This window comes from Salmo salar, chromosome 09 (genome assembly GCF_965601325.2).
Source record: "Salmo salar chromosome 09, fSalSal1, whole genome shotgun sequence".
Classification (NCBI taxonomy): domain Eukaryota; kingdom Metazoa; phylum Chordata; class Actinopteri; order Salmoniformes; family Salmonidae; genus Salmo; species Salmo salar.
Window position 1 is genome coordinate 88984274 of NC_138299.1, and position 121896 is coordinate 89106169.

The 121896-nt window shown below is 44.6% G+C and overlaps 9 protein-coding genes and 1 long non-coding RNA gene across 18 annotated transcripts; 4 read left to right on the forward strand and 6 right to left on the reverse strand.

Moving 5' to 3' along the window:
- Positions 1–249: 249 nt before the first annotated feature.
- ttc9c (tetratricopeptide repeat domain 9C) lies at positions 250–2544 on the forward strand. The gene is made up of 4 exons (XM_014212931.2): positions 250–374; positions 1109–1461; positions 1595–1777; positions 2002–2544. Exons 2-4 carry the CDS (start codon positions 1113–1115, stop codon positions 2142–2144), a joined length of 675 nt encoding a protein of 224 aa, XP_014068406.2. The 5' UTR covers positions 250–374; positions 1109–1112; the 3' UTR covers positions 2145–2544.
- Positions 2545–3353: 809 nt separating this feature from the next.
- Positions 3354–13854, reverse strand: LOC106612090 (uncharacterized). The gene is made up of 4 exons (XM_014212930.3): positions 13534–13854; positions 7461–7686; positions 6710–6976; positions 3354–6251 (listed from the first exon to the last, which is right to left on the reverse strand). Exons 1-4 carry the CDS (start codon positions 13837–13839, stop codon positions 3739–3741), a joined length of 3312 nt encoding a protein of 1103 aa, XP_014068405.3. The 5' UTR covers positions 13840–13854; the 3' UTR covers positions 3354–3738.
- An 8693-nt stretch (positions 13855–22547) lies between these two features.
- Positions 22548–26310, forward strand: LOC106612104 (uncharacterized). Its single transcript, XR_001330226.3, has 3 exons — positions 22548–22744; positions 22995–23101; positions 24589–26310. It is a non-coding gene; the product is annotated as an uncharacterized LOC106612104 (long non-coding RNA).
- A 4623-nt stretch (positions 26311–30933) lies between these two features.
- On the reverse strand, positions 30934–39939 carry ehd1a (EH-domain containing 1a). The gene is made up of 7 exons (XM_014212928.3): positions 39741–39939; positions 38996–39428; positions 36333–36430; positions 34816–35057; positions 32374–32544; positions 31804–31968; positions 30934–31565 (listed from the first exon to the last, which is right to left on the reverse strand). The coding sequence occupies exons 1-7, from the start codon at positions 39793–39795 to the stop codon at positions 31026–31028; spliced, it is 1704 nt and encodes a 567-aa protein (XP_014068403.2). The 5' UTR covers positions 39796–39939; the 3' UTR covers positions 30934–31025.
- Positions 39940–43319: 3380 nt separating this feature from the next.
- On the forward strand, positions 43320–47093 carry ubxn1 (UBX domain protein 1). The gene is made up of 10 exons (XM_014212927.3): positions 43320–43460; positions 44116–44178; positions 44283–44336; positions 44457–44587; positions 44744–44828; positions 45020–45211; positions 45834–45885; positions 46003–46122; positions 46315–46498; positions 46746–47093. Exons 2-10 carry the CDS (start codon positions 44120–44122, stop codon positions 46784–46786), a joined length of 918 nt encoding a protein of 305 aa, XP_014068402.1. The 5' UTR covers positions 43320–43460; positions 44116–44119; the 3' UTR covers positions 46787–47093.
- Positions 47094–47224: 131 nt separating this feature from the next.
- Positions 47225–54129, reverse strand: LOC106612086 (pre-mRNA-processing factor 39). Of its 2 annotated transcripts, XM_045724127.2 has the most exons (14): positions 54010–54129; positions 53196–53437; positions 52841–52966; positions 51910–52028; positions 51557–51724; positions 51181–51343; positions 50888–50992; positions 50484–50750; positions 50274–50400; positions 49918–50189; positions 49497–49681; positions 48612–48686; positions 48312–48489; positions 47225–48090 (listed from the first exon to the last, which is right to left on the reverse strand). In XM_045724127.2, the coding sequence occupies exons 1-14, from the start codon at positions 54116–54118 to the stop codon at positions 48016–48018; spliced, it is 2211 nt and encodes a 736-aa protein (XP_045580083.1). In that variant the 5' UTR covers positions 54119–54129; the 3' UTR covers positions 47225–48015. The 2 variants fall into 2 exon arrangements, with proteins under 2 accessions (XP_045580083.1, XP_082812172.1); XM_082956046.1 differs by lacking the exons at positions 47225–48090; positions 48312–48489; positions 48612–48686 and adding an exon at positions 49286–49343.
- Positions 54130–55271: 1142 nt separating this feature from the next.
- On the reverse strand, positions 55272–83040 carry LOC106612084 (neutral alpha-glucosidase AB). Of its 6 annotated transcripts, none has more exons than XM_014212925.3 (22): positions 82694–83040; positions 74692–74802; positions 74352–74460; positions 74066–74193; positions 73528–73707; positions 71682–71754; positions 64847–64925; positions 64531–64627; positions 62613–62793; positions 62302–62455; positions 60772–61007; positions 60470–60596; positions 60259–60338; positions 60041–60181; positions 58807–59005; positions 58261–58569; positions 58066–58142; positions 57874–57948; positions 57595–57708; positions 57385–57497; positions 57185–57285; positions 55272–56954 (listed from the first exon to the last, which is right to left on the reverse strand). In XM_014212925.3, the coding sequence occupies exons 2-22, from the start codon at positions 74790–74792 to the stop codon at positions 56845–56847; spliced, it is 2784 nt and encodes a 927-aa protein (XP_014068400.1). In that variant the 5' UTR covers positions 74793–74802; positions 82694–83040; the 3' UTR covers positions 55272–56844. The 6 variants fall into 6 exon arrangements, with proteins under 6 accessions (XP_014068400.1, XP_014068399.3, XP_014068396.1 ...); XM_014212924.3 differs by lacking the exon at positions 82694–83040 and adding an exon at positions 75817–76122 and having other exon boundaries at positions 64847–64922; XM_014212921.3 differs by lacking the exon at positions 82694–83040 and adding an exon at positions 75817–76122.
- Positions 75008–96587, forward strand: LOC106612085 (phospholipase A and acyltransferase 4). Of its 2 annotated transcripts, none has more exons than XM_045724132.2 (6): positions 75008–75091; positions 90170–90274; positions 90549–90657; positions 94438–94574; positions 95475–95606; positions 95809–96587. In XM_045724132.2, exons 2-6 carry the CDS (start codon positions 90260–90262, stop codon positions 95938–95940), a joined length of 525 nt encoding a protein of 174 aa, XP_045580088.1. In that variant the 5' UTR covers positions 75008–75091; positions 90170–90259; the 3' UTR covers positions 95941–96587. The 2 variants fall into 2 exon arrangements, with proteins under 2 accessions (XP_045580088.1, XP_014068401.1); XM_014212926.3 differs by lacking the exon at positions 75008–75091 and adding an exon at positions 80487–80597.
- On the reverse strand, positions 76420–80400 carry LOC106612083 (integrator complex subunit 5). The gene is made up of 2 exons (XM_014212920.3): positions 80183–80400; positions 76420–79974 (listed from the first exon to the last, which is right to left on the reverse strand). Exons 1-2 carry the CDS (start codon positions 80260–80262, stop codon positions 77001–77003), a joined length of 3054 nt encoding a protein of 1017 aa, XP_014068395.1. The 5' UTR covers positions 80263–80400; the 3' UTR covers positions 76420–77000.
- Positions 96588–98725: 2138 nt separating the features above from the next.
- Positions 98726–119134, reverse strand: LOC106612082 (N-terminal kinase-like protein). 2 transcript variants are annotated; one of them, XM_014212919.3, is made up of 18 exons: positions 118917–119134; positions 117940–118080; positions 117480–117602; positions 116687–116907; positions 116441–116531; positions 116124–116279; positions 115826–115984; positions 115307–115414; positions 115075–115188; positions 114742–114897; positions 105045–105233; positions 103995–104070; positions 102383–102589; positions 101355–101500; positions 101107–101202; positions 100416–100721; positions 100135–100213; positions 98726–99992 (listed from the first exon to the last, which is right to left on the reverse strand). In XM_014212919.3, exons 1-18 carry the CDS (start codon positions 119022–119024, stop codon positions 99868–99870), a joined length of 2601 nt encoding a protein of 866 aa, XP_014068394.1. In that variant the 5' UTR covers positions 119025–119134; the 3' UTR covers positions 98726–99867. The 2 variants fall into 2 exon arrangements, with proteins under 2 accessions (XP_014068394.1, XP_014068393.1); XM_014212918.3 differs by having other exon boundaries at positions 98726–99995.
- Positions 119135–121896: the final 2762 nt, after the last annotated feature.

The following is a 121896-nucleotide window of genomic DNA, read 5'->3' on the forward strand; positions in this document are numbered from 1 at the left end:
GCAGCCTAGGTCATCTACAATTTATGAATTATTTTATTTGTTCCAAACAAACTTCTACAAACTTCTAGCACTCTTCATTAATTCACCAAAGACATACACATTACACAATTTTACTTTACAGTATTGATGAACGCGCTTTCATTGACGAATGCATCACAGAGTCATGTCCATGTTACTACAGCAGGTGGCGCTAAAAAACAATAACATCAGTTCTGTTGCAGTCAAATAGGTTAGGTTACTCTTGCCACAGAAGAAGAAAAAGCAGGAAGTGCTTGCCTGAACGCCAATGTTGTGATTGTTTGGATGTGCAGTAGCTAGGGGGACAAGTTCAAGTATTTTATTTGTCTTTTGTGTAAAGATCAATAGACTGTAAGGTGAGTCGCTATTAATTTTTTTTATAACGGTCAACATATGACCATGTCAGTTGGAAGTTGCCTTGCATCTTGTTCACTCGCATGCTTGTCTATCGCGCAAGCTAGCATAAAAAAACTACGTTTTTTTCTTGTTAGCTCGTACAGGACCTAGGTAGACCACATATAACGCCTTAGTGAATAAGTTGAAATGACTAGAAGATATTGTGATTAACATCAAGGGAAGGCTTCAGATTTCAGGGTAATAGCACCTCCAGTTCTTTACTCATAAGAAATCACACGTTTTATTGGTCACACACACATATTTAGCGATGATATTGCGGGTGTAGCGAAATACTTGTGTTCCTAGCTCCAACAGTGCAGTAACGTTAGTATCTAACAGTTCACAACAGTACATACAAATCTCAAAGTAAACAATGGAATTAATAAACATATACATATTTGGACGAGCAATGTCGGAGTGGCAGTGAGTAGAATACAGTATATACATATGAATTGAGTAAAACAGTATGTAAACATTATTAAAGTGACCAATGTTCCATGTCTATGTACATAGGGCAGCAGTCTCTAAGGTACAGGGTTGAGTAACCGGGTGGTAGCCGGCTAGTGACAGTGACTAAGTTTTGTCTTGAGATTTGGTGTTGGTGTGTACCACCCAGGTAACACAACAATGTGTCTAGTCATCTAATATCATGTCTTCTCATGTACTTATGTTCCCATCACCACTGGCCATCAAGTACCATGGCGAGTCCAGAGCCACCAGGTGGTGAGATTATGGAGCTGGGGGCCGGGGCTGCAGTGGCAAGCTGTTCAGGCTCTTCTTCTACCAGCCCTGGCCCCTCAGGTGCCAAAGTAGACTCCCAGCTCCAAGATGCTGTCCACCTAAAAATGGAGGGGAACAAATTCTACAAAGAGAAAAACCTTCGGTCTGCCATTGGACGTTACCACCGTTCATTGCTCGTTCTGCGTAGTTTAGACTCTGATGTCACTGCGGCAGTGAAGGGGTTTGGTCCTGAGGCTCCTGTACTCACTGCAGGACAAGAAGAACTACTCAGGAACACACAGGTCGACTGCTACAACAATTTAGCAGGTATTACAGGCCTCAATAAGTGGCATGCAGTGAATAATCATTTTAAAGTGATGTATAATGCTAAACACAATGCACAATCCCCCCTCTTTCTTGACTTATTTTTCTCCCTTTTCTGTCTCACCCCCTTTCTCAGCCTGTCTGTTGCAGAGAGAATGTGTAGACTATACGCGTGTCCAGGAGTACAGCTTGCGGGTGTTGCAGTGGCGTCCGGGTGACATCAAGGCCCTGTACAGAGCAGGAGTGGCCTCTCTGCAGCTGGGAAACGCACAGAGTGCCAAGCAATACCTCACTCAGGCCAGCAAAGGACAACCCAATGGTAGCTCAGCTTTTTGACTGCTCTCCCTACCATAGCCTTTGAGTAAAACAAAACAGTTTATTGATGAGTTGTTAGGGCGTGTTATAGGCATACTATTCTATATCCCAACAGAATGAAGTAGATCACAATATATTGTATTATTTTTGTGTCTAAATGCTTTTCCCATTCCCCTAATGTCGACTGAAATTTGAATAACTTTATTTGTCACTGTGTCTCTTTGACAGACACTAATGTGAGGAGGCACCTGCAGCAAGCGGAGGATAGGCTGAGCACAGAGTACCAGAAGGAGAAGGCTCTGTACCGAGGCATGTTCTCCTCCAGTCAAAGAGCCGGGGAGGGGGCCAGCGGAGGAGTCACCCAGAAATAAGTTCCCATCAGGAGGGATGTTCTGTTGTTCTGACCCTGAGGATTGAGAAGAGCAGTGGAGAAGAGGAAACAAACCTAGACTGGACACCTAAGAAGAGCTACAGCATGTTAGAGGGAATCGGCCTAAGCAAGGCCAGTTGGCTAATATTGATTACATAATATTTTGATCACATAATGAGTAGATATTTGCCTGATGACCAGCAGGAAGCTACGTTGTTGGAGGTTCAAAAGAGTTGAAGGTCAAAGTGAGGGTACTAAAAGAGACTGTTTTGTGCACTGTTCAAACTCAAAGTCCTATTATGCCTTCTGAATGTGGTTGTTTCTGGTCTAATGATCAGTCGAGTTACTTTTTGTGTACAAAATGTTTTGATTCAACTTAATAAATATTTTTTGAAATGACAGTGGTACACTGGCGTTACTACTGCGGTACACTGGCGTTACTACTGCGGTACACTGGCATTACTACTGCGGCACACTGGCGCTACTACTGCGGTACACTGGCGTTACTACTGCGGTACACTGGCGTTACTACTGCGGCACCCTGGCGTTACTACTGTGGTACACTGGCTCTACTCCAGCGGTACACTGGCGCTACTACTGCGGTACACTGGCGTTACTACTGCGGTACACTGGCGCTACTACTGCGGCACACTGGCGTTACTACTGCGGCACGCTGGCGTTACTACTGCGGTACACTGGCTCTACTACAGCGGTACACTGGCGCTACTACTGCGGTACACTGGCGCTACTACTGCGGTACACTGGCGTTACTACAGCGGTACACTGGCGTTACTACAGCGGTACACTGGCGTTACTACTGCGGTACACTGGCGTTACTACAGCGGTACACTGGCGTTACTACTGCGGTACACTGGCGTTACTACAGCGGTACACTGGCGCTACTACAGCGGTACACTGGCGCTACTACTGCGGTACACTGGCGTTACTACAGCGGTACACTGGCGTTACTACTGCGGTACACTGGCGTTACTACTGCGGTACACTGGCCTACTACAGCGGTACACTGGCGCTACTACAGCGGCACACTGGCGTTACTACTGCGGTACACTGGCGCTACTACAGCGAGGTGGATGGAAGTATTGAGAGTCAAATAAGTTGAATTAGTTGCCTTTTATTAATAATAATAATCCAAGATACACATATTTGTTTCAAATAACATTTTATTCTTAATTATTACTTTATTGATATCCATTTCAAAATCCTGAGCACAATATTAATTTATAGAATATTTTGTTTGCTGATTTTGGTCTTTATAGCCAATATGATTGTACTTCAAAGGCAACATACAGTGTATAAACTTCTATTTGATATACACTCAGAGAGAAGAAGAAGCTCACAGACTACCGATAGCTGTGACAGTCTACAGAGATAAGTCACAGAGCTGCATGCAAAGGGGACCACTCACACAGTCACACACAGTCGCATAGTACTACTGAGAGTCAAGTTCAACAGAATCAAGTTTAGAAAGGGAAAACATTGGCACCCCCTTATCACCCAAAATACTACTGCCTGAATATTGACTGTAACTCAGTGGCAAAAACACTTTCTGGGTGCATTCATTCATTGTGATTTTCTCACTTCCTCGACGTCTTGTGTTTCAAACTGAGAGACCTCACTGAGCTAAACACCCTTCTACTCAGGTCCCTCAGCGAGCGTGAGCGTGTGAGGGGTGCCCTACTTGGAGGGGATGGAGAGAACGATGGGGAGGAGAGAGGAGGAGAGAGGGAGGGACAGCTACCCTCTAGGCTCTGAGAGCTAGAGAGGTGGAAGAGGCTGGCAGTAGAGGACAAGCGCTTGTCTTCTTCTGCTCTTCCTCCAAACACCAACGGACGAACCCCCTCCACGCTGAGCTCCATGCCTCTGCCGATGTCCAGGGAGGAGGTCCACTGTGCCCCCCTCAGATGCTCCTCTTTTAGGGCTCGAGGATCCAGCACTTCCCCCTGGGACTCACTGCGGAACAGAGCCTGTCTGGATAGCCTCAGGCTGGAGCTACGCTTGTCCCAGCCACCACCACCACCCTTCCCTTTGCGTTTTGAGGCACTGCTCTCTTTCTGTCGCCTCTCTGTCTCTTTGTTGGCCTGCTGATTCTCCTTTTGGTAATTTTCCTTCTTTCTCCTGATCCCCTCTCTCTTCCACCTCTCCTTGTTCTCCTCCTCAGCCTCTTTCCCCCATGAATGCCCTTCGAAGTCCCTCCAGAGTTTGTCTGCCTCCTTCTTTGGCGTCTGGGCCCTGTTTTGACTGCCTTCCTCTCCCCAGTTGCTGCTGTAGCACCTCCCTTTCCTGTGGAAGCTGCTCACCGTCGATGCCCTCACCAACTCCCTGGACACGTGCTTCCCCTGGTAGAGCCCCTCCCCATCCACCCTCTTCCATCCTTCTCCCTCTCCATCTACCCTCCACCTGCCCCCTCCACCCCCTGCACACTGCCGTAGCGACCCCCCTCTGGGCCGGATGCCGATCCCTTGTGGTGAGCTGCTGTCACTGACACGAGGCAGGGAGCACTGGAATGGGTCATCCCGCCGGAACACAGAGAATGGAGTAGTGGCGAGGGGGGAGGGCTGGAGAGGGTGGGGTGGGGAGCGTACCCTGGGGCGGTCACGAGACGAGGGGGAAGAGGCAGTAGAGGAGGAGGGGTCGGATGGGGAAGGGGTTTGTTGGCAGTGGAAGGTATGTGTGTGGTGGTGGGTGACATGATGATGGGTGGATGGATGGGTTGAGGTGGACTGGTAAGGGTGATTGGGGCTACTGGAATGGGAACTGGAGGAGTTGGTGACACTGAGGGACAGATGGATCGGCCTCTGGGGGTCAAGGTCAGTCTCGTTACTGACGTGGAGGTGGCGGACACTGGAATAATCATGATGATGAGACTGGTGGTCATTCCGGGCTGTCTGGCGGGAGGAAGGGGAGGAGCTTTGGCCTTTAAACTCTGACCCCTGACCTTTTCTCTCGGTGTCGCTCTGGAAGCAGTCGACATCCAGCTCCACACCCTGCTCCATCAGGCCCACCACCACAGCCCGGGGCAGGCCAGAGAGACGGGAGATCTCCCCCACCATCGCTGAGTCCTCGCTGAGCTTACTCTGGCTGGCGTCCGGGGCAGTGATGCTGGGTTGACTCCTTGTCACTTTCCCTGGTGAAGAATCCAATCTACTCCAGTCCAGTGAGCGGGAGAATCCTAGACCTGACCCAGCCCCTGACCCGGTGACCTCCAGAGAGCTCCGGTGATTGAGATTGGAGGGACAGGTTGATATGCGTGGCCTCACCCTCAGGGCAGGGGTGGGAGTGGCGAGGGTGGAGAGGGAGGAGGTGGAAGGAGAGGGGGAGGCAGTGGGGGTAGCATGGTCACTCCTTAATCCACCACTAGTGCTAATACCTTCCTTCGAGTTTTTCTTGTCCAAACCCAGGTTTTTGTTCAGATTGGGGCTGAGGTTGAGACTGAGGTTGAGGTGGAGGTTGATTTTGAGGTCTTCTCCTGTCACTGAGGGCAGGTTGCCCAGGTTGATGGAGTTCCTACTGGCCTTCTTACCGATACTGCTGAGGCTGACCCGTGCAGAGTTTCCCAGAAAAGACTTGCAGGGCGTCATACTGCCCCCTGTCAAGTTGGAGGGGGTACTGCGGCTCTCAAAGGCCGACAGTGACTGAGTGGAGCCGTGGCCAGGGGTTCTGGGGCCCTTGGGGATGGCGGTAAGGGTGGTGTCAGGGGGGGCAATCCGGCTTCTGTACTGGTGAGCCAGCCTGGTGATGTACTGCTCCAGCTGGGTGAAGGTGGAGGGCTGAGGAGGCTGGGGGGGCCGGAAGAGGGGGGTGGACTGAGATTCTTCAGCCTGGGTAGAGGAGTCCGGACTCGGCGAGAGACGAGGGGAGGGAGAGGGGTCCTGACTGTAGGTGAAGAGGGGGCTCTGGAGGGCCACGGCATGGAGGGGGCTGGGGTATGGGTACACCTCCTTGGTCCTCCGGGACACCAGGTCAGAACAGAACCTGGGGTCGAGTTGGGGTCGGGGGTCAGGGAGCGAGAGGAGGGAGCCGGCATGGGGGTCGCCCAGGCTGGCGCACAGGTCAGACAGGAAGAAAAGGCTGTTCATTTCCAGGTCAACTGGGATCAAAGGACGAGAGACAGAAAGTTGATGAATGTCAGTCAGCTTATAAAGAAGCAAAAGCATTTATCTAGGACTATGGTCCCAGGACTCCCTGGAAAACAGTGACATTTATCTAGGACTATGGTCCCAGGACTCCCTGGAAAACAGTGACATTTATCTAGGACTATGGTCCCAGGACTCCCTGGAAAACAGTGACATTTATCTAGGACTATGGTCCCAGGACTCCCTGGAAAACAGTGACATTTATCTAGGACTATGGTCCCAGGACTCCCTGGAAAACAGTGACATTTATCTAGGACTATGGTCCCAGGACTCCCTGGAAAACAGTGACATTTATCTAGGACTATGGTCCCAGGACTCCCTGGAAAACAGTGACAATTATGTCTGAATGGCCTCTACTGGTTAAATACAGATGAACTGTACTGAAGAGTGAGTGCATTTATATTTATCTGACCCGTAGACACTGGTCTCCTATCAGCGATCTCTGTGGTCTCCTCAATGCTCTGAGTTCTTGGCTGCTGCGTGGCCTCCGGCCACTGGGTGTCTCTGTGGTCTGCAGAGAGGGCCCGCTGCTCCCACAGCCTGAATGCTCCCCCTGAGGGTGGTCCAGGTCCAGCCCGGACTAGCCCACCTTTTCCTGGACCCCCCTGGGCCAGGGATGCCTCACTGGACACAGAGTAGCAGGAGTCTGATAGGGAGCTGCCACTGACTGAATAAAAACCTACAAAAGGATGGAGGGTGGGAGAAATAAAGAGGGAGGAAGAGAGATGGGGAGCGAGAAAGGGAGAGAGAGATAGAGAGCGAGAAAGCAAGACAGAGTGTAGGCCCAGAGAGAGAGTGAGAAGGTGGTCACCAGAGAGAGTGATTAAGTGGTGTTGAGAAGATAACAAGAGAGGGGTAAATAAAGGAACAGGGAGAGGAGAGGGTTAATATTTAATATGGCTTTTCTACATGGTGTCTCACAAAGTAAACAAAACTGTGTTATTGGCCAAAGCCAGGGCCAGATTACAGAATGGGCATGCAGGGCTGGAGGTCAGGGCCCCCCCAGATAACATATGAACACATCATAAGCCCCCTGGAGGTACTGTAGGTGCCCCGGGTCCCCAGAATTGGTTGTCCGGCCCTGGCCAAAGCCCTATGGGTGTCACAGACCACCCCCAAATTACGCCCCAGTAGTACAATCACACAACCACACAGCCCAGTACCTGAGCTGGGCCTGGAGTAATAGTCCAGCTGGACTGCACCATCAAGGTCCGGGGGTAAGAGCAGGTCAGACGGAGCATCCCAAGAGAGGGTGGAGCAGCGTGAGTTATCCCCACCATCCCCATCAACTCTGGAATGAACCGGCCCATCTCCTCCAGAGTTCCCCCCACTGTCCTTGTCCAACGTGCTGGTGTGGCATGGTAACACTGTTTCTGAAGAAGAGGGAACCTGAAAGACAGAAAACAGGGGTATTCAAGTCACAACATGTCTTTAAAGAGATGATAATTAGAGAGTGGTGTAGAATGGATCTCTAATGTTCTTATTAACAAACACTGATGTCATCAGCCTAACTGGAAGTTCTACAACACTCGTGAACATGATGTGTTCTTTCCCCTCAATAGCCAATACATGACTTTCTTCTTACTTAGATGAATGTGATGGCCCGTGACCCCTGTGGTGATGCCCTATATTAGCAGGATAGGGTTATGGGGTGGAGGGGACAACAGGGGGCTTTGTTCACAGTCAGGCCTGATCAATCCTCCATTACTACGGAGATAAACAGGAGACAATACAGGTGACTCATACTGCCTAACTGAGAGGGGAAGACAGGTCTGTGTCCCAAATGGTTCCCTATGGTGCCCATAGGGTAATGGTCAAAAGTAGTGCACAACATAGGGAATAGGGTGCCATTTAGGATGGTACCTCACTCAGAGGGGGAGAGAGGGGGACTTTAAGGAATAACAGGGGAAGACAGATGACTTAACAAAGAGCAGTGGGGGCAGGAGGAGAGGGGGATAAGGGAGGATGACAGGGATAAGGGAGGATGACAGGGTGAGGGCAGGAGGAGACGGGGATAAGGGAGGATGACAGGGATAAGGGAGGATGACAGGGATAAGGGAGGATGACGGGGTGGGGGCAGGAGGAGAGGGGGATAAGGGAGGATGACAGGGATAAGGGAGGATGACAGGGATAAGGGAGGATGACGGGGGTGGGGGCAGGAGGAGAGGGGGATAAGGGAGGATGACAGGGGGGTGGGGGCAGGAGGAGAGGGGGATAATGGAGGATGACGGGGGTGGGGGCAGGAGGAGAGGGGGATAAGGGAGGATGACAGGGGGGTGGGGGCAGGAGGAGAGGGGGATAATGGAGGATGACGGGGGTGGGGGCAGGAGGAGAGGGGGATAAGGGAGGATGACAGGGGGGTGGGGGCAGGAGGAGAGGGGGATAACGGAGGATGACCGGGGGGTGGGGGCAGGAGGAGAGGGGGATAACGGAGGATGACCGGGGGGTGGGGGCAGGAGGAGAGGGGGATAATGGAGGATGACGGGGGTGGGGGCAGGAGGAGAGGGGGATAAGGGAGGATGACAGGGGGGTGGGGGCAGGAGGAGAGGGGGATAATGGAGGATGACGGGGGTGGGGGCAGGAGGAGAGGGGGATAAGGGAGGATGACAGGGGGGTGGGGGCAGGAGGAGAGGGGGATAATGGAGGATGACGGGGGTGGGGGCAGGAGGAGAGGGGGATAAGGGAGGATGACAGGGGGGTGGGGGCAGGAGGAGAGGGGGATAACGGAGGATGACCGGGGGGTGGGGGCAGGAGGAGAGGGGGATAACGGAGGATGACCGGGGGGTGGGGGCAGGAGGAGAGGGGGATAACGGAGGATGACCGGGGGTGGGGGCAGGAGGAGAGGGGGATAACGGAGGATGACCGGGGGTGGGGGCAGGAGGAGAGGGGGATAACGGAGGATGACCGGGGGGTGGGGGCAGGAGGAGAGGGGGATAATGGAGGATGACCGGGGGTGGGGGCAGGAGGAGAGGGGGATAAGGGAGGATGACCGGGGGTGGGGGCAGGAGGAGAGGGGGATAAGGGAGGATGACCGGGGGTGGGGGCAGGAGGAGAGGGGGATAAGGGAGGATGACCGGGGGTGGGGGCAGGAGGAGAGGGGGATAAGGGAGGATGACCGGGGGTGGGGGCAGGAGGAGAGGGGGATAAGGGAGGATGACCGGGGGTGGGGGAGGATGACCGGGGGGTGGGGGCAGGAGGATGACGGGGATAATGGAGGATGACCGGGGGGTGGGGGCAGGAGGATGACGGGGATAATGGAGGATGACCGGGGGTGGGGGAAGGGAAAAACGTTGAATCCTGCTTATCTCTTCTTCAGCTTACAAGCTTTGCTTCGTTCTCTCTCTCTCTCTCTCTCTCTCTCTCTCTCTCTCTCCCCCTGTCTCCTTCTCTCTTTCTTCTGCTACTTTTAGTTAGAAAAGTCATTTTCTAAGGGGAAGTGAGTGGGTGCTTGAGAGTGGGGGAGCTAAGGGTGAGTGAAAAGAGGGGAGTGAAAGAGTGAGTGAGTCAGGGTGAGGATAAGTGTGATGAATACCCCGCTCAACCCCCATAATATCTTAAAGCTACCCCCTCCTCATCATAGCTACAGCTGCTCTCAATTCAATTCAATTGAAAGGCGTTTATTGTCATGGGAAACATATGTTTACATTGCCAAAGCAAGTGAAATAGATAATAAACAAAAGTGAAATAAACAGTAAAAAATAAACAGTTAACATTACACTCACAAAAGTTCCATAGGAAATGAGACATTTCAAATGTCATATTATGTCTATATACACTGCTGTTACGATGTGCAAATGCTCGGGTTCCTGCTCACTCTCCACCCACACAACAGACCTAGCAGAAGAACATTCAACTCATCCAGAGCCTGCCTGCCTGCCTGCCTGCCTGCCTGCCTGCCTGCCTGCCTGCCTGCCTGCCTGCCTGCCTGCCTGCCTGCCTGCCACACTCTAAAACACAAATAGCAAATGCCCTAAGATTCGCACGCACACTAGCGTGCACATGCACACAAACACACACATAGAAAGTGAGCTCATACACACAGTTGCACACACACACACAGTTGCGCAAGTGGGCACGCATACACACACACTGATAACCGTCAGGGCCATGTACAAACACACGTACACCCCCACTCTTCTATGGACATGAAGTTACCACAGTGTAAACTTATAGTATGAGATGAGGAAGAGAGAGAGAGGCAGGTGGGGGCCCCTCAGTGCTAACAGTACTGTAATATGATATCCTTCTATGTGAGACAGAGACACAGTCATTTTCCCTAAAGGTACAATATGTCCACACAATGCACAGACAAATTACAGAAAATACTCCAATAAGAATGACGGACTACATAATATGAACGTATAACATACTTTTGTGACGTACTTTCATGAAGCATCTATGTAGGGCTTACGAACACTTTATAAATGCTCTATAAAGCCTTTATAAGATATTTTCAAAATGGGACGCATCTTTTTTGAGACGTTGGGAAAGATAGGCTACATTATTAACAGCACTTGCAGGCAGATATTGGTTATGCACCTGCACACTGCATTATTGATGAATTCTGTTGACTGTAACTGAAGAAGCAGAGGAGCCTGATGTTTCAACCCAAGATAATTCCCTCTGACATCATGTTTATCTGTATGGGCTGGGGGTTGATATAGGGCCAGCAATACATGTAATGGTGCAAATGTACATCTCCTCTTCCCTCTCCTCTTCCCACTCTCCTTTCCCCTCTCCTCTTACCACTCTCCTCTTCCCTCTCTCCTCTTCCCTCTCTCCTCTTCCCTCTCTCCTCTTCCCTCTCTCCTCTTCCCTCTCTCCTCTTCCCTCTCTCTTCTCTCCTCTTCCCTCTCTCCTCTTCCCTCTCCTCTCCCCTCTCCTCTCCTCTCCTCTCTCCTCTCCCCTCTCCTCTTCCCTCCTCTCTCCTCTCCCCTCTCCTCTCCCCTCTCCTCTTCCCTCTCTTCTCTCCCCTCTCTCCTCTTCCCTCTCTTCTCTCTCTCCTCTCTCCTCTCCCCTCTCCTCTTCCCTCTCTTCTCTCTTCTCTCCCCTCTCTCCTCTCCCCTCCCCTCTCCTCTTCCCTCTCTCCTCTTCCCTCTCTCCTCTCTCCTCTCATCTTCCCTCTCTTCTCTCCCCTCTCTCCTCTCCTCTCCTCTCCTCTCTCCTCTCCCCTCTCCTCTTCCCTCTCTTCTCTCCCCTCTCTCCTCTCTCCTCTCCCCTCTCCTCTTCCCTCTCTCCTCTTCCCTCTCTCCTCTTCCCTCTCTCCTCTCTCCTCTCATCTTCCCTCTCTCCTCTTCCCTCTCTCCTCTTCCCTCTCTTCTCTCCCCTCTCTCCTCTCCTCTCCTCTCCTCTCTCCTCTCCCCTCTCCCCTCTCCTCTTCCCTCTCTTCTCTCCCCTCTCTCCTCTCTCCTCTCCCCTCTCCTCTTCCCTCTCTCCTCTTCCCTCTCTCCTCTCTCCTCTTCCCTCTCCTCTCCCCTCTCCCCTCTCCTCTTCCCTCCTCTCCCTTCTCCCCTCTCCTCTTCCCTCTCTCCTCTCCCCTCTCTCCTCTCTCCTCTCCCCTCTCTCCTCTCCCCTCTCCTCTCCTCTCTCCTCTTCCCTCTCTCCTCTTCCCTCTCTTCTCTCCCCTCTCTCCTCTTCCCTCTCTCCTCTCCCCTCTCCTCTTCCCTCTCTCATCTTCCCTCTCTTCTCTCCCCTCTCTCCTCTCCTCTCCTCTCCCCTCTCCTCTTCCCTCTCTTCTCTCCCCTCTCCTCTTCCCTCTCTTCTCTCCCCTCTCTCCTCTCCCCTCTCCTCTCCCCTCTCCTCTCTCCTCTCCTCTTCCCTCTCTTCTCTCCCCTCTCTCCTCTCCCCTCTCCTCTCCCCTCTCCTCTTCCCTCTCTCCTCTTCCCTCTCTCCCTTCTCCTCTTCCCTCTCTCCCCTTCCCTCTCTTCTCTCCCCTCTCTCCTCTCCCCTCTCCTCTCCCCTCTCCTCTTCCCTCTCTCCTCTTCCCTCTCTCCCTTCTCCTCTTCCCTCTCTCCTCTTCCCTCTCTTCTCTCCCCAGTGGGCAGAATTGGAGAGGTGATAACGTGTCATGTTGAAAATAACAACAGCAGAAGCAACTTGTCTCTTCATTTGTTGTTTAATATGCAAATCAGCTCTGCGTTGGCGGGTGGAAAGGCAGCTACAGCGCTAGTCTCTGTGGTGTGGGTGATGACTAATACCATTTAACATAGCTTAGGATGGATGCTGCTGAAAGCCACAGGGAACCTATGGAGAATAAATCGATGCAGGGTTTCTGAGAAGGAAAAAGCAGTAAGTAGAATGCTGTGCTGATTCATTCCCTCGGGATCTGATGACCATGCTCTATTTGATTAATAAAAGAGAATGACTTGAATTGTCCCTATTACTGGAGCTAAGTGACTGTTCACCAACCACTGTAACAACAAAGCTACATGAGGTCAGGGTTAAGACCTACAGACTATCAGGTTCAACTTCAGACTTCAAACTCAGATATGAGGCAGTGTAGGACTATGTGGCCTTCTGCATTCTAGTCTTAGTATTGTACCAAATAGGCCTAACAGATGTCCACATGGTACAATGAAAGCTGAAGGCTGCATCCATGGTGAAAGAGTTCAAGTGAATAACAATAACTTTATTCAATAGGTCAACAACTTACACTTGCGCCAAGTTGTTTTACTATGGGGCTCCCCAATCAAATAATCTTATCTCACACAAAAAGATAAACTTATTCCCATACTACAGTAGCCTACTTACAAAGAAGACGTTTGTTCAATACAAAATATAGAACTCTGTAGAAATCTACAGAATGACCTGAACTAGGAGTAGGATTGTATCTATATGGTGTGTACCACAGTGTACATTCTTTACACAGATACATTTCTATGAGATGTCCTTGGGGAAAACTGGAATGTGAAATAGATGTGGGCATTGACACTCATCATATTAGATCCAGAAGGGGACAGAACCATAACACCATTTGTCTTCTTAACCTTGACTGATACACGACGGAATTAGAAGCAGTAGAGGCGGATGGATTGCTGTCAATTCTATTAGACAGATCAAACACCTTTGTGTAATCAATGTAGCTCCGTGCTTATGACTCCATCGCTCAATCAGTGGAGAAGCGCAGCAGTCTGTTTGATGGAACGGGATGGGAATGCCTTGCTTGCAGATCAGTATGCATTCATATTTAATAACAACCAGTCTTGTCAAGAGATCTGGGTCTACATACACACTGACCTGTTGCCTGCGGGATATCGCAGAGCCATCGATGGCTGCGCTCTCGAGGTTTTCCTCCTGTTTATCAGTGATGACAGTCACGGTGGTATCGGTGCTGCTGGTGTCTTTGAGGTCTAGTTCCGCATCGATCATGTCTAGATGTTGTCCCCGGAGCAGGTCCAGCTCTAGGATTCCGGCCAGGGTCGCTTTCAGCCGCTCGCCAATCCGAACCCGCTCGGTGCCCGACCAGAGCGAATTCACACAGCTGCGGCGGCCAGCCATTGTGGCGGCTGAATCGGCGGTGCTTGAAGAGCTTGGTGAGCTCATGAGCTTGGTCTCAATCACAATGGGCTATGGTCCAGCACAAGTCAGTGCAACATATGTTCTGACAATCAACAATAGCAACATTGTATCCTCCCGCCCAGCTCAACCAATCATTTGTTGGCAAAATTGCCTAGCCTACTTAATTATATCTCAACCATAAGATTAGAGGCTACATTGAAGCATGCTGACTAAAGATTCACATGTATAACACTAAGGAGATTATCAAATCATATTCCATCTTAATCCTCGACATTGGTTTCATATTATGATCACCCAACTGTAACGACCAAGAAAAAAGTGTATGTGTGGGGGGGGGGGGGGCACTCACGACTCCCAACAACATCAACTTTGCTGACAACACGATGGTGGTCAGACTGATGAGACAGCCTACAAGGAGGATGTCAGAAACCTGGTAGTGTGGTGCTGGGACAACAACCTCTACCCCAATGTCAGCAAGACCAAGGAGCTGATCGGGGACTTCAAGAAACAGGGTCTGCAGTGGAGAGGCTCAAGAGTTTCAAGTTCCTCAGTGTCCACATCACTGAACTCTTAACATGGTCCTCTCACACCAGCACAGTCATGAAGAAAGCATGGCAGTGCCTCTTCTACCTCAGGAGGCTGATACGATTTGGCATGGCCCCTCTAATCCTTCGGAACTTTTACAGCTGCACCATCGAGAGAATCCTGACTGGTTGTATCACCGTCTGGTATGGCAACTGCACCGCCCTTGACCTGTAAGGCCCTACAGAGGGTGGTGTGGACGGCCCAGAGTGTCACTGGAAGTGAGCTCCCAGCCATCCAGGACCTTCAAGCCAGACGGTGTCTGAGAAAGGCCTGTTCTCCATGCTCTTGCCATAAGACTGTTAAAAGGCCAACAACTACTGCTCCCCCTCACCTATGCTGCTGATTTATTATTACCACTACGCTTCTGCTAAAATTATTATTGATTCGATTTATGATTACCGCTACGCTGCTGTTCATTGATTATTGATTGCCATTACTTTTAGTATCTTTCTATTTCATCTTGCAACTGGTCAATATGACTTCAGTTTACATGTACACTGTAAATTACCACAAGTATATTACCACTAGTATTTTACCACTAGTATATTACCACTAGTATATTACCACTAGTATAGTACCACTAGTATATTACCATATTATATTACCACTAGTATATTACCACAGTATATTACCACAGTATAGTACCCCTAGTATATTACCACTGGTATATTACCACTAGTATAGTACCGCTAGTATATTACCACAGTATATTACCAGTAGTATATTACCACTAATCTATTACCACTAGTCTATTACCACTAGTATAGTACCACTAGTATATTACCAATAGTATTTTACCACTAGTATATTACCACAGTATATTACCACTAGTATATTACCACAGTATAATACCACTAGTATATTAACACTAGTATATTACAATTAGTATATTACCACTAATATATTACCACTAGTAAATAACCACAGTATATTACCACTAGTATAGTAACGCTAGTATATTACCACTAGTATATAACCACTAGTATATTATCACAGTATATTACAGCTAGTATATTACCACTAGTACATTATCACAGTTTATTACAGCTAGTATATTACAACTTGTACATTACCACTAGTATATTACGACTAGTATATTACCACAGTATACTACCACTAATATATTACCACAGTATATTACCACTAGTATAGTACCACTAGTATATTACAGCTAGTATATTACCACAGTAAATCACCACTAGTATATTACCACAGTATATTACCGCAGTATAGTACCACTAGTATATTACCACTAGTATATTACAGCTAGTATGTTACCACAGTGTATTACCACTAGTATATTACCACTAGTATAGTGGGGCTCCCGAGAGGCGCAGCGGTCTAAGGCACTGCATCTCAGTGCTTGAGGCGTCACTACAGACCCTGGTTCAATTCCAGGCTGTATCACAACCGGCCGTTATTGGGAGTCCCATAGGGCGGCCCAGCGTAGTCCGGGTTACGGTTTGGCCAGGGTAAGCCGTCATTTTAAATAAGAATTTGTTCTTAACTGACTTGCCTAGTTAAAAGAAGGATAACTCAAATAAAAAAATAGTACCTCTAGTAAATTACATCTAGTATATTACAGCTAGTATATTTCCACTAGTATATTACCACTGGTATTTACCAGCTAGTATATTACAACTAGTATATTACCACTAGTATATTTCCACACGTATATTACATCTAGTATATTACCACTAGTATATTACCACTAGTATTTACCAGCTAGTATATTACCACTAGTATATTTCCACTGGTATTTACCAGCTAGTATATTACCGCTAGTATATTACCACTAGTATATTACCACTAGTATATTTCCACACATATATTACATCTAGTATATTACCACTAGTATATTACCACTAGTATATTTCCAATAGTATATTACCGCTAGTATATTACAACTAGTATATTACCACTAGTATATTTCCACACGTATATTACATCTAGTATATTACCACTAGTATATTACCACTAGTATATTTCCACTAGTATATTACCACTAGTATTTACCAACTAGTATATTACCACTAGTATATTTCCACTGGTATTTACCAGCTAGTATATTACCGCTAGTATATTACCACTGGTATATTACCACTAGTATATTTCCACTAGTATATTACCACTAGTATTTACCAGCTAGTATATTACAGCTAGTATATTACCACTATTATATTGCCACTAGTATATTGCCACTAGTATATTACCACTAGTATATTACCACAGTATATTATCACTGGTATATTACCACTGGTATATTACCACTAGTATATTGCCACAGTATATTACCTCAGTATATTTCCACTAGTATATTACCACAGTATATTTCCACTAGTATATTACCACTGGTATTTACCAGCTGGTATAGTACAGCTAGTATATTACCACAGTATATTATCACTAGTATATTACCACTGGTATATTACCACTAGTATATTGCCACAGTATATTACCTCAGTATATTATCACTAGTATATTACCACAGTATATTACCGCTAGTATATTGCCACAGTATATTACCTCAGTATATTACCACTAGTATATTACCACAGTATATTTCCACTAGTATATTACCACTGGTATTTACCAGCTGGTATAGTACAGCTAGTATATTACCACAGTATATTATCACTAGTATATTACCACTGGTATATTACCACTAGTATATTGCCACAGTATATTATCACTAGTATATTACCACAGTATATTACCGCTAGTATATTGCCACAGTATATTACCTCAGTATATTACCACTAGTATACTACCATAACTATTTATACACTGAGTCTACCAAACATTAAGAACACCTTCCTAATATTGAGTTGCACTTGCACACCCCTTTAGCCCTCAGAACAGCCTCAATTCAATGGGGCATGGACTCTACAGGGTGTCGAACACGTTCCACAGGGATGCTGGACCATGTTGACTCCAACCACTCCCACAGTTGTGTCAAGTTGGTTGGATGTCCTTAGGGTGATGGACCATTCTTTATACACACGGAAAACTGTTAAGGGTGAAAAATACAAATCACTGCACATCTCCACAGCTGCGTCTGGCGCCTACTACCAAACCCCGTTCAAAGGCACTTAAATATTTTGTCTTGCCCATTCACCCTCTGAATGGCACACACACAATCCACATCTCAATTGTCTCAAGGCTTAAAAATCCTTCTTTAACCTGTCTCCTCCCCTTCATCTACACTGATTGAAGTGGATTTAACAGGTGACATCAATAAGGGATCATAGCTTTCACCTGGTCAGTCTATGTCATGGAAAGAGCAGGTGTTCTTAATATTTTGTACACTCAGTGTATAGTCCAGCTACCAGTCACTTTTCAGCCCTGTTTACATTTATCTGCATATCACGCCTACACTGACACTCTGGCACACACACTCACCACCACTTATGCTGCTGCCATTCTGTTTACTATTATTTTTCTTATTATTTACCCTGCTACCAGTCACTTTCTCCTAATCTCCCACCTACATGTAGATTTCTACTCAGTACTCCAATATCTCTGCACATTGTACATGTGGTATTTGCACTGACCCTGTATATAGCTTCCTCTCTTATGTCTAATGTTTTCTTTATTAAACAGTGCATTTGGAAAGTATTCAGACCCCTTGACTTTTTCCAAATTTGGTTACGTTACAGTCTTATTCATCAATCTACACACAATACCCCATAATGACAAAGTGAAAAGAGGTTTTTAGAAATGCTTGCAATTTTATTAAAAATAAAAAACAGAAGTATTCATACCCTTTGATATGAGACTCGAAATTGAGCTCAGGTGCATCCTATTTCCAATGATCATCCCTGAGATGTTTCTACAACTTGATTGGAGTCCACCTGTGGTATATTTAATTGATTGGACATGATTTGGAAAGGCACACACCTGTCTATATAAGATCCCACAGTTGACAGTCCAACTGAGCAATCGGGGGACAAGGGCCTTGGTCAAGGAGGTGACCAAGAACCCAATGGTCACTGACAGAGCTCTAGAGTTGGGAGATGGGAGAACCTTCCAGAAGGACAACCATCTATGCAGCACTCCACCAATCAGGCCTTTATGGTAGAGTGGCCAGACGGAAGCCACTCCTTAGTAAAAGGCACATGACAGCCCACTAGGAGTTTGCCAAAAGGCACCTAAAGGAGAAACAAGATTCTCTGGTCTGATGAAACCAAGATTGAACAATTTTCCTTAACGCCGAGCGTCACATCTGGATGAAACCTGGCACCATCCCTATGGTGAAGCATGGTGGTGGCAGCAACATGCTGAGGGTATGTTTTCAGCAGCAGGGACTGGGATACTAGTCAGGATCGAGGGAAAGATGAACGGAGCAAAGTATAGAGAGATCCTTGATGAAAACTTGCTCCAGAGCACTCAGGACCTCAGACTGGGGCGAATGTTCCCTTCCAACCGGACAATGACCCTAAACATACAGCCAAGACAACGCAGGAGTGGCTTCGGGACAAGTTTCTGAATGTCCTTGAGCGGCCCAGCCAGAGCCCGGACTTGAACCCGATCGAACATCTCTGGAGAGACCTGAAAATAGCTGTGCAGCGACGCTCCCATTCAACCTGACAGAGCTTGAGAGGATCTGCATAGAAGAATGGGAGAAACTCCTCAAATACAGGTGTGCCAAGCTTGTAGCGTCATACCCAAGAACACTCAAGGCTGTAATTGCTGCCAGAGGTGCTTCAACAATGTACTGAGTAAAGGGTCTGAATGCTTATGTAAATGTGATATTTCAGCTGTTGTGTTTTTATACATTTGCAAAAATTTCTACAAACGTGTTTTTGCTTTGTCATTATGGGGTATTGTGTGTATATTGATGAGGGAAAATGTTGTTTTAATACATTTTAGAATGAGGCTGTAAAGTAACAAATCGTGGAAAAAGTCAAGGGGTCTGAATACTTTCCGAATGCACTGTATCTGTGACCAACAGATGCATATCTGTATTCCCAGTCATGTGAAATCCATAGATTATGGCATAATTAATGTATTTCAATTGACTGATTTCCTTTTATGAACTGCAAATCAGTAAAATATTTGAAATTGTTGCATGTTGCGTTTATATTTTTATTCAGTGTAGTATATCCTCTTCGCTATAGGGGGCAGTATTTTCACGGCCGGATGAAAAACGTACCCAATTTAAACAGGTTACTACTCTGGCTCAGAAACTAGAATATGCAAATTATTAGTAGATTTGGATAGAAAACACTCTGAAGTTTCTAAAACTGTTTGAATGGTGTCTGTGAGTATAACAGAACTCATATGGCAGGCAAAAACCTGAGAAAATTCCAAGCAGGAAGTGGCCTGTCTGAGAATGTGTAGTTCTTCTTTTGGTTCTCTATCAAAACTACAGTATCTGTGCTATTACGTAGCACTTTCTAAGGATTCCATTGGTTCTCTAAAGCCTTCAGAAAGCGGATTGAGGCGTCTCCTGTCTCTGGGCAGAGTATACTAGCACAGTTTGTCAGTGGTCTGCCTGGTGACTAAGAGATTGGATATGTTCACGAAACCATGCTGTTTTTTCTTTTCCTCTTTGAATGAATACACTATTGTCCGGTTGGAATATTATCGCTATTTTACAAGAAAAATACCATAAAAATTGATTTTAAACAGCGTTTGACATGCTTCTAAGTACGGTAAAGGAACATTTTGATTTTTTTTGTCTCGAAATGCGCTCGCGCATTACCCTTTGGATAGTGACCTGAACGCACAAACAAACGGAGGTATTTGGACATAACTATGGATTATTTGGAACAAAAACAACATTTCTTGTGGAAGTAGCAGTCCTGGGAGTGCATTCTGACAAAGATCAGCAAAGGTAATACCATTTTTCTAATAGTAATTCTGAGTTTAGTGAGCCCCGAACTTGGCGGGTGTCAAAATCGCTAGCCGTGATGGCTGAGCTATGTACTCAGAATATTGCAAAATGTGCTTTCGCCGAAAAGTTATTTTAAAATCTGACATAGCGATTGCATAAAGAAGTTCTGTATCTATAATTCTTAAAATAATTGTTATGTATTTTGTCAACGTTTATGATGAGTAATTTAGTAAATTCACCGGAAGTTTTGGGTGGGAATACATGTTCTGAACATCACATGCTAATGTAAAAAGCTGTTTTTGGATATAAATATGAACTTGATTGAACAAAACATGCATGTATTGTATAACATAATGTCCTAGGAGTGTCATCTGATGAAGATCATCAAAGGTTAGTGCTTCATTTAGCTGTGTTTTGGGTTTTTGTGACATATATGCTTGCTTGGAAAATGGCTGTGTGATTGTTTTTGTCTATGTACTCTCCTAACATAATGTAATGTTTTGCTTTCGCTGTAAAGCCTTTTTGAAATCGGACAATGTGGTTAGATTAACGAGAGTCTTGTCTTTAAAATGGTGTAAAATAGTCGTATGTTTGAAAAATTGAAATGTAAACATTTTGAGTTTGCATCCCAATATTATTGTCACGTCCTGACCAGTAAAAGGGGTTATTTGTTATTGTAGTTTGGTCAGGGCATGGCAGGGGGTGTTTGTTTTGTGTGTTTCTGTGTTTTTGGTTTATGTTCTATGTTATCTATTTCTATGTGTTTATCTAGTTTTCTAGTTCTATGTTGGGGTTTTGGCAATGACCTCCAATTAGAGGCAGCTGGTTGTCGTTGTCTCTAATTGGCGGCCATATTTAGTTGGGTTTGTTTTCTCTTGTGTTTTGTGGGTGGTTGTTTCCAGTATAGTCTGTGCACCTTACTGGACTGTTTTCGTCGTCAGTTTATTTTGTTTAAGTGTTTTCTTTAATAAAGAAAGAAGATGAGCACTTTACCCGCTGCGCCTTGGTCCAATCCTTACGACGCACAAGACAATTATACTTTATATACATCACAGAAGAATGAAATATAACAAAACCGTTTGACATAGAAACACTGGATTTTCTGAGGGTTTTTTAAAATGATGTTTATTAGTTATGAAATTATGAAAAATAGGAATCCCTGAGGCCACTAGGTCGTTTGACTGCAGGAAAGAGCTATGGCCTCTAGAAGTGCCAATGATATAAAACACAAAATATTCAGTAATATGCTGTAATGTTTGTAAACACTTTACCTATTAGCCAACCTGCTTGCACCAATCCCTTGTAATTACAGTAAAATACTGTGAAATATAAACCTCCCCCTTCTACTAATTTCATTCAGTCATCCATTAATTGATTCATTCCAATTATGGTAGCATTTACTTTTTTACAGTATAATACAGTACATTGTACAATATTGTAATGTGTCATTACACAGTACTTGCTTTGATACCATATTCATATTACAGGTGTACAGTAATATAAAATACAGAATTTTACTTGCCACCAAGCTGCCTGTAAGCTACTGTCAAAATCACAGTAACCGCTTCACAATGTATGTCCCCGATAATTACATGGTCAGCTCGAGCTGGCTATCAGTCCAGCCAAGTGTGTGTGTGTGTGTGTGTGTGTGTGTGTGTGTGTGTGTGTGTGTGTGTGTGTGTGTGTGTGTGGTGTGTGTGTGTGTGTGTGTGTGTGTGTGTGTGTGTGTGTGTGTGTGTGTGTGTGTGCGTGCACTGAGGGAGGGAGGGAGTTAGAGAAAAGGAGAGAGATTGTGAAAACTTCAGAAACAACAAACTCATGCAGACAAACAATGGGCGTTGTGCAATGGTAGTGTATGTTCCATTCCCAATGCATAAATGATTCACACTCAGACTCCCATCATTCCAGAATGCTGCCCCAATATATCTGTTTTCAAATGTACCCTGTGTGTAATAAGAAACAGTCACAGTCACAGAGTAAAAATGTAGAAGTTTCATTTCATTCCTATGAAATATCAACATGTCCTGTTCATATCAAAAACATAATTATTTTATTGCGCATCCTTGAGTTAATTATTCAACAGTGAGTGTGTGAGCCCTCATGACAAAAACGTCTGAGATATGCTGTAAATGGTCTGAGATAACCAGTATGTGTAAAGTGGATCTGAACAAATAGTGAGGCCAGGGCTAATGCACATCAGATCCTTAGGACGGGGAGTGGGTCCAAGCTCTGTTTTGTAAGCATATTCCCATAGTTTAGCCACATTATGACCCCTCCCACGGCAGCCCGCCTTGATATAAAAGGCAGCTGTAAATGGTGAAGAGTTGGGCTTTGTGCCAACTTCAACCTGAGTGGACTGTTACAGTCAGCCTGGGTCAAGGACCGCCGTGAGCGCAACAAGCAGCAAGCTGCCGCAGCAAGAAGCAAAACCACCCCGAGAAGAAGAATGCCTCCCCTTCGAGAAATCTATGGAGCTGATGCCTTTCAAGCTAAGAAAATACCTTGGTTGGTGCTTCTATTATAGTCTATTGTTCTATTCTATAGTCATTCTAGTGGTCTATAATAAAGTGGTAATGTTCTTCTGTTATGCTTTTTCGAGTTACAAGAAAACATGAAGTGTGCAGTATTTGTATTAAATTCCCAAACAAGTTACCTGTGAGTAATTTTGCTGCTCTTAACATTATGGTAAATTATTGCGTCCAATCAAATGCAAGGAATGTTAACATTTGTCTATTTGTGTGCTGTAACTGCAAAGGTGATCGTAGAGCGTTACTCCCATGAGATGACCCTTCACCTACTGGACAAGACCAAATTCCTGGTTCCATTCGAGCTGAACTTGGGTCAGTTCCTCTGTCTACTCAGGTGAGCACTGGTTGGGTGTGTATGAAAAAGGATGTGTATTATGAGGAAATCAAAGTGCATTTGCTGACAGTCTGTGTGTGTGTGTGTGTGTGTGTGTGTGTGTGTGTGTGTGTGTGTGTGTGTGTGTGTGTGTGTGTGTGTGTGTGTGTGTGTGTGTGTGTGTGTGTGTGTGTGTGTGTGTGTGTGTGTGTGTGTGTGTGTGTGCACATGGGATTGACCATGTCTTCACGGGAGCCCTGTGATAACCCGCTTCCTATCCTTAGGGCCAGATTAACAAATCATAAATGACATTTCCAGATGCACACTGACACACCTAATGATGAAGATGAAGCTATAGGCTACTCACTGCGATGGCGGATGCGCTCGTCAAGGCAATAGCCTATCTCAAGATGATCTACTTTGAAAAACAGTGCTGCTGTTAGATACAATTTGGGAGTTGTTGAGAAAATATTTTTCTATTGGTTCTACAGACAGATTAGTCTTCTCTTTTCAGCAGTAGGCATTTGCTTACAATTGTATTTTGAAATCTGCAAAAGGCAAACTGACAGCCGCAACCAACCATAGAAATATAAACCATAGAGGGCAGTTTCCATTCAAGTCAGGACTGGCATCCATTGCTAGTTTAACAGTCATATTGCCAGGGTTAGAAGTTACAAAATCCTTCTATGGAATATTTGTCTATGATCATGAAGGAACAAGCTGTAGCCTATAGCTAGCATGCTGCCCAAGCTGCGGCCTTCCCAACTATAGACATACCGGAAACTGCCAAAATAAAGGAAACACTTGAGTTAACAAGGGATAGAAAGTATATGTTATGGTGTGGGGTGCATGGCATGGTTTAGGTCCACTTGTAGAATCTATGCCAAGGCGCATTGAAGCTGTACTGGCAGCTGGTCATGGCGCAACACCCTTTTTAAGACACTTTATGTTGATGTTTCCTTAATTTCAGCAGATACCTGTATGTGCTTGTGATAAACTTAATTCACAGAAATTCTTTATAAACTATTGATCCTCTGTGGCTAAATGATGCTCTCTGGTGTATTTTGAACATTGAGAGTGGGCTACTGTGGTTGGATAGAAAATGAGAATAAAACAAATAGCATCATTTGTATTTGTTTTGCCTCTTTACTCACATAATTGACCAGTCACATTTATTTATTATGCAGTTTAATAAATAAAAAAATATGAATCAGTTACCCAATCAAGGCAGTTACCCACGTGCCCCCCCACCTCCTCTCCTCCCCCCATCAGATGATTAGCAGAGCGGCCGCAGGCTGCAGCAGGCTGTCTATACTCATTGATAGTGTGCTCCTGAGTCCTCCTGTGGTTGTCGGTTCAGTGAAAAAACCTGAAATATATACTACATATATAATATATACAGTATATTTTTCCTAAATAATTAAGTGTTCATTTTTTTCTGCCTTTTGGGTCCTCCACGGTAAGCCCCTGCATTAAACAGGCCCTTTCTGTTCTCTACCTCTCCTCAGGAGTAAGATTGACTTGGAGTCCATCCAGGCTATGTATCTGTTGGTGTCGGGGAGGAGCATGTCCTGCATGTCGTCCAGTATGGGAGAGGTCTACTTCCTGTAACGTCTGCTTCCAACTCACACTCTCAAACATGTAGATCCCCTGAATGCAGCTCACTCTCCAGATCCCAATCACCTGAATTCTGATTACCTGTTCACACACCTGTATGTCATTATCACTCACTATTTAGTTCAGTTCTTTGCAACCCATCACTGTGAGGTATTGTTTGTTTTGTGGCACACGTCTTTCAGAGCTCTGGTTTTCCCGTAATTTACTCCTCCCGTGTATGATAGATTTTACCTACCTCACTAATGACGCCTTATGCCTATTCCCTGCCTGTGCTTTAGCCTATCGGTTTTCCTGTTATCAACCCATTGTCTGATCTCCCGGATGATGTTACAAGCCTTTTCCCTGCCTGTACTGTTGCCTTTTTGGACCCCCTGTGTATGACCTTCTGGCTGTCCCTGGACCCAGCTACCTGCCTCCTCCTGTGGTCCTTTACCAATAAACACCTGCTGTGCCCTGCGCTTGAAACCAGCTCTCTGTCTCCCATCATGTTCATTACACTCCCAGTACAGCGACCCAGATGGCGTCCTCTTCATCACCTACACCTCACAGGACATGTCCAGAGGGGATGCGGATGCTACCCATCCCCGCTGAGCCCAAACTATGGGCTCCTTCTTAACTGTCTGAAAAATCTGTCCTCTCCTTGCTTCCTCTCTTTCCCTGCAGTCCAGGTAATGATGAGCTTCCACCATATTGTTTTCACCTGTCAAGTCTTTGACGATGAAGTGACAGTGTAGGGGAGGAAAGGTTGGATTTTCAATCAATTGAGATTAAACTATGGGTTCTGTTCTCCCACCCTTCTATCTGATGAATGGCCTGTGAATCACTGTACTGCACCTCCGTCCTTCTCTTGGTTAGTTTCTGACCACTTCCTGCTCTGCCGGAGTTGGACTGAGATGATTGGACTCTGTTTGATTTATTGATTTATTCAATGAGATTTAAGAAATAGAAAGAAACCTCTATAATAACTCTCTACTAATTGAGCAAAATATCAATAGAGATCATTAGCGTAACAGCAGAGAGAAATAGGATGAAGAGGGATGTCCTACCTTGTGGGTACTCACCCTGACATAAGTGAAATTCCCTCCTGTTGGGATTTTGTATCACCTCCAGGAACCACTGAGGTCTGTTGGGTGCTCTGGGGTCCCTCCCAAAGAAACATGTTGAAACTTGCATACTCCTTGTGTCCTTGCTCCTCGTCTCCGTCTCAAAACCCATTGGAAGAGAAGGTCAGAGGGGAGGGACCTCTGGCTTTAAAATCAAATGGGCTTTGAGAAGGAGACGAGGAAATAGGACGCGAGGAGTATGCGATTAAGATCTTCCCATAGTCTTGTATTACATCTTAGCACTTAGCTCCTTTAAGCTCTTCTTTCTGTCTTCCTCATAAAACATTATCATTCCTTTCTGTCTTCCTCATAAAGCAGCATCATTCCTTTCTGTATTCTTCATGAAACAGCATCATTCCTTTCTGTCTTCCTCTGTTATTACACACGTTACAAGTTCGACAAAGTGTTACATGTGTTATTAAAGACTTAGATGTATTCATGTTGTATATCTGTGTTCGGTAAAATCCAATCTAATTGAAATTCCCAAATAAACTCCGTCCTTTTAGTGTGTACTATGGTTAGATTTTTGGCTAGTCAAACAAGCTTGTAATTTATTATTCTCCATCCTAACAGCCGTGTGATCATGTAATAGCATGTCTTTTTTTGTTCAAGGACACAAAGTCATGACTTCACACGCATCACCCGAATCTCAGTAACTTCAGAGTCATGAGTTATATTAGTCATGCATGGGAAAGAGGGATACCTAGTCAGTTGTACAACTGAATGCCTTAAACTGAAATGTGTCTTGCGCATTTAACCCAACCCCCTCTGAATCAGAGAGGTGCAGGGGCTGCCTTAATCGACATCTTCGGCACCCGGGAAAAAGTGGGGTTAACTGCCTTGCTCAGAACTACAGATTTTTATCTTGTCAGCTCAGGGATTCGATCCAGCAACCTTTTTGGTTACTTGCCCAATGCTCTAACCACTAGGCTACCTGCCACCCGTATGGTTACTGGAACTAGACATGTGCCCCAGACATACCATCACTCACTCCCCCCCCCACACACACACACACACACACACACACACACACACACACACACACACACACACACACACACACACACACACACACACACACACACACACACACACACACACACACACACACACACACACACACACACCACACAGAGAGAGAGACAGACAGACTTAGATGTGGCACCTTTCTACATATAACTGTGTTACAAAACCCCCTGGCTGCCTCTAGTGCCCAAAATCCTGTTTTAGCATGGGCAGCGCCATTGAGGACTTTCACCATTTTGAAGTAGTCAACTGGGTGGGATTTCATATGGGTTAAGGACGGATCACATAATTCCATCCAGGTCATCAGGAGGGATCAGCCAATGAATTATACTGGTGAGGAAACATTCCATAACTGCAGGTGGCAGTAAATCGCCAACCTTGGCTTTATACCTGTTCTAACAACACACTATAGATGGCAGTGCACCCTTTCAGTTGATTTGCCAACTCATAGAAGTACTAGAAGAAGAAAATGTATTTCTTTCAAAATGCTGTGCAACATCAATTGCCTCAATGGCACTGCCCATGCTCTCACAGACGGCATAATGGGACAGATACACTGTTGTGATGTCTATCTAAGTCTATGGGGCCGAGGTATTTTCAGAGAAGGACAGAGTGACAGAAATGGACTGATGGAGGTAGAGAGAAAGAGATGGAGAGAGAGACAGGTATAGAAAAAGACGGGGAGAGAGAGAGAGGAAGAGAGAGAGAGGCAGTCGGAGGATAAGGGTTGAGTTAAGAGGACGATATGCCCATCGACTCACTTCACACCACCGTGGCCATTCTAGCACCCTTTGCACAATGTGTTCTAAAACTGGAATACTGCTTTTGAAGAGGTTTAAACTGGACAACTGGGTGGGTCTCTCTCGGCTGTACATTCAGGCCATGGTGGAGTCAGTGTTATGAGTGGCAAGGTTATTTTTGACATGCTGTACTGTGCAAGGCGTGCAATCTGTTCTATTTAATCAAGTGTGTGAAGAACACAGAGCGATGCTAAGGAAGACGTGTGAAATGGCTAATTAGTGTCGTGTCACATGGCTTACATAATGTGCTGTTGGTTTACTTTAGAATACTGATAGCTTTATACTACTACTGATATTATGGTGACTTTGAAGTACGGAAGCAAGATCATTTGAGCTGTTAACAGATTGTTCTAGTTTGTGTGCTGCACAGATACTTTCAACACAGACATACAGTAGCCTATTACAAACACGCCACACAAGCACTGGATTGATGGAAACTTTTGAAACAGCATCTCACCCATATCCATTACTCACAACAGGAACTATAGCATTTACAGGTCAGTCAGTAGTACAGTAACATATTTATCGTGTGTAGGAAAAGAGATTGACCAAGTCCCAATCAAAATAAAAACAGTGTAAACCAGTTGAAACCTAATCCTGTCTCACCAGAGGCATGTTGTGGGGATCATGTGGAACAGGGTCCGCGCATGACAGAGTATCACACAGTCTGAGTTTCATGCTGGGCCCCTAGCTGAGGGTTTGACACAATGCGTGTGTGTTTGATGCTAGCGAAAGATAACATAAACCCCAAAAATCAAGTTCTAAAGGGGATAAAGATGCAGACAAATTCCGAGCTGTCATGGAGACACAAAGGAAACATCGAAGAAATCAAGTGTCGTCATCATTGTGTAGTAGGTATAACCTTTGTGTGTACTAGGCATCAAGTTCAAATATTAAGAGGTGCAACAGAGCACAAAAACAAGCTTCAAGGTGTACAGACACATCTGCTTCGACAGATGTAAAACAACCCACATGCTGCATTCAAACAGCAGACGAGCCTGCTATACAGTAAACATGCATGCACAGACTAACACACAGGAAATCAGATCAGGGTACCTCTGCATAACTCACATTCCTGTCCCTTGCCCATTCTCGATTAGCTAGATGTCATTTGAGTGCCATGCATGAAGAGAAAGATCTATGATCACCATAGAGACAAGGCATTTGGGGAAAAACAACTAGGCGGGGTTGGGGGAGGCTGTCATCATAATGGTATGTGAGTTGTGAAAAAGCAAACATTGTCAAGTGCAATCAATCAAGTAAATAAACTCTGCTAAAAAAGAAATGTCCTCACTGTCAACTGTGTTTATTTTCAGAAAACTTAACATGCGTAAATATTTGTATGAACATAAGATTTAACAACTGAAACATAAACTGAACAAGTTCCACAGACATGTGACTACCGGCTGCATTAAGTATTGCATTAAGTACTGCAGTACGCACAGAACGAGCAGTATGGCTGGTGGCATTGTCATGCTGGAGGGTCATGTCAGGATGAGCCTGCAAGAAGGGTACCACACGAGGGAGGAGGATGTCTTCCCTGTCACGCACAACGCTGAGATTGCCTGCAATGACAAGCTCAGTCCGATGAAGCTGTGACCCCGCCCCAGAACCTGACGGACCCTCCACCTCCAAATCGATCCCGCTCCAGAGTACAGGCCTTATTCATGCGACGATAAACGCGAATCCGACCATCACCCCTGGTGAGACAAAACCACGACTCGTAAGTGAAGAGCACTTTTTGCCAGTCCTGTCTGGTCCAGCGATGGTGGGTTTGTGCCCATTGGCAACGTTGTTGCCGGTGATGTCTGGTGAGGACCTGACTTACAACAGGCCTACAAGCCTTCAGTCCAGCCTCTCTCAGCCTATTGCGGACAGTCTGAGCACTGAGGGAGGGATTGTGCGTTCCTGGTGTAACTCGGGCAGTTGTTGCCATCCTGTACCTGTCCCGCAGGTGTGATATTCGGATGTACCGATCCTGTGCAGGTGTTGTTACACGTGGTCTGCCATTGCGAGGACGATCAGCTGTCCGTCGTCTCCCTGTATTGCTGTCTTAAGCATCTCATAGTACAGACATTGCAATTTATTGTCCTGGCCACATCTGCAGTCCTCATGCCTCCTTGCAGCATGCCTAAGGCATGTTCACGCAGATGAGCATGGACCCTGGGCATCTTTCTTTTGGTGTTTTTCAGTCAGTAGAAAGGCCTCTTTAGTGTCCTAAGTTTTCATAACTGTGACCTTAATTGCCTACCGTCTGTAAGCTGTTAGTGTCTTAACGACCGTTCCACAGGTGCATGTTCATTAATTGTTTATGGTTCATTGAACAAGCATGGGAAGCAGTGTTCAAACCCTTCACAATGAAGATCTGTGAAGTTATTTGGATTTTTACGAATTATTTTTCAAAGACAGGGTCCTGAAAAAGGGACATTTCTTTTTTTGCTGAGTTTAGTTTGTTGAGTGGAAGTGTAAACATTTGGTTACTCTCTCGAGTGCTCGCAGTTTGAATCAAAGATATGGAAATAAGAGAATTTGAATTATGCTAAACTGGCACATCTAGACATGCCAACAATATCTGGGGTTGAGGTGAAACCAGTCTAGTAGTTTAAAACCTGCTTTTGAAAGCTTCAATAGTTTAAAAGTTCAACTCAACATGTTTGTCTCTCTTTATAATGTGTCAAAGTTCTGGAACTTTCTCAACTCTGCTTCCAGCATTCTAAATGATATCCACATGTTCACCATGGATGTTCCAGAATCACTTCCGTCTTTCTCGCAGTTCCTTCTTTCTCAGTCAGTATCTTCAGTAGGCCAGGTACAGCTGTATCTCTCCACCCTTGGTCAAAACATATTTGACAAGCAGATACATAAGTGGAGTCCTGTCCTCAGGTGCTTGCGTCCAGCTCAGCTGACAGTGACCAGTTCTCACCTACATGGGGCACTTATGTATTCAATTCAATTACAGGCAGACATTTCAAAATAAGAGTTTCCAACATACACTACTTAATTGGGATAAATATTACATTTTTATTAATCTGAGAAAATAATAAAATGGAAGAACTTGAAAACATCTCATAGTAAACAGACAGGAAATACAAAAATATAGATAAAACAATTCTAAGTTACAATCTTTTTTCTCCAAAAAGAACAAGTTCATTACGTTTCTTTGGATCAACATATGGACAGTATATATATATTTTTTTTTAACACGTTTCCCATCCCCTCATGCAGCATCAACACATGTTGCATTAATGTCCATTCATCAGTTCCAACTGTCCACCCGCCCAACCCTCCCTCAGCAAATATTCAGAAACATTTCCCCCACAACTCAAAACAAGCCCTCCCTAACCCAGCCCTCCCCAGGTTCATCAGATTGTGTTACCCCCCCTTCCTCCCAGCCCCACATCACTCTCCCATATCAATCTCCTGGTGGCGTTTAGAAGGTGGCACCAGGTGTTCCGGAAGCTTACCCGGCAGCTCATGTCCCTCCAGCTTCACTCTGATCAGGTGATTGGCCAACGCAAACTCCTCGTCGTCTAGGTAACCATCCTTATCCACGTCGGCCAGCTTCCAGATCTTGCCCAGGACCGTGTTGGGCAGCTTGGACTTCACCATCTCCTTCTTGGCTGCCGCGCCCGACACTTTACCGTTGATCGGTGACAGCGTGTAGAAGATTTCATCGTACGAGGGTTTGTCCCGGGCCACCACCCACTCCAGCTCGTCGATGCCTTCCCCGGCTCCCTCTCCGTAGCCATGACCGAAGGGGCCGGACATGGTGCCTTCGAAGGCACCTCCGTGTACAGCCTGGCTGGGCATGGCGGCTTCCTCCTGGCGGACCAGGGTCATGAGGCGAGCGATGTCGTTGGCCAACATGTCCTCCACAGCCACCAGTAGCTTGGGCTTCATGGTAGCGAACTTCGAGAAGTCGTGGCCAGCCAGGAGCTCCTATAGAGACGAGGGAGATGTATACTATGTTAAAGGCCTGAGGTCATTAACAATATGTTCATCATTGGATGGTCTTCATTACTTCAACAACATAATACAGAGGATGGGATAAGACTTCAGTTTGTAGAGTCACATTGATTAACCTCTGGTGTGGACGTGTGTACGGAAACTATTCCAGCAACATTTCTCTGAGGAGACAAAGGCTACACTAGATATGGATTCAGGGTCTCCATCTCACCTGCATCTTCTTGAGTTTAGGGAAGTCTCCAGGGGAGATCTGATGTTCCCTCTCTATCTTCAGGTACGTCTCTCCCAGGTTGGCGATCAGTTCCTTCTTCTTGTTCTCCTTCCCAAACACACTGGGCATCTCCTTCTTCAGAGAGATGATGATGTAGGCATGGACCTGGACAAAGGTTCAAAGTTCACACAACCTTTAGAAACAAGCTATTGACCAGACTGATATTCTGCCATAATAAACCATCTAGTTGAGGATGTAGACATGGACAAGGGTTCAAACATCCTCAAGAAACTACCTGTTGGCCTACAACAAAATACTACTAGCTTTAACGCTGCTCCTCTCTGCTAAAGTGCCCTCTTGGATATTCCCTTATTCCTAGTCCCATTCTTTTAATTTAGCTTAAATAGAACAGCGAGTTAATAATGGTGAGCGAGTGTTGCACCTTTTCAATAATACATTTTTTTTTTAATAAATGTTGCACCTCGACTCCCGTTGGTTGAGTGCCCTCCACTTCCTTCTCTTTTCCTATACCCCCATACCTTCCTACAAACATCTGGACCCTCCCCTCACCTTAGCCAGCCGTGCCCTTTTGATGAGGTCGTTGAGTTTCCGTATCGCTGCGTTCCGGGGCAGCCCCTGGATGTCCTGGAACAAGTCCTGTTCTTCAGCCTCAAACAGCTTCCTGTTGTCAGGGATCAGGAGAGGCTGGGCCCAGAACGACCCGATGTACACCCTGACCACCTAAGGACGACAATACTCATAAATCAATAAAGACAAATAAATATATGGGCTCCTGAGTGGTGCAGCGGTCTAAGGCACTGCATCTCAGTGCTAGAGGCGTCACTACAGACACCCTGGTTTGATTCCAGGCTGTATCACAACTGGCCATGATTGAGTCCCATAGGGTGGCGCACAATTGGCCCAGTGTCGTCCGGGTTAGGGTTTGACCGGGGTAGGCCGTCATTGTAAATAAGAATTTGTTCTTAACTGACTTACCTAGTTAAATCAAATAAATAAAATATAAATAAATAAACACACCGTACCAGTCAAAAGTTGGACACACCTACTCATTCAAGGGTTTTTCTTTATTTTTACATTTTCTACATTGTAGAATAATAGTGAAGACATCAAAACTATGAAATAACAAATATGGAATAATGTAGTAACCCCCCCAAGAAAAGTGTCAAATCAAAATATATTTTATATTTGAGATTGTTCAAAGTAGCCACCCTTTGCATTCTCTCAACCAGCTTCGTGAGGTAGTCACCTGGAATGCATTTAAATTAACAGGTGTGCCTTGTTAAAAGTTAATTTGTGGAATTTCTTTCCTTCTTAATGCGTTTGAGCCAATCAGTTGTATTATGACAAGGTAGGGGTGGCATACAGAAGATAGCCCTATTTGATAAAAGACCAAGTCCACATTATGGTAAGGACAGCTCAAATAAGAGAAATGACAGTCCATCATTACTTTAAGACATGAAGGTCAGTCAATCTGGTAAAATTTCAAGAACTTCGAAAGTTTCTTCAAGTGCAGTCGCAAAAACCATCAAGCGCTATGATGAAACTGGCTCTCATGAGGACCGCTACAGGAAAAGAAGACCCAGACTTACCTCTGCTGCAGAGGATAAGTTCATTAGAGTTACCAGCCTCCGAAATTACAGCCCAAATAAATACTTCAGAGTTCAAGTAACAGACCTCTGAACAGTTAATGTTGAGATGAGACTGCGTGAAATCAGGCCTTCATGGTCATATTGCTGCAAAGAAACCACTACTAAAGGACACCAATAAGAAGAGACTTGCTTGGGCCAAGAAACACGAGCAATGGACATTAGAGACAGGTGGAAATCTGTCCTTTGGGCTGATGAGTCTAAATTTGAGATTTTAGGTACCAACCAGTGTCTTTGTGAGATGCAGAGTAGGTGAACGGATGATCTCCGCATGTGTGGTTCCCACCGTGAAGCATGGAGGTGGTAGTGTGTGGGGGCTTTGCTAGTGACACTGAGGGTGATTTATTTAGAATTCAAGGCACACTTAACCAGCATGGCTACCACAGCATTCTGCAGCAATCATTTGTTTTTCAACAGGACAATGACCCAACACACCTCCAGGCTGTGTAAGGGCTATTTGACCAAGAAGGAGAGTGATGGAGTGCTGCATCAGATGACCTGGCCTCCACAATCACCCAACCTCAACCCAATTTAGATGGTTTGGGATGAGTTGGACCGCAGAGTGAAGGAAAAGCAGCCAACAAGTGCTCAGCATATGTGGGAACTCCTTCAAGACTGTTGGAAAAGCCTTCCTGGTGACTACTTCATGAAGCTGGTTGAGAGAATGCCAAGAGTGTGCAAAACTGTCAAGGCAAAGGGTGGCTACTTTGAAGAATCTAAAATATATTTTGATTTTTTTTACAGTTTTTTTGGTTACTACATGATTCCATGTGTTATTTCATAGTAGTGAAGACATCAAAACTATTCTACAAATGTAGAAAATAGTAAAAATAAAGAAAAACACTTGAATGACTAGGCGTGTCCAAACTTTTGACTGGTACTCTGTGTGTGTGTGTGTGTGTGTGTGTGTGTGTGTGTGTGTGTGTGTGATAGAGATATAAATAAGTACTCAGATCCAGACTCATTGAGAAGAAACTAACATCCATGGGTGTGGGGTAGCATTTGGCCATAGCAAGGAGTCTGGGTAGCCAGGCACGGCCCCAGCAGGACCACAATGGAAATAAGTTGGTAGACTTTACGGTACACTTCACATCCTTAATGTTTATGCTGTAGTCTGATGACTAAGACAACTCTATATGCATTTTAAATTGTCTGCATCTGAAATGGCACCCTATTCCCAAAATAGTGCGCTAATTTTGACCATGGCAAAGTAGTGCACTATATAGGGAAGAGAATGCCATTTTAGAGACCTATTGTGGACCCTGTTTAAAATAAGTGCACTATATAGGGAATAGGGTGCCATTTGGGAAGCACATTTGTCGAAATGAATAAAATAATAATTCACCTCGGGGGTGTTAATGATCTTTCCCAACGACCACATGAGGGCGCCGTAGACTCTCATCAGCTGCTGTGTGTTGATCTGGTCAGCCTTGTTCAGCACCACGCGCATCTTGTCCTCGTGGTTCTTCAGGGCGCGGATCACCTCAGAGAACTCGTCTGAGATGTCCAGCTTGTGGGCGTCAAACAGGAGGATGATGCGGTCCACGCGTTCCGCAAACCACTCCAGTACCGCCGCAAAGTCATACCCTGGATAAATGCAACGGGAGGGGGGTTATGGTGGATTCTCAGACACACACACACACACACACACACGCCTGGACTGTGTCTATCAGCAAGAATTATGTTGAGGAGGAACCCCAAATGAGACTGAGGAGAAAGATGAGATGGTGGAGAGAAAAAATAAAGAGGAAAAGTGGGTTTGGGGTTTTGGATTGTGGTGTATTCTGAGGGTTGGACACGAGCATGATCCTATAATTGACAATTACATACTGAAACTATAGACACTATGCAACGTGTTTCAAAACGTTACTGACGCAGCGATGAGACAAGATCGTAATTGAAATTGGGAGGGAAAAAAATGGGGGTAAAATTCAACAAAACAAAAACAAAACAAAAAATATATAAATAACGTATTCAGTTCCATCCTCTTTAACCCACTTAAAAAAACAACAGGAAACAGATGAGGCTGAAAAACAACTGGAACAGAGAGGCCTTTTGCTGTTCTGAACAGAAGCCTGCAGAGTTCTGGCACAGTGAGCCCAGGCTCTTTAAAAAGGAAAGAAAGATATAGAATGCTGGTTTTGATTAGTGCCGGTGTCATCTGAACGGAGAACAATGCAGTCAGTCTGTCTAAAAATCTCATCTACGCGGCTGACCACACAATCAGCACCAGCTCTGCTGCACCAGCTCTGCTGCACCAGCTCTGCTGCACCAGCTCTGCTGCACACGTATTGCAGGGGGAGACTTTGTGCGTGTCGTGGGGGGGGGGGGGGGGACGACGACCAGGGAAAGAGTGTGTGGGAGACAGTCTACCAAGTGTCCCCACAATGACAACTACACAACTCTACCCATGTTCAGGCCTTCCCCACTATCGCCGCACAATGCCAAGTGTTGCTTCTAACCCAGTCCCCGGCACTGTCATACTGCTGATGAACAATACAGTCATCTCTGTGTGTGGAATCATAGCCATCTGAGGTAGGGATGTGGTATTGCAGTATCACACACAGGAAAATATTGGCTGAGCATCATCAGAAGAATGTGTAAAATAGGGGTTATGGGGAGATTCACAGTCATCTCAGTTCTAGTCAGCTTCCCTTCCTAGGACCCCAAATGTCATACAAGACAGTTGGATGAGATGCACTTCTCTTGTCAGGAAATATAAGTATTTGATACAATTCTCTCCTCTTAGGTGAGTTTTAAAAATGGCCTGTGTTACCTCTGACCCGCTTTGAGTGGTTGACACTGTCAGGCTTAACACATTTATTGAGATAACGGTGATATATTAGTTTGCGTGTGGCTGACCTCTGCTTATCCTCTGTTTCTCTCCTGACAAGATTCCAGGGGTATCGATGATACTGATGCTCTCCAGGACTGGGTTGGGCATCTGAGCACACATAAATCTGCAAGGAGAGAGAGGGAGAGGCAGAGAGAGAGGTGAGGATGTTGAAACTAAGCTAGGCATTAATGTAGGCCCAAACAATGCTTCCAGTCAACCTGTCACAGCTGGAAATGGAAACTGAATGGTTTGACTGGAAGTGGAACAAAGCTCAATTCAAACAAGGAGAGAACTGTTTTCTGTGCGAGTTGAATGCTGCATAATTTCTTCAATTGTCCATAGAATAACCTTGACTCACTGTCCAAGCCCATACAACACATAATGTTGTCATCTTGTATTAGTCACCCCAAACATAAAGGTTTTTCAACAAAGTTGGAGCAAACCATGACAGACAGATAATCACGTTTTGTATCTGGAGAGAGAGGGCAAGGTCGGTCAAACAGAAAACAGCCGTTTCCTCAAGCAGGAACAAAGGGGATTGTTACGCTTTACAATTTATATTCCTTCTCAACCCAGAACTCTGCTGTCACACCGCTCCCCGGGAACTAATATGCCGGACACCGTTCCCCGGGAACTAATATGCCAGACACCGCTCCCCGGGAACTAATATGCCGGACACCGCTCCCCGGGAACTAATATGCCGGACACCGCTCCCCGGGAACTAATATCCCAGACATTATGCTACAGGCATTAGGTCACAAGACTACTAGAACTAATCTCTTAACTCACATTTTCCCAGGAGAGCAGATCTGTCCTACAACTGGAGAGGGGGAGAAAGAGGACCTTTAAGGCCAAACAACAAGTCAAGGAAATAGGGGGGTGGGGGATCCTGTGGTAGAGTAGTATCATATTACAACGGGAATATTTGCCAAATATAACAAAAACGTAACTTTTTCCACTTCGGCTTTTCGTATGTCATACATTCTGCGGCACTCTGTCCAAGCCTTCCCGTTTATCTAACATTTTCCACACAATTGGGCTCTCTCCATCACACACTCAAACAGTAACTCACATCCCGCTGTCCCCCTCTTCACCCCGAGCCCCCACCAGGCAGACCAACTTCCCAAAGTGATGAAATACTATCAGCATTGCCATTCATTGTATGAGCAATGAGAACATGGTGGAGTGCACTTCTGTGCAAGACAAGTAGGCCTACGAACTTTACAACACATTTCCCTTTGAGATGTTACTGGAAGCCCACATGCAGTAATGTGCAGTCAGTCAGTGTCCTGAAATAACAGGCTGAGTTCAGTAAAACGGAACCCCAACACAATCCCGCTGACTCTTACTACTCCCTCTCGGTTACAGTCATCAGTCTTGTTGTGAAACAGCCCATCTCATGGGCCTTGTGATGCCTTGTTCATCTCATCAAATAGCCTAATTATCAATTGACCCTCATTGACTTTCTCTGCTATGAGTCAACAAAAATCAATTGTACGTATGCATCCTGGGTAATGTAGTACCCTAGAACAGGGATGAGGAGTTTAATCCAGCATCAGTGTTGACCCATGTGTCTTGAGCTAGCATATGGCGGTGTGTGAGGCACCACAGCTAATCTGGGGTTGAGGAAATCCCCTATCGCCAGGTTGAGCACATGACTTCCTCTAAAACCTGTAGTCAGTCAGTCTGTGTCTCTCCAACATGGAGAGAGACAAGGCAAGGTTTATCGGACCATCTGTTTAAGTGCTGTGTATTGTGGTGCCAGCCAAGCACTCACAGAGGGGAGATAGACCTTCTCTCTAGAGGATACTTCAGCAAAGGACACTACAGTAAAACAACCTTGAAGGATTGTGTGTTTGAAGCCACAGAACAGACAGACTATTTGATTGCTGTCATAATGCCACGTTGAACTACTGACTGTTGTCAGAATGCGCCATAGAGCAGTCTGGATTGCTGAATCACTGATGTGTCATGATAATGAGTAACTGAACACACAAGAAGACCAGCTGGGTACTGAGTAGCCATAGCCTGGGTACTGAGTAGCCATAGCCTGGGTACTGAGTAGCCATAGCCTAGATGCTGACTGACTGCTGTCACACTACCATAAAGAACATACCAGCATTGCAATTTGACTAGGATTTCCTAATGCCTCAGAGCAGGCAGAAGCCTCAGTGAGAGTTGGCCAGCTGTTACTGATGTGGCTACTGTAGCCTGCCCTGGGGGTGTGCAACTACGGAGAAGACATAACACACTTTTGCCTGGCTACTGAAAACACAATCCATTATTTTCCATTTACCTTACAGTGCTGCTGCAGGCTAAACAATGCAGCCAGCTGCCAGACTAGAACGTGAGGATAGTTTAGATTAGGTTTTGTTACACTTCAAATAGCCAAGGGGAAAAGGATGACTCAACTTGGCAGGGTGACTTTTACAGGTGGGTTAACAACAGGTATGGTAGATGGAACACATACTACAGTCTGTGGTGATGAAATAAAAGGGGAATGACAGGAGGAACAGTAGGGATCGTTTTGTTTCAGAGTCCCTACATGCAGAGGCTTGTGAGGGAGGTATTATGGAATGTTGAGAGAGGTGTTACCATAGAGATCCTATTAAATTCCTCATGTATGGGTGTCACCTGACAGGCATAAGCTCCCCTAGGGCCTGGGAATTTGGCGTGAGTATTTATTTACCTGTTGAGGAACGCGTTACCAAATGCGTTGAGTTTGCGGAAGGGTTTTTTGGGGTCAACAACCAAGGCGTTTCCAGGTATCATCCCGTCTTGGTCACCGTGCATCACGGCTATGAATGAGTCTGTCGTCGGCTCGGGCCCTATCCTCATACCGGGGAAGTCCTGCTCCATCAGGTGCCGAATAAAGGTGGTTTTCCCGGTCGAGTACTGACCGACCAAGAGAACCATGGGTTTGTTGTCGAAGTCGGCATCTTCGAGCGACGGTGAGTGAAAGTCGTGGAATTGGTAGGTGTCCTCCAGGGGAAAGAGTTTAGTCCGATATAGTTTTTTCAACCCTTGCGAAACATCCTGGAACGGTTCGGGCGTTTTTTTGTCCCTACTGCGGAACATGGTGGGCTGTTGAGCTGGTTTGACACAGCAGTGTCGCTTTCGATCTGAAAACAACAGAGAGAGATGGCGAAGTAGCTAGCGCAACTCTATCACATACAACAGTAGTAGAGTAACATTAGCTAGAGATGCTAAAGTAGGCGAGGTGTTGATCGTCCCTCCTTCCTGACTAGCCAAACACGCCCCAGCTAGTTATTACTAGTAGCCAATCAACCGCCAAGCACAAATCCCTCTCCATTAACTTGAGAATTAATGTATCTAGCCAGCTATCTTTTGTAGGAGTTGAGAGCGTAATTTCTCATAAACGTTGAATAATAAACACACTCTATCCGTTAAAAGGAGGAAAACATCACTTTTACCTGTCCGTTTGTGTTCCGAGGCCGCGTTCACCGGCTGGCTGGCTGACTGACACATGAGTGTGTGTGAGATACGCAGGAAGTGGAATGTGAACTTCAAAATAAATGTCCCAGCGAAATAATGAAGTGCGTAGGCCTATGATCGCTCAAACTGATTCAGATGATGGTGAGGAATCAGGATGAAGTAACAGCCAATTAATACCTGACTTCTCGTTATCTCACCCAGTCTTGTGACAGCTGCTGCATATTGCTGGTTTGGCCTCATTATTCTGCAATTTATTAAAAGATGGACTCAGCTCTATAGTGGCCCAAAAGATGGACTCAGCTCTATAGTGGCCCATCTGATAGCCAAAGAAAAATCTGCTGTGTGTATGATTGTGTGTGTGTTCATTGTTGGCCCAAATATGTGGTAGGCTGTGTTAAAGACCAGATACTGTGACAAGTACAGACAATTACCATAAATACCAGTATCTTTATTGTGAAAATAAACACTATACAAATGCATGAGAATTGAAAGTGCTATTCAAGTACATACAAGTACATAGACAACATCACATACAGTAGATTTAGGCCAACACCGTGCATCCAGGGTGACGACCAGAGGTGTCTCTCCGCCCATAACAGCAGCTCCACTGGAACCCTGAGCTATTCCATATGGAGATGCTGTTACAGCCAGCGACCACCAGACACTGGAGCTACACTGCACCTTACCACACAGCCATAAACCCACATGATTCAATAGTAAACCATTTAAGTACTGTATCACAAGTCTCAAGGAGTCATGTCATGTAGTGTGAGATTAGACTGCCTCCTGTTGGTCAAGGGGAATTACAACACAGAGCTTCAAAATTGATACATAGTTCATGTTGTTACTTATTGCTTATTTTCAGTACAGATTGTGTATCACTTATTATGGCAATAAAATCATGGTGATTATCTGAATGAAAGAGTATGACTAAAAGGCAAAGTGATTATCTGAATGAAAGAGTATGACTAAAGGGCAAAGTGATTATCTGAATGAAAGAGTATGACTAAAGGGCAAAGTGATTATCTGAATGAAAGAGTATGACTAAAGGGCATGGTGATTGTGCCCGCCAGCGCAATGTTCTCAAAGGGTTGGTATCGTTCAGCACATAGGTAGTCTGGGAGTCCTGCAAAGGGGGTTCAGTTATTCAACTTCAATCAATGAAATACTTTTTTATGCATTCATGATTGAATTTCAATTACATTTGTTGAATTGAGAGGATTTCAAACAGTATTGAACTTACTATGATAAACATAGTATAAATCCTAGACCTTCTCTAGTTCCAAAATATTAGGCCTTCTCTTTTTTCGCTGTCCTTCCCAGAATCTCTCTAGACTTTGACTCACTGATCTTTACCCCCCACCCTTCCAGCTTTGCAAAACTAAAACAATAAAAAAAACTCACAAGAGAGTGACTTTGGACACTTACTGCCTCCTTCAACTTTGTTCACCTTTCTGTCTTACATGTTGCTCTCTTTCTATATTTTTGCATTCATTTGAGTTTCTTTGTCTGATCAGTGAATTCACATATCACAAAATATAATCATGTAATCATTTAGAATTACAAGTACTTAATCCGTTAAATCAAGTACGGAAACAAGTTCGGAAATTAGCTGACTTTCTCTGTGCCTGTCAGTTACAAGAAGAGAAAACCACAAGATGAAAGGCTACCAGTGTCCTAAATAAAACTGACTATGGATGGAATGATCTATTGCACTTTACTACATTTCTTAATCTCATAATTTAGACAGGTTGAGATTTAAACATAAGAATTTGAAAACAAACTGAACCTACTCACCCTCAGGAACTGAAGTTCAGTAAAGGACTGGTCAAGGAAGTGAGTGCGGGCTGCTTAAGGCTGTGAGAGGGAGAGATAAATGAATAATTATATGTACAGTAAATATGTAACAGGCCCTGCCCATAAACTCTGCATCCTGTTTGAATACCTACAGGTATACAGTCATACAGTAAGACCTTAGCAAACACACAAAGCCTACACAAGGGCGTGCACACACACACACACACACACACACACACACACACACACACACACACACACACACACACACACACACACACACACACACACACACACACACACACACACACACACACACACACACACACACACACACACACACACCCTAAACCCAAATAGTATCAGTAAAAGCATGCTCAGGAATCAGATATAACTTTATATATAATACAGGGGGCAAACAAAAGTGGAGCTTACCCATAATGAAACTCTGTGTGTGTATAAATCACACAGTGTTCAGAAAAGTGTAGTGTTACCTAGTTACCCCATTCACATCGCTCCAGCCAACTGTTTCTTCTCAGTGATCCATAGAGCAGCAGAAATTAAATTCAGGGTGACGTCAGGGAAGGTGTAAGGTCCACTAGACAGGGAAGGTGTAAGGTCCACTAGACAGGGAAGGTGTAAGGTCCACTAGACAGGGAGGTGTAAGGTCCACTAGACAGGGAAGGTGTAAGGTCCACTAGTCAGGGAAGGTATAAGGTCCACTAGACAGGGAAGGTGTAAGGTCCACTAGTCAGGGAAGGTGTAAGGTCCACTAGACAGGGAAGGTATAAGGTCCACTAGACAGGGAAGGTGTAAGGTCCACTAGTCAGGGAAGGTGTAAGGTCCACTAGTCAGGGAAGGTGTAAGGTCCACTAGTCAGGGAAGGTGTAAGGTCCACTAGACAGGGAGGTGTAAGGTCCACTAGACAGGGAAGGTGTAAGGTCCACTAGACAGGGAAGGTGTAAGGTCCACTAGACAGGGAGGTGTAAGGTCCACTAGACAGGGAAGGTGTAAGGTCCACTAGACAGGGAAGGTGTAAGGTCCACTAGACAGGGAGGTGTAAGGTCCACTAGACAGGGAAGGTGTAAGGTCCACTAGACAGGGAAGGTGTAAGGTCCACTAGACAGGGAGGTGTAAGGTCCACTAGACAGGGAAGGTGTAAGGTCCACTAGACAGGGAAGGTGTAAGGTCCACTAGACAGGGAGGTGTAAGGTCCACTAGACAGGGAGGTGTAAGGTCCACTAGACAGGGAAGGTGTAAGGTCCACTAGACAGGGAAGGTGTAAGGTCCACTAGACAGGGAAGGTGTAAGGTCCACTAGACAGGGAAGGTGTAAGGTCCACTAGTCAGGGAAGGTGTAAGGTCCACTAGTCAGGGAAGGTGTAAGGTCCACTAGACAGGGAAGGTATAAGGTCCACTAGTCAGGGAAGGTGTAAGGTCCACTAGACAGGGAAGGTGTAAGGTCCACTAGACAGGGAAGGTGTAAGGTCCACTAGACAGGGAAGGTGTAAGGTCCACTAGACAGGGAAGGTGTAAGGTCCACTAGACAGGGAAGGTGTAAGGTCCACTAGACAGGGAAGGTGTAAGGTCCACTAGACAGGGAAGGTGTAAGGTCCACTAGACAGGGAAGGTGTAAGGTCCACTAGACAGGGAGGTGTAAGGTCCACTAGACAGGGAAGGTGTAAGGTCCACTAGACAGGGAATGTGTAAGGTCCACTAGACAGGGAAGGTGTAAGGTCCACTAGATAGGGAATGTGTAAGGTCCACTAGATGGCAGAAATGTGCTGTGAATGAGAATGTTTGGAAAATGTGGTCTTTTTTTTTTTTATCCTATCGGGCCTCCGTACTTGCATGTGGACTGTACGGTCAGAAAGCGGTGTTGTGGGTTGACTGATTCTGAATGTGAGTTGCTAACGTTAGCTAATGTTGCACAAATAAATAATGCTATTTAGTAAAATAACGTTTATGAAATGGTTGAGCGCCATCATTTTCACAAGTGCAATGTAATAGTCACCCTAGCTATATTTTACAGGCCATCATCAATTTACTCTGCAAACAGTGTTCTTGTTACAAGCTAGCAGGAGAGGCTAACTGAAATTAGCCATCTCATTCCTCCATCATACTAGCTACCGTCAGTTTACAGCTAGTTAGCCGGCTAGCCAGCTATATGTGAACACAGATAATACGGCAAAGTTACTGGACAAATCTTATTTGCTTTATGAATGATTTTCACGTGATGGTCTGTAGATAGTAAAATGTTTCCTGCGGGAATGATGCTGATTTGTTACCTTCATAGCCAGTTCAGTCCAGTACGTTAGCTGACTTAACGTTACACGACTAGCTAGCCAGCACGTTCTGGACCTATGTAACAACCCATCTAACTAAAGTAGTTATACAGGTAGCATGTGGTTACACCTGAAAGTGGTTAAACCTGAATCTCAATCATATAGACATAACGATACATGTTTGTGGCCCTTGGATCTACTTCACATGCCCAGCTACTTGCTTACAGTATCAGACTACAAAGTGAAACTCTTCTTCACTTTCATGTTCTCAGCAAGATGGCAGAACAAACAACATTGGACAGCCTGCTGGAAATGGGCTTTGACAGAAACAGAGCGTAAGTAGCTAACTTCATTCATGTGGCTATTCTTCTTCAAACTAAAGATCATGATAAGATGATGTGATCAACTCTGATCCTGTCCATTTTTCTTCTGCTTGCAGGGAAAAGGCTGTGTCACACACAGGAAACCAGGGCATAGAGCGGGCCATGGACTGGTAAGTCAACTGATAAGGGCATTGGTGAGCTAGTCTCTGAGGCTTTTACGTCCTCAGTTAAGTTATTCACATTGGATAACTGATTCATGATGTCTCTCTTCTATCATGCGTCTTCCACAGGTTGATGGAACATGAGGGTGACCCAGACATTGACGAGCCCTATGTACCTCCTGTGGGGAACGTGCTTGGAGGAAGTGACCCACAACTGCCCAGTCCAGCAGCCCAGCCCACAGCAGAGGGAGCAGACCCTGGTAAGTGATCAATTGTCGTGACAGCATTTTGTATTATGGTTACTTATATTGTTATGATTGAGTTATAACTTTGGCTTCCCATTACTGGTTAACATGGTTGTTGGTTTACATTGTCTTCTTGTCCCTCACCTCTTATATGTTAACTCTACCTTTTAGCTACAGATGGGGGTGACCAGATGATCCATGACGGGGATACCAAACAACCAATGACAGAGGAGGAGAAACGTGAGCAGATAAAGAGGTCAGATAATTCACCTCTACCTCTGTTTACACACTTATGTTATTCTGTCAGAAACTGGGGTTTGGTCAAAAGATGTTACTCAATAAGATCAGCAAAAGGGTAGGCCTTCTGTTGGAAATACAAAGAGATGGCATACAATGAAACCTGTGTGTGTCTGCCTGCGTGTCTGCCTGCGTGTGTGTGTGTACCAGGCTAGAGGAGCTGATGCGGGTGAAGCAGGAGGAGCGGAGAGAGAGGGAGCGAGCAGAAGAGGTGGACAGAGAGAAGCAGAGGAGGAGGCAGGGCCAGGAGCTGCTGCAGGTCAAACAGAAACTGCAGGAGGATGAGATGAAGAAAATGGTCGACCTGCGCCGGAGAGAGAAGAACGACGACAAAATGGCCAAGTAAGCCATGAAGTCAATGGGCTTGTTAGTCATTTCAGCCAGCATTGCAGGCGACTGCCAATTAACTGATCTACAAAATACTTTGTGTATATGTATTATTATTTGTAGATCATTTAGTCAGTCACAATTTACCCACAATACATCACGGATGGATTTGATGCTTTCGAATTGGCCAGTGGCTGTTGTCTCAAAGCGCATTGGAGGAGAGGATCCAAGGTCCCTCCCTCGAACCTCCTCCAATGAGCTTTGAGAGGAATTTAGGAAACAAAAATAGCTAGTAATGTTTTCAGACACAGCCAATAGTTGCTTCTTCTAAACGGCTTAGTGAAAATGAGGTCTATTCCCACTCCACAACTCTTCTCTTGCTCCCGAGTGACGCAGCGGTCTAAGGCACTGCATCTCAGTGCAAGAGGCGTCACTACAGTCCCTGGTACAAATCCAGGCTGTATCACATCCAGCCGTGTTTGGGAGTCCCATGGGGCGGCGCACAATTGGCCCAGCGTCATCCAGGTTTGGCCGGGGTAGGCCGTCATTGTAAATAAGAATTTGTTCTTAACTGACTTGCCTAGTTAAATATATATATATATATATTTTTTAATCCAATGACTGCTCTCTCTCTCAGGCAGCGGGTGCGAGACAAGATAGCACGCGACAGAGAGGAGAGAGCACTTAAGGTACTGACTGCACCTACAGCATCTGACTCGTATGCTGAACTGTTGCTAAATAACGTCTGCATATCTTTCATAGAAAGAGTTGAATGCACTAACCCATTCTACGCCTCTCTTCTCCAGTTTGGAGGTGGTTCTTCTAGTAGAGCTGTAACCTCCCCTTCAGCAGAGGGCCCTCCCTCCTCTCCGCCCAGTCAGGGCCCGCCTCCCGCCAAGAAGGACTATAACGAGTGCAGAATACAGGTAAGGGGCAATGGATGTCTATGGCCTAGTTCTCATTCTGTTCATACTCACAACTGATGTACAACGCATTTGACACAACAGTTGTAATACAACAGATCTTTTTTATGAGTTTGTTTGCACAAGAATCCTTTGACAACCGTTGTTTGGTGTCTTAAGTCAATAAAGTTTATTCATTCATCCTCCTGTCCGCAGGTGCGTATGCTTGACGGCTCGGCACTGACCTCCGTGTTCAAGGCCCAGGAGCCGCTGGCTGCCGTGCGTGTCTACATCCAGATGAATGGCGACGCCCCCGAGGGCCAGGACTTCACGCTGCTGTCCCCATACCCACGCCGCGTTTACACAGAACTGGACATGGAGAAACCCCTACAGGAGTTGGGTGAGCAGACAGGACGATGCCCCTCTTACTGGGCTTGTACAGTCACAATAGTCTAAAGTGGCTTTCTCTCCTTCATCCGCACTAATCTGAAAGGACTGGAGAGGTCAAAACCAGCCAAAGACATATTGCTTTCTTCTATGCTGTGTTGCAGTTATAGATTAATCTAATATGAGATTGAAGGTGTGTTCTAGTTTGTGTAGCGACCAATAACATTTGATACGGTCTTAACTGTTTTGTCATTGTTCAGGTTTGGTGCCTTCAGCTGTGCTGGTCGTTGCAAAGAAATAAGGACCTGAAGTAAAAAGATGCTTCATGAGCCAACACATCATTTATCACCCCCAACAGGACAGAGACCAGGATGTCAACTATGGATTGATTCTCCTTCAACAAACACTTTGAACTTTAATCTGAACCTTTAATGGCAACACAAAATGGATGACTGTATTGATTCTCATGGGGCTTAAAGTTAGACATGGCTTGTTGACACTGACACTTTCCACTGCATTGCAAGTTGTAGTTTTTCAAAGTTAAATCATTTTACAGTGGTGTTATTGCATACTCACTCAAACTTGAATAAAACTTACTTGGAGAGTAATGTGGTGGACTGAACATACTTTCCACAGAGAATGCAACAACTCAAAACTAACTAACCTGTTTTTTTATGAAGCTGCACAATCCAAGGCTCCAAATCAGTTTAACAGATACTTAATCTACATACACATTAAGTTTCACTGAAATGGTTTATTGAGCAATGTTAAAAGTGAAGATTCAAAAGTTACATTTTCAAAAACTGAGTGATAAAGGCAAAAGTTGTGGTGGTTTACGAGTGGATTTTGACAAACATTTAACAGATTCCTACTCCTAAAGTTTTACCAAACATGACCAATGCTGTTAGTTTTGGAAATGTCCATTAGGTACAGCATAGCGTACATCCACTTATTACGCCTTGCTTGACCAGAGGCACTGGTACCTGCATAAAACAACATGGCTTCCCTATCTTCTGTCTGGAGGACTCGACTGGGCAGGAACTTGAATGGCGATCCACAAGCTTTGAATGAGGGACAATAGATTGATCTTAACCTGCTCGTATATGAAAAGAGCTCCGACTTCACACTATAAAACACCATTATGTACATTAGAAAAAAAGACTAGCCTATACTTCTGGAATGATGCAAGACTTTAAATAATACAGGACCTGTGGAGACGGGTTTGCTTAAAGTGAAAGGGGCTGCATGTAGAAGAGAATACAAAAATAGTTTATCATTAAAACAATGTACAGGAGCACATTTTCAAAGATCAAACAAGTAGTAGATGTCACACCCCTGTTCCTGATAAAAGATATGAGTACATCCCTAATGGCAACCTATTCCCTACAAAGTGCACTACTTTTGACCTGGGCCCTGGTCAAAGAGTGTACTACATAGGAAATAAGGTGCCATTTGGACTCATTCGTGGAGTTTAAACTGAGGTGGTGGTGAGTTCACTGAACAATGGTGTCACAGCATTTCTCTTCCCCCTTAGCTGGGAGGGTAGTAACCCTGATTGTAGTTCCAGGGTTGCTGGTAGCCTCCGTATCCCCCGTACTGTGGTTGCTGAAAGAGGAGAGGAAAACCATTAATCAACACTTGAGTGCAGGGGTATTCAAATGTTACCCTATGAGGTCCAAACTACTGCTGGTTTTCCCTTCTACCTGATAATTAATTGCACCCACCTGGTGTCTCAGTTCTAAATCAGTTTTCGAGGTCCAGATTTTGAATTTGAGGGCTTTCGTCTAATATCTGGCTAGATGGTACAGTAACAATCCCTGTCGTACCTGATACCAGCTTCCATAGCCTGCGTAGCCTGCATGAGCTGCACTCATGTCCCCACCCATCATGGGTGGAGGTGGTGTCGTCATGGGAACATGGGGCATTGTGGGAGGGGCCGGTGGTGGAGCGGGCACAGCGGAGCCATCTTCTCCTTTACTCATCTTCTCTGGGTCCTCGCCGTCTCTGCATATCAATCAATACAACAACTACGTCAATAACCAATCCATCTGTCAAATCTCAATATTGAGTCACTACATCACACTATTTTATTGGTAATGATATTGACAGATGTGCTATAATCTCACCCATTCTCAGCCCTTCTCTTCTTGTTGCCGAGCTCTTTCAGCAGCTTCTGATGCTCTTCATAGACTGTTAGCACACTGCAGGCCAGAGGACAGCAACAGTAACATTTAAAACATGGTAAAGTGATGCTCTTCATAGACTGTTAGCACACTGCAGGCCAGAGGACAGCAACAGTAACATTTAAAACATGGTAAAGTGATGCTCTTCATAGACTGTTAGCACACTGCAGGCCAGAGGACAGCAACAGTAACATTTAAAACATGGTAAAGTGATGCTCTTCATAGACTGTTAGCACACTGCAGGCCAGAGGACAGCAACAGTAACATTTAAAACATGGTAAAGTGATGCTCTTCATAGACTGTTAGCACACTGCAGGCCAGAGGACAGCAACAGTAACATTTAAAACATGGTAAAGTGATGCTCTTCATAGACTGTTAGCACACTGCAGGCCAGAGGACAGCAACAGTAACATTTAAAACATGGTAAAGTGATGCTCTTCATAGACTGTTAGCACACTGCAGGCCAGAGGACAGCAACAGTAACATTTAAAACATGGTAAAGTGATGCTCTTCATAGACTGTTAGCACACTGCAGGCCAGAGGACAGCAACAGTAACATTTAAAACATGGTAAAGTGATGCTCTTCATAGACTGTTAGCACACTGCAGGCCAGAGGACAGCAACAGTAACATTTAAAACATGGTAAAGTGATGCTCTTCATAGACTGTTAGCACACTGCATGCCAGAGGACAGCAACAGTAACATTTAAAACATGGTAAATTGCATTTTTCCCAGTTTCATTCATTCAATAAAATGCCTTGACATGTTTCTTTTTCTCTGGGTTCCTGATTGTATCTAAAAACAACAAACAATCCTGTGAGCCCTGACCTTTGCACAGAAGTCCCATAGTCCTCAGCGTACTGCAGGCCCCTCTGGGAAAAGAGAATCTTGGTCCGTGGGGAGAGGGGTGCGGCCAGCGCCCGAGTCACACACTGCTGCACCCCCTCGGGTGACCCTCTGGGGTCACCAGACACCTCCAGCTCCAGCAGGTTCAGGTGCAGCTTACCGTTATCCTGGGAAAGGGAGAGGATAGGTGGAGAGTAAGGGAGGAAAGAGAGGGACAGAGAGTTATAGCCTACTGCTTGGTCAAGAGATCATCAAGAAAGGGAGATCTGGCATCAAACCGTAAGTGATATCTTCTCTGAGGTTTAGGTTAAGGCTTCATGTAAAAGTTAGAGCAAGTGATCTTCTTCCCCTCTGTACTAAAAGCTTCCAGCTTTGTTATTCCCTCAATCCCCCCTTCTCTCACCGGGCTAATCTCCAGTGCCTCCTGCAGGACTCCCCGGGCCTTGCTGGGGTTCTTGCAAAGCTTCAGCAACAGCCGGGCCAGTTTGATGGAGTAGAATGCATGGAGGTGAGGAGTCTCTTTGGCTTGGACCACCGCGTCCCTGAGCAGAGCTTCTGATTCATCTAGCCGGCCCGCCCGTCTCTCTAGCCCCGCCCTGCGCAGCCGGACCATGGCCAATCCTGGGATAGAGGTTTCCAGAGATTCTAGAACACGCCGTGCCTCTGTTAGATCACCTGGGAGGAGGAGGGGAGGAGGGCGTGAGTGAGCTACAACACTTGGTAATGATATCCTGTGTTTCATGTCTCTTCCTCTCTCACCATGCCTCTCCTCGAAGGTGGCCCACTGCAGGTGCATGGTGTGTTTGTGGGCCAGGTGGATCTCACAGGCTCGCCTGAACACTCCCCGTGCCTCGTACAGACTCTGAGGTTCCAGGTACTGAACATACTGAGAAATATGCACACAGTATACATTAGTTACACTAACATACAAACATGTTACTGACACACACACATGCAGCCCCTCCTTACCTTGGTCCAGAACTCCTCGTAGAGAGCGCAGGCAATCAGACAGCGCTCAAACAGGATCCGTACCCTCCGGTCACCCCCGGCAATGATCCCACTTCTCTTTGACCCCTCTTTTTGCTCCTCTTCCTGGCCCTCCATGGTGTCTGGTTCGGTCTCCACCTCCTTTTCATCCCCCCCTCCCAGCTGGGTGAGCTCCCAGTCCAGGTAGGAGTGCCAGGCTTTCAGCTGGGTCCGGTCCAGAGGCTTCACGTGGAAATAAGGACGCTTGATCTGGAATGGAGGGAGGAATGGGAACAGAAGAGAAGGTAAGTCAATGTTTCCAACCAATGAAAGTATCACACTTCAATCATAACTTCTGAGTTGCACATAGAAGGGATGTGTGTGTGTGTCTGTCAGGGGTAACTCACAGCTTCCTCAAAGTTCCACCTCTTCCTGACCTCTCCCTCCAGGTCCTGGTACACCTTCTCCCTGCGAGCCAATAGGAGTTCTCGCATCTTCGGAATCACCTCTTCCTGATTGGGTGAACCATAACATGACAGTTATAATGACAGACTTTTAAATCAGTTTAACAGAGTTAGATCCTACACCGTAACCTCACTCCACAACTTGAAATGTCTCCACTATCTGCTATTTTGGCAGCATCTGACATTCATATTAAATCTTCTCCAACATTAGCAGGGATTTGTCATTTGTAAACCACCTCTGTAGGTTCCTTCTCTTCCCCAGGTGGTAACTCATCTTCCCCCTCAGCCAGCTCAGCCTTCTCAGTCTTGTGGATCTGTTTAGATTCCTCAAGCAACCCCTCATACTCCTCTGCTGAGAGGACATCCTTGGGGGCATGAGCATTAAGATGAGTCTTGAATCTGTAAGAGAGAGAGGAGGGATAGAGAGAGTGGATAAGATTCACTAGGTCAGCAAATAAGAGGTCCCGATTAAGAAGTGAGCTTGATAATCATACGATTATCAACATCTAGAATTTAATAAAATGTACAAATTTCATCGTTTTCACTGATTTGAAGCTCTACTGTTTCTCTTAGTAGAGAAAGTGTACTGTTTGTGAATGTGTATAGTCTCACTTCTCATAGTGGCTGCTGTACAGCTGAGTGGGGACTCTGAGGATTCTGTCGTAGACTCCAGTGGCAGCCTTCATGTCTCCCTGCTCCTTCTCCCACTCGATGTACAGCTCCCACAGACGGTCAGAGTGGAAGTCTAGTCCTGCCGCTGCCACCGCCTCTTCAAATGCACTGGGGAGATGAGACAAAAATCAGTCCATCAGATTTATATAAAAATAGTTCGGGTTGTTAGAACATTACGTTGACAATAAGTACTGAATGGAAAAAGGTGGTGTTCTGGCTAGAGTTGAATGTAAAGCTGGCAAAAGAAGTAAACAAATGTGTATAAGTGTGACACTGAGTTTAAGAGTGTATACCTGCGAATGCAGTGAGAGGACTCTGGCAGGTTCATGTTGAGTGTGCCCAGTAGTAGGTTAATGTAGTGGATCCACAGATCTACACTCAGAGGGATGGCCTTCAGACCCTGAACACACACCTGGAACAACACAAAAACATTATGAAGCAATCATGTCACTTAGATCATTTCCTAGTGCCAAAGACATTCAAAGAATGTCGCACTGCGGTATGTGCCCTTTGTTTAGTCAATGGCTATTAAACATAGCAGATGCTGGTTATTAAACAACTAATTGACCGACATCGGTTCAATTACTGGAATTCCATTTAGTAGTAGAGAGAGAGAGAGACAGTTTGAGAAAGTATAGCTTATCTACTTGAAAAACGAGTAAAATAATTGTCAGACAGCATACTTAGGCAGGCTAGTTAAATAGGATGACTACAGACAGTTCAGTATGGGGAGCACAGAGATAACGGTAGATGGTTGGCTGGCAGGATGCTACTGCCTGTGCAGAGATTAGTCAAATGTTTTATTTAACTAGGCAAGTCAGTTAAGAACAAATTCTTATTTACAATTACGGCCTACCCCGGCATAATCCGAACCCGAAAGATGCTGGGCCAATTGTGCGCCGCCCTATGGGACTCCCAATCATGGCCGGTTGTGATTGGGAGTCCCATAGTAATTTCCTTTTTTTCTATATGGACCTGACAGAGACAATGAATATTTTCAATGTTTTGGCAATTGAATGTTTGCTATTTTTGGCTTTCAAATTTCCATTAAATAGGTATTTCATAATGCATTTAATGTTTAAAAAAATTATTGAACGAGAAATCGAAAACAGTGATTGTTTTTTAAATAATCTAACCAAAACAAACAAAAAAAAATCACTAATCGCTTAGCACTACAAGACCCACATCAGTGTCACTTTTACCAAACACTCTTCTTCATCATACCTCCTGAGCTTTGTTGGTGTAGCCTGCACGTCGCTCCAAGTCGGCAAACTTCTTCCAATATCCGTAGCACAGGGGGTAACGCGCCAGAAAGGCAACTAGCGCTCGACGTGATGCTGTCATGTGACTCTGGGGACCATTAGAAATCTGGGTTAGCTGCAAATTCACTAAGTAACAATGAGTTTAGTTGTCAGTTTAGTTTAAATCATTATTGATGTGAAGTGTTGGTTTCAACTTCAACACTGCCTTCCTTAACAACAGTGGTATGGTTATCTACGCCTTTACTATTCACGCAGAGGATCTTTGGTTATGTCAAAATGCCAATAGGAATCTTGTCTGTCCCCTCAGCTCTCCTCACCTCTTGTTCACTGTACTGCAGCAGGTCAGTCCAGCTAGAAAAATCCTGTGGATTGTCATGGGCCAGCTTCCAGAGTCGGTCAAAGTCCGCCGGCAACTCTCCGTCCTCTTCCTCCTCATTCTCCACCAGAGGCATGTTGTATGCTGTCGCAGCTGCTGCTTCTGAAGCCTCTTCTCCACCATTCCCCTCTGATACCTCTTCCATCTCTGTTGGAGGTTGGACAGCCTCCGTGGCTTCCGGAGCTTTCAAATGAGAAATTGAGAAAGTTACACAGGGAAGATGTTTTTAAATCTATAACACAAAGAAATGGCTGGCCTGCTCGATAATGCATAAGCAGATGTCATTTACAAACTAAATGTAAATTAATGCCATTATAAAGGAAATTTCAGTCACTGATGGTGTTTTTAGCCATTCATTCATTAGGATTTCAAGATACTACACAGAGATCATGACGTCGGCAATGTCAACAAACGGCATAAACTTCCGAAATTCTGCAGGGGAACAGCGATTTATGTCTGCTTCTACAGTCGTTAGATCAGATTAACATACCATAACAAAATACTCGAGCTAGCAAGTACTAGCTAGTTGATTTACTCTGGTACTAGCTGGGGGAAAGACCATTTCTGTTTCGTCAGTTTGCGCAACAGAAATTCATGTTAGCCATGTCGGCTAGTTAGAAAGCTAGCCATCGTTTCACATGCGTCGTTGCGACTGCTAGCTGATCTGCGAAGTTACAAACGACTATGCATATGATCTTTACGTCACTATTGAATAGCTTCATCAATATATTTGTATTATTTAATGTTTTTACAACCCGAAGGACCCTCCATTAGCCCGTTGCTGCTCAGGTCTTCTAAATCCGAGCCTTCGGCCGCCATGTTTGAAAATGACAGAATAACGTCACTCCTATGCGACAAGTACATTCTGCAAGAGGTAGTCACTAGTTACCACAGCCACAAAGTCATAAACCCCACTTATTTCTAACCAAACCCTTTTTATCTTCTTTAAAAGTTTGATTTTAACCCTAACCACTCTGCTAACCTAATGACTAACCATAACTTTACATTTAGACGAAAAATGTTTGTTTTCATGAACGTTGACGATATAGCGCATTTTGACTTTGTGGCTGTGGTAACATTGGTCCGTGCTATCCGGGGTCCTTGGGACGGCCATACCCTCCATTACTCCATTGAAGTTGACATTTAAAATTAGTTAAGGTTAGAGTAGGTGTTAAAGTTACGGCACAAACCGTACAGTATGAATATAGGCTAAAACGGCTTATTCAATACAAATCCCCGATCACACTTGTAGGCGATGTCATTGCGACGTTGGCTAGCAAAGCTCATGACGTCTACCACAAGGCTGCTGAAGGGAGATCGGCTCTTAATAATGGCTGGAATTGTATCAAACGCATGGAAACTATGTGTTTAATGTGTTCGATACAATTCCATTTATTCCGTTCCAGCCAGTACTATGAGCCCGTCTTCTCTAATGTCGGTACCACCGGCCACCTGTGGTGAAACAAGTAATCGGGTCTAACAGTCGTCTCCCGTCGAACTGCACATGTGCAAGCCGTCAAATCAAAACTCCTTCGATATAAAGTTGTTTTTGACGGAAATGAAAACATGTCACTTTCACGAGGTTGGAGAAATAACATGTTCAACTACTTAATTGACTCGAATCTAGGTTGTGCTTTTAGATTTCGAGAAAAATATCTTATCGAAAAGAAATTCACTTCATTCAATGACAACTCAAACACCAAACCCTGCGGTGGTCTGTTTGGTCTATTTTGCAAATGTTTTCGGAAGTCTCGCGATGTTGGATCTCTGGGTTACGGTTAAGGGTAGTAGGTATGTTCCTGGAATCCCGAATAGCATTTACCGAAAAAAAATGCCACCGAGCGTTGATTTAGGGTCAGTTGGCATATTTCAAAGTATTCATAGGAATAATATAAACCAGCCTTTCTTAAAAACGTCCGGTATTATTGTAGTCCAGATTCGTATTCTGCACAGACACAATTGTATTGAAAAGCGTTAGGTTTACCAAATATCTTTATGTACAATAAATCAATAGGCATTTGATTGGGAATGTAGTTACTTTATTATCACCCCTATCTACGTAAGCTGCATGAATTCATATAATTAAAAAACAATGCTCTCTCACATTTGGTCAAGTTTATTTTCACTTGGTCTGCCATCTTATCACATACAACTGGCCTCCTTCCTTCCTTCCTGGTTCCAACACCTAAGAACATGTGCTGAGAATGTTACAGTAAGAAAAGAAAAAAGAAAAAAAAACTACTCTAAAATGCTTTATCGCCAAGGACAGTAGGGAACGCAACAACCCCATAAAAAGATGCTATTATCAACCAGGACCGGTCCCTTGTCTCCAGAGGTAACTGCATCTTTGTAAACTAACTAAATATATCATTACTTATTTTCTTAGTCACATTGAATACATTGACAAATTTTATGAAAAATATTAAGAGCATGAGACACTGAAGACACTGGACCGTGAACCCCAACCCACAATCTAACCCCAATGCCTGACCCTAACTGCTTTGAGTTCAATCTGGACAAAAAGCTCTCACCTTCCTCTCTTCAAGTGCATGTGATAATCAAGTAAACAAATTGAATAAGTCAGAACAGAAACATGTTATTAGGATGCGTTTCCACAAAGTCAGTGGTCCTAACCCCTGAATAATTCCAATATGAGCAGACTTAAAAAGCCAAATCCTCTTCCATTAAGTTGTTGCTGACCATGTGTTTGTCTTTTACCACCAGTACATAAAAACATGGCATAGTAATGACTGATGTAAGTGCACACAATCTTATCAGAAACTAATTTGGGGATAAACTAAGAAGGAATGAGTAACCTTAAATTAGGGATATCAGAGGTAAGACTCAATACACCTTATGGCAATAAGAAGAGAAATGCCCATGACATTTACAGATCGTCTTGGATCAGTGCTGCATTGTTGCTTGGTGGAGTTTCTACTAAAACCTGAATAGAATGTGGCACGAGTTGAAAGTAAAGGGAGCGGTTTGGCTTTCCTGTTGATTGCTCTTCAGTAATTACAGGGGGTAATGGAATGAAAACATGAAATAAGAAGAAATAAGAATTTAAAGTCAGAAGACATGGCCAGATATGGAATTAATAACACATACCAACTACACTACAGCCTCTGAATGAGTGTCTTAATTTTGTTGTCAGCAAACTTATTCAATGATCTCTTACATCTAAAGCATACTTGACGGAAAACCTAAAATAATCATCCATCAGACTTGAATGTCTTCGAGTACTTCCAAACATTCACTACAACATGATTTGAACTGTGAAGAATTTCCCTAAAATGCAACTAACAATAAATCTACCTAGCAACCCTTCAGTAAGTTGACCAACTGTCAGTTTGACTGAACGCAAGATGGACATGGAAGTGACACGGCTTAAGATCTACAGGCAGTGTTTGTATGCAAGCTTGGTATGAAATATTGTGTGTTTGGATAGTCCTCTATCCCCTGTCCAGTCTGTGTACCACATTAAAGCAGTTCGTCAAATATCTTGCTTGGTGCGTTACAATTGCAACCCGTGTCCACAAAGTCCCTCCATCTCTCGTTCAGTCCGGTTCAGTCATCGTCCTCCTCCATTGTTACTGAAGCACCACAGTCCAGTCCAGCCCTGCGTTGACGCCCGGCTTGCGAAGGGTTAACACCGACATGGAGGCATCAAACTCAAACTCCAGCAGACTCTCCTTGCCATCTACAGAGAAAATACATCAGAATAGATCAATAAGTCATTTGAGACAGACCTGCCATTATACACACAGTAATCAATATCCACAAAGAATGACAGTTTATTGGCCAACTTTTTCCCGTCTCATAATTGCCTACTTGGGTGTGAAAACAGGAAACATTCAAACACAATGACTTACTGGCATCTTAACTTGGTACACATACCCATAGTATGAATAAGACACTGGAAAAACTCACCAGGAGTCTTCAGAGTGGCCTTGCTGGGCTTACTGGCCCCCAAAATGACAATCTTCTCAATCCAGGAAAAAGTGGTGAACTGAGAGCCAGGGGCCAGGTTCCTGCAGGGAGAGAGAATTCAGAGTTACATTCAACATAGACAAAAATCAAGGAGAGTAACAACGAAAATAAACATAATATGTGAGAGAAATTTGACAGACCTGGAGGACAGGGCATTATTGGCAAAGGAAAATCTTCTGTGGATGAACTGTTTCTGTTTGTCAAAGTTGAAGGTGTGGCCGTCGTCTATGTAGAGCTCACCCTGGGCAAATCGCTAACAGACATAACATTTGATAATGTTTGAAGGTCAAATCCTGAACCCATCCAAATGGGGGCAACAGTATCAGTGACAAGGTGTGTGTTTGTGTTACCTTGGGGCTGAGAGCAACGAATAAGGTATAGGGGTCGTGTTCCATGCATGATGATGACCTTCGAACCCGGGCCTTCCTGGGAATAATGGAACCACCGCGCTGGAATACCGGAATCTGGTAAGGAGAGAGAGTCAGTCAGGGAGTGTCTTTCCAATCTTACCCAGTTCTCTCAACAGAATTTTCAGGATATGGTCTTAACTGTATGAGACTTTAACTAAGCATGTAGCCCCCTGGGCGTCACTGACTGGTTGTTAGTGAGTGTGTTGTAGAGTTTCTTACAGAGCTGATGGTGACAGGGATGTAGAGGTTCTGGGCTCCGTTGTGTTTCTGGAACGTGTGGACGTCAAACCAGACCTGAAGGACACAGAACAGATCAGCTAGGAGAGGGTTTCAATTAGACTGCTGACATATAACCTACATAAGACTTATAATAGTAATATAACGTTATGACAGTTCCTGAGAGAGACTCACCTCTCCTTTTCCAGGCAGGTAGGCAGTAACACCCCTAGCCCCCTCCTCAGTCACGGGGTGCACCAGCAGATCTCTCCCTGAAACAGCAGGATAGAAGGAATGTGACTCAGTCATGTATCAGTCATAAAGGGTACGCAAAGACAGGAATATCTATTGACACTGAGCTATACTAGGGAATAACACAATCTCACTCACCAAGCAGGAACTGGTCATCCATGGAGAACGTGGCTGTATCCTGAGGATACTCCACCCACAGGGGTCTCATGACGGGCTGGCCAGAGTGGTGGGCGTGGTAGAACAACTGGTACCAGTAAGGCAGGAGGGCGTAGCGCTGGCGGACAGCCTCCCTGATCAGAGCAGTGTTCTCGGGGCCAAACAGCCAGGGCTCCCTGCGGGGGGTGTCCAGATGGGCATGGGCCCGGAAGAACGGCTGGTACGCCCCCGTCTGGTACCAACGCACCAGGAGCTCAGTACTGGGAGACTTGAAGAAGCCACCCACATCAGCTAGGAGAAGGGGAGAGAGAAGGATGAGGAGTGGTACAGAGATAACAATGTACAACGTGGTGAGGTGTAAACAAACAGGCAATGAACCATAATAATGTAATGTAAACAAGTCATGTAAAAAAGCAGATAACGCAAAAATAAAATTTAGCAAACATATTTCTGATGTATTAATTGCTAAGCTGTGGCTTTTAGTGGAGAGGAAAATAGTGGTATTAGCTAAGACTGAGTCAGACTCACCTCCACAGAAAGAGACACCAACCAAGCCCAGACTGAGACACATGGGGATGGAGATCTTCAGATGGTCCCACTCAGCAGCGTTATCACCTGTCCACACAGCACCATAGCGCTGGGAGCCAGCGAAGAAGGCTCTGGCCAGGACAAAAGGTCTCTCCACTCCCCCTGAGCGCTCAATCAGACCCTCTGCTGTGGCCCTTTGCTGAGGGAAAGAGAAGAGGTGGTTACTGCAAGTTCAAGCAGCAAAGCTCGGTAGAAACATTAACAGTAATTTCTTCAAGAAAAAGTAGAGGTAGCATGGAGCTCCTACTACTACAGAGGGAGGCTTACTGGATATCCTGTCTAAAAACATTGACCCCTAGTGGTCTTAATATTGACTTTGATCTCAGGCCCTTCTCATGAACAATTATTCTCTCTTCTTTATGAACAAGTCTAATAAATTATTATAAATTGGGTGGTTTGAACCCTGAATGCTGATTGGCTGACAGCCGTGGTATATCAGACTGTATACCACGGTTATGAAAAACAGTTATTTTTACTGGTCTAATTACATTGGTAACCAGTTTATAATAGCAACAAGGCACCTCTGGGGTTTGTGATATATGGCCAATATACCACGGCTAAGGGCTGTCTCCAGGAACTCTGCGTTGCGTCGTGCAAATGAATAGCCCTTAGCCGTGGTATATTGGCCATATACCACATCCCCTCGGGCCTTATTGCTTAAAATGTATTCTTTCTACAGCTTATCAGCGTACACTCAATGTGTTACCCCCTGTTGGTGATGCTTATGCATTATGGTTGAACCAAATGATTACATGGAACAAAAATGACATTGGAAACAATTAAATATGTGAAAATAAATTAAACTATGTATGTTGATGCTAAAATTATGTAAAATATCTAACTATGGTTCCATATGATAACAGCCTAATATATTCTATATGCTGTAACCTATTGTCTTTTAAAAGTGTCACTCAATTCATTCTAATCAACCTAATAATTATGACACACCCCTCTCTATTGTCATTGGTTGCACTAATTGCATATTTTGTCTACATAACCTGAATCAAGCATTCATGACATCACCCTGAAGAAGGCAAAATGATGCCGAGACGGAGTTTCACCCAATAAATTACTGGGATAGATATATAATGTCTATTATTCAAGAAAAAGTCTACCATTGCAAGTCCAAGTTCTACTAGAGTGAAGATGTGCACAAACACAAGCAAACACTCACCACGTAGAATCCGTAGAGGTTGTGGAGGTCACGGTTCTCCCAGTTCCCATGCAGGGCGTCTTTATGCATGGTGACCTCTGGTCCATTAAACACTGACGGCTCGTTCATATCGTTCCATGTATACATGTTCTCCATGGAACCCTGAGATCAGAGATGGGGGAAGAGATATTTAATCAAAAGAACAACACATAGGTCAAACCCGGGCAGAAGGGACTTACCTCATACTGATCGTAGGCAAACATACTGGCCCACCAAGCTCTCATCTCAGGGTTGGTAAAGTCTGGGTAACCAGAATTACCTACAATAGAAAGAGGAAAGATTAGAGAGAGATGTTGAGTAATTGCAATGTGTTTTTAAGCAATGTGTAGCTGCAATTCATTTCCTTCCCTTTCTTTGATTGTGGGTCAGACCAATTTCGCCATCTCTTACCAGGCCAGCACCAGCCCTCATAGTCTCCGCCATCTTTGCTTTTGACGTAGAAGCCTTTGGAGCGGATCTCATTGTGGATCTTGTAGCTGCTGTCCACCTTGATGTGGGGGTCCACAATGGTCACCATCTAAATTGTACAGGGAGAACATGAGGGAGAAGGAAAATATCAAAAATGAAACGAGACGACTTGTCAAAGTGTCTCAGAACCTTTTACTTTCTCCATTCATCCTGTCGACAGAACCCAGAAACGTCTACTACAAGGGAGCCCTGGCCAGACAGCTGTAACACATGAATGTGCTCACCTTGCGTCTCTTGTCTAACAGACCCTGCAGCATGTCTTTGGGCTGGGGGAACTTGTGAGGGTCCCAGGTGAAGTAGCGCTTGCCGTCCGTGTGCTCTATGTCCAGCCAGATGAAGTCGTAGGGGATGTCGTGGTCGTCAAAGCCCTGGTCCACCGCCGCCACATCCTCCTGGTCGTTGTAGTTCCAGCGGCACTGGTGGTAGGCCAGCGCAGACAGGGGAGGGAAGGCCTGGGTACCTGGTGGGGGGAGAGAGCTGGGTGGTCATATACAGACAGTTGTATTATGAGGGACCCTGGTGGCAGGCCAGCGCAGACAGGGGAGGGAAGGCCTGGGTACCTGGTGGGGGGAGAGAGCTGGGTGGTCATATACAGACAGTTGTATTATGAGGGACCCTGGTGGCAGGCCAGCGCAGACAGGGGAGGGAAGGCCTGGGTACCTGGTGGGGGGAGAGAGCTGGGTGGTCATATACAGACAGTTGTATTATGAGGGACCCTGGTGGCAGGCCAGCGCAGACAGGGGAGGGAAGGCCTGGGGAGGATGTCAGGTTCTCTGACATTTGAAAATGGGAGAAAAATATTCTGGGGAGTGGCCTCCTAAGATGTTGGTTGACGTTTATTGGGATGAATCTTGTCCTGAAGGCAGAGTTGAGCGGTTTCCACTAGATGGGCCAGTGGCAAGTTAAGAAATCATATATATTTATAGTAACAATTCCTGACAACACAAATTAGCTTTTTTGGTCTTAATTTAAGGTTAGGCATAACAGTATGCAGTATGAATGGGCTGTTCCTAGGCCGTCATTGAAAACAAGAATTTGTTCTTAACTGACTTGCCTAGTTAAATAAAGGTTACATAAAAAATGGTTAAGGTAAAAAAAAAAAAAAGATTTTATGACTGTGGCCGTGCCAGCTGGCCGCTCCAGCAAATGACAACCCTGCTCCCGAGTGGTGCAGCGGTCTAAGGTACCGCATCTCAGTGCTAGAGGCGTCACTACAGACCCTGGTTCGATCCCGGGCTGTATCACAACTGGCCGTGATCGGGAGTCCCATAGGGCGGCGCACAATTGGCCCAGCGTCGTCCGGGTTAGGGTAGGGTTTGAAAAGCATTGTAAATACAAATGTTTTCTTAACTGACTTGCCTATTTAAATGGTTAACAAATAACAATACTTTTTTTAAACTACCCTGCAGAGCTGCCTCCAGTACATGAGTCATCTCAACCTGCTCTTCAGATAGACAACTCTCCCAACAAATCACGAGTTTGGGTAAGCGGGCCTTGAAATGCGGGTGGGAATTATGCAAATGTTTTAGCTAGGGCAACAAGCAGATACGGCAGCGACGTTACTGGTGACGCGTCCCATTTCTGACTGGTCCTCTCGGTCCCAATTGACGCCAGAACTTTTAGCTGGAGCGTTGATACATTGCCGGAAGCAAACCGTCTGCCTAGAGAGACTAGGTGTGTGAGGGTGATGAGGGAAGTGGAAATAGACTGGTGGACTGGGAATACGAACTGGGTTTCTGTAGTGGGAGTCTGACCTGTGAGTGAGGCGTACTGGGAGAAGACATCAGTGGGAGTGGGTCCCAGCATGATGAAGACGTCGATGATGCCGCTCTCTGAGATCCAACGCACGTCTGTCTGTGGCGTCTCACTGGAGCCCTGAACGTAGTCCAGCATCTGGCCAAACACTGTCTGCACAACCAGAGAGAACCAGAGTAGGGGTAAGAGGGTGTGTGTTCTCTCTGACTGTACCCTTCAATGTCTATAGACGGGGTGGCTCAGATGTGTTGGTCTCACTCAGAACCTGGAGAAAGAGGATTGACTGACTGTGTGTGTGTGTCGGTCTTACCTTGCCGGCAGTGTTGGAGCTGATGTCCACCCAGGTCTCAGCAGCGTTGAGCCAGAAGATGCCCATGGTGCGCTGTGCACTGTGAGACAACATGACAGGGATGGCACCGTACAGGGCCATAGGGTTGAACACCTCATACTGGAACACGTCTAGGTTAAACAACCGGTAAGGATCCCCTCCACTGAAAAAAGAATATATATATAAATATATCAATTATTGTATTGTCATATAGTCGGTCATTTCGTATTATTCCAAAATCTTCAACCCACAATGTTGAAAAAGATCAAATCAAATGCATATAAGGACGTCCTGCACCGTTAGAAAATACATATACTAGATAACCATCTGAAAACATGCAGTACGTCTTAGTTAACTACTGTCTCAATTTTTTATTTCACCTTTATTTAACCAGGTAGGCCAGTTGAGAACAAGTTCTCATTTACAACTGCAACCGGGCCAAGATAAAGCAAAGCAGTGCGACACAACAGAGTTAACCATGGAATAAACAAAATGTACAGTCAATAACACAATAGAAAAGTCTATATACAGTGTGTGCAAATAAGGTAAGATTAGGGAGGTAAGGCAATAAATAGGCCATAGTGGCAAAGTAATTACAATTTAGCAATTAAACACTGGAGTGATAGATGTGCAGAAGATGAATGTGCAAGTAGAGATACTGGGGTGCAAAGGAGCAAAAAAAAACAATATAACAATATGGGGATGAGGTAGTTGGGTGGGCTATTTACAGATGGGCTATGTACAGGTGCAATGATCTGTAAGCTGCTCTGACAGCTGATGCTTAAAGTTAGTGAGGGAGATATGAGTCTCCAGCTTCAGTGATTTTTGCAATTCGTTCCAGTCATTGGCAGCAGAGAACTGGAAGGCGGCCAAAGGAGGAATTGGCTTTGGGGGTGACCAGTGAATGCTGGAGTGTGTGCTACGGGTGGGTGCTGCTATGGTGACCAGTGAGCTGAGATAAGGTGGGGCTTTACCTAGCAAAGACTTATAGCTGACCTGGAGCCAGTGGGTTTGACGACGAATATGAAGCGAGGGCCAGCCAACGAGAGCATACAAGTCACAGTGGTGGGTAGTATATGGCGCTTTGGTGACAAAAACGGATGGCACTGTGATAGACTACATCCAGTTTGAGTAGAGTGTTGGAGGCTATTTTGTAAATGACATCGCCAAAGTCAAGGATCGGTAGGATAGTCAGTTTTACGAAGGTATGTTTGGCAGCATGAGTGAAGAATGCTTTGTTGCGAAATAGGATGCCGATTCTAGATTTAATTTTGGATTGGAGATGCTTAATGTGAGTCTGGAAGGAGAGTTTACAGTCTAACCAGACACCTAAGTATTTGTAGTTGTCCACATATTCTAAGTCAGAACCGTCCAGAGTAGTGATGCTAGTCGGGTGGGAGGGTGCGGGCAGCGATCGGTTGAAGAGCATGCATTTAGTTTTATTTGCATTTAAGAGCAGTTGGAGGCCACGGAAGGAGAGTTGTATGGCATTGAAGCTCGTCTGGAGGTTAGTTAACACAGTGTCCAAAGAAGGGCCAGAAGTGTACATTATGGTGTCGTCTGCGTAGAGGTGGATCAGAGAATCACCAGCAGCAAGAGCAACATCATTGATGTATACAGAGAAAATAGTCGGCCCGAGAATTGAACCCTGTGGCACCCCCATAGAGACTGCCAGAGGTCCGGACAACAGGCCCTCCGATTTGACACACTGAACTCTAAGAAGTAGTTGGTGAACCAGGCGACGCAGTCATTTGAGAAACCAAGGCTGTTGAGTCTGCCGATGAGAATGTGGTGATTGACAGAGTCGAAAACCTAGGCCAAATCGATGAATACAGCTGCACAGTACTGTCTTTTATCGATGGCAGATTAACCAATGTCATGGCCTATGTCAGTCACTTACTCAGTGGCTTTGAGTTTGAGGCTGTCTGCGTGTTCTGGGATGCCGTAGACATTCTCCACCCCTGGCAGAGAGAAGTCTAGACTGATGGAGGAAGGGCCTAAGAGAAACAACAGCCAATCAAGATACACTCAAAAAAATAAAAATAAACACTGACTGGTCACTGTGCCTAAAGCAAGTCATAAAACTCATCCAATCATAAAATAGTATCTCCAGGAGATGAGCGGTGAGTACTCAGGATCAGAATACCAAGTATTCAACTGCAAGCTGCCTCTCACCTGTCAATCTAAATTACGGGTCCACAGAAAAGTATACGTACCATTGGGTTTGCTGTCTGTGTGCGACTTGAATGTCTCCTCCCACATTCCATCTTCCACTTTCTCATCCTCCTTCGCCTTCTAGGCAGGAAGGAACAAAAGAACAAAGGTGGAGACAAGATGGAAATAATTGCAGAGGAGCATTGTGGTGCGAGAGAGAATGGGAAAAGCAACAAGGGGTTTTATTTCAGCCCAGTGGCAGTAATGTTATAACTAGGGATGAAATGGTTACCGGCTTCACGATAAACCATGGTACAATTCCCGAAGGTTAGTATTACCGTTTCAAATAATCATTAAAACCGTGTTTGATTACCACTGTCCAACATCAACCAAAGTTAGCAACAGTCTGGCGCAGCTGCAACGTGGGTTTTGTTTGTGTGAAAACATGGCGGAAGGCAGTGACGGCGCTCGGGAGATTTTTCTGCCATCTAAGAGGACCAAATCTGAAGTGTGATAGTATTTTGGGTTTTATAAGAGTGTTGAGGGAAACTTAATCTAAGATGGTCACCCTGTCTGCAGAATATGCAACAACAACAAAAAAATGCATATAAGGGGGCAACAATTTAAATCTCTTTAAGTTAACTTTTAGCTCAATGCATGATGTAGGGACTTCGGAATGGGGGAAATGTCATGGTTTGTCTAACTTGCTAATAGCTTGTCAATAATGTAAACTGAAAATGTCAGTGTTACCTACTCTGGTAAAAACACTACACACTGTTCTGCTGCTGTATGCGTCATGTGTCTGCAGACTATTCACCCATTGCACATGATAACACGTTACGCAGTTTAACCACCCAACCAACATATTTTGTTCAAATAAAATCCGTCAGTCATTGACTTGGTTGTAAGTGTTCCAAAAGGAGAAACACTATATACTCCTGTACAAGACTCCTGTATTTATGTCATTTGTTGGGATCACTGTCTTCTTATGTCACTGTCTTCTTAAGACTCAAATTGTATTTATGTAAATTGTGGATGAGGTCATTGCATATACTCAAATGCAACACAGAAGATAGACTGTGTGAATAATAATGTAACATCAATAATAATACATTTGCTATTCCCTTGTTTACAGAGTGGGCATGCAGCAGGCAAACCCAGTGATGCTACCAGTCCCTCCTCATCTACAGTTGTGACAGACACTGAGCAAGCATTTAAAAAGGCAGGCAGCTTATGTACCCACATCAAAACATGCTCAAGACCTCACTTCAGCCCTTTCATATTACATTGAAAAGGACATGATGCAATTTCAAATTGTTGAGAGGCCTGGCTTTCTGAGGCTGATGAAGGTTGCCGTGCCTCACTACAACGTGCCATCACGAACATTATTTTCCAAGACTGAAATCCCAAACCTGTACAACCAGGTTAAAGCTGCTGTTGGAAAAAGTTTGGCTCAAGGCACATGGTTTGCTGCAACTACTGACCTCTGGACCAGTGAAATCCAGGGTGGTCAAACATACATCAGCTTCATTATCCATTACCTCATCCCAGCCTGGCAACTGGAATCAAAACTGCCTGGAAACACAATTCTTCCCAGAAGATCACTCGACTCAGAGTTTTTTGAGAATATGCTGGAAGAGTGGGGGATCAACAAGAAATACATGGTCTGCATAACCACAGACAACGCAACAAAAATGACCAAGGCATTTGAAGAGTTCCCAGATCTGTGGCTTGGGTGCTTTGGCCATAATTTGAACCTGGCCATCTCAAAGGCTCTGAAAATTCAGAGAGTTAACACAACAGTCAAGGCCTGCCGTCATCTGGTCCAAGGCTTCTCACGGAGCTGGAAGGAGAGAACTGAGAGAAAAAGCAAGCTGCCCTCAACATGCCACAGAAGCCTCTGATCCATGATGTGGTGACCCGATGGGGATCTACACACAAGATGCTTGAGCGTTTCCTCAGCCAACAGCAGCCAGTCTGTGCGTCACTAGCCGGAGAAAGAGGAACATGGCACCTGATGCCCAAGGATGCCGACATAAGTGTCATGGGAGCAACTGTGCCAGCTCCTTGAACCTCTGAGCAAGTTTACAGATGCACTTGCCTCAGAGACATGAGTGACACCGTCTGCCATCAAGCCTGTCCTGGACCACATCACCCGTGATGTTCTGGTGGAAAAGGATATGGATCCATCCCTAACCAAGGAGATGAAAAGGGTAATGAGAGAAGACCTTAACAACAGATACAGATTAGGCAAAGAGTCATGCACATGGCTTGTTTCATTGACCCCCACTTCAAAGGGAGCTTTTTAGATGAGCCTGAGGCTGCAAAAGTTGACACTGACAGCTGTGTCCAGGAGGCCTTGAAGCTGGCAGCTGCACAAGTCAGGGAAGAACCACAAAGCACCAGCAGCACCTCCACCACCACAGCGGCATCAGAGGGGAAAGGCCTGGCTGGGTTGCTGAGAAAGATTACCTCAAGGCAGCAGAAAGGTGAAGAGGGTCAGATTCCAACCACCCCAGAAGACAGAGTGAAAGAAGAGATCAAGGTCTGCCTGTCTCTGCCACCCATTACAGCAGAAGAGGATCCACTGGTGTGGTGGAGTGGCCCCACCCATTACAGCAGAAGAGGATCCACTGGTGTGGTGGAGTGGCCATGCATCAGCACTGCCTCACCTTGCCAGGGTTGCCAGCTAGCTTTTGTACATCCCAGCAACCAGCGTGCCATCAGAGAGTGTTCAGTGCCAGCGGGCACATCGTCTCCCCTCGCAGATCACTACTTAAACCAGACAGTAAATATGCTGACATTTTTACATTTCAATCTCAAGTGAACAACGGCGCATACATACAGGATGTTAGGCCAGCAGCACCTTGTTTCTTTATGAAGGAGATAACAGACATACAGATGTTAGACCAGCAGCACCTTGTTTCTTTATGAAGGAGATAACATACATACAGATGTTAGGCCAGCAGCACCTTGTTTCTTTATGAAGGAGAGAACAGACATACAGGATGTTAGACCAGCAGCACCTTGTTTCTTTATGAAGGAGAGAACAGACATACAGGATATTAGGCCAGCAGCACCTTGTTTCTTTATGAAGGAGAGAACAGACATACAGGATATTAGGCCAGCAGCACCTTGTTTCTTTATGAAGGAGAGAACAGACATACAGGATGTTAGGCCAGCAGCACCTTGTTTCTTTATGAAGGAGATAACATACATACAGATGTTAGGCCAGCAGCACCTTGTTTCTTTATGAAGGAGAGAACAGACATACAGGATATTAGGCCAGCAGCACCTTGTTTCTTTATGAAGGAGAGAACAGACATACAGGATATTAGGCCAGCAGCACCTTGTTTCTTTATGAAGGAGAGAACAGACATACAGGATGTTAGGCCAGCAGCACCTTGTTTCTTTATGAAGGAGAGAACAGACATACAGGATATTAGGCCAGCAGCACCTTGTTTCTTTATGAAGGAGAGAACAGACATACAGGATATTAGGCCAGCAGCACCTTGTTTCTTTATGAAGGAGATAACATACATACAGATGTTAGGCCAGCAGCACCTTGTTTCTTTATGAAGGAGAGAACAGACATACAATCAGTGCTGTTCATTTGATTTGTTTACATATTTTGTGTTATTTTAATGTCAACACCTGCACATTGGATTTGTTTACATATGGTTGTATTATTCTTACATGCACATTGCTTTACTTGTGTTGCTTTTATATGCACATTTGATTTGCTTAGTTAAGGTTGTGTTCATTAAAACCTACACTAGGGAAACTTACCTCATGGCCACATTGTGCCATATTTAATGTTAATGATATTATTTGAACGTTTATGCAAACAAAAAGTGCATAGTGCTGCTAATTCGTTGTTTGTTAGTTTTCAATATAAAACTTGGTGAAATGATTTCAGTGTGTGTGTGTGTGTGTGTGTGTCAGTACTTTCTGAACATTTCCAGCACATTTTATCAATACTGCGATAATACTGATAACCGTGATAATTTTGGTCACTATAATCGTGATATGAAATTCTCTACCATTTCATCTCTAGTTACAACAGAAAGGAGTTGATTTCAGCCCAGGGGCAGTAATGTCACAACAGAAAGGAGTTGATTTCAGCCCAGGGGCAGTAATGTTACAACAGAAAGGGGTTCGATTTCAGCCCAGGGGCAGTAATGTTACAACAGAAAGGAGTTGATTTCAGCCCAGGGGCAGTAATGTTACAACAGAAAGGAGTTGATTTCAGCCCAGGGGCAGTAATGTTACAACAGAAAGGAGTTGATTTCAGCCCAGGGGCAGTAATGTCACAACAGAAAGGAGTTGATTTCAGCCCAGGGGCAGTAATGTTACAACAGAAAGGAGTTGATTTCAGCCCAGGGGCAGTAATGTCACAACAGAAAGGAGTTGATTTCAGCCCAGGGGCAGTAATGTCACAACAGAAAGGAGTTGATTTCAGCCCAGGGGCAGTAATGTCACAACAGAAAGGAGTTGATTTCAGCCCAGGGGCAGTAATGTCACAACAGAAAGGAGTTGATTTCAGCCCAGGGGCAGTAATGTCACAACAGAAAGGAGTTGATTTCAGCCCAGGGGCAGTAATGTTACAACAGAAAGGAGTTGATTTCAGCCCAGGGGCAGTAATGTCACAACAGAAAGGAGTTGATTTCAGCCCAGGGGCAGTAATGTCACAACAGAAAGGAGTTGATTTCAGCCCAGTGGCAGTAATGTTACAACAGAAAGGAGTTGATTTCAGCCCAGGGGCAGTAATGTTACAACAGAAAGGAGTTGATTTCAGCCCAGTGGCAGTAATGTTACAACAGAAAGGAGTTGATTTCAGCCCAGGGGCAGTAATGTCACAACAGAAAGGAGTTGATTTCAGCCCAGGGGCAGTAATGTCACAACAGAAAGGAGTTGATTTCAGCCCAGGGGCAGTAATGTTACAACAGAAAGGAGTTGATTTCAGCCCAGGGGCAGTAATGTTACAACAGAAAGGAGTTGATTTCAGCCCAGGGGCAGTAATGTTACAACAGAAAGGAGTTGATTTCAGCCCAGTGGCAGGGCAGTAAAGTTGCAACAGAAAGGAGTTGATTTCAGCCCAGTGGCAGGGCAGTAAAGTTGCAACAGAAAGGAGTTGATTTCAGCCCAGGGGCAGTAATGTTACAACAGAAAGGAGTTGATTTCAGCCCAGTGGCAGGGCAGTAAAGTTGCAACAGAAAGGAGTTGATTTCAGCCCAGTGGCAGGGCAGTAAAGTTGCAACAGAAAGGAGTTGATTTCAGCCCAGGGGCAGTAATGTTACAACAGAAAGGAGTTGATTTCAGCCCAGGGGCAGTAATGTTACAACAGAAAGGAGTTGATTTCAGCCCAGGGGCAGTAATGTTACAACAGAAAGGAGTTGATTTCAGCCCAGGGGCAGTAATGTTACAACAGAAAGGAGTTGATTTCAGCCCAGGGGCAGTAATGTCACAACAGAAAGGAGTTGATTTCAGCCCAGGGGCAGTAATGTTACAACAGAAAGGAGTTGATTTCAGCCCAGGGGCAGTAATGTCACAACAGAAAGGAGTTGATTTCAGCCCAGGGGCAGTAATGTCACAACAGAAAGGAGTTGATTTCAGCCCAGGGGCAGTAATGTCACAACAGAAAGGAGTTGATTTCAGCCCAGGGGCAGTAATGTCACAACAGAAAGGAGTTGATTTCAGCCCAGGGGCAGTAATGTTACAACAGAAAGGAGTTGATTTCAGCCCAGGGGCAGTAATGTCACAACAGAAAGGAGTTGATTTCAGCCCAGGGGCAGTAATGTCACAACAGAAAGGAGTTGATTTCAGCCCAGTGGCAGTAATGTTACAACAGAAAGGAGTTGATTTCAGCCCAGGGGCAGTAATGTTACAACAGAAAGGAGTTGATTTCAGCCCAGGGGCAGTAATGTTACAACAGAAAGGAGTTGATTTCAGCCCAGTGGCAGGGCAGTAAAGTTGCAACAGAAAGGAGTTGATTTCAGCCCAGTGGCAGGGCAGTAAAGTTGCAACAGAAAGGAGTTGATTTCAGCCCAGGGGCAGTAATGTTACAACAGAAAGGAGTTGATTTCAGCCCAGTGGCAGGGCAGTAAAGTTGCAACAGAAAGGAGTTGATTTCAGCCCAGTGGCAGGGCAGTAAAGTTGCAACAGAAAGGAGTTGATTTCAGCCCAGGGGCAGTAATGTTACAACAGAAAGGAGTTGATTTCAGCCCAGTGGCAGGGCAGTAAAGTTGCAACAGAAAGGAGTTGATTTCAGCCCAGGGGCAGTAATGTTACAACAGAAAGGAGTTGATTTCAGCCCAGGGGCAGTAATGTTACAACAGAAAGGAGTTGATTTCAGCCCAGGGGCAGTAATGTTACAACAGAAAGGAGTTGATTTCAGCCCAGTGGCAGTAATGTTACAACAGAAAGGAGTTGATTTCAGCCCAGGGGCAGTAATGTTACAACAGAAAGGAGTTGATTTCAGCCCAGTGGCAGGGCAGTAAAGTTGCAACAGAAAGGAGTTGATTTCAGCCCAGGGGCAGTAATGTTACAACAGAAAGGAGTTGATTTCAGCCCAGTGGCAGGGCAGTAATGTTACAACAGAAAGGAGTTGATTTCAGCCCAGTGGCAGGGCAGTAAAGTTGCAACAGAAAGGAGTTGATTTCAGCCCAGTGGCAGGGCAGTAATGTTACAACAGAAAGGAGTTGATTTCAGCCCAGTGGCAGGGCAGTAAAGTTGCAACAGAAAGGAGTTGATTTCAGCCCAGTGGCAGGGCAGTAAAGTTGCAACAGAAAGCAGTGTTAAAAAACCCTTTAACTGCATCTTTTGTTCAGTTTACTGATCCTAATCAAAAGCCTGGGGGGAACCTTCGTTACAGTGTTACCTCCCCCTCTCCCATACCTCCTCTCCTTCTGCCGGTTCGTTGGCAGCCTCAGTTTCTTCTTTATTCTCAGTTCCTTCTGGGTTTACCTTACTGTGAGAGAGAGAGAGAGAGAATCAGACACACAACTTGCTGACAACTGAGTAAATAAAAATCCCAAACGGTACAAGAGCCACACATGGAAAAGGGAACAGAAGGAAAATCATGACCCCACACAGCCTTCTCACTAGAATCAAAATAGTGTTAGTGTCAACCTACTTAACCTTTTAAGATTTCACTCTAATGACAAAGGGGAACAAGAGGAGAACAATTCCCTACCTTGTGGTTATTTTGAGGTAAACACCAAGGGACTAACCCCCAAGTGACTACCGGTACCCTGCCTTACACAGACTTCCTCAGCGAACACATACTACCCCTGTGAAAGCACACACTGACCGGAACGAAAGAGCCTTGAGGGGGAGTCATCGTGGTCTACTCAGTGCTATGGGATTAGACTAGGCCGCCTCTACATATCACATGACTATTGGGTCAACAGTGTGGTGAAATGGCTGTATCATGAAGACATTTGAAGTCAAGAGAAATGTGGGAGGAAAAAGGCGTGTGAACATCTCCTCTGAAGACAGGTAAAGAGCAGACCAAATGGTAGTGAGCCTAGAACTGGCCTTCATGCCTAGACAGGAAAATATGTCAGAAAATGCTACCAGCCCAAGTCACCACATCCTTGAGCCATTTGGGCATGTCATTTTTGGATGTCTAAACTACAACTCAACTCCATACTCCTACATTGCCAGCGAAGACAAATACAAACCTACAAAGGTGAAGGAATTTACCTAGAGAATACCCACTTGATGTTTTCCCACATGCTATTAACTTTGGTTTTTATCTTATAGGAGATGCTGAGAGGTAGAAGAGAAGAACGGGACAGAATGGAGGAAAATAATGATGAAATGCAGAACACAATAGCAAGCAGTGAAAAAGCAAGAAAACAAAGAAACATGTATAACAAGGGGTGCGTGGGATGTGGGGGTGCGTGGGATGTGGGGGTGCGTGGGTGCGTGGGATGTGAGGGTGCGTGGGTGCGTGGGATGTGAGGGTGCGTGGGATGTGGGGGTGCGTGGGATGTGGGGGTGCGTGGGATGTGGGGGTGCGTGGGATGTGGGGGTGCGTGGGATGTGGGGGTGCGTGGGATGTGAGGGTGCGTGGGATGTGAGGGTGCGTGGGCTGTGGGGGTGCGTGGGATGTGAGGGTGCGTGGGATGTGAGGGTGCGTGGGATGTGGGGGTGCGTGGGATGTGAGGGTGCGTGGGATGTGAGGGTGCGTGGGATGTGAGGGTGCGTGGGATGTGAGGGTGCGTGGGATGTGGGGGTGCGTGGGATGTGGGGGTGCGAGGGATGTGGGGGTGCGTGGGATGTGAGGGTGCGTGGGATGTGAGGGTGCGTGGGATGTGAGGGTGCGTGGGATGTGAGGGTGCGTGGGATGTGGGGGTGCGTGGGATGTGAGGGTGCGTGGGATGTGGGGGTGCGTGGGATGTGGGGGTGCGTGGGATGTGAGGGTGCGTGGGATGTGAGGGTGCGTGGGATGTGAGGGTGCGTGGGATGTGAGGGTGCGTGGGTGGGGGGGTGCGTGGGATGTGAGGGTGCGTGGGATGTGAGGGTGCGTGGGATGTGGGGGTGCGTGGGATGTGGGGGTGCGTGGGATGTGAGGGTGCGTGGGTTGTGGGGGTGCGTGGGATGTGAGGGTGCGTGGGATGTGAGGGTGCGTGGGATGTGGGGGTGCGTGGGATGTGGGGGTGCGTGGGATGTGAGGGTGCGTGGGATGTGGGGGTGCGTGGGATGTGAGGGTGCGTGGGATGTGGGTGTGACTCACGTATCCTTGCGAATCCGGAGGTGCTCGAAGGCCAGCAGGCCCCGGGAGTTAAGTGACAGAAGAACCTCCCGCCCCTCCATGATGTCCAATCGGAACGGCTTAGCGCTGACGATCAGCCGCTGAGAGTCTGCCCCCAAAGACAGAACCACCCCGTTCTCATCCCGAGACAGGAGTGACAAACTGAGGAAGGAGAGGGAGAACGAGGTGTGAAATAGGTAAATTGATGAGTGGAAGAAACAGAAAACACCCAACAAATGAATTATTCTGTGCCATCTTGTCTCCACTGTCCATTCACGCAGATGTATATCAGTTGATAATGTTATAACCTCCAGCACCAAGAGAGAATACACCACTTGCTGAGAGCCAGGCAATTTATCTACTGCATGCCTTCGGGTAGTGTTTTCCTGCTTCCTCCACTAACTACATTTCCTTTTAACTCCATTGCTGGTCTCTGTCCTAACCAATTCTTTAATTCTCCCCATCCACATGGCTCAATGTCACTCATCCACTACTCCAGATGGCTCCCTATGAGACTTACGGCTCTGTGGGAGGGTCATTGATGAGCACATCGGGGACCTCAAAACGAGGCTTCAGTGGCTTCAATTCATTTATCTTCACCCTGGTCATGTTGCCCTGGAGACGATAGAGCTCAAGCAGCAGACGCACCTGAGGGAGAGGGGGAGAGGTGGTGGGGGGGTTAAAAAAAAGACAAGACCAGGACCCAAAGGGGTTTCAGCACACCTGTTAATACATGTATGGATGGATGTACAATAACATATTACATCATCTGTGAATTAAAGTCTGTGTGTGTGTGTCTAACAAACCTTGTTGTTGTCATTGATGAGCTGCAGTGTGAGTTTGGTGTTGGTGAGCTCCAGGGTCTCCAGCAGCGCTCTGTATGGGGACTGGCCAGGCTTCAACGCTCGCTGACGCCTGAGTGCACAAACACACATTGAGTTAAAACGTGTTTATTAGGGTTTGTGTTATGTGAATGTAGAAGTACATATTGTGAACACTGGACCATAAGTGTGGAAGAGAATGGGGGTAGACTTGAGGACTTACACGTTACCATCAGTTACTGAGACTGACAGTCTACTCTCATTGACTGTGTACAATCTCTATGAAGGTGCTAAGTGGTGTAGCTGCGTATCATCTAGAACTCACTTGCAGAACGCACTCTGGTCACAGGTTTTGAAGTTCCCCCGGTCCACTGCCCAGGACCCACTGAGGCAGACAGCCAGCCACAACACTAACAGAGGCCCCATCTTGAGAGGGCTGATGAGAGATATAGAGAATTGGAAGTAAATGTTAAGTGGAGAAATACTACATACATTCAGCTCTGTAACGTTACAGTGATAAATAACGCTGACAAGTCATAAACATTTTCCAACTGAGATCCTCGAATACTCCCAACAGCACACGTCTGTTGTGCCCCAAGACAAGCATACCTGATTCTACTGGTCAACTGGTGCACCCGATTAGACTACAATCATCACATTATAAGGAGGAAATCATCATAGCGATCACACCCTTCACAACATGAATGTTGTACCCCACATGTGAGGTACGCGTTATCCTTGAAGTGATTCAGACAAGTTGAATCAAGTGTTTTTGTCTGGGGCTACAACAAAAATATATGCTGTACTCAAGGACACGAAGTTGCTGCTTCCGGGTACCATATCCTGTTGTTGATTAACCTCGTCTAAATGTTTTATGAATCACTAACGTTATAGCTAGTTAGCTATATATGTTAATTAGCTAGTATGCATGGGTAATAGAAAGGCCATCTTTGGCAAACTATTATCTGGCTAACATGGCTCCTTGTCATTTGCACTCGCTGTGTCCTAAAATGCTGGAAGAGCTATTCAGCTGGCTAGCTAACGTTAACTGCTAACGTCGACTTGGTCCTGTCAAATCTGGCTAGTTAGCCAACACCGGTTGCTAGCTACCTAAATCCCCGTCGTAATACAAGATTTAGGACACAAAAGACAGAGATACGCACATATATTTCACCAATCGAAATAGTTACCAATGTATGTCCATCATTATCTAGCTAGACAGATCATCATCCTGAAAGGTTAACGTTAGCTGCTTAGAGAGCGCTGTCAGGCCGCTGTTTCAATTAAAGGCTCGTGCTTCTTGATATTGACTCCTGCTATCTAGAGACAGTAAAAAGATAACTCGACCTGTCTATTCTCGGATATTGCAAGATAATCACTGTGCATGCGAAATATTTTTCGAAACCACTAGTTAAATGTATAATTTAACCGCCGAAATGCTTTGTCTTACCTTACTACGAAGGCGGCCATCTTGGTGTAGTTTCAACCTTGGCCCACCCCCGTTTCACTCAGACTAACATATCTTAGAGTAACAATATTTTTTTGTAGTCTTTAAATATGTAGGACGAAATTCGATATTGGTGGATTATTTTCAGTATTTATTGATTATATATATTCAATTTTCATCGGCAATTAGATTCGAAACTGTTATTTTGTATTTATGAGTCTTCCGGAATGATTCACCCTGTTTATCCCCTCGTATTTCTTTATCCTCTCAGACAAGGACACGTCAGCTTGAGGTGGTCAGTTCTGGAGCAATTCTCTGTGATTATTTTGTACTATGGTTGCACTACACTTGCTTATTTTTCCTTCAAGGACAAACACAGAGGCTCTACCAATACAAAACTACATTGTGAAACATTTTCAGAGCATATGGAAGTCAGAGACAATGATCTTTTACAGATATGTACAGCTCTGTTTAGAATGGCATGCACATTTGGGGTCAATTCAGATTAATTAAAATCAAATTAATGAATTGAAAATTGCCCATTAAGTGTCAAAGGTGTAGTGTTGATAGAATTCCCCTCTAGGTTGACAAAATAACAGTCTCAGCTTTGCTGCACTCTTGTACATTTATTAGGAGATCTGGTTCAAACATAAATTGTGCTGTATGTAAAGACATTTGAAGGAATATTTGTGTGATTCATCATGTACCTGCAGGTTGTGTTAGTTGATGTAAAATGATTACATTATCATTGATGTACCTTCTCATTACGAAGTTGTACTTCTGTTTCAATTCGAGAAAAAATAAGTTGAATTGAAATTCAGAACTGCTGTAACTCGAAATGTAGACAGTCAAGTTCAAAGGCCAGATATTTTAAACAAAATTATGATCACTCCCTTTTCTGCTAATTTATTTATGGTATACTGCATGTTTTTATCCCCCTACAGTAACAGCTACATACAAAATTCTACTTAATCTATAAAATGATACAAAACAGGAGAAAGATAAACAGATCTAGATTCAAGTTAGAGCAACAAACAAGAAAACAGCAAAGCAACATCTCCACAATTCCCTATCACCAACTACCACTATCCTCATCTTTCACAAACAATCCCAACTGTCCCACTTCTTGCACCTTTTTCCTCTCCATCCCTCCACCCATCCCTCTATCAGTTCTCTCCTTCCCTTGTTCAGAGCTGGAAACGCCAGCATAGATGCCCCAGCCGGTCAATGTTCTTATGCAGGACACTGTGAATGGGTGCTACGTATCTCGCCACGTCTCCGTCCCGCGAGAAATCCCGGCAGAACAGGCCCTTCTCGGCACTGAAGACAAACTTCTGTGGCATGGGGCCGTTACCCCTTACATATTCCCACACAGCCAGGAGGAGAAGCCTCACTTCGAACGGCGTCAGGTAGGGGAAAGCCTCGTGGACGTTGCCCAGCACAGGGGGCAGCAGCTGGCCCTCGCCCATACAGGACACCAGCATGCAGGAGGCCTGGAGGTGCCACGGGGAGTCCATCGCCAAAGCCTCCCTCGAAGCCTCCCAGTGGGCTAGCAGAGTGGCCAGCAGGCCCCGGAGCACCGCAGAACAGTAACAGAGAGCAGGACGCCCGGCAGCCACAACATGGAGTAAAGGGAAGAGGACAGGGTGGGCCTCGAAGCAGCGACGGATGTGTATGTCTCGTTCTACAGTTGTGCGTGCATGTTCTTCTGGCGGCCATGACAGTTCCCCGTTGGCCACGTCGGGGCAGATATTCTCCACCAGCGTCACTGCCATCATTTTGGCCGCCTCAGCGTTGATGGGTGGCGGCTCGTCTGGAACGGAGGGCTGGTGTCGGGTGCCTCCACCGTTGCCGCCATTCCCGGATGGTGTGCTGCAGCACTGGACGGTGACAGCCAGCAGAGTCTGGACGTTCTGTATGACACTGGCGGCATCGGGGTGTGGCGTAGCGCTGCGCTGCTTCAGACCCTTCCCTATCACCCCAGCATGGAACACAGACCACACACTGCCAGAGAAGTTGACCGTGGTGCCGAACCTGCAGTTGATGTCCAGCAGGGAGCCCACCCGGTCAGGGGCCAGGGATGGGGAGATCGGGGTGTCCCCTCCAATGTCCTCACTCTGCCCTCCGAACAGGTCAGTGTTTCCTTTATGTAGAGCTCCCTCCACCAGCTGCTGCAGGACACATTTGAGGGTTAGAGGGGAGAAACCTACCAGACGGGACAGGAGGAGCACCGAACAGTTCACCGCCTCTTCTCCCTGGCCTTCGTCTCTCCCCTTCCCTGTCTCTCCTCTCCTCCGCAGCGCCAGAAAGAAGTGTGTGACGGCAGCTCGACAAACAAGCAACAGGTGGGAAGGCAGGGCAGCACGGGGAAGGGGGCTGCGAGACAGGAGCCGCACGGCAGCGTGGGATACCGCCGGGTCACCGTGGAGCAGCAGAGGACAGAAGTCATGGAGGTGTCCTGAGACCGCTGCTCCAACCTGCACTGCCATGGAGGACTGAGGACTAGCACCTCCTCCTCCCATGCCTCCTCCTGGACCCCTCCTCTCCTCCTCCTGTACACTCTGCATGGCAGAGCCCAGGTTGAGAAGGAGCTGGCAGAGCTGCCTGGGTCCCAGGGTGTGTGTATGGATCTGGGCCACGCAGCGGGTCACTGCGGCAGGGATGAGGCCCGGCAGGCAGGCGGACAGTGGGGTGTGGAGCTGCCAGGCCAGGGCCAGCTGGTCTGGGTTCCGGGCCAGGGTGAGCAGCTGACAGAGGGCCTCCGTGGCCACACTAGGGCCCCCGTATACAGACAGCAGACACAGCAGACACAGCAGCTGGTGCAGCCAGAGATGACGCTTCCTCTCCAGTCTCAGCGTCTCAGCACAGAGCTCTCCCACGTGGGACTGCAGCTCCTCCAGGAAAGGGACCACTCGGGGCGCCTGGGAGGAGGGAGAGTGGGGGCGGCTGTAGTAGCCGTCGTCCCCCTCTGAGCGGGTGTAGACCAGCTTGTGGAGGTGCAGCAGGAGCATCTGGAGGAGGAGGTCGCAGGCCTCCCGGACCCCCTCGTGAGGGGAAGACGTGGGGCCGGAGATGATGACAGAGGCGGGGGTGGCCGTGTCAGCTAGGAAGCGGAGGATGCGTGCCCCTCCAGCAGGGCTCTGGGAGATGAGGTGGACAGCCAGCCCCAGCATGTTGTCAAGCTCATCCCTGGGAAGGCCCTGTAGAACAGCCTGGAGCTGGAGCAAGACTGGAGGCCGTAGAGACTCCACCAGCTCTGTAGATACGGCGCCCAGAAGAGAAGGAGACAGCGCCGCCAGCTGGAGAAGGAAGGGCACTGTGGCTCTGCGGAGCTGGGCTGAGTGCTCCAAGGAGGTGGACCCAGAGCTGGGGGATATAGTCGGGGGACTGAGGCTCTCCTGGAACATCCTCAGCAGCTCCCGCCGGATGCTGTCAGAGTGCCGTGCCGCCAGGTGGCCCAGGATCCCCACCACAGAGCCGATCTTAGGCACTCGGCTGCTCTTGTCTCCCTGACACTTGTCAGCCGTCCCGTGGGAGCAGAAGTCTTTAAGGCCACAGGCCAGGACACGGCTGATGATGGTGCCCGGGAAGGAGGATCCGATGTGGGCCACCACCCAGTCGAAGTGGGGGGAGTGCTGCACGGAGGTGTCCAGGAGAGCATCCACACATTGGTCAGGACACCAGGCTATCATGGCCGCCAGGCACTGGGTATAGGCCTCCATGAGGGAGCGTGTAGCCGCACAGGACATCCACAGCTGCAGCAGCTCGTTGAGGCTGGAGGAGTGGGGAGCTGCCCTGCGGCCAGCATGCTTGGAGCTCAGCTGCCCCAGCAGGTCTACAGCCCAGGTTGAGACAAGGGGAGCCCAGGCTCGGGGGTTGAGCTTAATGAACTCCGCCAGGACGCCATGGACCTCCGTGATGACATCCTCCAGGTTGGAGTCCCCGTCGCCATCGCCATTCGTCTCTAGATTGTGAAGAAAGGCTGAGACGTGCTCGTTGTACACGCCCCTTAGGTGCTCGAGGACCGCCCCGCGACAGGCTGGCACAAACCGTAGTAGACGCACGGCACAGCGGGCATGCTCGCGGACGCTGAGTTTACGACCCTGGGTCTGGTCCACGCCACTGATGAAGGATTTTATCTCCTGGGACAGTTCCTGGGGGCTACACACACGACAAAAGTTAAGTTTCTCTCTAAAAACAATTGGTATCAATTGTATTTTCTCTCAGACTATAATATTTCATAAATATGCTTGAAAAATGCTGACCACTGCATCTAACCTTAGCACAATAACAGCCTTAGAACTTGTTGGTACAGTAGGGAAGCAGCCACATAGCTACAACTACTGGCTAGCTATGCTAACCAACTCACCTAAATGCATTCTGCGGTGTGTGAGTGAGAGAGGTCTGCATGGTGACTGTCAGGGAAGTCCTGTCAAACACGGCACACATCGTTCAACTTCCCAAACTGAAAATAGAACCATAAGAACGCTCCCCTTATATCATCATATTTGACGTGTAGAGCTGATTATTCGTAGCTCGTTACAAGTGCGCTCCAAAACCGGAAGTCTTTATTTTCTTATTCTATCGTTGTCTTTCGAGGGGTAATTTATTGCCATCTACTGGCCTGACACTGTACTTGGAAACTACGTCAGCACGCACGCTGCCAGGAGATACGCCCTCGGATTTGTTTGCTTTTTTTCGAGTCAGCTGATCGTTGACGTCAAACGTTATTTCTGTGTTCGATGTAAAGCAATCAACATCGTAGCCACGACACCGAACTTACAGTAAGTTATAAGAATGTACAAGTATTTAGTGATTATCTGGACTAAAGTACTTGTGAGAATTACAAATATCTAGCTTGCTAAATGGGATCGAAAGTCTTGACAGCATGCAAACATAGTCTATGTCGTGTGCCGTTTGTGGTCAGTTACAGTAACGAAGCTACAGTAGCTAGCTATTTCCTTGCAAAATGAATGTTTTTTACAGTAGCGGTGCGTGGATAAAATCACTGAGGAAGCCAGAAAAAAAGCCATATTACAATCTATGTGTTGTGATAATTGTGTTGTTTGCTCTATAACCTGTTAAGTAATATGTTGTCACAGTGATATATAGGCCTAAAGCCCGAGACAATAAGACAGTTGCAGAATAAATTCACCCAAACCGTTGTTTTATCACAAGACCGGATAGCAACCTCTTCGGTTTAGTCCACATAGCATATTGCATGTAATAGACAGTTACATGACCTCAAGCAAGTTAATGTTTCCGACATTTTTGGACCACTAAACAACTATTGATTTAGAACCACAGATATTTAGCACAAGTTGCAAAGAAAACAGGAGTTGCCTCCACTATTCCAACACCATTTCAATTTCAACATCATCAAATCACCTCTGCTTAGTCTAATACAGTGACAACTAAAATATACCAAAAACAATTTAGTCCAATCAACGTAAGATAAATATTATGTTTTTATTTATTTAACCTTTATTTAACTAGGCAAGTCAGTTAACAACAAATTCTTATTTACAATGACAGCCTACAAAAAGGCAAAAGGCCTCCTGCGGGGACGAGGGCTGGGATTCAAAATACAAAATAAAATAAAAATATAGGACAAAACACACATCACGACATGAGACACCACAACACTACATAAAGAGAGACCTAAGCCGACAGCAGCATGGCAGCAACACAAAAGCACAGCATGGTAGCAACACAACATGACAACAACATGGCAGCAGCACAACATGGTAGCAGCTGTCGTGACGTGACTCTCATTAATGTGATGACTGTTATATATCGAATAATTACCTACTATGTGTAATTGTTACCAGATTAAATTAATCATGTAACAATTAACTCATTAGGGCTTTGGTACACCGCGGGAGAAATTGTTTAACGAGTTACCATCTCCCGAATTAAGTCAAAGATATACAGTGGGGGAAAAAAGTATTTGATCCCCTGCTGATTTTGTACGTTTGCCCACTTACAAAGAAATGATCAGTCTATAATTTTAATAGTAGGTTTATTTGAATAGTTTATTTGAATTCCAGCCTTGTGTAGGTCTACAATCTTGTCCCTGACATCCTTGGAGAGCTCTTTGGTCTTGGCCATGGTGGAGAGTTTGGAATCTGATTGATTGATTGCTTCTGTGGACAGGTGTCTTTTTTACAGGTAGCAAGCTGCGGTTAGGAGCACTCCCTTTAAGAGTGTGCTCCTAATCTCAGCTTGTTACCTGTATAAAAGACACCTGGGAGCCAGAAATCTTTCTGATTGAGAGGGGGTCAAATACTTATTTCCCTCATTAAAATGCAAATCAATTTCTAACATTTTTGACATGTGTTTTTCTGGATTTTTTGTTGTTGTTTTTCTGTCTCTCACTGTTCAAATAAACCTACCATTAAAATGATAGACTGATAATTTCTTTGTCAGTGGGCAAACGTACAAAATCAGCAGGGGATCAAATACTTTTTCCCCCCACTGTATCTATCAATAACAGTCACTTATTAATCATTACCTCATATCAGTCTCATTCTGAACATCGCAGACTTCTGGAATCTGCACAAACCTGAGTCTTACTGATCATTTTGTACCACACAAATGTATTTCATTATTTATTTACTAACAAAGTAAAGATAACACAGGATACACACAGACACACACACACAGTATAGGTAATTGATTAGAAACTTAATATGATGACAACAGGTCCCTGGCAGACTAACACAATATGACAGTTGTTACAAAAGATGGAGAGTTAAAGAGAGAGAGAGAGAGAAAGAGAGACAACACTTGGATCATTTGGGGAACTACGCTCACAGTAACCCTAATACTTTGCCCCGAACTGCTGCCCCTTTGGGTAAGAAGTAATGCATGTATTTACGTGTTGAAGGTCTTTGTCGTGTATCTCTGTTGCACCCATGCCTTCGTGAAAAGGGTTCGATTGGGCCTTCTCCTTCGGATGGGCCTTCTCCTTCGTTCTCAGGTGTAAGGCTCTGATTGTCCACAACAGGTCACAATGTCCTTCTTAGTTGTCTGTTTACTTGCACTCGTTCTGGATGAGTGGTCTTCTGAGGACGGCTAATCAGCCGTGTCGATGATCCCAAGTGGTGATGAAAGCAGTGTAGTCGGCCATGATTTGAAAAGAGTAACCAGATGTTCCTACTCAAATTCCCTTTCTTAGATACAGCTACTCAACCGTAACATTGACTGTTAGAGGCTACTTCGTCTTCTTCAACATCATGTTGATTTTCATTGGTTGTGACCTAGCTGCAGCTTATGGTCTGTTTAGTCTGGTATGTTAATTCTTAACTCAATCTTTTATACCCTCTGGGTAAAAGGGGCATTTTCATCATGATGACATTCTCGCTGGGCTCCCTGGGGCATGGCTAGTTAAGAGGCAAAGTATTATAATTACTATGATCTTGTTAGAGAACTAAAATCACAATTCTATCGTCACAAAAACATTCTCTTCATCCTTGATATTTTCTACGCCACGTAAAGGATGTAAACCTGATATACACAGTGTAAAAGCTCCTCAAGTTACAATTCTTTCGTTATAACGTGTTTATACCATTTTTAATGACATTAATTTTCCAAATTCCATCTTTCATCATTCCCAACATTCAGATGTTGAAATATATTGTCCCAGTGTTCCTTGTTGGATGTTGTGGGTGGCAAAATCATCTGTAACAAAGATACATTCCATTCACCCATACTAGAGACCAAAAGGAGTCATCTGCTGCCTACAATTTACGATCGACGTGAGTTGTCATAAAACCCCCCACATCAATCCCTTCCCCCCTCTGTGGGTGAGAGGGCTCTGTAGACGCTGATCTTTGGATCCTCAAAGGAGAGTCATGACACAGCACAAACCATGGTACAAACATTATTGGGCACAGACAACACCACAAAGGGCAAGAAGGTGGAGACAACAATACATCACGCGAACTGTCAGTAAGAGTGTCCATGATTGAGTCTTTGAATGAAGAGATGTAGACAAAACGGTCCAGTTTGAGTGTTTTTTGCAGCTCGTTCCAGTCCTTAGCTGCAGAGAACTGAAAAGAGGAGTGACCCAGGGATCTGTGTGCTTTGGGAACCTTTATCAGAATGTGACTGGCAGAACGGGTGTTGTATGTTGGAGGATGAGGACTGCAGTAGGTATCTCAGATAGAGGGGACTGAGGCCTAAGAGGGTTTTATAAATAAGCATCAACCAGTGGGCCTTGAGACGGGTATACAGAGATGGCCAGTTTACAGAGTAGAATAGAGTGCAGTGATGTGTCCTATAAGGAGCATTGGTGGCAAATCTGATGGCCGAATGGTAAAGAACATCTAGCCGCTCGAGAGCACTCTTACCTGCCGATCTATAAATCACGTCTCCGTAGTCTAGCATGGGTAGGATGGTCATCTGAATCAGGGTTAGTTTGGCAGCTGTGGTGAAAGAGGAGCGATTACAATAGAGGAAACCAAGTCTAGATTTAACCTTAGCCTGCAGCTTTGATATGTGCTGAGAGAAAGACAGTGTACCATCTAGCCATACTCCCAAGTACTTGTATGAGGTGACTACCTCAAGCTCTAAACCCTCAGAGGTAGTAATCACACTGGTCGGGAGAGGGGACTTCTTGCTACCAAACCACATGACCTTTGTTTTAGAGTTGTTCAGAACAAGGTTAAGGACAGAGAAAGCTTGTTGGATACTAAGAAAGCTTTGTTGTAGAGCGTTTAACACAAAATCCGGGGAGGGCCCAGCTGAGTATAAGACTGTATCATCTGCATATAAATGGATGAGAGAGCTCCCTACTGCTTGAGCCGTGTTGTTGATGTAAATTGAGAAGAGCGTGGGACCTAGGATCGAGCCTTGGGGGTACTCCCTTGGTGACAGACAGTGGCTGAGACAGCAGATGTTCTGACTTTATACACTCCACTCTTTGAGAGCGGTAGTTAGCAAACCAGGCCAAAGACCCCTCAGAGACACCAATACTCCTTAGCCGGCCCACAAGAATGGAATGGTCTAGCTTATCAAATGCTTTGGCCAAGTCAATAAAAATAGCAGCACAACACTGCTTAGAATCAAGGGCAATGGTGACATCATTGAGGACCTTTAAGGTTGCAGTGACACATCCATAACCTAAGTGGAAACCAGATTGCGTACCCGAGAGAATACTATAGACGTCAAGAAAGCCAGTCAGTTGATTTTTTACAAGTTTTCCAACACTTTTGATAAACAGGGCAAAATAGAAATAGGCCTATAACAGTTAGGATCAGCTTGGTCTCCCCCTTTAAATAAAGGACGAACCGTGGCTGCCTTCCAAGCAATGGGAACCTCCCCAGAGAGGAGAGACGGGCTTGGCGATGATAGGGGCAGCAAACTTAAAGAAGAAAGTGTCTAAACCATCCGAACCAGATGTTTTTTTGGGGTCAAGTTTAAGGAGCTCCTCTAGCACCTTGGACTCAGTGACCGCCTACAGGGAGAAACTTTGTAGCGGGGCAGGGGAAAAAGATGGAGCACCATCAGGGATAGTCGCATTACAAGGGGTGGGATATGATGAAACGTTGAACGGTTCAAGGAGTCATGGCAGAGTCAAATAGGAATCCTGACTTAATGAAGTGGTGATTAAAGAGCTCAGCCATGTGCTCCTTGTCAGTAACAACCACATCATCAACATTAAGGGACATGGGCAGCTGTGAGGAGGAGGGTTTATTCTCCAGGTCTTTAAACGTTTTCCAGAACTTCTTGCTGTTAGACCCACATAGAGAGAACTGCTCCTTAACATGTTAGGGCTAGGGGGCAGTATTGACACGGCCGGATAAAAAACGTACCCGATTTAATCTGGTTACTACTCCTGCCCAGTAACTAGAATATGCATATAATTATTGGCTTTGGATCGAAAACACCCTAAAGTTTCTAAAACTGTTTGAATGGTGTCTGTGAGTATAACAGAACTCATATGGCAGGCAAAAACCTGAGAAGATTCTGAACAGGAAGTGGCCTGTCTGACAAGTTGTTGTTCATCTTGGCTCTTTTTATTGAAGACTGAGGATCTTTGCTGTAACGTGACACTTCCTACGGCTCCCATAGGCTCTCAGAGCCCGGGAAAAAGCTGAATGATATCGAGGCACCCCCAGGCTGAAACACATTATCGCGTTTGGATAGTGGCTGGTCAGAGTACTCTGAGACTCAGGCTCGTGCACGAGGGCACGAGATGTTTTTATTTTCTCTCTCTTTGTACGTATACACGCTTTCCCGGTCTGAATATTATCGCTTTTTTACGAGCAAAATTGCATAAAAATTGATTTTAAACAGCGGTTGACATGCTTCGAAGTACGGTAATGGAATATTTAGATTTTTTTTGTCACGAAATGCGCCATGCTCGTCACCCTTATTTACCCTTTCGGATAGTGTCTTGAACGCACGAACAAAACGCCGCTATTTGGATATAACAATGGATTATTTGGGACCAAACCAACATTTGTTATTGAAGCTGAAGTCCTGGGAGTGCATTCTGACGAAGAACAGCAAAGGTAATAACATTTTTCTTATAGTAAATCTGACTTTGGTGAGTGCTAAACTTGGTGGGTGTCTAAATAGCTAGCCCTGTGATGCCGGGCTATCTACTTAGAATATTGCAAAATGTGCTTTCACCGAAAAGCTATTTTAAAATCGGACATATCGAGTGCATAGAGGAGTTCTGTATCTATAATTCTTAAAATAATTGTTATGTTTTTTGTGAATGTTTATCGTAAGTAATTTAGTAAATTCACCGGCAGTGTTCTGTCGGAATGCTAGTCACATGCTAGTCACATGCTAATGTAAAAAGCTGTTTTTTGATATAAATATGAACTTGATTGAACAAAACATGCATGTATTGTATAACATAATGTCCTAGGGTTGTCATCTGATGAAGATCATCAAAGGTTAGTGCTGCATTTAGCTGTGGTTTGGGTTTATGTGACATTATATGCTAGCTTGAAAAATGTGTGTCTGATTATTTCTGGCTGGGTACTCTGCTGACATAATCTAATGTTTTGCTTTCGTTGTAAAGCCTTTTTGAAATCGGACAGTGTGGTTAGATTAACGAGAGTCTTGTCTTTAAAATGCTGTAAAATAGTCATATGTTTGAAAAATTGAAGTTTTTGCAGTTTTGAGGTATTTGAATATCGCGCCACGGGATAGCCCATAGAGGTTAACGATACCACTGAAAATATCAAAAAAGATGGTCCAGGTGTCTTCGAGGTGGCCGATAACACCCAGCAACAGTCAACAAAGAGTTATTTGAAATTGTGATGCGTAAAACCAGCAAATCGAATTGTTTGGGGAAACTCTCCTGCCATTGTTAGGCTCAACAGTTTTCACATTTCTCACTTCACACTTCTGTGTGAATTTCAGTCAGTTTCTTTCCTAGCAGCTTGGTAGCTTCGTAGCCTTATTTATTAAGCTTTATATAACAAAATGACCTAGAGATTGTCTTTTAATTTTTGGCTTCAGAAGTAGGGTCAGACTGAACATTACTCACCTAGTTTTGTGTTGGATGGTATTTCCATGTTCCGCTGTGTTTCTTATGCAGGTTTTGGTTTGTTAGAAGTTTTTTTTCTTCTTGATAATCCTTGGTAGTAATAGTCCATTCATGTAATTTTGTTCAAAATTAAGGTTTTAGGTATGGAATTGTGATTTGGAATGAGGGTTTTGATGTTTTGATGTCCTAGCAAAAAAATGCAAGTTTATTTACATTTATCGAACTCTAAATTCTATCTTTTTGCAGAAGAACTCAAGAGCCCATGCTCTCTGTGTCTGTTCGCTCTCTCTATATATATATTTAAGATGCGGCTGTCCATGGTTCTGATTTCTGTGTGTGCGTTTGTGCAAGTAGAAAAATATGTTGACACCCTACTTGTAGAGAAACTCCAATGCCATCCTCCTCTCTTTCATGTTGACAAAACGGTCTATCACTCTGTCATACAGTACAGGCTTTTATTTCTTGTTGTCCTAGGCTACCTGGCTAAAATGGTTGTTTGCTAGCCTAACTTCCATTCATGGGCAAAGTTAGCTCGTTAACATTACCCTTCTACATCTAGCTACATATTGAACTTCCATCCTCTCAGGCCAGATGCACAACAATGTTTGAATTAATGGTTGGATCAGAATCACCGTTATAATCATTGGCCAGTAAGGAGAATTAAGTAAAACCACATGTCCAAATCCCTATCTCCATCCATGGCTAATTTAGGAAAGGGACAATTTTAGCTAGCTAGCTAGCCACCGGAGGACAACAACAAAACAAGATGCAACAATTCAAGTTGTTTCTGTCAATGACGTATGCGCTCAATGCGATTTGATAGGAGTGACACCAAAATCCAAGCTGGCTTCCCTTGACACTTTCTTTTGGTGTGCCAAGACCATTCACAGTTGAGCTCGCTCAGTTTAGATCAACGCTGATTGGCAAATTTTTTATACTTTTTATCAAGGTAGGCCAAATGCACGCATGCTTCCCTTGCATTCCATTCAATGCCATGGGCGGCAACAATGTCATACTCGTTTGGATCAGACAGCATCAGATAGATGGCCTACTCATAAAGAGACAGAGGGGCACTCACATGCTTTCTCCGGTGAGATACATATGGAGCCAGATAGCTGCCAAAAGGTTGAACGTATGAATCGTTAGGATCGTAAGAAAATCCATACGTGAAACATTAAACGTAAATGTGAAATTTCATCTGTGAACATACAAACACCATGTTATGATTACGGACAAAACTTTTAGTCTTGAACAAATCTTGTGTTGCAATTCGGATGTACAATAATACCTTTCCGACTTTTGTCAATTTCATCTCACCAACAATAAAAACTTGTGAGGAGTACTATGAGAACAAGCATAACACAGTATAAAAAAAACGGAAGTCTGGGAAACCGGAAAGAGGTATCCTGCACGTTTTCAAGTTAAAAGTCTCCATTCTATATTACTAATAATTCAATGTTTAATTTAGGCCTATCCACAAACTTGTAGGCATTGCAATTTAGGCTATCATTTTGGGTACTGGTGTCTTGCAGAATAATTGTAGAACTCTATTTGTGTTTTATTACTGTTTTTATTATAGGCCTCCCCTTAAAAAGAGACCCCAGCTCACAGGCATCTAAATATAGCCTCTAAATACATTTGAAACTAAATAGTTGAAGAAGCACATGCAGTGGCTGATAGGATAGGGAAAACCAATCTGGCAATAAGAATAGGCTATTCATAGTCTTGACCATTTGGGACCCCTTGGCTATTTAGCTCAGGACAGGTTATAGCCAAGACTTAATAAATATTTCTTGAATCTAATTTATTGATATGGATATAGCCTCTGTGTGATGGGGTTGTGCAATGCAAATGGCTATAAGCCTACATACAGAGTGGAATTCGCAAATACAACAGTCAAAATGCCTAGTATAAGGCCTACAGTCCGTGCTCCCAAATACTGGAAAAAGTGTACATGATCACCACAGTAGCCCCCACGCGGCTATAAAAATAAATAATGCAATTATATGACTGTTAAATAACACACACCAGTATATTTAGATAGTGGAATAGGCCTAAATCATATTTACTTTCTATTTTGCAGCTCAGGCGGTTATTCTAGACAAGGCTCTTCTGTGTCTTTATAATATAATTCTCACACAAGTCATTTGCTGAAGGCACAAGCCTGTATTACGTCATCTACTGTTATAACGTCGTTATCGAATGCCGTTCTAAAACAAGCTCTAGACTTTTATTCTGGAAATGAAACCGGAAGCTGCAAATCAACTATAACGTTTTGGCTAGAGTTGCTTGATTGACTAGCTATCTTTGACTAGCTACATTCGGTTCATGTCCTTTGCAGATGTCACATTCCTGACAAAAGTTTGTGCGTATAAAAAAGATCTGTAACCGAGTAAAGGGAGACGTAAAGTAAGAATTGAACGTGTAAATGTTCATTCATAGTCGTAACATACGTTTACAGATCTAATTTAACGGTTACGTTTTCTGTTTCACACATGGATTTTCTTCCGATCCTTACGATACGTACGTTTAACCTTTTGGCAGCTATCTCGCTCCATAGATACATTCAGCCTCTTGGGAATTGAAGAAAAATTCTGAAACAGAGAGACAAAAGTCATTGGAAAATTATATATTTTCTTTTTTTTGTTCTTTTTTTTTGTGTAGCCTGGCTCCCCTTGGCATCCATGAATACACTCCACTGATTTTCCATAGACACCAGAACATAGTGAAATTAGATCAGTATCTAGTTTATTAGCCAATAGATTGCCTAATATTTTGTTAGCTAATGTCTTAGGAAAACAGGCCTCCTAAATATAACCCATCGATTTTGTTCTGACTTTACAGGGTTGAGATAAAAGCTCAGGAAATAGGAAACGTAAAGTTATTTACAAGCAGAAGGGAAATCAAAGCTGTGAAAAGGAAATAACGGTAACCATGGCTCCGACATTGGTAAGTAAAGTCCAATCCAAATGTTGATTGTGTCCACTGTCTCTGTGTAGTCTGTTTTTATGCAAATATTTACATTTTGTTTGTACAAAGTAGTGTTTGCACGACGAAGAACTTAGCTTTGTTCCCTGATCTGAGCACGTTCCCTTTCAGAACGGCATACTTGGCAGTTGGTTGGTGGTTGCATACTTTAACAAGAGGGTGTCTAGCAACAACACCCCTGTATGTGGCAATACATAGATTTGCTAAATCATACTTATTATTTCTTCCTTGACAGTACGATGAGAAGCCAGAGCCAGGGGACCTGATTGAGATATTCAGAGGGAATTTCCAGCACTGGACTTTGTACGTTGGTGACGGTTTTGTCATTCACCTGGCCCCACCCTGTGAGTTATAGAGTATGATCAAATCTTTATTTTAGAAGATATAGTGCACTCAACAATTTATATACAGTAGCGTACATACAGTGGCTTGCGAAAGTATTCACCCCCCTTGGCATTTTTCCTATTTTGTTGCCTTACAGCCTGGAATTAAAATTTTTGTGGGTTTTGTATCATTTGATTTAAACAACATGCCTACTACTTTTGAAGATGCTAAATATTTTTTATTTTGAAACAAACTAGAAATAAGACAAAAAAAACAGAACTTGAGCGTGCATAACTATTCACCCCCCTAAAGTCAATACTTTGTAGAGCCACCTTTTGCAGCAATTACAGCTGCAAGTCGCTTGGGGTATGTCTCTATAAGATTGGCACATCTAGCCACTGGGATTTTTGCCCATTCTTCAAGGCAAACTGCTCCAGCTCCTTCAAGTTGGATGGGTTCCGCTTGTGTACAGCAATTTTTAAATCATACCACAGATTCTCAATTGGATTGAGGTCTGGGCTTTGACTAGGCCATACCAAAACATTTAAATCCAAAACGTTTAGCAGTATGCTTAGGGTCATTGTCCTGCTGGAAGGTGGACCTCCGTCCCAGTCTCAAGTCTCTGGAAGACTGAAACAGGTTTCCCTCAAGAATTTCCCTATATTTAGCGCCGCCCATCATTCCTTCAATTCTGACCAGTTTCCCAGTCCCTGCCGACGAAAAACATCCCCACAGCATGATGCTGCCACCACCATGCTTCACTGTGGGGATGGTGTTCTCGGGGTGATGAGAGGTGTTGGGTTTGTGCCAGACAAAGCGTTTTCCTTGATGGCCAAAAATATAAATGTTAGTCTCATCTTACCAGAGTACCTTCTTCCATATGTTTGGGGAGTCTCCCACATGCCTTTTGGCGAACACCAAACGTGTTTGCCTATTTTCTTCTTTAAGCAATGGCTTTTTTCTGGCCACTCTTCCGTAAAGCCCAGCTCTGTGCAGTGTACTGCTTAAAGTGGTCCTATGGACAGATACTCCAATCTCCGCTGTGGAGCTTTGCAGCTCTTTCAGTGTTATCTTTGGTCTCTTTGTTGCCTCTCTGATTAATGCCCTCCTTGCCTGGTCTGTGAGTTTTGGTGGGCGGCCCTCTCTTGGCAGGTTTGTTGTGGTGCCATATTCTTTCCATTTTTTTAATAATGGATTTAATGGTGCTCCGTGGGATGTTCAAAGTTTCTGATATTTTTTTATAACCCAATCCTGATCTGTACTTCTCCAGAACTTTGTCCCTGACCTGTTTGTAGAGCTCCTTGGTCTTCATAGTGCCGCTTGCTTGGTGGTGCCCCTTGCTTAGGAGTGTTGCAGACTCTGGGGCCTTTCAGAACCGATGTGTATATATACTGAGATCATGTGACAGATCATGTGACACTTAGATTGCACACAGGTGGACTTTATTTAACTAATTATGTGACTTCTGAAGGTAATTGGTTGCACCAGGTCTTATTTAGGGGCTTCATAGTGAAGGGTGCGAATACATATACACACACCACTTTTCCGTTTTTTTATTTTCCTGAATTATTTTAAACAAGGTTTTTTTTTTTTTACTTCACCAATTTTGTATTTTTTGTCTATGTCCATTACATGAAATCCAAATAAAAATCTATTTAAATTACAGGTTATAATGAAACAAAATAGGAAAAACGCCAAAGGGGCAAGAATACTTTTGCAAGGCACTGTAGATATAGAGTACAGACAATGGCTTCAGAAAGTACTTTTTCCAAATTTTGTGGTTACAAAGTGGGATTGAAATGGATTTAATTATCATTTTCTTTCAAGAATCTACACAAAATACTCTGTCAAAGTGGAATTAAAACTAATTTAATTAATGGAAAATAAAACACTAATATACAGTGCATTCGGAAAGTATTCAGACCCCTTGACTTTTTCTACATTTTGTTACGTTACAGCCTTATTCCAAAACTGAGTAAATAGTTTTTTCCCCCTCATCAGTCTACATACAATACCCCATAATGACAAAGCAAAAACAGTTTTTTATAAATGTTTGAAAATTGAAAGAAAATACAAAACTGAAATATCTCATCTACATAAGTATTCAGACCGTTTACGCAGTACTTTGTTGAAGCACCTTTGGCAGCGATTACAGCCTCGAGCCTTCTTGGGTATGATGCTAGAAGCTTGTACTTTGCTCCGTTTATCTTTCCTTCCATTCTGACTAGTCTTCCAGTCCCTGCCACCACCATGCTTCACCGTAGGGATGGTGCCAGGTTTCCTCCAGACGTGATGCTTGGCGTTCAGGCCAAAGAGAGGCAAACTCCAAGCGGGCTGTCATGTGCCTCTTACTGAGGAGTGGCTTCCGTCTGGCCACTTTACCATAAAGGCCTGATTGGTGGAGTGCTGCAGAGATGGTTGTCCTTTTGGGAGATTCTCCCATCTCCACAGAGGAACTCTGGAGCTCTGTCAGAGTGACCATCGGGTTCTTGGTCACCTCCATTACCAAGGCCCTTCTCCCCCGATTGCTCAGTTTGGCCTGGCGGCCAGCTCTAGGAAGAGTCTTAGTGGTTCTAAACTTCTTCCATTTAAGAATGATGGAGGCCGCTATGTTCTTGGGGACCTTCAATGCTGCAGAAATTTGTTGGCACCCTTCCCCAGATCTGTGCCTCAACACAATCCTGTTTCGGAGCTCTACTGACAATTCCTTCGACCTCATGGCTTGGTTTTTGCTCTGACATGCACTGCCAACTGTGGGACCTTGTATAGAGAGGTGTGTGCCTTTCCAAATCATTCCCAATCAATTGAATTTACCACAGGTGGACTCCAATCAAGTTGTAGAAACATCTCAAGGATGATCTATGGAAGCAGGATGCACCTGAGCTCAATTTTGAGTCTCATAGCAAAGGGTCTGAATACTTATGTAAATAAGGTATTTCGGTTTTTATTTGTATATATTTGCTAGCATTTCGAAAAACCTGTTTTTGCTTTGCTATTAACAAAATGTGGAAAAAGTCAAGGGGTCTGAATACTTTCTGAATGCACTTTTTCTTGATTGGATAAGTTTTCAACCCCCTGAGTCATTGTTAGAAATACATTTGGCAGAGATTACAGCTGTGAGTCTTTCTGGGTAAGTCCCTAGGAGATATTGTACACTTGGATTGTACAATATTTGCTCATTTTTCTTTTAAACAATCTTCAAGCTCTGTCAAGTTGGTTGTTGATTATTGCTAGACAGCTATTTTCAAGTCTTTCCATAGATTTTCAAGACGATTTAAGTCTAAACTGCTACTAGGCCACTCAGGAACATTCATTGTCACCTTGGTAAGCAACTCCAGTGTATATTTGGCCCTGTGTTTTAGAATATTGTTCTGCTGAAAGGTGAAGGGGAAAAAAACGTTTTATGTGACTTGTTAAGCACATTTTTACCCCTGAACGCATTTAGGCTTGTCATAACAAAGGGGTTAAATACTTATTGACTGAAGACATTTCAGATTTTCAATTTTAATTCATTTTTACAAATTTTGAAAACCATCATTCCACTTTGGCATTATGGGTTATTGTGTGTAGGCCAAAGACACAAAATCTCAATTTCTTCCATTTTAAATTCAGGCTGTAACGCAACAAAAATGTGGAAAATGTCAAGGGGTGTGAATACTTTCTGACAAAAACTAATGTGACAAAACTCAACTTTAAACTCATCTTTGGCACTGATGATATGTTTTATGACATGTTTTGTCTGTGCACCCCCTCCCTTGGAACTTTTCCCTCTCCTTCTCCCATGTCTCTTTGCTCCCCAGCCGAGGTCCCTGGAGCCAGTTCCAACATCCTGATGTCTGTGCTCAGTGACAAAGCTAAGGTGAAGAAGGAAGAGATCTGGGACGTGGTGGGGCATGATCGGTGGTGCATCAACAACCAGCTGGATCAGGATTACCAGGTCAGTACCAGTAAGTACAGTATGGTTGCGACCCAAAATAGCACCCCATGGGGCCCTGGTCAAACATAGTGCACTATGTAGGGAATAAGCAGTGGTGTAAAGTACTTAAGTAAAAATACTTTGAAGTACTACTTAAGTCTTTTTGGGGGTATCTGTACTTTACTTTACTATTTATATTTTTGCCTACTTTTACTTCACTACGTTCCTAAAAAAAAAGATGTACTTTTTACTCCATACATTTTCCCTGACACCCAAAAGTACTCGTTACATTTTTACAGAAAAATGGTCCAGTTCACACACTTATCAAGAGAACATCCCTGGTCATCTCTACTGCCTCTGCCCTGGCAGACTCACTAAACACAAATGCTTCATTTGTAAATTATGTCTAAGTGTTGGAGTGTGCCCTTGGCTCTCTGCCAATAAATAAATAAAAGAAAATGATTCTGTCTGGTTTATTTAATATAAGGAATTTGAAATGGTTTATACTTTTACTTTTGGTACTTAAGTACATTTTAGCAATTCCATTTACTTTTGATACTTAAGTACATTTAAAACCAAATACTTTTAGATTTTTACTCAAGTAGTATTTTACTGGGTGACTTTCACTTTTACTTGAGGCATTTTCTATTAAGGTATCTTTACTTTTACTCAAGTATGACAATTGAGTACTTTTTCCACCGCTGGGAATAAGGTGCCAGCCTGTGTGATCCTATGTGGCTCAGTTGATAGAGCATGGTGCTTGCAATGAGAGAATTGTGTTTTGATTCCCGCTGGGGCCACCCAAATGAAAATATATGCATGCACTAGTGTAAGTTCGCTTAAGATAACAACGTCTGCTAAATGGCATAAATTGCTTAGCATAAAATTATCTGCTAAATGTCATGCATTATATTATTATAGGTCAGACCCATCTGTGAGATACTGAAGGAAGCCCAGGCCTATGTGGACCAGGAGCTGCCCTTCTGTGTCTTCAAGGGGAACTGTGAGCACTTTGTTACAGAGCTGAGATATGGGAAGGCTGAGTCTCGACAGGTAGGTACAATGGACTGGTGCTCATCAATAGGTGTACTGTGCTCAGCATAGATTTATCTTGTGAGCCATAATGACATTCTGAAGCTATGAATGTGTGTCAAGAGAGTGTAGAGTAACTGGATTACTTGTTGTTATACATTCAAAGCAGCTATGACTATTTCTGAATCAGTCATTCATTCAAATTAATGTTTTTTTCTGCCAGGTTCGGCGGGCTGCGGAAACAGTGGGAATGGCCGCAATGGTGGGCTTCGGAGTCCTTGCTGTTGCAGGTGTCGCGGCGGCCATCTTTGGAGGTGGAAGCAAAAAGAAGAATAAAGGAGGAGAATATAAGTGAGCACCTGTATGATAGCTTCCTGAGCAGCCAATCACCAATAAGCCTGATAGAGATTAATTATTCAATTACAGTACTACTGCCCTCGTCACTTGAATAATTCTGTGGTTTTCAGAAGGGAGGATTGAGTATTTCCGTACATCTTTTTTTTTTTACTTTTACAATTACACAGACGTGATTTGAAAGCACAAAGGAAACGAGGAACAGTGTCTTGTTATAATTCCAAGGTTTAAAGCCTTGAAGGTGTCATAGCCTTGCAGGCTGCTAGCTGATTTAACAAAAAAATTGTCAGTTACTTATAAGCTATGAAGTTTCCCTACTAAAGTTTCAACATATTTATGTAGACTGAGATCTGTTTATAATGGGATAAAATGGTATTCCACTGAAGTTCTGATATTTCTATAATGAAGTCAACTGTCTTTAGGACCCACAGAACTACTCCTGGTTAGGGTCGGAGTGGATACATCCAGTGGGCTGTCTTGAGACCCACCTGTTTAGCTAATAAAAAAATAAAAAATATATATATATTTAAAAAATGTGTGCCTGTTTTGCATGTTATTTTGGCATTAAAACGTGTCACATATCAGTTTGCAGACATTGTAAAAAAAAAAAAAAAAAAGAATCATTGAGTTAATAAAACAAAATACAAACATGGTCTCTTTTTTGCTTTCTTGAGTAAGGCAGCTCCAACATGCAGGTGTTTCAGCCTAGCTCAGTGCTTTCTGTGGTGGAGGGGCAGCCAGTGGAAAATACGGAGCGTAGGGGTTGGTAATGTTCTCTAGTTGCGCCGTGATTGGCTCAGTGTTTTGTCACTCATGGGGACACTACGTCACTGCAAAATCTACGGCTAGAGCTTGAAAATTCAAACCCCTTGGGTGCTGCCATAGAGTTACATTGGAAGTGCCCATCCAAGAACCTCAAGGTCATTGGCCACAGATAAAAATGATGTCAAATCACGTTATATCTACCGTAGCTTTGATTGGACTGATCATGACAACATCATACTTTAAAAATCTTAGCTAGCAAGCTAGACAAGCAGTCATCGTCATGAATTATGTAGACAATCTACTGGAAAATCCTTTTCAATCCTTGTAATATGAAGAGAAATTATAGATAAAACGTATTGGTGCTCATCGGCCATTGGACATGAACATTACACAACAAGTTGGAAATCACAAATTCAACAATGAGTGGTTTGGAAGGAATCGGTGACTAACTGCAAGCGTTGCAAAGCAATCACTAACCTGCTATTCAGTGGAGTGGGTGTGTGGTCCAAGTCTGGGTTTAAGGGTCTCTTTTCCAAGCTTAAAATAAACATTCAACACCATTGGCCAAAAAAGTTGTAGTACATTGGCCATACTCTCAATGCAGCATAACTTCTGCCACGTTCAAAACAACTGGAAACTCAGAACTGGGAATTCTCAGACTTCGGTGAGTTCAAGAGAACTGGGAATTCTGGGAAAAAAACTAGCTCTGACTGGGAAAATACGTTTTTAACGGTCATCCAACTTGTAATTCCAAGTCAGGAACTCTGGCCTCTTTCTAGAGCTCTGACCTGAAGATCACTGAAGTCATGATTCAGCCTTGTTTTTTTCCCAGAGTTCCCAGTTGTCTTGAAAGCAATATAAATCCAGAGAATGCCAGACTTTGATGACAAAATTTTCCCACAAGGACCGCCGCGCCAACTTCCTGTTCAAGTGAACACAGCACAATAAGGTGAGTCCAAAAATGTATTGTATGCAGCTGCATAAATGATGTAATATGCCAGGAAGATATGTATACTGTAGCTAAGAAAGTAATATTAAGTGTATGTTGTGTAGTAAGCTATTAGTAGCCCATGTGCCTCACCTTAATAATTTGGTCCCTTTCCCCCTCATAACTTAGCCTACTGTTCTGACTTGGAGGTGTACATGTAGCCTATAGCCTGTAAGAACAGCCCATGTTCTAAATTCTGTCGCTGTACATTTCAAAAGTGCAGAACAAATAGTTATGCTATGTCCATCCTAGCTCGCTCATTAATATCTTAATAGAAATGACAGATTTCCTCTGATCCGCTCGTCGTCCCCTTCTGCCATAGTTTGTACATCTCAATTGTCAGTAGAAACCACATTTGTTTAAGCAAGTCAGCCATATCAGCTATGTTTTTTTAAAAGGCCGTAAAAGAGGTTGAATGAACTGCTTTGCTGCTAAACAAGGCTCCACTGATAACCAGGTGTAGCAGCGGTAATGATTCACTCCATGGTGCTGAAAAGAAAGCTCTGCTGTTGGGACAGCTTTATGTAGATCCTAACAGTTTGTTACAGTTATAGTGTTTAGTGTTGTGGCTTTGCTGGCATGCATCTAAAATATTTTGGGGGAGTTTGCCCCACTGGATACATCTAATGCTCCTTATATCGCCTTGAAATGACTGACAAAAATCTAAATCTTTATTCATGAGTATACTAGCAATTTCTAGATGTTGGATTGAAAATATTTAATCTTAACCTGTGTTTGATCTGTAAACTTGTTTGCACATGAATTAAGTTGAAATATATTGATAATGAATAAACTGAACCTGGTCATTTTAGATGAGTTGATCTGGTCTTGACATGCTCTGTATTGTAAGTTTGTACATTTTTAATAAACATTATTTGGTCTGTAGGTTTGTGGTCTGATTAACATACTTCTCTTAGTAAACAGAAACACCTCTGTTGTCCCACAAGGAATTTTCCAGTGGATTTGGATGTTGGCAGAAGTAGAAATTGTTCTGAATATATATTTGTAAAACAGTTCACACCCTTTCGCATAACACTTTGTCATGGTTTTATTTGGGGAATTGTTCATAGTACACAAGATTCCATCTCTATAAAACAATGGATCTGATTTCACTGGACTTCCCTCCTTCGCCACCCAGAACATGTTTAAAAAAAATCACAGAGCACAGTTCATCTGACCACCTAACCCCAGTAAACAGTGCTGCCATCAAATAAAAGGCACAAACAGAACCTTCTCTTTCCCTTGACCCACCCAACACTACCAATCTGACAAGATAGTTGATGGGCAGAATTATCTTGCACTTTATGATTTGATTTTAAATAGCTAAGTGTGACTCCATAAATATATAGGAGGAATCTACAGGTAAAATTGCATGATAACACCATCCATGCTGAATACGAAGGCTTCAAGTCAGTCAACCCACCACCACTAATGATAACTGATTGGCTCCGAGGGGATGCAGGCCAGGTGTAATTATTCATCTGCGTACAGTGAGGTACCGTTAATCAACAGAGACACGTTCAGTTGGCAAACGAAGATCGAAATATCATGAATAGACTTGACATGATCCCTTATTCTATGTGAGAGGAATGTTTGTTCAACATAACATATTTCTATCAGACTGTTACACAACATTGTGCCCTGCTGAACGTGTCCCAGCATTACCCTTCAGGGAAGTACTGTATGCCGTCTGGTAGGTCACTCATATACAGACCCACGCATGCAGACTATCAGTCTTATTTCTGCAGTGTGACTGACAGCTTATCTAAAACATTCATAACCCATTTATGCGTATATGTGAACATTCAGCATATACACATTTTATATCAATATAATAAAAAAAAAAACATTTTCAGACAAATGCACCAACTATGTACATTTCTTTACATCTTTGTTTTTATATAAAAACAATATTTGCGTTGTAATGTGAATGCAATGTTTAAACCCCGTAATAGTCTGGATGAGACATGTCTCAGCCTCTGGCATTCTGATCCCCTCTCAGCCAATGAGCAGCTTGCACAGTCGTCAAGTTCACAGTGTCTCTTCTTCAATCTTTTTTTCATTATGGAATGTTGAACCTTTCATACATTCCACCCTCTCTGTGGGAGTCAGGGGAAAGTCATCATAGCACTCGGTCTGCTTCCTGTCTTCCGCCAGCCCTCCTCTTCCTTCCAGTCAGTCCAATTTCCGAGCACCCAGTTTGAGAGGACCCTTCACTGCCTTGCGTTCTGCCCGTTTGGCCTCCAGTTCTTTCCTCCTCTCCTCACGTTTCTTCTTGGCCAGCTCTGCCTTGCTTAGGCCTGCTTAGGAAACAAAAAGAGACAGCTGTTATCATTTGACTTGAGCCTTACAACATGAATAGCATCTCATTAAAAGGACTCCCTGGTTTCAGATCATTGAGAGAGATGGAGTATAGAAAGGTTAGAGCAGGTTGAGACTCACCTTGACTTCCGTCCACAGACTCCCAGCTCTCCTCGGCTCCCCAGTCTCCAGCAGGCTCTGCACTCCAGCCATCACCAGCCTAGCATGAACCAGAAAACACATGCACAGCGCACATTAAAACATGCATTGCCCTTCCATTTCCACCTCAAATGTTCCCCCACTTATCAACACATAACTTCTACCTCCACTTTGACAAACCTGTTTGTCAGTTCTTCAAAACACAAAGCCTACCCCTGTCAAATGTTTATTTATAAAGCCCCCCCCCCCCCTCCTCTCCTCACCGTAGTAATGGGGGTCGGCATTGCTCTCTGAGACACGTTGGCAAGGAAGTCCGTCTGCGTGGCTCCCTTACTGTCCCAGTCATACTCGCTGGCTAACCGAACCCCCTCCGGCAGAGCAGCACTCTTAGTGGCCGGAGCAGTCGTTCCCTCCTCCTCCCAGTCATTTCCCCACGCCTCCTCTCCTGGTGAACTCTGACCCTGGCCGTCAGCCTCCTTCTCATTGGACCAGCTGTCGTCGGCATCCCAGCCCGAGCTGCTCCAATCAGAGCTCTGCTTTTTCACTGCCTCAGAAGTTGCTAGACCCACCTGGATGGAGACAGCAATGAATGAATATTCCCCATGAAGTTTCAGCACTCACACGGTTTTAAATCATGGACCATTGTTCAGTAGGTTGGAACTTTCAGGAAATTGCAGACAGGAATGTATTTACAAATGAGTAATTTAGCAGATGCTCTTATCCAGAGAGAAGACAGCTAGGTGAGACAACCACATCTCTCAGTCATAGTAAGTACATTTTCCCTCAATTAAGTATATATATCATCAAAGCCAGAGCTAGTAAGAAAAGACAAGTGTGAGTGTTACTTACTTTACAGAAATAGCATGACTATGCAATGTGCCATTATCTTTGACTCTATTTAAACATTCTGCCTCCCTGAATAACCCTCAGGTCTAAATAAAACCAGATACGTACTCCTCTTAAACTGGCCTTCTTTTTGACAGAAGACATTCCTGACCAATCAGAAGAGTTCCAGTCATCTGGGTCTGCTGTCTGTACCTTCTCTGGGTCCTGTGGGGGGAGAGAGAGCGAGAGTAGGTGAATGAGTTAACTGATCAAATAGAAGATGCCTCTCCAATACAAACATCACTGTTTCCCATGTTCCGTGACAGTTGACGTCCCAACTGTCAAATCCCACCCCAAAACCATTCCATGTCAATTACCTCCAAACTTCCCCAATCCTCGTCATCCCACCGGTCTCCGATTGGCTCCTCGTTCTTTTCTGTCACCTTAGGAGAGTCTGATTGGGTAGCAAGGCCAGAAGCAATGGGTAGAGTCATGGAGACCGGCAGTGGTTTAACTTCAGAGCCTGGAGGAATGAGGAGAACGGTGAGGTGAAAGGTGGATGTAAATAGCGGATGCCATTAACTGATGGATACAGCTTTGCCGGCTCTTCCTATGTTTCTATGGGGGATGCCACCCTTATGTATAGAATGACCAAAAATCTAATCAAAATGTTATTTGTCACATGTGCCAAATACAACAGGTGTAGACCTTACTGTGAAATGCTTACTTACAAGCCCTTAACCAACAATGCAGTTAAGAAAATAGAGTTAAGAAAATATTTACTAAATAAACTAAAGTAAAATACATTTTAAAAAGTTAGAATAAAACAACAATAACGAGGCTATATACAGGGGGTACCAGTACAATGTGCGGGGGTACAGGTTAGGCGAGGTAATTTGTACATGTAGGTAACGGTAAAGAGACTACGCATAGATAATAAACAGCAAGTAGCAGCAGTGTAAAAACAAGTGTGGGGGGGGGGGGTCAATGCAAATAGTCTAGGGTGGCCATTTGATTAACAGTCCTATTGCTTGGGGATTGAAGTTGTTAAGGAGCCTTTTGGACCTAGACTTGGCGCTCCGGTACCGCTTGCCGTGCGGTAGCAGAGAGAACAGTCTACGACTTGGGTGACTGGAGTCTGACAATTTTTTGGGGCTTTCCTCTGACATCGCCTAGTATATAGGTCCTGGATGGCAGGAAGCTTGATGTACAGGGCTGTAGGCACTACCCTCTGTAGCGCCTTACGGTCGGATGCTGAGCAGTTGCCATACCAGGCAGTGATGCAACCAGTCAGGATGCTCTCAATGGTGCAGCTGTATAACATTGAGGATCTGGGGACCCATGCCAAATCAAACAGAAACATATCTAAGATCTGAGTAATCCTGCAAATAAGTCAGTTCCTTACCCCCGGGTACGCCATCTATCGCAGGGCTCCCGGCACAAGGAGATGCAGTACCACCACCAACAGGGGTGTTCTCGGCCGGGCTGCCGCCCTCTGTCCCCGGGCCGGTCCGGATGAGCTTGGAGGTCAGAGAGGACACCCCCGTCACTGCCCAGCCTGCCCAACTGGCCGCTGCCCCAGCCGGCTGGGCTGATGACATCACATCCTTTTCTAGGTTGAGAAGGAGATAAGTAATATTAGACACTCAAAGGCTGCAAAAAGATTCCTTATAAGGGATAGTTTGGGATTTTGGCAATGAAGGAAGTTACAGGTATACCACATGACCAAGAGTGTGGACAGCTGCTCGTCAAACATCTCATTCCAAACTCATGGGTATTAATATGGAGTTGATCCCCCCCCCCCCCCCCCCCCTACTACAACAGCCTCCACTCTTCTGGGAAGGCTTTCCACTAGATGTTGGAACATTGCTGCGGGGACTTGCTATCAGCCACAAGAGCATTAGTGAGGTCGGGCACTGATGTTGGGCGATTAGGCCTGGCTCGTAGTCAGCGTTCCAATTCATCCCAAAGGTGTTCGATGGGGTTGAGACCAAGGTAGTCAATTTCTTCCACACCGATCTCGACAAACCATTTCTGTATGGACCTCGCTTTGTGCACGGGGGCATTGTCATTCTGAAACAGGAAAGGACCTTCCCCAAACTTGCCATCAAGTTGGAAGCAAAGAATCATCTAGAATGTTGTATACTGTGGCGCCAAGATTTCCCCTTCACTGGAACTAAGGGTTCTAGCCCGAACCATGAAAAACAGCCCCAGACCATTTTTCCTCCTCCACCAAACTTTACAGTTGGCACTAGGTAGCGTTCTCCTGGCATCCGCCAAACCCAGACTCATCCATCGGACTGCCAGACGGTGAAGCGTGATTCATCACTCCAGAGAACGCGTTTCCACTGCTCCAGAGTCCAATGACGGCAAGCTTTACACCACTCCAGTCGCCGCTTGGCATTGCGCATGGTGATCTTAAGCTTGTGTGCGGCTGCTCGGCCATTTGAAACCAATTTCATGAAGCTCCTAGACGTTTCCACTTCACAATAACAGCACTTACAGTTGATCGGGGCAGCTCTAACATGGCAGAAATTTGACGAACTGACTTGTAGGAACGGTGGCATCCTTTGATGGTGCCACGTTGAAGTCACTGAGCTCTTCAGTAAGGCCATTCTACTGCCAATGTTTGTCTATGGAGATCGCATGGCTGTGTGCTCGATTTTAAAACACTTGTAAGCAACAGGTGTGGCTGAAATAGTCAAATCCACTAATTTGAAGGGGTGTCCACATACTTTTATATAGTGTAGTTTTGCGAGCAAATGATACCGAGCTTAGCGCAATGACTGGAAGTCCTTGGGTACAGCTAACGCTAGTTAGCATTGGCTCACAAAACTACCTCTAACTTCCTTCATACTGGACACAGAGAAAAAAAAATTATCCACAAGATCATCGGACTCTGGGGAAGCAGATAAAGGACTTCATTGCCAACATTCCGTACTATCCCTTTAATGTGAGATCAGTGCTTGAGGCTTTGTTGTCTTTGGCGACCTGGAGGTTTGCGATTGTGTACAGACCTATTTCAGCCAGCTTGGTTGGATCTTCAGAAACAGTCTCCAGCTTCGTCAAGAAACTCTTTATGGCTTTAAATGCCTGAGGGACAGAAAAAAAACGTGTTTCACAAGCTAGGTTTCTATCCAAATTGGCAACAAATTTTCATGCGAATATGAATATATATATATATATATATATATGAATATATATATGAATATATATCACCAAATTTACTTGTGATCAAAAGTGTGATAACGTAGCGCACATAAAAATAACTTTTGCATTTAATTCCCATAAAAATACAAAGTTAAAATGGATTTCCATCGCAATCAACTCTACTGATGGTTTCGGCACCAGAAATGTTGCGCTATATAGCTAAATATACCCACTCTGGTGTTGGCACTGCCCTCTAGCTGGCACTGCCCTCTAGCGAACTGCTTGCAGACACAGTGCAGGTATAGCCTACATGATGACATTATTATGGACAAAGGAGCAAAATAATTTTTTGCTTGTCAAATGGAAGCCAAGCGTCGATCATGTCACCAGAATAAGACCCTGGATATTTATTGGAAAGGAGCATCAAGCTCATCACGTAGTACTGTCACCACCCTGTGAAGTTCATCATTACTTATTTCATCTGTAGCCTAACAAACTGCATGCTTTCTCCAGTTGTAGTGGGAGGACCACACAACATATCATCTCGTGACTCAAAGTTTACTTCCATATGTTGGTTATTATATCAATATTCACGCATAAAAGCGTTTCCACTGCCATTTCTCGCATAATACATTTTACAGACACAAAAAGATCCCACCTTGTCTAGCATATTTAGTTTTTTCGACATTTGGAACGTTTACTGCCCGTCGTGGCATTTTTTATACTTCACGCTCATAAAAAGGTTGGATGGAACCTTCTTACAGATGGAATGTTGCAATGTGAAATGAGAGAGTAGGTAAAAAATTGATTTTCATATGCAGATAGAGTGTTCAGGGTGAAATATTTCTAAACATAATGCAAGCTAAATGTACTAGTGCAGTTATTTCAATGTGTAAGGTGTTTGTAGTGCTTCTCACCTGATCTCTAACGTTCTTGTCAGGGTCAACAGTGAGGGTACAGAGTGTTGGTAGTACCCGTGCTGCACTCTCTGTCACACTGTAGTAGTTGTGGGTCGCTGCAAAGCCCAGAACCCCGGCCGCCCGAGAGGCGGGAAAGGGGTCCTTAGTGGCCCGAGAGAACGCCGAGATCAACACTCGTTGCCGTGTCTGTGGAGGAAAGGAGAGAGGTATGAATAAGACCACGAACGAGGGGGGAGAGTGAGAGCGAGAAAGGGGGAGAGAGAGCAAGGAGCGAGCTAAACAGAGAGCGCGAGAGAGAGAGTTGCTCAACATGCTCTGCTCACACCTACAGTAATGGTCCGAACCTAAACCACACTAGACAGTATGGAAAATGAAGCTTTTACTATCTCATGCTGGAATATACAAGGCCTGAGGTCATCTGCCTTTGGACTAAAGAGCAAGAACCCAGACTTCAAAGAAATTGGAAATACAGACATTGTCATCCCACAAGAAACATGGAAAAGAAGAGACGGACTCACGCGTTGCCCTCTAGGTTACAGAGAGCTGGTAGTCCCATCCGCCAAACTACCAGGTGTGAAACAGGGAAGAGACTCAAGGGGTATGCTAATTTGGTAGAGCAGACCTATCCCACTCTTCAATTAGTCAAAACAGGAACAAATTAATAAGGAAATGATCTCAGAGAAAAATGTCCTCATGTGTGCTACCTATATCCCCCCTACAGTATCCATGTACTTTAACAATGACAGCTTCTCCATCCTAGAGGGGGAGATCAACCATTTCCAGGCCCAGGGACATGTACTGGTCTGTGGCGAACTACATGCCAGAACGCAACACCCTCAGCACACAGGGGGACAAACACCTACCTGGAGGTGACAGCATTCCCTCCCTAATATGCCCCCCTAGACACAACTATGACAAGCATGGAGCTCTGTCGCACGCTGGGTATGTACACAGTCAATGGTAGGCTTTGAGAGGAATCCTTTGGAATCCTATAGCTCATCTCTTGGCAGTAGTACTGTAGACTACTTTATCACTGACCTCAACCCAGAGTCTCTCAGAGCGTTCACAGTCAACCCACTGACACCCCTTTTCATGCTTTTTTGATAAGAAAAAAATTTAAAATAAAAAGCTTGACTCTGGCATGAGGGTCTGCTATACAAATTGATGGAAAGCAGTGTTGGGGGGAAAACATACGACTTTATAAAAAAAAAAACATGTATACAACAAGTGCACAGTTAAAATTGGTAACAAAAAAAAACATTTATTTCCACAGGGCCGTGGGTTGAGACAGGGAGTGAGCTTGAACCCCACTTTCTTCAACATACTGTACAGTTGAAGTCGGAAGTTTTCATACACCTTAGCCAAATACATTTAAGCAAAGTTTTTCACAGTTCCTGACATTTAAACCTAGTACAAATTCCCTGTCTTAGGTCAGTTAGGATCATCACTATTTTAAGAATGTGAAATGTCAGAATAATAGTATGTTTCATTTCAGCTTTTATTTCTATCATCACATTCCCAGTGGGTCAGTAGTTAACATGCACTCAATTAGTATTTGGTAGCATTGCCTTTAAATTGTTTAACTTGGGTCAAACGTTTTGGGTAGCCTTCCACAAGCTTCCCACAATAAGTTGGGTGAATTTCGGCCCATTCCTCCTGACAGAGCTGGTGTAACTGAGTCACGTTTGTAGGCCTCCTTGCTCGCACACGCCTTTTCAGTTCTGCCCACAAATGTTCTATAGGGTTGAAGTCAGGACTTTGTAATGGCCACTCCAATACCTTGACTTTGTTGTCCTTGATAGGGAGAGTCGTTGCACAGCTATTTTCAGGTCTCTCCAGAAATGTTCGATCAAGTTCAAGTCCGGGCTCTGTCTGGGCCACTCAAGGACATTCTGAGACTTGTCCCAAAGCCAGTTCTGCATTGTCTTGGCTGTGTGCTTACGGTCATTGTCCTGTTGGAAGGTGAACCTTCGCCCCAGTCTAAGGTCCTCAGCACGTTTTCATAAAGGATCTCTGTACTTTGCTGCATACATCTTTCCCTTGATCCTAACTAGCCTCCCAGTCCCTTCTGCTGAAAGACATCCCCACAGCATGATGCTGCCTTCACCGTAGAGAAGGTATTGGCCAAGTGAAGAGCGGTGCCTGGTTTCCTCTAGACGTGACGCTTGGCATTCAGGCCAAAGGGTTCAATCTTGGTTTCATCAGACCAGAGAATCTGGCAAACTCCAAGTGGGATGTCATGTGCCTTTTACTGAGGAGTGCCTTCCCCAGATCTGTGCCTCGACACAATCCTGTCTCGGAGCTCTACGGACAATTCCTTCGACCTCATGGCTTGGTTTTTGCTCTGACATGCACTCTAAAACAATGCACCCTAAAAAAAATTATCCAGGCCTTTTGTGGCCAGTGGCCGTAGTGCCCTTCTTCCTGAGCGCTCAATCACGTGGTTGGGTCTTTCACACAGGCTACAAGTGAAGACAGACACATCAGGGACACAACTGTGCATGTCCTTATCGAATTACGAGGTGCATATTGAAGATTTTGGAAGAATTGTACACGTTTACTTTTCGTCAGCCAACAGATGAGTAGGCCTAACGAACAGTTTAACAGCAAAAGCACTAGCCTATGTCAATCTACTCTCCTCCATAGTACAAAGGTCGACCTATTCTATTCTGAGCGATAAATAAATATTCCAAACCGTCTGGGACAGTTGTGGGATGCGATAGATCCCAAATTATTACAACCACTAGCATAAAAAAATTATGTTTACGCAATGTGGCTGACGCAACAGATCTGAACGTTAATCTTAAAATGTTGAAACTATTATAATATTTCTTCACCTTATAAGAGCAGCAATGCACATTTGGTAGTAGTCTAAGTGCAAATGTTCAATTAGCAGAAAACACCATTATTAAAAGTGACCGCAAAAGCAATTATGCATGTAATACTTTTATTATAAAGGTGCATTTTTATGGTGAAAATCCATCTTCCCCAAACTTTAAACTCACGTGCTGCTTATGTTAGGCTCTACACCCCTTGTAAAGCAGATTAATGTTCTTAATTTTAAGAAGTTATTTGGCCACTTTAGTTGTGATACAAACATATAGGCCTATGGGCTAGGCTACATGAGGTGTGCGACTATGATTCGAAAAAGTCGCAAAAAAAGGCTTGGTTTCTTATGCTGGGCATCATTCACAAGTTATATATACACTGCTCAAAAAAATAAAGGGAACACTAAAATAACACATCCTAGATCTGAATGAATGAAATAATCTTATTAAATACTTTTTTCTTTACATAGTTGAATGTGATGACAACTTTTTTCTTTACATAGTTGAATGTGCTGACAACAAAATCACACAAAAATAATCAATGAAAATAGAAATTTATCAACCCATGGAGGTCTGGATTTGGAGTCACACTCAAAATTAAGTGGAAAACCACACTACAGGCTGATCCAACTTTGATGTAATGTCCTTAAAACAAGTCAAAATGAGGCTCAGTAGTGTGTGTGGCCTCCACGTGCCTGTATGACCTCCCTACAACGCCTGGGCATGCTCCTGATGAGGTGGTGGATGGTCTCCTGAGGGATCTCCTCCCAGACCTGGACTAAAGCATCCGCCAACTCCTGGACAGTCTGGTGCAACGTGGCGTTGGTGGATGGAGCGAGACATGATGTCCCAGATGTGCTCAATTGGATTCAGGTCTGGGGAACGGGCGGGCCAGTCCATAGCATCAATGCCTTCCTCTTGCAGGAACTGCTGACACACTCCAGCCACATGAGGTCTAGCATTGTCTTGCATTAGGAGGAACCCAGGGCCAACCGCATCAGCATATGGTCTCACAAGGGGTCTGAGGATCTCATCTCGGTACCTAATGGCAGTCAGGCTACCTCTGGCGAGCACATGGAGGGCTGTGCGGCCCCCCAAAGAAATGCCACCCCACACCATGACTGACCCACCGCCAAACCAGTCATGCTGGAGGATGTTGCAGGCAGCAGAACGTTCTCCACAGCGTCTCCAGACTCTGTCACGTCTGTCACATGTGCTCAGTGTGAACCTGCATTCATCTGTGAAGAGCACAGGGCGCCAGTGGCGAATTTGTCAATCTTGGTGTTCTCTGGCAAATGCCAAACGTCCTGCACGGTGTTGGGCTGTAAGCACAACCCCTACCTGTGGACGTCGGGCCCTCATGGAGTCTGTTTCTGACCGTTTGAGCAGACACATGCACATTTGTGGCCTGCTGGAGGTCATTTTGCAGGGCTCTGGCAGTGCTTCTCCTGCTCCTCCTTGCACAAAGGCGGAGGTAGTGGTCCTGCTGCTGGGTTGTTGCCCTCCTACAGCCTCCTCCACGTCTCCTGATGTACTGGCCTGTCTCCTGGTAGCGCCTCCATGCTCTGGACACTACGCTGACAGACACAGCAAACCTTCTTGCCACAGCTCGCATTGATGTGCCATCCTGGATGAGCTGCACTACCTGAGCCACTGGTGTGGGTTGTAGACTCCGTCTCATGCTACCACTAGAGCGAAAGCACTGCCAGCATTCAAAAGTGACCAAAACATCAGCCAGGAAGCATAGGAACTGAGAAGTGGTCTGTGGTCACCACCTGCAGAACCACTCCTTTATTGGAGGTGTCTTGCTAATTGCCTATAATTTCCACCTGTTGTCTATTCCATTTGCACAACAGCATGTGAAATGTATTGTCAATCAGTGTTGCTTCCTAAGTGGACAGTTTGATTTCACAGAAGTGTGATTGACTTGGAGTTACATTGTGTTGTTTAAGTGTTCCCTTTATTTTTTTGAGCAGTGTAATTCACAAGTGATAGGCTATATATTCTTGATTTAACCTGTTAGGGCTAGGGGGCAGTATTGACACGGCCGGATAAAAAACGTACCCAATTTAATCTGGTTACTACTCCTGCCCAGTAACTAGAATATGCATATAATTATTGGCTTTGGATAGAAAACACCCTAAAGTTTCTAAAACTGTTTGAATGGTGTCTGTGTATAACAGAACTCAAATGGCAGGCCAAAACCTGAGAAGATTCCATGCAGGAAGTGGCCTGTCTGAGAAGTTGTTTCATCTTGGCTCTTTTTATTGAAGACTGAGGATCTTTGCTCTAACGTGACACTTCCTACGGCTCCCATAGGCTCTCAGAGCCCGGGAAAAAGCTGAACGATATCGAGGCAGCCTCTGGCTGAAACACATTATCGCTTTTGGCAAGTGGCCGATCAGAGTACTATGGGCTTAGGCGCGTGCCCGAGTCGACCGAATGCTTTATTTTCTTTCGTCGGTTTACCTAAACGCAGATTCCCGGTCGGAATATTATGGCTTTTTTATGAGAAAATGGCATAAAAATTGATTTTAAACAGCGGTTGACATGCTTCGAAGTACGGTAATGGAATATTTCGACATTTTTTGTCACGAATTGCGCCATGCTCGTCACCCTTATTTACCCTTTCGGATAGTGTCTTGAACTCACTAACAAAACGCCGCTATTTTGATATAACTATGGATTATTTTGAACCAAACCAACATTTGTTATTGAAGTAGAAGTCCTGGGAGTGCATTCTGACGAAGACAACAAAGGTAATAACATTTTTCTTATAGTAAATCTGACTTTGGTGAGTGCTAAACTTGCTGGGTGTCTAAATAGCTAGCCCTGTGATGCCGGGCTATCTACTGAGAATATTGCAAAATGTGCTTTCACCGAAAAGCTATTTTAAAATCGGACATATCGAGTGCATAGAGGAGTTCTGTATCTATAATTCTTAAAATAATTGTTATGCTTTTTGTGAACGTTTATCGTGAGTAATTTAGTAAATTCACCGGCAGTGTTCGGTGGGAATGCTAGTCACATGCTAGTCACATGCTAATGTAAAAAGCTGGTTTTTGATATAAATATGAACTTGATTGAACAAAACATGCATGTATTGTATAACATAATGTCCTAGAGTTGTCATCTGATGAAGATCATCAAAGGTTAGTGCTGCATTTAGCTGTGGTTTGGGTTTATGTGACATTATATGCTAGCTTGAAAAATGGGTGTCTGATTATTTCTGGCTGGGTACTCTGCTGACATAATCAAATGTTTTGCTTTCGTTGTAAAGCCTTTTTGAAATCGGATAGTGTGGTTAGATTAACGAGAGTCTTGTCTTTAAAATGCTGTAAAATAGTAATATGTTTGAAAAATTGAAGTTTTTGCATTTTTGAGGTTTTTGAATAACGCGCCACGGGATTACACTGGCTGTTACGTAGGTGGGACAATTTGGTGCCACCTACCCTAGAGAGGTTAATCTTGTCTTTACATATATTATTTAGTGTATGTGTGAAATTAACTTGGATTTAGAATGGACCATTATCCTGCACAACAGGAGCAGCTGGAAAAAATACATGTCATCAATGCACTTAAATTGCGAATGGAGGACGCTTTCCCGTGGTTTATTTTCATGCCAGCCTGGTTGGTTATATGTACAACAGGAGTATAGCCTATGTGCTTAATATTAGGAAAGCTGATTAATAAATATAGTAGGCCTAGCCTATAGAAAACTGATAAATAAATAAATAAATAAAGAAGGCCTAGCCTATAGAAAACTGATCCTCTTGAGGCCATCACTCTGTTTTCTCACGCAATTGCATAGCCTATTGAAATGTTGCGCAACAAATCAAATCACATTTTATTGGCCACATATATATTAGCAGATGTTAATGCAAGTGTAGCGAAATGATTGTGCTTCTAGTTCCGACAGTGCAGTAATATCTAACAAGTAATCTAACAATTTCCCAACAACTACCTAATACACACAAATATAAAAAGTGGTGAATGAGAATATGTACATATAATTATATGGATGAGCGATGGCCGAGCGGCATAGGCAAGGTGCAATAGATGGTTTAAAATACAGTATATACATATATGAGTAATCTAAGATATGTAAACATTATTAAAGCGGCATTGTTTAAAGTGACTAGTGATCCATTTATTAAAGTGGCCAGTGATTGGGTCTCAATGCAGGCAGCAGCCTCTCTGTGCTAGTGATGGCTATTTAACAGTCTGATGACCTTGAGATAGAAGCAGTTTTTCAGTCTCTCGGTCCAAGCTTTGATGCACCTGTACTGACCTCGCCTTCTGGATGGTAGTGGTGTGAACAGGCAGTGGCTCGAGTGGTTGTTATCCTTGATTATCTTTTTAGCCTTCCTGTGACGTCAGGTGATGTAGGTGTCATGGAGAGCAGGTAGTTTGCCCCCGGTGATGTGTTGGGCAGACCGCACCACCCTCTAGAGAGCCTTGCGGTTGAGGGCGCAGCAGTTGCCATACTAGGCAGTGAAACAGCCTAACAGGATGCTCTCGATTGTGCATCTGTAAAAGTTAGTCAGGGTTTTGGGTGACAAGCCAAATTTATTCAGCCTCCTGAGGATGAAGAGGCACTATTGCGCCTTCTTCACCACAATGTCTGTGTGGGTGGACCATTTCAGTTTAACTCTGATGTGTACACAGAGGAACTTAAAACTTTCCACCTTCTCCACTGCTGTCTCATCAATGTGGATAGGCGGGTGCTCTCTCTGCTGTTTCCTGAAGTCCATGATCATCTCCTTTGTTTTGTTGACGTTGAGTGAGAGGTTGTTTTCCAGACACCACACTCTGAGTGCCCTCAGCTCTCGTCGTTGTTGGTAATCAAGCCCACTACTGTTGTGTCATCTGCAAACTTGATGATTGAGTTGGAGGCGTGCATGGCCAAGTAGTCATGAGTGAACTGGGAGTACAGGAGGGGGCTGAGCATGCACCCTTGTGGGGGCCCAGTGTTGAGGATCAGCGAAGTGGAGATGTTGTTTCCTACCTTCACCACCTGGGGGCGGCCCATCAGAAAGTCCAGGACCCAGTTGCACAGGGTGGGGTTGAGACCCAGGGCCTCCAGCTTGATGATGAGCTTGGAGGGTACTATGGTGTTGAATGCTGAGCTATAGTCAATGAACAGCATTCTTACATAGGTATTCCTCATCCAGATGGGATAGGGCGGTGTGCTGGCGATTGCATCGTCTGTGGACCTGTTGGGGCGGTACGCAAACTGAAGTGGGTCTAGGGTGGCCGGTAAGGTGGAGGTGATATGATCCTTGACTAGTCTCTCAAAGCACTTCATGATGACAGAAGTGAGTGCTACAGGGCGGTAGTCACTTAGTTCAGTTATCTTTGCCTTCTTGGGTACAGGAACAATGGTGGCCATCTTGAAGCATGTGAGTGAGGACAGCAGACTGGGATAGGGAGCGACTGAATATGTCTGTATACACACCAGCCATCTGGTCTGCGCATGCTCTGAGGACGCAGCTAGAGATGCCGCCTGGGCCAGCAGCCTCGCGAGGGTTAACACGTTTAAAGGTTTTACTCACGCCGGCCACGGAGAAGGAGCGTAGTCCTTGTTAGCGGGCCGCGACAGTGGCACTGTTATCATCAAAGTGGACAAAGAAGGTGTTTAGTTTGTCGGGAAGCGTGACGGTGTCCGTAACGTGGCTGGTTTTCCTTTTGTAGTCCGTGATTTCCTGTAGACCCTGCCACATACGTCTCGTGTCTGAGCCGTTGAATTGTGACTCCACCTTGCCCCTGTACCAGCATTTCGCTTGTTTGATTGCCTTGCGGAGGGAATAACTACACTGTTTATATTCAGCCATATTCCCAGACCTCTTTCCATGGTTAAATGCAGTGGTTCGCGCTTTCAGTTTTGTGCGAATGCTGCCATCCATCCACGGTTTCTGGTTAGGGTAGGTTTTAATAGTCACAATCTCCAATGCACGTTCTTTATAAACTCACTCACCGAATCTGCGCATAGATCGATGTTGTTCTCTGAGGCTGACCGGAACATATCCCAGTCCACGTGATCAAAACAACATGAGCTCTCATGAAGTGTTTGATTAGATTTTCGACTACATTTGCATTGATGTCAGAGTGATTAGAGGGACAATAGAGTGCTGAGTACCAGGCAGTTAGCAAGTTTGGTAGGCTACTAATGACCAGCAGCAGCATCAGAGCTTGGAGAAGCCTAATTACCGTGACTAAACTGTCACTTGGAATTTGACTGCCTGTGTGGCGGTAATACGGTCACCGCAACAACCCTAGTCCTGGGGCCCTGTTCACAAACAGACCCCACAGAGCCCCAGGACAGCAACACAATTAGACCCAACCAAATCATAAGAAAACAAAAAAATTATTCCTTGACACATTGGAAAGAATTTACGAAAAATCTGAGCAAACTAGAATGCTATTTGGCCCTAAACAGAGAGTACACAGTGGCAGAATACCTGACTACTGTGACTGACCGGAACTTAATTAAGGATAGCTTTGACCATGTACAGACCCCGTGAGCATAGCCTTGTAGGCAGACCTGGCTCTCAATAGAAGACAGGCTATGTGCACACTGCCCACAAAATGAGGTGGAAACTGAGCTGCACTTCCTAACCTCCTGCCAAATGTATGACCATATCAGAGACACATATTTTCCTCAGATTACACAGACGGACAAATTTGAAAACAAATCAAATTTTGATAATCCATATCTATTGGGTGAAATACCATAGTGTGCCATCACAACAGCAAGATTTGTTGCCACAAGAAAAGGACAACCAGTGAAGAACAAACACCATTGTAAATACAACCCATTCTATCTATAGATCTATGGAGAGAGAGAGAGAAAGCAGGTGAGTTACCCCAGCGTTGAGGTAAGGGGCGATCTTTCCCAGGCACACGGTGGTGTTGCAGCGGATTGGTCCCTGCTCGTCTCTCGCCTGCAGCCGTGCAAAGTGCCTCATCAGCTCCTGATTCAGATTACTCTCATTCAGCTTGGGGGCCAGCAGCAGCATGGACTGGGAGAAGGAGAGAAAAGAAAGAGGCATAAAAAACATTTCACAACAAGAACAGATCTTTGGGAACACCATTAACCACAGGGAAGGTACACTTTCAGTTACACTTGAATAAAGAAGTGAGTGAAGCCACCTGGTCTTGTGAGCATAAGTCTGACAGAGTCGGTGAGCCAGTTATACCTTGACAGTCTGTTCTCTGATGGCTGGGTTTGTGTCTGTGAAACCGTGAACGACATGAGGGAAGATCTGCGAGTTCACCGCTGCATCGTTTAGATACTGAACAAACTGCTCCATCTGAAGGAAAGAGAGATGAGGACGGGGTTGGAAAGAGGAATAAAACATGGGTTCTGCAGCAAACACTCATTCTGGTGTAATGGCCGCCTCTGTACTCCGATGTGTTGGTACACTGTACCTGTTGAAGCAGTCGTATCCTCATGGCCCGGTCTGTAGAGGAGAACATCTTCACAATGACAGGAATGATCTTCTGTTGGTACTCCTCCGGAGACAGGAACTTCCCCACCTGACAGAGACAGAAAGAACGAGACATGGAAAAAGGAACTATTTTCTGCCCTCTCGGGATCGTGAGGTGGGTTAGTGGTCTGTTGACATCCCCTTGGTGGTGTGGGGGGCTGCGCTTTGGAAAAGTGGGTGGGGTTATATTCTGCCTGGTTATCTGTTGTGTCAACTACTGATGTAAAAAAAAGGCTTTACAAAATACATTGGATTGATTGGAGAGTGGGAGATGATTAGTTGCCAAAAGCATGTTTCACCATGAAGAAATGCCTTTAAAAGCCGTTTCTAATGATTATGCTTTACATAGATATGACATAGTTTTCCCACTTCTGCATAAAAGAGAGGAGCAGTTAAATGCCAGGCCGGTGATCCATTCTCCTATCTGAATCCCTCCTCTCTGCCTCCACATCACACATACCTTAAACAGAGGTGTGAGGACGACAGCACCGGCGTTGCCAAACTCAAAGGCAGTGAGTAGCTGTGGCAGCACCTTGTGCTTACAGAAGTCCTCTGGGAATGAGTCCAGGTTCTCACTCAGGTCCTGAAAGAACTGCTGCTTCTCTGCTGGGTCTTTGATCTGGATCAGATTGAATAGATAAGATAGATTTCACTGAAGAAAATATTTTATCGGTAAGTCAACACATTGCAATGAGAGCTGTGTCATCTCTAATGTGTCAAGCTTTTTCTATAGCAGGGATAGGGGTCAGGAATCACACCTGGATCTCCTCTAGGAAAAGGTTGCTCTCAACGAAGCTGTTGCTAAGGAATCCTCCGGGAGCTCTGCAGTTTTGCAGGAAGCGGGCTGGGTTAGGCCGGGCCCTGGCATTGGCCCCCACCAGCTCACAGTAGTGTGGCACCAATGCTTTAGGGATCTGAGGGACAACAAACCATAATACATTTCACATCACTTCCAATTAATTCATGACCTTTGACTTTTTTTGACAGGAGGACATTAGAAATACTTTAGGATTTTCTTAAAATGTGTGATGCTCTGGTAAAATGTTAGAAGGTAAAGGGTGGGGGAGGAGGGTACCTTTCCGAGGGAGCGTAGGGAGGAGGCTCGGGGAAGTGGACCATTGAACACTTCCCAGATCAGACAGCCCAGCCGCCACACATCCCCAGCCCTGGAGGACAGAGAGATGGACTCAGACAATACAAATATGAAGTATCTTCAGACTACATCAAGCACTGAACTAAAACCTTTGTATGTGAGATCCCAGGAACACCATTTTTCATGAAATCAGTCTTTCATTCTTAACTCATTCTCTGTCCGCCTCACCATTTCTCTCCACTGTTTGGTGATTCAGGGGCGTCGTATTTGTCCATGTCAGGGTGAACAGCTTTGGCGGAGGGTAGTGATGTGGAGGCGTCCCCGTTCTCTGGGGTCATGTGGTCCAGACCGCCAAGCTTCCATTCTCCGGCTCGGTCCACAAACACAGCCCAGATACCCAGGTTGTTGTGGAGGAGGTGGCAGTCATTCACCAGGAAACTAAGGGCTTTCTACAGGGGGGAAATAGAGTGTCTGAGAGAGAATCAAATAATTCCCCATAACAATGGACAAATTATTTGCCTGAATTTGATTAGGTATAGATTGATATGTAATAAACATGATTTTAAGTGTGGGAAGACTCAGACAGATGCATTCCTTTGAGGAAAGTTAGTCTAGAATCATCTGTTGTAACTGAGTACTGATGCTCTACCTTTGACCTGTTTAACTGCCAGCATCAAATGTCTGCCAGTGTTGAATGGTATGGTTAAAGTTTGACCCATTCTGGGCCGGGGACACACTTATAATGTATCAGTGAACCTGTTTGACTCTGTAGCAGCTGATGTGACTTCCTACGAGCCTTTCGGGCTGGTATTTAGAGAACATTCAGTACTGTGTGATTAATATATAAGTGCCTTCTTAGACAAGATGGAGTCATCTTTCCATTGAGTAAGAGATTGATAGAGAGGAAGGAAGGAGGATAATGGAGTAGAGGTGGAAGAGGATTGGTAAAGGACAAGCAGCACTCAACATAAAGAAACACATCAGGAAATCAGAGCACTCATCTCCCCTCCAGTCTACTGACCACAGTCTGATGCAGGCCCCAGGACACCTCCAGCTCCCCAGAGCCCCCCCTCTCTGACTGGGCCTTCAGGTGGGCTGCCAGGGGGGTGACCTGCTCTGTGACCAGGTACAGGCTCTTCTCTGTCTGCAACACACCAGAAAGAGACAACATTAATGCATTCACAATAACATTGTTAAAATGTGCATTAGTCTTTTAAGTATGGTTCTATTATACAGTTAGTACACTAACGACTAGCACACTAGCTACTGTTCCTCTCTAGAAGAGAGACAGGGGAACTAACTGATTCAGTCCTTGATACTCACCACACTCTGCATGAAAAACAATTACAAGAAAAACAAATACAGAAGACTGAGAAAATGGTGACAGAATGATTGTTGTACAATATTGTTGTTTGTCTTATAAATATCAACTAAATTGTGATGTTATTTGCATTTGCTGTGAAATACACACAGACACACACCTCCAATCCATCTACATAGGCCAGGATGTTGGGATGTCGGAGGGTCTTCATACGTTTGAACGCTGCCTTGGCTAGCTGGGTCTGTTCCTCTGTCCCCGTTGACACCTCGTACACAAACACCGATAGTGGTTCCCCACCCGTCTAAGGAGATGTCAAAATGTGACAATGTCATGATCCATCATTAGTATGAGAAGAGATGTCATTGTGATTTAGTGGAGATTAAGTTAGTCTCCCTGATGAGGCCAGAACTCAATCACAGGAGTGGTGTTGTTCGATCCTGTTCCTTGCAATAAGGGTTGTTGTCATGTCACCATACAATTTGTCTCAGTCAACTAGCTACCTATTTAAGGTGAAACACAACACGACACCTACACAAGTACGTCAAGGATTCCACCATTGCATCTGCATGGCATTGAACAATAAGTAAAAGGAACAAACAACGCTAAGCGGAACCTTTGACAAATTAGCCGATAACGTTAGCAGTTAGCTAACAGTCAAAACAAGAATGAGTGTGCTAACGACATCATTATTTGTCGTGACAGTTTGTCGAAATACATTTTGCATGAGCATGTAACGTTAACTAGCTGACGTTTCTAGCTCGTTATAGGTGACACCAGTGGCTAGATAGCTAACGTTCGCTAGCTAATAACTGTAGCAGAGATTGACGTGGCGATAATACGTGTCCCTGCATAAACAAAACATAGCTAACATGAACTATGCTAGCCTAGAAGTAACCTTCGCTAACCGTGCTGTTTTAACTAGGCGATAAATATCTGGACAACGCCATCTATATAGTAGACCTACATCGTGATAATCATGTATGGCAATTTAACATTCAATTTAATCCCATAAATAAGAATGGTGTCCTGCCTTGAACTCAGTCATAGCTAGCTAGCGAGGCCTTGCCTTGTATCAGCTAGCTAGCAAGCTAACAAGACATCTGTCAAATATATTTCTGCCCCCTCCATTGTATTTACCTTTCGCTTGCCCCGATGCAGTGTCCATATTCCGGACGTGTCTTGAGTGTCCGGTAAAATTTCATAATTAAAGTCTTTGACTGGATCCCGAGCGAAAAAGGACCACATCGCTCCTACATCAAGCAAACAACTACGTAGCTATGGCGAACCGCAGCCTGCTAGCAAGCTAGCTACTCCGGATACATCAGATCATTCCCTGTTGTTGATTCAACCACTGGGGGGGGGGGGGGGGGGCAGAGTGCCAGACTGGCGAGTGTTCTTCTTCTTCTATAGTATTTTGGCGATCACACAATTTAATGTGCATCCCGCCACCTAGTAGGCTATTACCCCCCCCCCCAAAACGACTATAAATAAATTTTATAAATAAAAAATGTTGGTTAAAAATAAACAGATCTGATCCCTACAGTCTCAAGGGAAACCTGGGATGGCGTGTCTTCCGGCGTCAGTACCCCTTGCAAGTATTTCGATGTAAAATCCTTCAGTCCCAGAAACCTTTCTACTGCAGCCACAATAATGTCTTGTTTCTTCGACTTCTTTGAGACTTGTGCTGTACAGTTTCTAACTGTGGAAATGAACTCAACAAAATACATTTATAACACACAGGGTATCTTTTGTTTGGCAGCTAACATTTACCACAGGCTGTGGTGTATCCAATACCATCTCTTCACTAACATTACTTGTTTTCCCAATTATTTCAATCGCCCCCGTTTAGGGAATTCGATTGACCGCTCCAACTTTTGTTTACCTCAATTTACCCTTACAGGGCACTCCAGGAACTCAGGATCATGATCCCCACTACAATTGCGACGCCGTCGTCCTTCTACACACCTGTCTCCAGTATACTCTGTTCGTCTGCACACACAATTCTTACACTGCAGTGGTTTGGGGACGAAAGCTCTTACTGCGTATGTTACATAAACAAGCTTCACATGTGTAGGTATTTGCTCTTTATAAAACAACAGGACCGCCAGAGTTTCTTATTTTTCTCCATTCACCCAGCGGGTCATACGCCAGTCACCAATCACACCAGGAATTCTCTTCAGGTATTCAACCTGAACATCCGTCTTCACCCCTGAGATTATCCCTTTGAAGGGTTTTCTGCTCCGAAATTCAAAACACAACACCTCTGTTGTCCGGGTTCATTTGAGGCCCACTGGGCGGTGCACAACGGTCCCAGCGTCATTCGAGTTAGGCCGTTATTCTAAAGAAGAATTTGCTCTTAACTGACTTGCCTAGTTAAATAAATAAAGGTTACATAAAAAATAAAAAAATGTGGGAAACCCATTTGAGGTGTCGAAAATGGTGAAGAATGCGCTTGGAAGCACAGCAGTAATAATAATGTAACGACCCTGGGTTTATAAGCGCGGATATCGACTTTGCCGCTCGAGCATAATTTTGGGGCACAGTCGATAGCACGCTGGACTTCGGGCTAGAAGGTCGAGGGTTCGAGGCCTGCTCCCTGCCTGTTTCATCACATAATAACGACAATATATATATATTTTTTAAATGAGTACTCTATGCGAAAAAGATAGTTCAAATATATAAGTCAACATGAGTACATATCCATAATCACAGTGAACTGTTATAATAATAGGAGGGAAAAAATGTATAATAATATGACTGTATGTGCCTCCATGAAGAATCCCCTCCCCAATAGGTCCCTTCGCCCTCAATAGGACACCTCCGCCATCCCCATCAGCCTCCCCCCAGCCCTTAAAACCACAATAATGATAGTAATAATAGAAATGAAAATTAAAACAGATATATACCAAGATATATATACAGTACATATACATAAACATATTCACAGGACACTCAACTTCTCTTTTCCTACATCAGATACGCAGGTGACATTTCCATCTGGATGACAGCACATAAACAGAGATGCTCTTCATCCCGAGGGAATGCCTGCCCATTCGCAGATGTTAGATAATCCGAGATGATCACATGTAATTTACATTCCAGCCCTTGTCAGCTCCAGATTTGACTACTTCACCTCACACCCTGCTGGAATCCCTGCATTCTCAGATTCCCCTCTGTTATTCATCTCTATATTGTAATCAATAAAGTGTTTCAAAATGCTGTACTTTTATTAACATATATGTTCATTCCTGAGAGAGAAGGGGTGTAATATCTCCAGATGGGTGTGTGGTACCTTCCTCGCCCATGCCAACAAGATGTTACTTCTTGTGGGGTCTTTGCCTTGAAAGTAAGTATGAGAGTAGAAGTAATGTACAATTAACCTACTGAAAGAATACAGACTAAAAGGCAAAACAGAACTGTCAAATTATATTATAGCTGTGTCGTTGTATACTTGCGAATTAGAATCTTAAGTGTAACATCATTTTGTTGGGGAAAACTGAAATGCCCATCAACTTTTTTCCCCAGTTTGCTGAATGTGTCCTGAAGGAGTCGATTGTCTTTTCAAATACGGACAAAGATGTTAACATCATGAGAGAAGAAATAGCAGACACTCTCCTCCAAAACACTGGTATGTTCAATTTCTAATTTAATATAATTGTAGATAAAAAAAAATATTTATATGAATCTTTCAGGTTATCTCTGATCCAACTTCTGACTAATGGCCACTTAACACATGCATTTAAATAATTATGTTACAAGAAACCTATACTATTCCCTTGTTCCCTGTTCGCTCTGAAAAATACAAGTAAAGATGTATAGACTACTTGACATTATGTTTTGCTAGATAAGCTGAATCTGCAGGCCATAATTTTGTGGCTACAGTCAAATACTTTCTGTGGCACACATCAGAGTCAAATACTTTCTTTAGAACAAACTTCATGTCAGGATAGGCAACTGAAATGAATAATGAATGTATGTGTGTTATATTAAACATAGAGGAGGGAGTAAAATGTAGGCAAGCAATAAACATTTCAGAACAACTACTAGTCGGATAAGACATGGGAGATGTGACGAATTTTGGCAAAGAGATTTATTTATATCTAATACACTTGAAACA

Coding starts and splice junctions, on each gene's coding strand:
- ttc9c (XM_014212931.2), top strand. CDS start 1,113: ATGGCGAGTCCAGAGCCACCAGGTGGTGAGATTATGGAGCTGGGGGCC. Junction 1,462..1,594: donor CTGCTACAACAATTTAGCAG/GTATTACAGGCC, acceptor CCCCTTTCTCAG/CCTGTCTGTTGCAGAGAGAA. Junction 1,778..2,001: donor CAGCAAAGGACAACCCAATG/GTAGCTCAGCTT, acceptor TCTCTTTGACAG/ACACTAATGTGAGGAGGCAC.
- LOC106612090 (XM_014212930.3), bottom strand. CDS start 13,839: ATGAGCTCACCAAGCTCTTCAAGCACCGCCGATTCAGCCGCCACAATG. Junction 7,687..13,533: donor CGATATCCCGCAGGCAACAG/GTCAGTGTGTAT, acceptor TCTGTCTTTCAG/GTTCCCTCTTCTTCAGAAAC. Junction 6,977..7,460: donor TTACTCCAGGCCCAGCTCAG/GTACTGGGCTGT, acceptor ATCCTTTTGTAG/GTTTTTATTCAGTCAGTGGC.
- ehd1a (XM_014212928.3), bottom strand. CDS start 39,795: ATGTGTCAGTCAGCCAGCCAGCCGGTGAACGCGGCCTCGGAACACAAA. Junction 35,058..36,332: donor GAAACAGAGGATAAGCAGAG/GTCAGCCACACG, acceptor GCATTTATCCAG/GGTATGACTTTGCGGCGGTA. Junction 32,545..34,815: donor AGATCATTAACACCCCCGAG/GTGAATTATTAT, acceptor TGTCGTCCTTAG/GTGGTCAGGGTGTACATCGG.
- ubxn1 (XM_014212927.3), top strand. CDS start 44,120: ATGGCAGAACAAACAACATTGGACAGCCTGCTGGAAATGGGCTTTGAC. Junction 44,179..44,282: donor GGCTTTGACAGAAACAGAGC/GTAAGTAGCTAA, acceptor TTCTGCTTGCAG/GGAAAAGGCTGTGTCACACA. Junction 46,499..46,745: donor GAAACCCCTACAGGAGTTGG/GTGAGCAGACAG, acceptor GTCATTGTTCAG/GTTTGGTGCCTTCAGCTGTG.
- LOC106612086 (XM_045724127.2), bottom strand. CDS start 54,118: ATGTACTTGTCGCATAGGAGTGACGTTATTCTGTCATTTTCAAACATG. Junction 52,029..52,840: donor ACACCAACAAAGCTCAGGAG/GTATGATGAAGA, acceptor GTGTTGTTCCAG/GTGTGTGTTCAGGGTCTGAA. Junction 48,490..48,611: donor AAGAGAAGGGCTGAGAATGG/GTGAGATTATAG, acceptor ATTGATATGCAG/AGACGGCGAGGACCCAGAGA.
- LOC106612084 (XM_014212921.3), bottom strand. CDS start 75,836: ATGGCCGCCTTCGTAGTAAG. Junction 64,628..64,846: donor CACAGACAGCAAACCCAATG/GTACGTATACTT, acceptor TGTTTCTCTTAG/GCCCTTCCTCCATCAGTCTA. Junction 57,709..57,873: donor TCCCTGTCACCATCAGCTCT/GTAAGAAACTCT, acceptor TCTCCTTACCAG/ATTCCGGTATTCCAGCGCGG.
- LOC106612083 (XM_014212920.3), bottom strand. CDS start 80,262: ATGTGTGCCGTGTTTGACAGGACTTCCCTGACAGTCACCATGCAGACC. Junction 79,975..80,182: donor ACACCGCAGAATGCATTTAG/GTGAGTTGGTTA, acceptor TCGTGTGTGTAG/CCCCCAGGAACTGTCCCAGG.
- LOC106612085 (XM_045724132.2), top strand. Junction 90,658..94,437: donor CATTCACCTGGCCCCACCCT/GTGAGTTATAGA, acceptor TTTGCTCCCCAG/CCGAGGTCCCTGGAGCCAGT. Junction 94,575..95,474: donor AGCTGGATCAGGATTACCAG/GTCAGTACCAGT, acceptor ATATTATTATAG/GTCAGACCCATCTGTGAGAT.
- LOC106612082 (XM_014212918.3), bottom strand. CDS start 119,024: ATGTGGTCCTTTTTCGCTCGGGATCCAGTCAAAGACTTTAATTATGAA. Junction 100,722..101,106: donor AGAAGGCCAGTTTAAGAGGA/GTACGTATCTGG, acceptor GTCTCCATCCAG/GTGGGTCTAGCAACTTCTGA. Junction 100,214..100,415: donor TGCCGACCCCCATTACTACG/GTGAGGAGAGGA, acceptor GGTTCATGCTAG/GCTGGTGATGGCTGGAGTGC.